The sequence below is a fragment of the Castor canadensis genome, chromosome 18 (genome assembly GCF_047511655.1).
Source record: "Castor canadensis chromosome 18, mCasCan1.hap1v2, whole genome shotgun sequence".
In the NCBI taxonomy this organism is placed as follows: Eukaryota; Metazoa; Chordata; class Mammalia; order Rodentia; family Castoridae; genus Castor; species Castor canadensis.
This window is the reverse complement of record NC_133403.1, coordinates 173,072-312,558: the sequence shown is the minus strand read 5'-3', so window position 1 is coordinate 312,558 and position 139,487 is coordinate 173,072. Positions and strand designations below refer to the sequence as shown.

Here is a 139,487-nt window from a genome sequence, read left to right as displayed (position 1 = left end):
GGTGGATGGGTGGATGGGTGGATAGGTGGATGGGTGGATGGGTGGATGGGTGGATGGGTGGATGGGTGGATGGGTGGATGGGTGGGTGGGTGGGTGGGTGGGTGGATGGGTGGATGGGTGGGTGGGTGGGTGGGTGGGTGGATGGGTGGGTGGATGGGTGGATGGGTGGGTGGATGGGTGGGTGGGTGGGTGGGTGGGTGGGTGGATGGATGGGTGGATGGGTGGATGGGTGGATGGGTGGATGGGTGGATAGGTGGATGGGTGGGTGGGTGGGTGGATGGGTGGATGGATGGGTGGGTGGGTGGATGGGTGGATGGATGGGTGGGTGGGTGGGTGGGTGGGTGGATGGGTGGATGGGTGGGTGGGTGGGTGGATGGGTGGGTGGGTGGGTGGGTGGGTGGGTGGGTGGATGGGTGGATGGGTGGATGGGTGGGTGGGTGGGTGGATGGGTGGGTGGGTGGGTGGGTGGGTGGGTGGGTGGGTGGGTGGGTGGGTGGAGGGATGGGTGGGTGGGTGGGTGGGTGGATGGGTGGGTGGGTGGATGGGTGGGTGGGTGGGTGGGTGGGTGGGTGGATGGGTGGGTGGGTGGGTGGGTGGGTAGAGGGATGGGTGGGTGGGTGGGTGGGTGGATGGGTGGGTGGATGGGTGGGTGGGTGGGTGGATGGGTGGATGGATGGGTTGGTGAATGGATGGGTGGGTGGGTGGATGGATGGGTGGGTCGATGGGTGGATGGATGGGTGGGTGGGTGGATGGGTGGATGGGTGGGTGGGTGGATGGGTGGATGGATGGGTGGATGGGTGGATAGGTGGATGGGTGGATGGGTGGATAGGTGGATGGGTGGGTGGGTGGGTGGATGAAGTATGAGGAAAGCGATTGACACTAACTGAACAGTCAGAGTCAGGTTGGAGACCACTGTCCTAAGTTACCAGCCCTGTCACCCTGTGAGATTAAGTCACATTAAGAAACAGAGGCTCAGAGAGGCTGGGTCACTTGACAGCTGTCACTAGTGGGAGGGCAGGAATGTTCCCCAAGAGCCTAGTCCTGTTCTTGTCCCCTTGCCAGCTCCTTCCACACTTCTGCCTACACAGCCGGCATCCTCCACTCGGCAATTTGGGGCACCCATCCTATTTATAAATGAGGTGCCCTCTGACTCCAGAATTGCAAGTAAAAGCCAATTCAGACCTTTAAATTTGCTGTCATTCATTGAGGGTGAATGAATTCCCGTACACCTAGCAAACCCCTACACTGCTACAAAACCCAAGCCCCTCCCACCACCCATCCTGCTTCCAGGCCTCTGTGTTCTCCCTGAGCTCGCTTATCCAGACCCCCTCTGTAGGGGAAACTGAGACCACCCCGTCAGGAGGTCACAGGCAGGGCTGAGCACTGCTGGGCTTCTAAGCCACAGGAGGAGACAGCGTTTTGGGTCTGGGCAGAGCTTTGCTATGCCTTGAATTTTTTTTTTTTTTTTTAAATTCCTTTGGCCAGGAGCCCCGCCTATCTTGTTCCATGGTGACTGACAGCGCTTGCCTCCAATCAGAGCCCTGGCAGTGTAGGCGCCCTGAGGACGGCGCTCTGCTGACACCTGGTGGCTAAAGTGGGAAATGGCTCCTGGAGGGTGCTGGGGCCACACAGAGGGAGCTGTGAGAAACTGGAGGACAAAGTGACAGAGACAGTGACTTCAGCTGTCACCAAGTCCAGACTGGGAGAGCATGCCCTGCTTGAGGTCACATGGGATCAGACTGCCTGGCCCCATCTCTCCACGGCTGACTGCATTTTATAAAGTTGGTCACCGTAGTGTCCCCTTCCTCCCTGTGGTGACATCTCCCCGTTGACGGGTGGGGACTTTGTCCCCTTCCCCTGAACCTGGCACACGAGTGCCTGTGGCCCCTTCTAGTACAGTAAGGAAGATGTCATTGGTGTGACTGTCACACAGTTTTATGCCACTTCCCTGTTGGTTGGTGGCTGTGCTGTGAGTGTGGTCACCTGGGGGTGTCCAGCCTGCCTGGGTCCCTGCAGTGCCCACATGGAGCCTGCCCTGGACCACTGTGTTTGGACACAGGCGAGCTGTCCCTGGTGGGGACAGATCTGTGAGCAAAGCAATGACAGTGACGACCTTCCCTGTAAGTGGGGAGAGGCCGGTCACTGCAGCAGTGGACGTCTGTGTCCATGTTGGTGCCACACGGGCACCCACCATCGTGTCCTCGGCCCACTGACAGCTCCACACGCAGGAACCGCAGGAGAGGCTGCTTCTTCCTTCCTCGATGTGACTTTCTCTGTTCCCCTGCCAGGACCCACGATCTCCAGCCCCAGACCCAGCTCTTCCCGCTGCACCCTGGTCCCTGGGAAATCCACCTTGACCCCACCGGGTGGTCGCCCTGTGTCCCCTTGGCCTCCTGCAAGGGTTAGCTCACCACAAAGAACAACTCGTGAAGTGACATCTACGTCAGGTATTTATTGGTTCCGATTTAGAGGTCGGAAGTCCAAGGTCAAAGTGTTGGTAAGGTTGCTTCTTTCTGTTTTCTTTTCGCAGTACTGGGGTTTGAACACCGGGCCTGCACACTTTGGGTGTTATTTTTGGGCTAGGGTCTCACCCTTTTGCCTGAGCCGGCCTTGGATCGACACCCTCCTGAGTAGCTGGGATTACAGACGTGAACCACCATGCCCGGCCTGGGGCTGCTTCCTCCTGATGGCTTCAGGGCAGACGCTCCTGCCCCAGCCCCTGGCAGTCGCTGGCGTCCTTTGGCCATCTTTGGCTGACAGAAGCCACACCTGGCCTTCACTTCACCTGGCATGATCCCTGTGTGTGTCCACCTGTCCCCTTTCCACGAGGACACCCCATCTTGAGTTAGGGTCCCACTGTAATCCGGTACGACGCCTTCCCCAACCCAGCACCCAAGAACGATCGTGGCTTAGGGCTGAAGCATGGGAATTTTTAGGGGGCCGTCTCTCAACCCACAGCAGCCCCCACTTCTCTGTCCCCCGACTGCCCCAGGGGAAGGGGCTCTCCAACCTGGGAACAAAATAGGCCTCCATGAGTGGTGCGGGGAGTGAACGAAGACACGGAAGAGAGTAGCATTTTATCCAGCCAGGGGGTGGCCTGTGTCCCCCACAGGGTCCTGGATGGCCAAGTTGAGAGGTCATGGGTCCTTCAACAGGGGGGACCTAAGGCTGGGTGCCTGTAATCCCAGCTACATAGGAAATAGGATCGTGGTCCCAGTCCACCTGGGCGTAAAAGAGAGGCCCTGTTTGAAAAATAACTAAAGCAAAAAGAGCAGAGGGTGTGGCTCAAGCAGCAAGCACGGGGCCATGAGTTCAAACCCCAGTGCTGACGAAATAGAAATAAAAAGTAAGAAGGTGAGTCTAGGCGGTTAGGTCATCTTGTGGAGTGGACTGGTGTCACGTGAGGTCACAGCCAGTCCCTTATGGTGGACGCGGCTACGGGGACCCTGCAAACGGATGGGGACGGCTGATCTTGCCTCTGAAACTGTGAGCCACACAGTTATCGCTTCCTGATAACACTCCCGGCCTCGGGAACTCCGTTTTCCCACGTTACGGGCACAAAAGGACCAGGATACCCAGATATCCTAGAAGAAGACTAAGAACTTAGGGACCCCCGAGGCACCTTGCAAAGCACCAGTGACTGAGACTAGGGGCACGAATATGGAGATGAGCATATGGATGACAGAAAGAGAAAAATCAGCCAGAAGTGGACCCCTCGTGTGTGTGGAGACCGAGCCGGTCAATGGTGGAGGCGACACCGGCCCGCCCTGGGGGACACGGGCTCCCGCAGGCCTCATTTTTAGACAGCAGTTGTCCACAGTGAAAAGGAAAAGATTTAAAAATGGACCAGGTGCAGTGGCTCACGCCTGTAATCCCAGCTCCTCGGGAGGCTGAGATCAGGAGGATGGAGGCTGGAGGCCAGCTGGGCAAATCCTTCATGAGCCCCCATCTCCAAAATCACCAGAGCAAAGTGGACTGGACATGTGGCTCGTGGTAGAGCGCCTGCTTTGGAAGCGCGAAGCCTTGAGTTCAAATCCCAGTGCCACCAAAAAAATAAAAGGACCAGCCTCCTCCTCGGGCCTCAGCGAGGACTCGCTCACGGGGTGCATTTAGGGGCTGGGGTCCCCGAGAGGACCCGCTCAGGGGGTGCGTATGGGGTGTGAGTCAGGGCAAGGCAGAGGCCCAGGTGCGCTCTCTCTCCCCTCCCCTCCCCTCGCTCGGTGCATGGAGGACGCACGCGGTCTGCAGGTCACTTGAACACTTTATTTGGGGCGCGGGGTGCGGGGCGCGGGGCCCTAGCTGGAGGGGTGGAAGGCGCCGCGCTGGTGCCACTGCGCATCTCTGATGCGGCGCACAGACTGCACCTGGGGCTGCGGCGCCCCGAAGTCGCTGCTGTCCTTGTAGTCACCCTTCTCCAGCAGGAACTGCAGCCCGCGGTACCCAGGGAACTGGTACCCGACCCACCTGGGGGTGGTGGGAGAGAGAGAGACAGAGACAGGGAGAGGAAAAGAGAGAGAGACAGAGAGAGAACGAGAGAGAGCGAGCTTAGGCTGCTAGGAAAGGTGTGGCCCCCTCCTGGGTGGCCAGGACACCATTCCCGTGGCCTCCCACGCTGCACCCCGGCTTTCTCCCTTCACTTTTCCGGGCCTCTCTTCCCCCCCGTGACAATTTTGACGCAGAGCTGGGGGCGCTCAGAGCGGCTCCGTAGAGCGGAAGTGGTTTCCTAATGGCCTCTGTCCACCCAGCCCAGCCTGAGCCCAGCGGTGAGGCCGGAGGAGCGGGGATCCAGGACCCCACTGGCCATCACTAACGCGCCTGAGCGCGGTGACAGGGACCATCTTCTCCCCAGGAACATCCCTCACGCTGGCCAGTCTCTGTGGACACCTCCAGCTCGTGTCCACTCTCCTCTGCACCCAGCGCCATGACCTTCGGAGAGCAAGGACGTCCCCGAAAGGGCGCCTCAGCCCGCAGTTCCCAATGGGTCCTGAGACCTCAGCTTCCTGGAGGAAGGAGCTGAGATTTGAGTGACTTCTAGAGCGTCAGCTCGGCCAGGCCTCAGCGTGGGATTTCATGTGGAGTGGGCACGGCCCTTCCTGCACCACTCGGGAGCTTGACGAACCCCAGGAACCGGGCTGCGTGGCTGAGCTGCCTTTCTTGGGGAACCAGAACCCTAAATTTAGCAGCCCCGATTTCTGTGCCGCGGCCCCACCAGCCAGACTGGGAACCGTTTCCAGTCGGTTCCTACAACTGTCCCCTGGTGTCTGGGGGCAACTGGGGTCCAGGGCCCCCAAAGACACTGCGACCAGTCACGATGGCACACAGGACACGTGGTGTGGCTTAGGAACAGGGTCTGTGCTCGATCCCTACAGTGCCATCTCATCCCGTGGACACAGAGTGCCGACTGTATACACAGCTCTGTGGCCTCCATGTCCAGGTCCTGTGCGCAGCCGGTCCCCGGCGCAAGGCCACTGTGGTGGGACGTCCTGCCTCCCACCCCACTGCCTCAACTTACCCCACCGTCCCCCGCATTTGAGGCTCCTGGCAACTTCAACCCTGTTCTCAACAGGAAGACGGAGCTGGGCGGGGGACAGTGACAGGACGGGCGTGACACCCGTCTGGGGACGCACTCACGTGCCGCTCTGCACCCGCACGGACGACACCTTCTCCTGGTAGCCGTGCGCGTGGAAACTGGGCACGTCATCGTCAATGACCTCCATCTTCTTCCCCGTGAAGTTGGGGTTCTCGTAGAGCGTGATCTTGTGCTCCTGGCTGTCCTGTGGAGGGGGACAGCGGAGGCGAGGGTGGGGAGGGGCCCGGGGACTGACCCCGGCCCAGTACGTCTGTGGTGGACAGTCGCAGAGCCTGCTCTTTGGGGAAATGTCACTTCCCTCCGGCCTCAACTTCCCCTTTCCGGAACGGCAGCCATGATCCATCTGCGCCTCTGCATGGGGACACACAGGGCGTGTCGTGCCCCTAGTGGACACCTGGTTCTCCTCCATCCGTCTCCATACCCCGTCCCATCCTGCTGGTGCTAAGACAGTTTTTTTTGTTGTCGTTATCTCATTTCATCCTTTAAGCAACTTTTATGTCATATGGCAGATGAGAAAATGGAGGCTCAGAGAGCTTAAGTGACTTTCCCAAGGTCACACAGCTGGGAGAAGCAGAGCTGACCGAGGAACCCAGGTCCAGCCTTCCACCAAGCTTTGGGAGGCCCTGGTCCCGGCTGGGACCGGTTTTGTAACCGACAACAGTTCACACTCCAGTAAGAATCAGGGTCCGGGATATTCCGGAAGCTCACAGCGGCTGAGGGCTGAACAAGAGCTGAACCACGGTGTCCTCCACCCCATGCCCAGAATCGCTTTCAAGATTCATGGTGACCACAGCTGCACACATCCCTGGGGAGCTGCCAGGTGACATCCCTCAGGCCAACCCACTGGGGTCTCGGGATGGCCATTCCTGAGCCACCCCCCATCTTACAGGTGAGGAAACCGAGGCCCCACGGTGAGGAGGTTCCTCGCCAGTCAGGGGACAGTGAGAGCCACCAAGGCTCCGTCCCGGCAGGTGACAAATGGGAACGTTGGACGGTGGGGGGCTCACCACTTTGATGGGCCTCAGGGAGCTGAGGGTGTCCGTCCTGCGGCTGCTGGTCCACGAGTCCCAGCGGGGATACTCGCCTTTCTCGAACACGAACTGCTCCCCCTTGCAGTTGGCCTGCTCGTAGCCTACCCAGCTGCGGGGGACGGGGACAGGGACAAGTCAGAGTCCACCAAGCACCGTGGGCAGGGCCCTGGTCACACGACAGCAGGCCCCATCTGAACCCAAACACGGAGCCTCCAAGGGAAAGGTGACCCCGTTATCCAGAGCCAGGGCCATGCTGTCCTCAGCCACGCTGGACATGTCAGAAACAAGGACGTCCACGACAGCCTGGTCCCAAATGCCAGGACACACCCCCCGCACACAGGGCCACAGGACACTGTGGGATGGACAGTGACCCTCCAAACACAAAGAAAGCAGAGCGGTGGCCCCGGTGGGCAGCACAGTCAATGCCCACGGTGTGACCATCCAGCCTGGGACGCCCAGTGCCCACGGCCACCTCTGCACACGGGTGACAACCGCTCAGAACAAACCCCGGCCACTAATGACGGTCACCACGTCTGTGGCCCTCTGTCAGGAGGCGTGCGCTCCTGGCACAGCCACTGGGTGTCAAGCCACGTGCGCTTAGAACACGAGTCTGTCAAGAGCTGTCTGTCTGTCTGCCTGTCCCACAGTGCTGCTGTTCACAACAGCCAGTGACAGAGCCGGCCTGGTTCAATGAAGGAGCCACCGCCAGTGGTGACAGCGCCTGGCATCACAAGCACAGTGGACGCAAAGGCACCAGGCAAGATGGCCGATGTGGGTCCCGGTGCAAACCCCAGAGCTGGAGGCCATGGGGCCACTGAGAGCCACCAGCGCCAAGGGCCGCTCAGGGGCCTGTAAGGCCTGCTTTCTCTCCTGTCTGTCTCTCTCTCTCCCCTGTCTGTCTGTCTGTCTCTCTCTCCTGTGTGTCTCTCTCTCTCTCTGTGTCTCTCTCTCTCTCTTGTTTCTCTGTCTGTCTCTGTCTCCTGTCTGTCTCTCTCTGTCTGTCTGCTGTCTCTCCTGTCTGTCTCTCTCTATCTCTGTCTGTCTGTCTGTCTGCTATCTCTCCTGTCTGTCTCTGTCTGTCAGTTTCTCTCTCTCCTGTCTGTCTCTCTCTCTCTCCCCTGTCTGTCTGTCTCTCTCTCTCCTGTCTGACTCTCTCTCTCTCTCTCGTCTCTGTCTCTATCGCCTGTGTGTGTGTCTCTCTGTCTGTCTCTCTCTGTGTGTCTCTCTCTCTCTGTTTCTCTGTCTGTCTCTCTCTCCTGTCTGTCTGTCTGTCTCTCTCTGTCTGCTATCTCTCCTGTCTGTCTCTCCTTTCTGTCTGTCTCTCTCTCTCCTGTCTGTCTCTCTCTCAAGCTCTCTGATGGCCTTTCGCTCTATCGCCCCTTTACACACAGGAAATCTAGGCTCACACCGGAGCCGGCGGGTGAAGCTAGAGTGGATTTTTTTTTCTCTAAATTGTCTTAATTTCAAACAGATATTTTGAACAAAAAGTGATTATTCTCACTTGCAACCCCAGCGCTCAGGAGGCTGAGGCAGGAGGACCGTGAGTTCGAGGCCAGCCTGGGCTTCAAAGCGAGGCCCTGTCTCAAAAGAAAAAAACAACTAAAAAAGATAATTAATTAAAAACCCAAGATTTATATTTTACTAGCAGTGAGGCTGGGGCAGACGCTTGTCTGGCGTGTGCGAGGCCCTGGTTTTGGCCCCCAGCACCCGAAATCTCCCAAAAAACCCAACCAAACAAAAACTTTCTTAAACTCTGTTCAGTAAATTCTTCCATCGAAATAATTTTTTAAAGATAACCGAAAATTAGACCCGAGTCTGAAGTGGTCCAGACTTCAGCTACTGGGACCGGTTCTGGGGAGTGGCAGGGCCATTGCTTTCGCTGTGACCCCACATCTGCAGCCTCTGACATCTGACCTCTGTGCTCAGCAATGTCCCCAACAACCTAGAGGTGTGGTGGGGTCACCAGGACCTCACATTCCACACTACTGACCCGCTGGGGTCACCAGTCTTCCCCCATTCCTGAGGCACCTTACAGAGAGAGTGGCCAGGGAGGCCCCTGCTACCCCGTGGGTCTTATGCCCGAGACTCACGCAGGACTGGGCTACACGAGAAGGGGAGAGTGGACTCCACTGAGACAGAAGGAAAGCCAGGCCCCACTGGTGGCTAATGCCTGTAATCCCAGCTCCTTGGGAGGCTGAGATCAGGAGGATCAAGGTTCGAGGCCAGCCTGGGTATAAATAGTTCCCAAGATGCCATCTTCAAAATACCCAGAGCAAAATGGATGGGAGGTCTCAAGTGGTACAGCACCTGCTTTGCAAGTGCAAAGTCCTGAGTTCAAATCCCAGTGCCTCCAGAGAGAGAGACGGGGCAGGGGGACTTGGGAAGGGAGGAGTGGGAGCAGAGCTGGGACATCCAGACCTCCTGGGGCGTGTGACAATCCCAGGGTCAGCAAAACGTCCCTGTCCATTCTTCAAGGCGCAGCTGCGGCTTTCACCTGAGCCCTCTCCTCCCTCTCCGAGGACGTAGCTGCCCCCCCCTCCAGCAGGGGAAACGGAGGCTCGGTTTGGACACCCCACAGCCCAGAACTGGAGGATCCGGGATTTGAACTCAGTTCTATCCACCTCCAAAGCTTAGACCAGGTCCTCTGCGTGCGCTGCCAGACCCCAAATCTTGTAATCACACAGTCTTGGGGCTCAGAGGGGGCAGACCCCTCACCCCCCGAGTCCACAGCCCCTGCCCAGGCGAGGCCCCGGGTACGTACGGTCCAGCCTGCACCAGGATGGAGCCCGCCTTCTCCACGCCGGTGTCCTTCAGGTTGGGACACGGCCCGCTGAGCTCATGGGAGTGGCCCTGGAAGTTCTCCTGCTCGAAGATGACGATCTGTAACGGGGACAGGGCGTCAGGCCCGGCGTGGGGAAGGGGGGACACCGTGGAGCCCCTCGGAGTGTCCACACTGGGACCCTGAGCCTCGGATCCCATCTGTGGCCAAGAAACGGAACGGACCCCATGGGTGTCAGATGGGCTCAGGGTGCACGTGGGCCTATGTGGGAGACACGGCTGTGCTCTCTCTCTCGGTCTCTCTCTCTCTCTCTCTGCTTCTGTCTCTCTGTCTCTCTCCATGTCTCTGTCTCCATTTCTCGCTCTGTCTCTCTCTCTCTGTCTCTCTCTCTGTCTCTCTCGGTCTCTCTCTCTCTGCTTCTGTCTCTCTCTCTGCTTCTGTCTCTCTGTCTCTCTCCATGTCTCTGTCTCTCTCTCTGTCTCTCTCTCTGTCTCGCTCTCAGGTGCTCAGGATGGAACCCAGGAGCTCCCTGGGCCGAGCCACAGCCCCACCCTTCATAATTATGCTAATTTATGCAAAACCGCAGAGCCCGATTGGCTGTCCCCTGGCCTCCCTTCACCTGTGGAGCGACACGCACCTGTGCCGTTGCTGCAGGCCTCCACCTCAGGCCTTCGTTTCCCTAGCTGTCCCCGTGTCCCTCGCCTCACCTGGTCCTCGTCACCCAGGGAAGGGGTGCCGGGCAGGACCCCCGTCAGAGGAGCTGACGGTCTGCAAAGCAGAGGGGCTCGGCCAAGGTCCAGCTGGAGGCCAGCGTGAGCACTAGCTGAGTAGGCAATTCTCTCTCTCTCTCTCTCTCTCTCTCTCTCTCTCTCTCTGGCTCCCAGGCCTGGGATTAGCCAGATAAAGGGAGGGAATAACCCTGTCAAAGCAGCTCAGAGCCAAATCCCAGGGGCTCAGCTCTGTGTTTGTGGTCACTGACCCTCCAGAGACGGGCCAGGACCCAGGGGCTCCCAGGCCTCCTGTGTGGCTGTGCCACCCTAGGGGACACCAGGGGGAAGCTGGCTGCTCTGAGCCTCGCTCTCTGTCCTGTCCCTAAGCGGGAGGCCAGACCTGTTTTGCAGGGTTACTGAGAAGAACCCCGAATGGACGTTGCGGCTCGGTCATTCCCGCCTTGTCTGGGGGAGTGGCAGGGACGATGGCCGCAGCCCACGCAAACGAACGCGTCCTGACGTGGAAAAGGCACGTCCGAGGCTGAAGACCGCGTGGAGGACAAGAGCGAAGTACCTCCTGGTAACTCTCAGCTGATTACACGTGAAAGTGCTCGGCGTTGGGAGATACTGGGTTTCACAAATTGATAAGTGAAAATTAATTTCACCTGTTTATTCATTTATTTTTACTATTTTTAATGCTGCTACTGGGAAGTTTTACATTACACAGGTAATTTATTTAAGTCAGGTTTAGGCTCACATTCAGATGCTACAAACTAGGTCTTTTTCTGTTTCCAGCCCCAGGGCCTTTGCACCTGCTCTTCCTCCACCTGAATGCCCTCGCCAGCCCCCGGTTTTCACTGGCTGCCCCCTCCCTTGACCCAGACCTCAGGTCAAATGACCTCTCCTCAGAGGCACCCTCCCTGACCACCTGAGTTACACAACCACCCCCTCCGCGGTAAGGGACTCTCAGGGTCCTTTACCCTACTTGACGTTTCCTTGTAGGACTTCTCACTCCTTCAGGTCATGCATTGGTCTGTTTGCTTATTGTCTGTCTGTCCTCTAGAGAACAGGGCTCTCCCCAGGTGACAGAGGACTGAATGGAGGCCCAGAGCAGTCAGTCGACTGGCCTGGGTCACGCAGCAGGGTGGATCCAGACATCAGGCCCTAACTCCCATTCACAGACCCCATGTCCTACTAAGACTGAGGTCTGCTCCAGCCCCCAAAGCAGATGCTGGGGTCTTAGGGGGAGGCAGGGACCTTCAGGTCACCCCCAATGCAGGCGGGGGCAACCGAGTCCCAAACAGGGGAAGGGGATGGGGTGGCACAGGAAGAAGAAGCCGAGCCTACTTTGCAGAGGGGAGGCTGCGCCCCGCCATGCGGCACCCACCTTGGGGCTGAGGGTCTGTGGCTTGCCCGCCTGGGTGTGGTGGTCCGAGGCCATGGTGGATGGTGCCGTGCAGAGTGACCTGGAAGACATGGGTAAGACGTCACCTCAGCCACCCACGCCAGCCCCAACCCTGGTCCCAGGGTGTCCAGCTGCCTGGACTCCATCTTGGCTTGAGTTTGCGTGCAAGCCAGTGCCAGACGGAGGGAAAGGCGAGGTCCCCTGAAAACGTGGTGACAAGCTACAGCAGAAAGTGAGGTCTCGGGGGACCCCAGACCAATGATGCCACCTGTGCCACAGCCTGTCCTGCAGGAGGCTGATGTTTCTTAAGGAAAAGGAAACGGTGTGGGCCAAACCAAACCCACATGTGGATGCCTGGCTTGGGAACTCGGGACGCCCCTGTCCCCCACCTGCTCCTCTCCACCATTGGTCTCGTCCCCATCTGTGAGCTCCTGTGGCATGGAGTCCTGTCAGTCAAGAGGTGGGAGTGATGGCAGGAGCCCAGCCCTGGCGATGGGCAGTCAGGAGACCATTGGTCTGTACCAGGGGCTGCCACCCCAGGCTGCGTCACAGGGACCCCAGTCCTTTGGACATCACGCCTGGAATCCAGAAGCCACTTCGATGGGACAGGCTGGGACTGGACGTCCCCCAGAGAGAATGAAGTCACAGAACAGGGTGGGAACAAAACCTGCCAACTCTCTCCCTGGCACCCAGCCGTGACACCTGTCACTGATGACCTGGGAGGATCCAGTCATCACTGTTCTCAGGTAAATGGTGACGAGCTCACATGTCCACCTCAGGTGCTGCCACTGTGCCCAGCTTCCACCAAGCTTTAATGGCACCCAAATCACCTGGGAGCTCCTGAAAGCCACACTGTGCCCTGTCCACTGACGCTCCCACACTGTCCCCAGCTGTGGGTGCTGAGGGAGGCTGCTCAGCAGCCTAGAAATGACCAGTGGTCAATCGCTGGGGTCCAGACTCTGTTACGCTTTCCTTCCCAGGTGCCGCAGCACAGGGTTGTGACAAACTGTTAATATCAATGAAGAGCAGAGCCCAGGTGTCCACGTGCGCTGGTCACCTGCTTGACCGCTCACCTGTGGTCCCTAATGCCCACCGCACAGGGGTTTATGACCCCTACCCATTCAAGAGCAAGGGAAACCGAGGCCCAGAGCACTGAGTCTCTGCCCAAGGTCACCTTGTCGGAAAGCAGTGGCTCCTGAGCCAACCCAAGTCCCCCAGGGAGGAAGAGAAGACAACAGGCCAGGGAAGCAAGAGAGTCGCTCTTACCGGTACACCAGCCCCGCGAGTGCCCTGGCCTGGGCGGCAGGAGGTGGCCTTTATATCCTCCCCAGGAGTGCTGGTGCCAACACGGTGACCGCTGCGTGCCTGCGGAAAGCAGGGTGACAATGCTGGACTAAGCCCACGCCAAGCCTGGGTCAGCAAATGCCCACAGACATTGTGTCTCCACACAGCAATGTCATTCGCTTTCACATTTAGCCGCGCCAGGGCGGTCAGGCGGCCCGGCAAGGAGATGCCTGCTTTGCCTGTATCAGCCCTGCCGCTGCCAGGACGGGGGCGGGCAAGGTTCACGAGCCTGGTCATCAGACCCCGGAGCACGGCAGAGATGGACATCACGATGGCCCTGGGGAAAAGAAGTAAAGGAGGCTCATTTGCAGAAACTGGTATTCAACCGCCCGTCCACCAAACCATCCACCCTAACCCTACCCTAACCCTAACCCTAACCCCAACTCTAACCTACCCAAACAACCACCCACCCATCCATCCACCCACCCACCCACCCACCCACCCACCCACCCGTCCACCCACCCACCCACCCACCCGTCCGTCCACCCACCCACCCGTCCGTCCACCCACCCACCCGTCCGTCCACCCACCCACCCGTCCGTCCACCCACCCACCCGTCCACCCACCCAGCCACCCGTCCACCCGTCCACCCACCCACCCACCCGTCCACCCACCCACCCACCCGTCCACCCACCCATCCACCCGTCCACCCACCCACCCGTCCACCCACCCACCCACCCACCCGTCCACCCACCCATCCGTCCACCCACCCATCCACCCACCCGTCCACCCACCCATCCGTCCACCCACCCATCCACCCACCCGTCCACCCACCCGTCCGTCCACCCACCCATCCACCCACCCGTCCACCCACCCGTCCACCCACCCACCCATCCATCCACCCGCCCACCCACCCGTCCACCCACCCACCCACTCACCCACCCGTCCATCCACCCATCCACCCATCCACCCACCCATCCACCCATCCACCCACCCACCCACTCACCCACCCGTCCATCCACCCACCCACCCACCCACCCACCCACCCGTCCATCCACCCACCCACCCACCCACCCACCCGTCCATCCACCCACCCACCCACCCACCCACCCGTCCATCCACCCACCCACCCACCCACCCGTCCATCCACCCACCCACCCACCCACCCACCCACCCGTCCATCCACCCGCCCACCCACCCGTCCATCCACCCACCCACCCACCCGCCCACCCACCCGTCCATCCACCCACCCACCCACCCGCCCACCCACCCACCCGTCCACCCACCCACCCGTCCGTCCACCCACCCGCCCACCCACCCACCCACCCGTCCACCCACCCACCCACCCGTCCACCCACCCACCCGTCCGTCCACCCACCCACCCACCCGTCCATCCACCCACCCACCCACCCGTCCACCCACCCATCCACCCTCCCACCCATCCACCCACCCATCCACCCGCCCACCAGTCCATCCACCCATCCATCCATCCACCCATCCATCCATCCACCCGTCTGTCCACCCGCCCATCCACCCGTCCACCCAACCACATCTGGGACGCTGTGGTTGAGACAACTTGAACAGCTTGTCCCAGATCACACATCCAGGAAGCCGTGGAACCAGAACTTGAACTCAGATGAGTCTGACTCAAGGGAAGTTTTCTAATCTTTAAATTACAGTGCTTTCCACAAAACCCCAAGGACTGTGGTGCCGGCCCCTCTGTCCTCCAGGCCTCCCTTCCCGTGTCCCGCACCTCCCGCAGTGCTGGTGGGAAGAAGCCGAGCTCCCGCTGGCCGATAGGGAGAGAAAGCAGAGTGTGGGAGGTTGAATTTTCGCTCAATTTTCACAGGGAAGTAAACCAAGCCTGGGGGGGGGCGGGTACCCCCTCGCCAAAACCTCTGGCCAAGACGTGAGCTCAGAGCGGGGCCGAGGTGGCATTTCTCAACGCTCACTCTCTCGTTCGCCACTTGTTCATCTTCCCGTGTCTGCTCGGGACTTGGAGGGGATCAGGCCACACAGGGGTCCTGCCTGGAGCAACCCAGAGCCCATAGGTCTCTTTGCTTTTCTTTTTCTTTTGGCAATACTGGGGATTCAACTCAGTTCCACCACTTGAGCCCCACCCCCAGTCCTCTTGCTTTTAGTTTGCTTTTCAGATGGGGTCTCTCTCCTCAGACCTCAATCCTCCCGCTCCACTTCTTGAGTAGCTGGGATTACAGGCGTGCACCACCATACCCAGCCGGCCATAGGCTGGGGTTGATCCTTGCTCTGCCACCCCTAGCTGTGTGACCTCAGCAGTTGACCGGCCCTTTCTGAGACTCCCATGGGGCCACATGACAGAGCAGGACACGTGGAGAACTTGCAATTAGTTATTGTGAGCACCTAGAGCTGCCTGGACCTGAGAGTCCATCTGAACCCCACCACTAGAATCGGCCCCGAGAGAGGAGGGCAGGCTGACCCTCAGTGCACTGTCCCCACAAAGCCTCGCTGACCCCTGCTCCCCGGGAGCCTGTCATGAGCCACCGGGCTGAGGACCGGGACCAGGACCAGGCCCAGGCAGAGCCGGGCTCTGGACACAGCCCCGGATGTGCATCCTCGTCCCATGCCCAGAAGATGTGGCCCTTGGACAAGGCACGGTGGCTCTCTGGACAGACAAGAGACTGTCCAGCAAGGCTGTCGCCACCTGTCTGTGGACTGGAGAACGCTGAAAGGCAGGGGGCGTCGCGGATATTTCCTTGTTAACCCCATTTTCTGCTGACTCCCTGTCTCTGGCCACACAGCCCTGGCCAGGGCCACCGCCCAGCAAGCACTGAGTCACAAGCGTAAAACAGCCTCCTGTGACAGGGACGAAGGGGACAGAGTGAGGCTGTCACCCCACACGGGGAAGCCAAGTTGAGTCATGGTCCCCTAGCCCCCCATTCACCCTGAAGCAGGAAGTCAGGTGAGTTGGCACTGTGTGGTTTATTTGGAGAAATGAGTTACTGACCCTCTTCTCAAAGTCCTCCGAGGACCCCTGGCCTCCCGCAGAGCTGCCGCTCCCGGGGTGACAGGGCACAAAGTCGGGTGGGCTGGGCTGGGGGGCCGGGAGGAGCCGGCTCTTGGTGGCTCAATGTCCTCCACTCCCCACCCTGGGCAGATGTTTACGGCTGGCACTGCCGGTGTCACCACCGTCCTGACGGAGCCACAGAGGCTCGGAACGGTGGTCGGTGGTAGCACTGGGAACGGGGTCCATCCCAACCAGGGCTGGGAAGGCCTCGGGGCAGGAAGGAGACGCTGCGGCCTGCAGGACAGGCCAGGGGACCGCGTCACCATGGCTCACCACGGCTAGGTGGCCGCCTCCCATGGCCTCCAGGCCCTGTGACACCACGGCTGGCCTCGCTCAGACACCATGGCGCTCACCTCCCTCAGGCTAGAGTCCGTGGCTTTTGGAAGAGTTTTTATGACACGTCAGGCTTGAATTCACCCCCCATCAGTCTCCTTTGTCCCTTCCCCCGGGCCTGGAAGAGTTTCAGCAGGTCTCATTTTTCCATTTTCTTTCATGAGTGCATAATATTCCACCACATTCACCCTACTTCACCCTCTCCTGACACCCTGTCCCTCCCACCATTTCCACCCCTTTCCCCCAGGCAGGACCCGTTCTGCTCTCCTGTTCTCTGATTGTGTCTGAGGAAAAAGAAGAAAATGCCATGTTTGTTGGTTTGAGACAGCGCGCCGGGGTTTCCTCGTGACTTCCCGTGTGTACATGAGTTACAGCCTGCACTGGTTCATCTCCTGCGTGTTTCTGACCCCTGTCTCTCACTCACTCCATCCCGGACCACCGGCTCCTGCTGTGTCCCAGGCCTGCGGGCACCTCGTCCTCTGCCTCAGACGTCCTCACCGTCATTCACGCTTTGGTTCAAGTGTCACCTCAGAGCTGAGTGCACTGCCCACAACCACATTCCCCGTTCCTCTCAGCCCTCGCCACCTCCCACCCCACACCAGAACTTTCCGCTTATTTCCTGTCTCTCCCATGGAGGTCACGGCCTTGACCTCGTCCTGCGTCACCAGCATGGCGCCTCCTGCACGGGCGAGTCAACAGACCATAGAGAGGTGGGGGTGACAATGACAGATGGATGGGTGTAGGGGGAAGGAGGGACAGAAGGACAGATGGATGGGAGGGAGATACCGTGGACAGACTGATGGATAAAAGGGTTGAAGCAAGAATTGATGGATGAGTAGATGAAAGGGTGGGTGGAAGTAAGGAGGGATAATTGAGAGAATATAAAAAGATGGAAGAAGGATGGATGGACAGACAATGGTGGGTGGGTGGACGGGTGGATGGATGGGTGGGTGGACGGGTGGGTGGGTGGATGGGTGGACTGGTGGGTGGACGGGTGGGTGGACGGGTGGGCGGGCGATTGGGTGGGTGGACGGGTGGGCGGACGGGTGGGTGGGTGGATGGGTGGGTGGATGGGGGATGGGTGGATGGGTGGGTGGATGGGGGATGGGTGGATGGGGGATGGGTGGATGGGGGACGGGTGGACGGGTGGGTGGACGGGTGGGTGGGTGGACTGGTGGGTGGGTGGATGGGTGGGCGGGCGATTGGGTGGGTGGATGGACAGATGGGTGGATGGAGGGATGGACGCTGTCTGTGGAGACACATGGCTGACAAGCAAGGTCATGGCAGGGCTGCCCGTGTTCACCTGGAAGGGCCGGTCCAGGGCGCAGTGCAGCCTCAGCCCTTCCTAGGGTCTTGGGCCACTGTCACCCCCCAGCCGCACCCCAGAAAGTGACGCAGAGCAGCATGGCAGGTGGGGTCCGACCCCAGGCTTTATTGAGTAGATTCTGGGGAAGGGGTTGCAGGATGACCCTCATCCTGGTGGGGCAGCCTCCTCTTCTTGACCCCGCTGCCCCCTCCCCGGGGACGGCGATGACCCCTGGCCCTGGTGCGCTCAGCTGCTGAGGAAGCAGCCGTGTCTGTGCCACTTCTGGTCACGGATGCGACGCACGGACTGCATCTGCGGCTGGCCGGCGTCCCAGTCGTTCCAGTGGCGGAACTCGCCCGGCTCGAACACGTACTGCCGCCCGCGGTAGCTGGGGAACTCGTAACCAACCCACCTGCCGGGGTGACACGGAGGGGTGAGGCAGGTCCCACGCGCTCCCCACTCCACGCCAGACCGAGCCCCGCAAAGCTACCACCTGCCTTCGCTCCTCCGTGGCTCCCCAGGACCCCTGGGATGACCCTAAATCTTTACCCTGCTCACGAGACCCTCGACCCTCGGTTGTCACTATCGCTCCGTCACACGCGGCCCCCCGTCCTGTCGCCCGCTTTCCTTGGCGTGTGCCGTTCCTCCGGCTGGACACTTCCCACCTCACCTGGCTCCCCGTTTGCCTTCCCTAAAACTCAGCTGAGTTCTCTCTTCCTCCAGGTGGCCATTCCTGACCCTCTCCGGGTCCCCCAGAGCCCCCCGCATGTGGCCATCACAGTGCTGCTCTCAGTGGACTGTGAACATGTTTCCTTGCCTTTCTCGCTATGAGATGGTGACATTCCTGAGGGCAAGCAGGTTCTTACTGTCACCAGGTCCCCATACTTGGCACATAGAAATCCAGGGAGAGGCAGAACCTCTCCACCCCAGAGTGCAGGCCCACAAGTGAGACCTAACTGCCACCAAGGGGAAGGTGACCCTAAGGTTGCATTAATAGTGGTATCAAGGCCAGAAGGAGGGAGGTGATAAGCCTGTTCTCCATGTGCTACTCAGCTCAGCCACCAGGCTCCGTGTAAGAAGGACGAGGATGGTGAGGAAAATCATTCTGAGAATCAGCCCAGGGTCTGGGCAAGTTCAGAAAAGGAGTAAGACTTAGGTGGAGATGGGTGCAAGGAGGGGCAAATTTGACTTGATGTTAAAAGAAAATAAAGATGAAACTTCCTTCTTTCTGCCTAGAAATCCATCAGAGAGGCTGCCTCATGGGCTTTTGCCTTTTTGGAGGTGCAAGGGATCGAACCCAGGACATTGGTGCATGAGAGACGAGCCTTCCGCCCTGGCTTTCAGAGACGGGTTCGCTCTGCAGCCCAGGCTGGCTTTGAACTCCTGCCTTGACTTCCCAAGGCTGGGATTACAGGTGTGTGCTCCCACGCTGGCTCGAGTGGGGTTTTTAGCGAGGGTGGGCACCGGCTTTCCGGCCCTGGAGGAGCAGGACCGGGCACTCATGTGAGAAGCCGTGAGCAGAGATTTGCGTTAGACGGCGGCTGGGCAGCCGGAGGCGAGAGCAAGGTCTCTTACGTCCCGTTGATGGCGCGGACACTGGCCACCCGGTCCTGGAAGCCGTGGGCCCACAGGCTGGGCACATCGTCGTCCACTATCTCCATCTTACGGCCGCTGAAGGCTGGGTTCTCAAACAGGTGCAGCTTGTGGTCAGGGCCGTCCTGGGGGCGAGATCGGGGTGAGCGTCTGTCCCCACACCCGGACCGGGGCTCGAGGTGACCCCAACGTGGGGAAGCGTGGACGGCTCTCCCCAAAAGCCACCGGGGAGGGAGGGGCACAGGGAGCCCGAGAGCCACGGTGACAGAGCGAGGGGACCTCGCCAATCTCAGAAAGGGAAACTGAGGCCCAGAGTGCTGGCGTGTCCTCTCCCTGCGCCGGGGGACTCGGTGGAACGGGCAGGGGACACTTTCCTGGCCCTGTGCACTGGGTCCCTTTCAGGGAGTCCACAGGCAGAGCTCGGACGTGGCTTCATGACGTCCACTGCATGTGTCTCTCTGACCCAGTGCTGGCCAGGTGACCTCTAATGCTACCAGGATCTCACAGTGATGAGACCTCGTGTCCCCACCCGTTCAGGACCCGCTTCTCGTCCCACACGTCACCGAGCGCAGGGACCCCCAGGCCGACCGGCCACACTCGGGTGAGCTTGGCCCCCCGACCCCGGGAGCCCCCAGGTGGGCAGCGGCCGGACTCACCACGGACAGTGGCCGGAGGGACAGGAGGCTGTCACTGCGGCGGCTGCTGGACCAGGCGTCCCAGCGAGGGTAGTCCCCCATCTCCAGGACGAACTGCTCCCCGCGGAAGGCCCTGCGCTCAAAAGCCAGCCACCTGTGGGAAAAACGGGGTCACCTCCCTGCACCAGGTCCCCTCCATGCACCAGGTCACCTCCCTGCACAAGGTCCCCTCCCTGCACCAGGTCCCCTCCATGCACAAGGTCCCCTCCATGCACCAGGTCACCTCCCTGCACAAGGTCACCTCCCTGCACCAGGTCCCCTCCATGCACCAGGTCACCTCCCTGCACCAGGTCCCCTCCCTGCACCAGGTCCCCTCCATGCACCAGGTCACCTCCCTGCACCAGGTCCCCTCCATGCACCAGGTCACCTCCCTGCACCAGGTCCCCTCCCTGCACCAGGTCCCCTCCATGCACCAGGTCACCTCCCTGCACAAGATCACCTCCATGCACCAGGTCACCTCCCTGCACAAGGTCCCCTCCCTGCACCAGGTCACCTCCGTGCACCAGGTCACCTCCCTGCACCAGGTCACCTCCATGCACCAGGTCACCTCCCTGCACAAGGTCCCCTCCCTGCACCAGGTCACCTCCGTGCACCAGGTCACCTCCCTGCACCAGGTCCCCTCCCTGCACCAGGTCCCCTCCCTGCACCAGGTCATCTCCCTGCACCAGGTCACCTCCCTGCACCAGGTCACCTCCATGCACCAGGTCCCCTCCCTGCACCAGGTCATCTCCCTGCACCAGGTCACCTCCGTGCACCAGGTCCCCTCCCTGCACCAGGTCACCTCCCTGCACCAGGTCCCCTCCCTGCACCAGGTCACCTCCATGCACAAGGTCACCTCCCTGCACCAGGTCCCCTCCCTGCACCAGGTCACCTCCGTGCACCAGGTCACCTCCCTGCACCAGGTCACCTCCCTGCACCAGGGAGGCCCCCACGCCCCACGGCAGACCTAGAGCTGGACGCAGCCCTCCTGACTGCCCGGGGGCTCTGGAACTCACGGGCCGGACTCCACCTGGACGGAGCCCACCTTGTCCAGCAGGGTGTCAGTCAGGTTGGGACACTCGGCCGAGAGCTCGCAGCGCCTGCCCTGGAAGTTCTCCTGCTCGAACACGGTCACCTGGAGGGGCGGCGGGGTCAGCGCTGGGCCGTGGGGCGCCCACCCGCCCTCCTCTGGCTCCCCGTGTCCCCCGGGTCCCCACAGGCCAGCACTGGGCCTCCCTGGTGGCCATGGCGGGTAGCCGGCACCGACAGGGTCACAGCTGCAACTGAGGTGCCAGGCCCAGCACCCAACAAGCAGAAGCCACCGCTGGCCACAGGTGACCTGTCGCCAAACTGCAGGACAGGCCAGGGTCTGTATTTTCCTCAACGTGGGATCCCCCGAAACACCTGCTGCGACCTCTGGGTTGACCTCTGCATGCAAGGAAGGGGCTGAGGCCACCCCACCTTTGCGGAAGGTCCCGGGGAGCCCCCAGAAGTGAGGCCGCCCAGCGAGGTGGACACTGGGTTCTGCACACTCTGGCCAGGCCAGGGAAAGGCCCAGGTGACAGAGCAGAGAAAGGGACGACAGTGACTCCATCTTCCCTGTGGGCAGCGGCCTCCTGGAGTTTGTCCAGGCCCTTAGCGGTCACTACAGCAGCCCTGCACCGTCTGTCCCCAGGAGGGGCTGAAGGCCCAGTGCCCAAGGTCACCGAGGGTCAGGCTCAGAGCTGCCTCCCTCTCCTGCCGTCTCCACCCCTGTGAAAGCCACAGGGCCTGCTAGAATTGCCCCCCTCACCAGCAGACCCCCCTCAGACCGCCCCACAAATCCAGGGGACACCTTGGCGAGGACAGAGCCAGCACCCCTGGTTCCTGGCTCACACCAACTCGGGCTGAGGATGGTTTCCAGTTCAAACATGGCCTCCCAAGGCCCAGAGAGGGCAAGAAACTGGACCAGAGTCACACAGCCCAGAAGCCACGTGTCCTGAAAGCTCAGCTCTCTGCTCCCTTTAGGGCGTGGGTGACCTGGTCCATCTTCCAGACGAGGACACAGCAGACCCAGCCAAGCACAAAGCACGTTTGTGGCAGAGGGCTGGGGACCCCACTGGCCAGAAGGGCGGCTTCCTGGCTCTAAGGGCGCAACCCTCAGTGTGGAGCCGGTCCGCACCCTGCCTCGTACCTTGTAGCCACCCCCAAGGCCTCCATGGCTCTTGCCAGCCGCGGCCTGCTCCTGCATGCCGTGCTGCTGCTCCGCCATGCTTCCAGGAACGACTCTGCCTTGAAGCCAAAGAGAACGGGACGCCAGGCTCCTGGCAGCCCCAGGTCGTGGTTAGAAGGGAGGAGGAGCAAAGACTTCTGCTGCCTGTTGCTCACTCAGTCATTCAACAAACACACACTGAGCACCCACTGCAGGCATGTGTGCTGGGGCAGCCAGGCGCCCCAATTTACAAAGGGAACCCTAAGGCCCAGCAAAGCTAGGCCACTTCCCGAGGCACAGTGAGGAAGGGAACCAAGCTGGACCTGGCTCACCACACCCCGCTGCTCCCCCAGAACAGAGCACTGGGCGCTCCCTGCAGACACCACCTCCAGGCCGGCCAGGTGCAGGGGTCACCAGGGTCCCTCCAGCTGGGTCCCCCACTTCCCGCTGCAGGCAGGCAGCCTAGTGCCCTGGTCACCAGGGTCACCAGTGACTCTGCAAGCACCACAGCCAGTGGGAAGGACAGACAGACAGACAGACACATGGAGAGAGCAGACGCGAGGGAGACGCTGTCCTGGCACACCTGCCCCAGGCCTTGCAGCCGGGTTCTCTTTCCACAAACGCTTATTGGACACCTACTGTGTACAAACTGTCTCAGGAGACCCACAGCCAGACGGACGGTGTCCCTTCATCACTGTGGGGACGGTGACACGTGACCCCGGCCCCTGCAGATGTCACGTGGAAGGGTTCTCCTGTCTCTCTCTCTCCCTCTCCCTTTCTCTCCCTCTCTCTCTCTCTCCCCCTCTCCCTCTCTCTCTCTCCCCCTCTCTCTCCCTCTCTCTCTCTCTCACAGTGGCACAGAGGCAGCGTCACTTGTCACCCGTGGCCTCGCAGGAGGCTCTGGCCGCGAACGCACCTGTGGCGGGAGCGTGGGCAGGCGGCCGTGCGTCACGGGTCACGGTCACCTCCAGGGCTGCGTTATTTATGGCGGCGTTGTGACAAGCCAGCACATTGCGCCCCGCTGAGCCAGCGGCCTGTCCGCCCGATTCCGCCCGGGCTGTTTCACCCCAATGGCGCCCCGGGGAGGCCCGGCCTCCGACGACCTCTGGGGGAGATGGGCCTCACTGGCTTTGTGGGAAGCCGGCTGCGCTGGGCAGGGGACGTGGGTGCTGCCATTGTCCTCCGGTGCCCATGGGAAAGGCCCTGTTCCTGACCTGAGGGTCCTCAGAGGCCTCTTGTCCTCCCACTCACCTACCGAGGCCACGGCCGGTGTTGAGGTGTGAGCCCGACGCGCCGTCTTCCCGGGGGGACTGTGACCTCCATGTTACCGATGGGGAAACTGAGTTCACAGTCACGGTGTCACACAGCAGAGACGGGGACCCCGGCCCACCATGGCTGGCCTCTTAGCCGTGACAGAGGGAAAAGTGGCCACGAGAGCCAAATTTCTTACAAGCAGAGCAATGTGGTCGGTGTCAGTGCTCACGCCTGTAATCCCAGCGACTCGGGAGGCAGAGATCAGGAGGAGCACGGTTCAAAGCCGGCCTTTGAGAGACCCCATCTTGAAAACACCCATCACCACAAAAAAAAGGGCTGGGGAGTGTCCCAAGGTTTAGGCCCCGAGTTCAAGCCGCGGCACGGCAAAAAGCAAAAGCAAACAAAAGCAATGTAGACCTGGGCGTTTTGTACACACGATGGCGTTGAGTTGTTGAGTGAATAAAAAATGGTGAGGGTGCCAAGCTCTGCACTGTCAAACCTCCAGGTTTCCTACGCCGCTCGTATTTGCTTTGGGGTAAAGTCCCCAGGTCAGCAGCTGTGCTGGCCCAGTGACCGGGTGTGTCACGGAGTTCCCCGTCCCTGTCCCCTCTCCCACAGACAAAAGCGCTGGGGACCGCACTTAAAAGGACGGTCCACTCTGGCCCACGGTTCCAAGGGCTCTGTCCGTGGTCACTTGCACACAGCATGGCGGCAGGAGCGGGTGGCTGTGGGCTTTTCCCCTTCACGGTGGACAGGAAGCAGAGAAAGCTAGAGAGCGAGAGCGAGGAGAGAGAGAGAGAGAGAGAGAGAGAGAAAGAGAAAGAGAGAGGAAGGGGCAGGACACAGACTCGCCCTAGTGACCTTTGTTCTCCAGCTGCCCCTCTCCCCCAGGAAGTTACTGGACTCTCCCCAAAATCGTGCCGCCTCCTGGGGACCAAGTGGTGAGAACACGAACCTGGGGTGGGGGGAGCGTTTCCTGTGCAAACCCAACCATGGAGACCCTCTCTGTCTGGAGCCACAGGGAGGCTGGGGACGGGGAGGCTGGGGACGTGAGGCTGGGGATGGGGAGGCTGGGGACGTGAGGCTGGGGACGTGAGGCTGGGGACAGGGAGGCTGGGGACGTGAGGCTGGAGTATGGAGGCTGGGGACGTGAGGCTGGGGACAGGGAGGCTGGGGACGTGAGGCTGGGGCATGGAGGCTGGGGACGTGAGGCTGGGGTATGGAGGCTGGGGACGTGAGGCTGGGGGTGTGGAGGCTGGGATGTGGAGGCTGGGGACGGGGAGGCTGGGGCATGGAGGCTGGGGCATGGAGGCTGGGGACGAGGCTCAGAGGAGGAGGCTGGTGTGCGTGAGGGACGAGGCCGTGCTCGGCATTGACAGGGACAACCGCACAAGAGCAAAGTCCTTGTCCCGGCGCCTGTCACCTTATCCCCCACTGACCACTGAGGTCACCTCCGGCTGCAGGTGGTGTCACCCCCCACCCCATAAGTTGGGACGCCATTGGCACCTCTGGAGAAGGCGGGGGGGACGTTCGGTGTCTCAGAACCTGCGGTGGACGCCGTACCTGCGCGCGTCACAGCGCCACGGCCGAACCCCACTGCCGTGGGAGCTATGTCGTTCTCCTGGGGCCGAGCTCGGGGACAGGAGGGTGACCTGTGCACAGCTGGCCACCGAGCTCCTGTCACCGAGGGCCGTGGCATGGCCTCCGTCCTGGGACAACCGTGAGCTCCTCCCACCACACCCGTGGCCCCCGAGGACACGACCCACCGCGGGCATCACTGACGCCGCTGTCACCACCTGTCTCAGAGCTGAGGGGACCAACTCGGAGACGGCCACAGCCGGGAGGTGGCAGGACAGGGCCCCTCCCGCGGCCCGTCCCATGCCGTCCCGTCCAGGGGACTCCACCGTCCACGCAGGACGCGCGGCTTTGCGATGCAGCTCGCACCGGGCTTTGTTTGCACCGGCAGAGCCCAGGTGACACCTTTGCCCGGCAGCCGAGCCGACGCTGACGCTGTGTACGAGACGGTTCACAGCGACAAACACAGCTCTGTAGGTCCGGGAAGCCCCGTGTGGACATTTGGGGTTTTTCACATTAAAAACAGTTTTTCTTTGGTGAATTCTGTCTCTGGGGTGGGATAAAGCGTCTGTGTCACCCACACCTTCCGTTCCCGAGTCCAGGGGTCAAAAGGCAACAGCGGGAACAACACAGGCAGGTGCGGCAGGTGCATCAGGTGCGGCAGGTGCGTCAGGTGCGGCAGGTGCGTCAGGTGCGGCAGGTGCGTCAGGTGCGTCGGGTGCGTCAGGTGCGTCAGGTGCGTCGGGTGCGTCAGGTGCGTCAGGTGCGTCAGGTGCGTCGGGTGCGTCAGGTGCGGCGGGTGCGTCGGGTGCGTCGGGTGCGTCGGGTGCGTCGGGTGCGGCGGGTGCGTCGGGTGCGTCAGGTGCGGCAGGTGCGGCAGGTGCGTCAGGTGCGTCAGGTGCGTCGGGTGCATCAGGTGCGTCAGGTGCGTCAGGTGCGTCGGGTGCGTCGGGTGTGTCAGGTGCGTCAGGTGCGTCGGGTGTGTCAGGTGCAGCAGGTGCAGCAGGAGTGGCAGGTGTGTCAGGTGCGGCGGGTGTGTCGGGTGCGTCAGGTGCGGCGGGTGTGTCGGGTGCGTCGGGTGCGTCGGGTGTGTCCGGTGCGTCAGGTGCGTCAGGTGCGTCAGGTGCGTCAGGAGTGGCAGGTGTGACAGGTGCGGCAGGTGTGTCAGGTGCGTCAGGTGTGTCAGGTGTGTCAGGTGCGTCAGGTGTGTCAGGTGCGTCAGGTGTGTCAGGTGTGTCAGGTGTGTCAGGTGTGTCAGGTGCGTCGGGTGTGTCAGGTGCGTCAGGTGCGTCGGGTGTGTCAGGTGCAGCAGGTGCAGCAGGAGTGGCAGGAGTGGGGCTGCAGGCAGGTGTGGCTGGCGTGGTGCCAGCAGGGATTGTGAAAGAAGCAGAGGAGTCACGAGGTCACCGCATGGCCGAGGGCGCTGGCCGGGGAGAGGCTGGGAGGGCAGAGGTCACAGGCTGAGGCGCTCCCTTCAAAGGTTCCCGTGCCGGACACCACAGGTGACCTTGCAGAGCAGACCCCCACCTGCACGAGCCACGGGGACGGCAGGAGGAAAGTTCTAGAGGGTGGGACGGTGGAGGGGACATGGATCGGTGGCTTTAGGCTCCCAGAGCCTTGGCCGGCCTGGAGTCCCAGCGGGGCAACTCCTGGCGGTCACGTTTGCTCAGGGGAGGGAGTGACCGATGTCCTGATGTCCTGCCTGCGTCCTGGCTTCCACACCCCCACGTGGTCCCTCCTACGCCACCAAGCCACCCTGCCACGGGACTCCTGCTTGCGACTCCCTCGCGGCCCTGCCGACGTCCCCATCGCAAAGTGACCGGCAGCTCCAAGACCTGAGGCGGGGACAGGCTGGCCGTCGGGTTTTCAGTCGAGCCCAGTTGGAGGGGACAGCAAGGGACATCAGGTGAAGGCTCTCGGGGAGCAGCTGGTCAGAGCCAGGCGTGGGCAGCTGAGGTTCCTCGCTCCTCGGCCCTGTGTCCCACGTCCAGGATGCAGACAGGGACACACACTGTTCTGGAGGCGGAGTGTCCTTTCCCCGAGTCCTGCGCAGTCCGAGCGGCCTGGCCACGAGGTGCTGGTCCACCAGCACCACGGCCAGCACCGAGTCCCGCCACCCCGCCTGCGGACGGCTCACCACGGGTTTCGCAGGCCGGGCCCCCGTGTCAGCGGGCAGGGGACCGTGAGGAAGGGGGACAGAGTTTATGAAGAGAGGCTGACGGCAGGGCAAGATGGAGCCGCGAAGGGACCTGTGTGTCCCGGGTGAGGCCGTCCTCTGAGGACAGCCACGGTCCAGGAGCCTGGACGGGGTGCGTGTGTGGGGTGATGTGATCGCACGCAGGTGACTAAGGCTGTACGGGACACGGGCCGCCAGGGGGCCAGGGAAACATGGGCCCCCGAGAGCAGGGGGCGACCAGCCCGATGCCCGAGCACCGGCCGGGGGAGAGACATGGAGGCCGGGGAGAGGTCACCGCCCGCGGGGCGTCACCCACTCGGGAAGCCGCTGTATCACAAGTGCAGAAACCGCGGCAGGCCACCCTGCAGGGTCCCCGGCCACATGGCTTCAGAGACGTCCTGACCACCGTGAGCTCAGAGAGCCACGAAAACACCTGGCACTGGGCCAACCCCAACACAGGCACAAAAGGCCGGCAGGGGACGGGTCACCAAAGGCCACCAAATGCCACCGCGCCCCCCAGAGAAAGGAGGCGGACGGGGGGGGGGCTTGTGGGGACGAGGCTGGGGGCACGGCGGTGACCTGCGACCCTATTTCAGACACGGAAAGCTGTCACCTGTCAGGAAGCCCAGGACGAGTGCAGCTGGGCGACCTCCGCGTCCAGGCCTGTCCCGCGTGGACACCGCGGCCCCCTAGCCGGTGGAGGACGGAAAGGGGTGGAAAGTGTCAGGAGCCCCAGGGACCGAGGGGGCCCCGGATGGAGACTGAGTCCTTGTCCCCAGGACACCCCAGTGTCAGTGTGCGAACCCGAGTGAAGCCAGGGGGCCACCGTGGAGACTCGCGCTCTCTCTCTCTCTCTCTCTCTCGTTCTCTCTCTCTCTCTCCCTCCCCCCCCAGCAGGTCTGATACCGACAGCATCACACCTCCAGCCTTAAGGCCAAGGGTCAGAGGCCACCGCACCCCGAGCTTGGAAAGAACCGGAAACACGGACACAGGTGACAGTTCCAAATTTTAAAAAAGGCTTGAGGTGAGCGGGAGCTGCAAGCGTGGGTCGCACGACTCCTCCCAGCCTTCACCGAAAAATCCACATCGACTCTCAAAGAAAGATGTTGAGCTATTGCTCAGTGGCCTAACGCAAGCACACGGCTGGGCCCTGACCAGGCCAGCTGTGCACACGGCCCCGCGGGGCTGCACACGGCCCCGGGGGGCTGCACACGGCCCCGCAGAGCTGCACACGGCCCCGCGGGGCTGCACACGGCCCCAGGGGGGCTGCACACGGCCCCCTGGAGGAAGGCGAAGTGTTTCTGGGAGCACTGGGCCGCTGTGCTTCAGAATGTAAAATGCTGACTCCTGGTGGGGGAGAAGGAATTTTTCAAAGGAAAAAAAAGGCAACGAGACCCCCACCCGGTGGCACTGCCGGCCCGAGAGCCCCGCGGGAAGCGAGGGGAGCGAGGTTCCTGGAACCGTCCTTCCACAGCTGAGTCTGACACGGAAGCTTCCAGAGCCCAGGGGACCGTCCAGCCCTGCCTGGCTGCTGCCAGAGCTGAGGGAGGTGGCCAGTGCCTGGGCAGTTTTGAGACAGGGTCTGACCACGTAGCCCAGGCTGGCCCTGAACTTGTGATCGTCCAGCCTCCGCCTCCTGGGTGCTGGGATTACAGGCGTGCGCTGCCTCGCCCGGCAGAGCCTTTACCGGAAGGCAAATCCACCGTCCCGGTTGCTTGTGGGCAGCCTGGCCTCCTCCCTCCGGCCGGAAGTGCTGTCGGCAGCTGGTGGACAGTGGCCTCCGTGGGTCCGGCTGGGGGTCAGGACGGTGGTCTGTGGCCCGCGGGGAGGACGCAGGGCGGGCAGGAAGGCAGCGGCCTCCGCTGAGGGGTCGGAGGTCACAGTTAAGGCTTCTGCTGATGGAGGCGGCGGTGTCCCCTGCCGGGAGAGGAAAGGACAGTCCCATGTCAGCAGTGGACGCCTCACCGTTTCTCTCCAGCGTTTTCTGGGGGCTGGGGTGTGGCTCGAAGGCCCAGTGTGCTCCACCCACAGCACCCCAAAAACCAAAAAAGAAAAAGGTCACTGTCAACCTTTCCTGACGCTCCTGAGAGCCTCCCACGCCCGGCCCGGAAGGGGATTTGCGGTCTGGGGAAGGGGCGACGTGACCCGTCCCCACCCTGGGGCCTCAGGGGCCGGGCGGCCACTCTGCTGCTTCGTGGGTCTCGGAACAGCGGGGCAGAGAACTTGGACTGAGGTGCTGGACTTGCTCGTTCCCGACGTGACCATTTGGTGACCATGACAGGGTGCGCGGGCGCCCAGACGCTGCAGTGTCACTGCAGCCCAGAAACACGCACAACACGTCGTGTGTCGATCGAAACCAAATCCAACTCTGAAAAATGGATTCGGGGCAGGCGTGGCTGGTGCACGCCTGCAATCCCAGCTGCTCAGCAGGCAAAGGCTGAGGCCACAGCGGGGAAAAGCCCGAAATCCTACAAGAATCAAACTGAAGGAGAGAGGTTGGAGGAGCGCGAGGCTCTGAGTTCAAATCCAACACCACCAAAAAGAAAAAATAGGGGAAAAAAAGAAAAAATGGCACAAAAAGGACTGCGAGCGACTGTGTGACGGAAACGCGGAACCCGCACGGGCCTGAGCCTTGCGCAAATGCATCAGAAACGCGTCCATCAGTGCGTGTGGCCGCCAGGCCCCATGAGCTCTGGGCACCCCAGGATGGCCGCAGGGCCCGGTGGGCTGGTGACACCAGCAGACAGGGTCAGAACAGCACTGTCCCCGGGGTCACACCGGGCACTTATGGAGTGTCTCTGCCTGTGGCCTTAGGGACGGATGGCACCTCGGGGACCTGGCACTGCAGACCCGCTGTGCAGACGAGGTCACTGAGGGTCACAGCCGCAAACTAGCCATCCTGCCCTGTGGGTGTCCCCACTGAGCGCGTGTGGGGTTTTTCCTTGTCGTCACCGGTCACCTGGAGGTCACCTGGAGGTCCTGAGGCAGGTGGGACGCTCCACCCTGAGCCCGTCCCACCCGCCCCTGGCTGCCCAGGGTCTCCTGCTAAGGGATCTGCAGGAGTCGGACACCGTGGCTGTCCTCAGCACGGCACCCCATGTCCCCACCCACGATGACCCAGCGGCCGTCGGTCCCCGGTGTCCTCCCCGAGCCCGTCCCACCTGGTCAAGCTTGGTTCTCATACAGGCTCTGTCTCTTCCTGGACTTCAGCTCCCTCAGCCACTGGGGGGACAGCGGGTCGTCCGACCTGAAACCACACCGGTCAGGCTGAGCCAGGCTCAGGCTCTCCAAGGGAGAGGGGACAGGGATGGCTTGGGGGCAGCTCGGGGCTGGGGTCCCCCACACGGTCATGACGGTACTGCAGCACCTCGGAGGCCGCCTGTGGCTCCTCCACCGTGAACACACTCGAGCCCTCAGCTGACCAAGGCCACGGGCCTGAGACTCAGATACCACAGGGCAGGGCCACCCCTCGGCCGGGGCCTGGCTCTCTCCTGCCTTGTCCTTCTGCCTCCTGAGGCCCACGGGGCACTGGACCCTGACACCCGGCCTGCCGGCCTCTGTGTGCCGCGGCTCCAGCCCGGGGTCCCCTCTGCTGACCCTTGGCCAACCTGACACCCGCTAGTCCATCAGGACTTGAGAAAGGCCATCGTGCCGTGGAGGCCCTTCCTCCTGCCCTCTCGTCACGGCGGTCACAGTGCCTGACGGTGGGCGGGGACTGTGGGGAGTCTGCAGTCCTACGCGAAAGCAGCCATAGGCAGCACTGCGTGAACAGGCGGGGCCGGGTGTCAATAAAGTTTTATTGACAAACGCAAACAGCGGGCCTGACCCTGCCTGTGGGCTGCAGTTTCGGGTTCTGCTCTGCGCACTTCTGAACGCACAGCGCGGACTGTGGCCGATTTGTGACCTCAGTGCCTGCCACGCCACCCTAACCCTCACCCTCTGTGGACACCTTGCACACGACCGCCCTGCGTGGGGCTCTGGAAGCACTGGCCGTCATCCTCAGGACGGCCGGGTGACTTTTCCCGGTCACTGCGGCTTCAGAGCCGGCGCCCGCCATGTCTGTGGGACCCGTGAGGCTCTGCTTGTCTCTACCATGGCTGCCAGGGCCTGGACCCTTCCCAGGCTCCCGACTGTCCCCACACAAGACGGGGGGGGGGGGGGAATGCCTCGGTTTCTCCTTGGTCGCAGAGGCCTGCACCGGTCAGGGCAGGACAGAGGCAGGGCCCACTCCGGCCTCCTTCCCTGCTCGGTGGCTGCTCAGCCCTGAGTACCAAGTGGTCTTGGCACGCAGCAGCTGGACTCTGTCATCTCCGCCACCTCCGCCATGGGCGCTCCACAGCCCTGGACATCGCGGCCCCCAAGCCCCTCACCTCTCGTCCTTCTCCAAGCCGGACGGCAGCGCCCGACTGCCCAGCACCCCCGGCTGGAAGGGGGACTTGGGAGACTTGGACTGGGGGGTCCAGCTGGGGGTCTCTCCAGGGCTGTCCACTTCTGGCCTCTTGTGCAGTTGAGCCTGGGGAGAGAAGACAGCCGAGATGGTGATGTCCTTCTGCCCGGGGAAGGACCCCATGGGACAACCGGCCCCACGGGGGGGTGACAAGGACGCCGAGGGCTGAGCAGACCCAGCCAGGGAACCTGACGTTCGGCACTGAGACGCCCATCTTCCCCGAGCCGGGGTCCCCCGAGGCCCTGGCTCCTGTGTCCCTCCCGTGTCCCCGGCTCTCAGCTGGGGCCTGGTGCCTAAGCCAGGTTATGGGCCCACTTTACAGATGGGTAAACTGAAGCCCAGCTATGCGGCCAAACAGAGCAGGTGTGCTGGGGCCCAGGTCCTGGCTTTGAGACACTGTTCAACCAGAGGAAGGAAGGAACAGATGGACACGGCGGGGGGGACGCGGCCAGACGGTGGGCAGACGAGCGGACGCACACCGCGGGCAGCTGCGGTACCTTCAGCACTGCCGGGTCCATGCCTGGAAACACCGGCACCCTCTGAGGATGGCTGGCCGGCGTCTTCTCGGCCCTGGACGGCTTCTCCTCCTCGTCCGACTCTTCCCTTCTGGACAGCTTCTCTTCTGTGGCAAAGCGAAGGGTGCATGGCTGCTGTGCCACAGACGGACGGACGGACGGAGGCCCCAAGGGCACACACAGCCCTGCCTGCACCGCACCATGCCTGTGCAGAGGACGCTCCTGACCGCCACAGGTGGGGGCAGCCCCAGGGACATCGCCTCTCTTTCTCTGTGTCTCTCTCTCTCTCTCTCTCTCTCTCTCTCTCTCTCTCTCTCTGTCTCTCTTTCCCTCAGGCTGAGCCTCTCGCCAGCAGGTACTGAAGACAGAACGGGTTCTGTCCTGGGGAAGGACACAGCCCCACCCTGGGCTGCGAGCCACAGCTGGACATCTGGGCAGAGGGACAGGGGACAGAGACGTTTAGCTGACGAGGCTCTGAGGACGGTGTGACGAGCTTTGTGCGTGTCACTGAGGCGCTGCTCAAGCCAGTGGCCTGTGGCCTGCCTGTCCTCAGACGCCCAGGAGTGGACGGCCATCGGGGCCGTGGTAAGCAGGGCCGGGTGACATGTCTGAAGAGGGCGACCCCGACCCTCAGCCCCTGGCCGGCGCCTCGCGGCTGGCAGAAGCCTGTGCCACCTGGCCAGGGCCCCCTGGGGGACACTGGAGTCCAGCTATGGTCGCGGTACGGCTTGGCTCAGAAAGCTGGGAGTGGTGGGGACATGTCTCCGTCCCCAAAACACAGAACAAGTCCTTTAGTGACAGAAACGGGTACGGGGGCCTCGGGCCGGCCCGTCCGTCTTCCAGACGCTCAGCTGGAGTGGCTCTGACTGCCGGGACGCCCTGTCCACATCCGTCCCCGAGACCTGTGACACCTTCCGCCTGGCACCCCCTCTCCTGGAGGATCCCGAGCAGCTCAGATTCAATGTGAGACGCAGCCCACGCGGCCCGTGGAGGACAACGTGTGGACGTCGCCCAGACACTAACGACTCCTGTGAGTTGATGGGAGGGAAGCAGCGGGCGCCGTGGCCCACGCCTGTAATCCCAGCCGCGCGGGAGGCAGAGACGGGGCGGGTCGAGGTCCAGGCTGAACCAGGACCAAACCCGGAGGTCGCAAAGGCCGGGGCCCTGAGTTCAAACCCCAGCCGTGAGGCAGAAGTACAGACGCCATGCTGGCCTCCGTCCCTCCTGCTGCTGCCGGGCGGGGCGGACGTGGGCCGGACGCGGGCCGTACCTGTGGAGTCCTTGAACATCCAGGCGCTGTCCACCTCCTCCTCCAGAGGACCCCGGCTGCGCCGGAGGGCGTGGGAAATGGGCGCCCGGCGGTGGCTGCGCTTCCGGAGCTGCACCCGGGTCTTCAGGGCACTGGAGTCGAGGACCGAGGTTTGCTGTGGGGCGTGAGGAGGAAGAGGAAGAAAATCAAAGGGACGGCCAGTCGAGGGCAGGGTGTGAGCAGCTTTGCTGAGCCTCGAGGGGCTGTCCATCGGGACCACACTTCACACTGATTTCACCAAATAACCACGCGGGTGAGCACGGGGGCCGACCGACACAGTGAAAACGCCTCTTCCCTCCCGTGGCGGCAGGCAAGCGGCTCCACGCTCAATTGATGTGTTTGTTGAGTGAATCACCGAGCACGTCATCTAACCAAGTCCTTATGACAACCATATGTGCACAGTCCCTAAGCTGAGGTCACTGTGGTCCCTCCAGGGGTCAGAAGGAGCGGACAGGGCCACTAGGTCAGCACAGGGCATTCACTGTCACATATGCCCTGGAAAGCAGATGGTTCCTGTCCATGGGGCCACCCTGACCGCCTCGGCTCGATGTGGGGACTGAGTTCCCCGCTTCAGCCTCCTAACTGTCCCCAGGGGAGGTCCCCAGACAGAGCAGGACCTGACGTAAACCTCGAGCTTGTTAGCGAGCAGTTGTCCCCAAGCCACGGACGCTGGCGCTAGAGTTGCTCGGTGGCCGTGTCAATTTCCTAGACTGCACAGGGAGCTTTGCCTCTCGGGTTTCCGGCTGTGCACGAGCCAGTGCCGGCCGTCAGTGACCCGTGGCTTTTGCCCATGGTGGACACTGGGAAGGGGCCGCTCAGTGGTCTAGAGGACAGTCCAGCAATGTACACCAGAGCAATGCTTGGTAATAGTGAGATCTCAGTGCAGGGTTGTTGAGTGAATAACTGAGCACACTACTAAACTGAACCCTACAGCACATAGGTGAGCGTAGCTATGTCGTCTTCATATTTTTTCTTTTTCTTTGGTAGCACCAGGGATTGAACCCGGGACCCTGAGCTTGTCCAGCAAGCGCTCTGCCCTCAGGCCACGTGCCCAGTCGGTCAGTGCTTGTCTGATGGCCGCCCTTTACACCGAGGTCCAGTGGGAGACGCTGACTACCTGCAGGGAGGTGGGTCCCTCGGGGCCCGGGTGGAAGGCCCTGCTGCCCTGTGGGTGGAATGTGCCACGGGCAGGACGTGGGGACAACGCCAGGCTCTGTCTGGAAGGCCTGGCTCGGGCAGGTGGCTGCCATGGCCGCATCTGAGGGACGTTCCCGGAGCAGCTGCAGGGCGACAGGGCCCTGTCCCACTCGTCCCACTGAGGTCAGCGCCGTCCTACTGGACAGACCCCGGCCCTTTGCCCTGCAGGCCTGGCTCGGGTGTGGCACCGGGGTGTGTGTGGGCAGCAGAACAGGAAGCCGAGGCCCAGAAACCCGGACATTTCCCCTGGACACAGCTGGTGTGTGACCGCCACGCCGCGTCAGGTGGCCTCGTCTCAGAGTGGTGACCGACGGGGATGCTGGGCCTCCCTTAAGATGCAGTGCCTGCCACACGGCCACGCGGTCACATAGGTCAGACGGGTCAGACGGGTCAGATGGGTCACATGGTCACACAGGTCACAGGTCACACAGATCAAACAGGTCAGACGGTCACACAGGTCACACGGGTCACAGGTCACCCAGTCACACGGTCACACAGGTCACACGGGTCACACGGGTCACACAGGTCACACGGTCACACAGGTCACACAATCCTTAGGTCACATGGTCACACACGTCACATGGGTCACACAGGTCACATGGGTCACACAGGTCAGTCACACTGCTCACACAAGTCACACGGGTCACACAGGTCAGTCACACGGGTCACATGGGTCACACAGGTCAGTCACATGGGTCACACAGGTCACATGGTCATACAGGTCACAGGTCACATGGGTCACATGGGTCACACAGGTCACACAATCCTTAGGTCACATGGGTCACACAGGTCACACGGGTCACACAGGTCACATGGGTCACACAGGTCACATGGATCACACAAGCCACATGGGTCACATGGGTCACACAGGTCACACGGGTCACACAGGTCAGTCACACGGGTCACACAGGTCAAACAGGTCACACAATCCTTAGGTCACATGGTCACACGGGTCACACAGGTCACAGTCACACGGGTCAGCAGGTCACACAGGTTACACGGGTCACACGGGTCACACAGGTCAGTCACACGGGTCACACGGGTCACACAGTCACACAGGTCACACGGGTCACACAGGTCACACGGGTCACACAGGTCAGTCACGGGTCACAAGGGACACACAGGTCACACAATCCTTAGGTCACACGGTCACACGGGTCACACAGTCACACGGGTCACAGTCACACAGTCACACGGGTCACACAATCCTTAGGTCACAAGGTCACACAGTCACACGGGTCACACAGTCACACAGGTCACGCGGGTCACACAGGTCACACAATCCTTAGGTCACAAGGTCACACGGGTCACACGGGTCACACAGGTCACACAATCCTTAGGTCACAAGGTCACACAGTCACACGGGTCACACGGGTCACACAGGTCACACAATCCTTAGGTCACAAGGTCACACACTGGCTGCGACTTACATCGATGAAGGCAAAGTCGTCCCCTCTCCTGGGGTGGGCATCGGGCGGGGACGTCCCCTCGGTGCCATCGGTGGACTCCGGCTCGGAGCTGGAGTGGTCGTGGCCGGTGCTCCGCGGGTCCAGGGCTCCGCCGTGCGTGTCCCCCGAGGTGACCTCCGTGGCAGAGGACGGAGAGGACGGGCGGCGGCTTGGGGGCTGTTTCCATGGCAACGCAGCGCTGTCGGGGGACGGGGACTCAGGGGCCAGGCTGCAGGGGGAGGAGGAGAGAGAGAAGTGATGGCCAGGTGCGGCGAGGGCGGGGACGCGGGCGCGGCTCAGATGTGTGACGGTCACAGTGGCTGCGTCCGCTTCTTTGTCCCTCAGCAGGGACCCACAGATGGGACGGCGTGTCCCACGCCAGCCGCTTGATCTGTCCCCTCACCACAGTCCTGGGCGACGCGGCAGGGCGATGGTGGGGTTTGAACTCGGGCCTCGCGCTTGCTAGTGCACCATCGTGGGAGCCGCACCCCCGCCCCTTTTGCTGCAGGTCACAGGTCCTTACCTAGCCCAGGACTGGCCTCTGACTGTGACCCTCCTGCCTGCGCTTCCCAGGGGCTGGGGTGACAGCTGTGTGCCACCATGCCCAGCTGGTTACTTGAGATGGGGTCTCTCTAAAGTCTGCCTAAACTGTCCCAGTCTCGGCCTCCTGAGTGGCTGGGATTACAGGCACGGCCACCAGGCTCATCTGCCCCCACATCTGGGCACGGGGACCTGAGCGGGGAGGGCAGTGGCCTCACCTGACGGGGGGGGCCTGACCCGGGCCAGCTTTTCCACCTGGCATCCGGGCAGGGCGGGCCTAATGGAGACCGAGGCCAAAAGGCACCAGCAGGGGGCAGTGCTGCCCGTCCAAGCTGGGCCCCTGTCCCATGGGAGCCGGAGGCTGCGATGCCTCTACAGGGCAGCAGGGGGCGCCCAGGCCCCGTGCCTGGCAGGTGCAGAGCTCAGGGCTGGGGACGGGGCCTGGAGCAGTGGACAGGCACAGCTGGGACCCAGGTGTCCACAGTCACTGGACTGTGACACTCACAGCACCGTCCCTTCTTCTTCTTGCCCTCTCTCTGTCCCCAGGGCCTCTGCACAGCTGGATGTGGCCACAGAGAGCATGGCAGTCCCACAGCGGCAGGGAGGTGGACCTGGGTTCCTGAGCCCGTTTCCCAGGCTGCCATGGACGCCGCAGTGAGGAAAACGAGTCGAGGTGAGCGCAGGCCTCTGGACCCCCAGGCCCCTGAAGGAGTCACTGAAAATGGCCGCAAGGCCACTGCCATGATCCACCCCCACCCTGGAGGGACGAGACCAGGCACAGCGCGTGCTCCCGCGTGCCACGCAGCTGCCCACCCGACTGCCATGGGCTGGGGGCCTCAGCTTCACCTCCTGCAAGGGACAATGGCACCAAACCGTCACACCTCGTCCAACCCGGGCGGGGGCTTGCTGTGGGCGTCCATGAGCCCCGGCTGGTCGGCATGGCCGCCCTTGCGTGGAGAAGGGCCACCATCTCGATAAAACGCAAGTGGCAGTGACGCCGAGCATATGCCCCGTGGCCGTCACAAAGTCGCTGGGAAGACATTTTTGTCCCCAGAAAGGAAGCTTTTGCCTTCTGTCTGGGGTTGGCCTCCTTGGGGCCTTCAGATGTCATTTCTCTCCCTCCCTCCCGCCTCCCTCTCCCTCTCCCTCTCTCTCTTACTCTCTCTCTCTCTCTCTCTCTCTCTCTCTCGCTCTGATTCTTTTGTACCTTCTAAATTTCCTTTCCACAAGAGGCCCTGTGACAGTGACACGGACATGGCTGGGAGGATGGTGACCTGACCTGTGCCCCTTGCAGCCCATGGTGTCCTACCTGTCCCCGCTGGGGCACTGCTCTGCCCAGGTGCCATAGTGGCCATCGGTGTCCTGCACGAGGGAGTCAGTGTCCTTGGATTCGGGCGCACGCCGGGAGAAGCACTGCTTCAGCTGGTCCTGCAGGGACAGTGGGACAGGACTGTCACTAGGAGATGCCACACGAGTCACCATGTGTCACCTAGCTCCCTCCCCCCCCAGAGGTGTCCCACTGCCCGGATGGACGCCAGGGGAGCCCTTGCCCCTCAGGACAGCCGGCCACTTCCTTCCGCCTTCCGCACTCCCCATGTCAGCCGTCGTCGGGCCCCAGCTTGGGCCACGCTGGAGACATGAGGTCACCTCAGTGGACCGTCCTGCAGCAGCCCAGCCCCCGTGCACAGGTGGGAAACTGAGTCTTGGACAGTCAAGTCAGTGCCAGGCCTAAGTCAAAACCCAAGGGACGCTAACGTGGAGCTCAATGGCCTTGAACCCCAGTCCAAATATGGCCCAAGCAGCCTGGATCCCTTGGTCCAGCAGGTGGGCCTTGGGGCACAAGGGCGTGGTCACCATGGTGCTGGCCCACGGCAGGCAGCCCTGACAGCTCCATCAGACCACAGCTCCGCTGGCCTCATGGTCGGTCATTCGTGTGCCCAGTGACAGCCCCACCAGTGTCACCCAGGGCACTGAGGCCTGGCTTCCCTGAATGGGAGGAAGTTGGGCCCAAGTCCAGTGCCCGGGACAGGCCTCTGTCACAGCGGCGATGACGCTGTCACAATGCCGATGGCCTGGCATTGATGCTCCAGTGAGCGGCCGGCCCCTGACCCCACAGAGGTCTTCGCTGCCCGTCTGGACCCAGCCTTGGCTGAGCCAGCATCACCCGCAGTCCCCGGCCTCCCAACCTGAGCTGCAAGGCTCACAAAGAGCCGGGGACAGGCTCGGGGCGGAACGCTCGCCTGGCGTGTGCAAAGGTCCTGGGTCCACCCCAGCTGCCCACGCCACATACACACAGACACACAGACAGATACAAAGACACACAGACACACAGACAGACACAAAGACACACAGACACACACACACAGATACACAAACACACAGACAGACACACAGACAGACATGGTCACAGGACTCAGTGCCCATCTCCTGCACTGTCTCCTGCCTTTTGGGGACACTGAGCACCCATGACTTAAGGGGACTTAAGGGGACCGTGGGAAAGGCACAAACTGGGCACGCGGGACACCCTGACACCGCAGGTGCTGCCTGTCGCCGGGAGGGGCAGGCGATCCTCCACGAAACTCTTACGACTCCCTGGGCCCAGAAGGCCCAGGCTGTGAGTTCAAAGCCCACTCAGCCCCCAAAGGAGGTGACGCACCAGGAGAACAGCGTCGGCACAGCCTGGGGGCCTGGAGTTTTCCATGGTCACCGCATCCACACCCTCGGCTTCTGTGGCCGGGACACCAGGAGGTGGACTTGCCATCAGCCCCAGAAAAGGGGACCACCAACCTCCTTGAGGGTAAATCGAGGCACGGTCGGGCCGTTGTGACAGGAGGCTCCCAGGCATGGATGGCGGGTCCAAGGCTCCAGCCCCTGGTGACCCCCGGGTGGCCCCTGGGGACAGCTCTGAGCACACTGCAGGTGGGGACAGAGTCTCCAGTTGGGTCACCGTGGACGCTTCTGCCTGGAGAAGTCGGGACCGGCGCTGAGGCCCTGGGACGCTGTGTGCACAGGGCTGTGTTACTCGTCAGCACCGCGGTCTCGTCCAGCCTGGCCGGAAGTGGAGGCCAGGCCTGGGTCAGCAATGTGGCTTTGGTGTCCCTGGGCTGTGTCTACCTGCCCCACCTTTGCAGCCATGTTCCCCGAGGCTCTGATGAGGACCCTTGGGTAAAAACACGTGGGCGGCTCAAACCCACCCGCCAGGACCGGGCCGGGGCCGCGAGTGGCCGTCCTCTCGCAGGTCGGGTGACGGCCCCAGCCCCGAAGGGCCCGCCGGGGGACCGGCTAATGCCCACGAGGACAGGGGTGAAAGCAGTCGTGACCTCCGTGCCGGATTCACATGGGTGAGTTTAGCTGACCTGGAAATTTCGCTTCAGAAATTTACCTGGGGCAGTCGTGAGCGCAGCCCCTCGGGCAGGACGGCGACAATCACTAGAAAACCCTCAAGGTCTAAGAAAGTCGGCCTCCACGGCAGAACAAACACCCAGGAAAAAGACGGACGGACAGCATCACCGCCACCGACAGACGCAGGCCACGCGCCAGCAAAGACAACTCCACATAGGGTGACAACCAGGTTGCACGCACAAACGCAGACGGGGTGGAAGCCAAGCGTCCTCGGCAAACGTTCCCAGCAGTGCAGACCTCACTCGGTCTCACGCCTGAGATTTTATGCCCCGATACAACGTGGACACAAAGCTCGTTGGATCAACCTTCCTGCTGCCATCTTACGTTCGTCACAAGAACCAACCAGCCAGGCACGGTGGCTCCCCCTGTAATCCCAGCTACTTGGGAGGCGGAGAGGGGGAGGATCGCAGTTCCAGTCCAGGCAGGGGAGAAAGTGACCCAGACCCCATCGCAACCAACAGCTGGGTGTGATGGAGCACACCTGTAGTCCCAGCTATGCAGGAGGCGCAGGCTGGAGGATTGTGATCCGAGGATGACCCTAGGCAAAAATGTGCAAGCTATCTGAAAAATGACCAAAGCGAGAGGACCGCCCAGCAAGCCTGAGGCCCTGAGTTCGAATCCCAGTGCCGCCCAAAACCCACACCCCAAACACACTGTGCCCGGGACACAGTGGAACTGTCGGAAGAGCTGGGACAGGCGTGGGCCCTGGTGTGGAACGGGGCGTGAGGTGATAGCTTGGGGGGACAGAAATGAGCCTGTGGTGTCCGCTGCCAGTGTTTCCACGGAGCCGGCGCCCTCGCAGGGACTCTTAAAACAACTGGAGCCAAACTTAACTTCTTTTTGACAGGTCACACGTCAACATGTCGCTCCTAGTTTATTTCAGGCGAGGGATCCACTGGTCAGGCGAGGGAGTGGTGTCCCGTGTGTGGACAGGGGAGCCGGGCGTCTGTCCACTCACTCAGGATCCCACCGTCCCCAGTGAGGCCCAGTACCACAGGGTTCAGCCCAGACACGGCCGCCAGCCTCCACTGTGGGATGTCACCGCAATGTCACCACCCTCCTGCCGATCGCGCAGCCAAGACGCACGCGAACACAGATGCCCACGCACAGGCACCGACATGAGAGCGCACACACAGACACACAGACACACGTACGGACACACACTTGTGCAACAGGTGCAAAAGTACAGACAACAAAATTCACGCCCACAGACACTCAGGTGCAGACACACGGAAAGACACACACAGATGCACGCACGCGGAGGACACACGGAGGACACACGCAGTCACACACACCATCTGTGGAGACAGAAAACACCCGCTGTCCTTCCGCATGCCTCCTTCACAAACTGCGGCTCGGGCTGCAGGGACTGAAGCCACCACGAGGCCACTAAGAGCCCGGAGGAGACGCCGGGGTGGGGGGTTGACGTGGGAAGGGGGTCAAAGGCTTGGAGGTGTTTTGAAGGTGTCCCCGTGGCCTTGCTGGGCCCCACTGGCCACCAGGTGTCCTGTCCACTGCAGGCACGGTCCTCAGAACATCACAAAGAGGGGACAGGGGAAGATGGTCCAGAGCGGGAGGTGACAGCAGGACTGGCAGAGGGAACATGACATGACCTCGGCCTTACAAAGGTGACAGATTTGGATGGGTGGGGACAGCCTGTCATGGGGACGAGCACCCCGTCCTCAAGGACAGACACTGGCGTGGCACTGCTAACGGCGGGCAGCCATCCCTCCGGGGCAGACCGAGGAGCGGGACTCGGGGCCAGGCGTGGCGGGCCCCTCTTCCCCGGGGGCCAGCAGCATGGAGGCTCCTTTGTTGACCAACACCAGCCCCAGGGAGGAGGACCCGTCCAGCTGAGTCACGGGCTCGGCTCCCTCCTGGTGCCCAGCCAGCCTGGGCTGCATTCATGGCCTGTCCAGTGTCCAGGCGCCGCCTGTCCCTACTCACAGCGAGGTCCCCCTGCGTCCCATCCACCTCTGGAATGCCAGGGGCCCCGGGAAACAGAGAGACGGATCTGTGCCGAGACGGACAGAGCTGCCTCTCACGGTGGCTCCTACTGTCCCCGGGTCAAGGCACTGTCTGGCCAGCACATGGGTCACCACTGGGCAGGACTTAGAGTCGCCCCTAGTGATTCTGAAGGCCCCCAAAGGCCAAACGTCCCCTAGGGGCTAAGTCACCGGGCGGGACCATTTGTAACAGGAGTGACATTTTCCCAGGGAACGAGGACAGGTTCCGAAGCGGCCCCTTCACGTAAGCGCACACGGCGCCCAGCCTGTCTGCACGCCGCGTCCTCGTGGGAAGACACCCAGCGCGCGGCGGGTTGGAACGGCCCCTCGGGGGACCGTAACGGAAAAGGCTGACGGACACGGGGCGGGCGGCGTGAAAGCCCCACAAGCACACGTGCTGGCACCCTGCGGTGGCGAGCTGTCACACCATGGGTGATGAACACGGTCACTAACTTCACCCGGGGACAGCAGCTCTGCTCACGTTAAGAGCTGCACGGGTTGTAGGACGACTGAGGGACGGCGAGCCGGCGTTCTGGTGACACGGGGAAACTGAGGCTCAGAGAAATGAGGCAGCCTGCCTACGTGTGTGCACGCGGGTCCCTGAGTGCACGTGTGCCTGTGGGGACACGAGTGTGTGCACGTGTAAACTACCGTGACCCCGGAGTCAGCCCTCAGCAACACACGCTCCTCGCTGGGTCCCGGGAGCCCCACATCTGACACTGAGTGAGACAGAGAACTGCAAATGACCTAAGTATCCAAAATACAGGGCTGACCGAACGACCCGGGCATAACCTGGAAAGGGGGGACGGTGCAGACCCCACGTCTGAGAAGACCTCCACAGCAGGGAAGCCACACAGATACCGGCTGCAGAATTATTTGGGTTTTTTGGGTTTGAACTCAGGGCCTCGCTCTTGCAGGGCCCTACCACTCAAGCCACACCCCAGCCCCTTTTGGCTTTACTTATTTTTCAGATGGGATCTTGCTTTATTTTTTTTTTGCCCAGGATGGCCTCAGCCCGCGATCCTCCTTCCTCTGCCTCCTGCCTAGCGGGGATGACAGGCGTGAGCCATGACACCCGGCCAGTAGAGCTGTCTGTCCACACCGCCAACGCTCCACCTGCCGTAGGGAGGATGGACGGGGGTGAGGGGGACAGAGGAGCCAGGCAGGGTGGAGGCCATTGCTGTCCAGGTGAGAGGTCGGGGACCTGACCCAGGGCAGAGCCAAGGAGGAGAGCAGCACGGTGCTCAGGGAAAATGCAGAAGCTAAAAGTGGCAGGACCTGGGTGGGGGGGACGCTCAGGGTGAACCCCGACTTCCAGCTCAGCCTCATGGCAGAACGGCCACCCCCAGCTCTGCTGGAGGAAGTGGGGACCTCAGGGTCCAGGCAGAAGGGAGAGCTGTAGGGAGGAGCAGGCGACAGGGGTCACGGTCCCTGGCCCCCAGCACCCCGGACGGTCAGTGCTCACTGGCAGCCTCTGGGCAGTTCTGAGAGTGAGGAGGTGAAGCCATCTGGCCTCCCAGTGGTCAGCACTTGGTGCGGATCGTGAAGGTCCCGGGCGTCCCGGGAGGAGAGACGCGAGGTCAGCACCCAGGGTCAGGCGACCCAGGCCCCATCCCGGCTCCGACACTAGCTGTGTGACCTTGGGCAAGTCCCCTCCCCTCTCTGAGCTTCAGTGACAGCGACTACCGGTCACTGTCGTGGTGGCAAGCCTGGCCCCTGGGAAGTGATGGTTGGAGCCCGCAGGCACCGCCGAGCCAGTCGGGGGCAGCGACACGGTAAGCTTTCGGGGTTCCGTGGTTTGGGGCACGCTCCCGGGGGAGTCGGCAGGATTTAGAGGAACTGAGAAACCTCGGTGGAAACTGCGGTCAGTCTCTGGGGACAGACGGGCATCGCGGGAGGAAGGGAGCTGCAAAGGACACAGAACCCCTGGGCAGTTCCTCACCCTGACCCTGCAAAGCACCAAGGCCCAGACTCCTGGCAAGCTGCAGGCTCTGGCCAACACCCTCTGTGCAGGAGATCGAGTCCAGGCTCCGGCTCCCAGGACACCCTCGGCTCTCACTGCTCCTCACCTGGCCAGGTGGGAGTGGACGCCAACTAGCCCCACTGCTGTCTGACCTTCCGCCTGGACCTGCCGCAGGCTCCTATGCTACCTTCCAGAACCCGCTCTCCACACAAGGGCAGGAGAGCACTTGCCTTGTGGTCCCTGAGCCACAAGCACTTAGGACCTGGGCAGCAGGGAGGGAGGGGACACCTGGCTTCACCTGACCACACCCAGGGCCGGCACAGTGCTGGGGCTCAGCGAGGACGGAGGGAGAACCCAGTCCCGGGCTGTCCCTCATCTAAAGACCATAGGACACCAAGTGCAATGTCTGTAAAAGCAGGAAAACGGACGCGGCAGAGCAGAGCTGGGCACCTGGGGAAGACCGCCTGTGACCGCCATCCACTTGGGCACCTGCTGTGTGTGACGGAGCGGGGTGGCCCACAAATGCCCTGAAGGGGACCCTTGCTGTGCAGAGAGGACAGGGTGGGGCTGTGATGCCCATGAGGGTCAGGAAGGGAACATGGAGCAGAGCTAAGGGAATTCCAGGAGGGCAGCATGGAGGCGGTGGAGGCCAAGGCCAGGGCCAAGGGCTGGGGTGGGAGTTGCTGTTACTGGATGCTGTGCAGCTCCACGTCTGGCACAGCTGCCTCCACCAGGTCCCCATTCACAGCCCCTCCATGCTGTGAACCTCATCGCCCTGGACAAACACAGGGACCAAGGACAAAGCACACAGCGATCTCGGGTGCTGGCTTTGTCCCTGTTGGGCAGAAGCTGATCCAGGGACACAAGGAGGATCCCAGGCCCTGCTACACCAGGTTCTAAACACCAATCGGCACCCACTGTATACACAGACCCTTTGCTGGGCATGTCCATAAATGTGACCCCAGGTGTGAAAAAGAACGTGGGGTCAGATATTCTGTCAACTGCCATGGTCCCATTTCCCAGAAGGGGAAGCTGAGGTTCAAAGGGAAGTGACCTGGTCAGAGCCTCAGGGCCACAGGGCCACAGGGCGGGAGTCAGAGCCGGGCAGGCCGGACTGAAGGACCGGCGGCCTCCACCCTCTCTGCACGGCAGCCATGGGACGGAGAGGCAAACTTGGCCCTGAGCTGCTGCTGTTCAGGTGTCTTTTTCTGGATAAATAACAGGTTGTGTCAGCTGCCGAGGCCTGAGGGCAAGGCTAGCATGGCCTTGTTCACGAACAAAATAAAACAAAGCCGGGTGAGGCAGGGCACGCCCATAATCTCAGCACAGCTGAGGCCGAGGCAGGCGACTGAGTTCGAGGCCAGCCTGGGCTACACAGTGAGGTCCTGTCTCAAAACAAAAGTGAAACGAAACCGGGCTGGGCTCATGAAGCTGGGGTTTCCTCCCCGGCACCGTGAAAACAAAACAAAACCCTAAGTGCAGGAAACGGTTTGTTTGAGCAACTCGTAGCCTGGTAGAGACCTGGGCGGGAGGCCTGGCTCTGCCGCCGGCCAGCTGTGCGACCGACAGACTAGAACGGCTGTCTGTCTGTTATCTCCAGCTCCTGCCACTCAGGACCCTCGAACGACCCCGTTCTACCCAGCAGGGGCTGACTGCTCGGGGACCTGCTGTGTGTCACCTTGCAGAACAATGGAGAAAGCAGCTCCGCTCTGAGCTGAAGACTGGGAGGCTGGCACCTTGTTTTAGGGCTGGGGAAGTGGCCTGGGCAGGTGACACATCTTGTGTTGGCTGTGTTCGTTCTGCCACCGCCCCCTGGGGGATGCACGGGCTGGAATCACCTCACCGGGATTCATCTTTTCCCAGCTCAAGGGGTCCTGTGTCCCTGGGACACAGCAGCCAGACAGGGACTGCCGTGTGGTCCCGGGAAGTCACAGTCACCATCACAGCCCCTGGGCAGGTGTGGGACAGGTCCTGAAAAGTGTCTGAGGGCCCCTCTGTTGTCCCCACCCGCGGATGTGGCCTCGCAGGGTTTATTTTCTGCGCCCTCCTCAGCTCCCTGTGCAGAGGATCAGTAATAACTGGGAGCCCATGGGCCAGGCCTTGGGGTCCCATGTTGCCAGGTGGCCCAAAGTCCACACTTGGGTTCGCTGAATTCCAGACTGCTTCATAGTCTGTCCGGTGGTCTTGGGAGGAAATGGTCACTTGTTGATCGGGTCCAGAGTCAGGGCAGTGAGGACCCCAGAGAGTGTCAGCCTGGACGCGTCCCAAGCTGGGTAAGAAGAACAGCCTCCTGCTCATCTTGCCTGGAACCCAAAAGGACCACTCCAGGCCAGACCCACCACTGGCCAGTGTGGCGGCTGGTTCTGGTCCGGAGGTGGCACTGACTGAGACTTCCTGGGGTCACGTGCGCCCCACGGTTAAAGACAAGGCTTTGGGGTGGACAGGGGCCTCAGAATCTTATTCTGCTGGGGAAGACTGAGAAGGAAGGGGATTCTGCCTGTGGTGGCCCCTGAAAATGACATCCTGAAAATGACACCCTCTGCCAGGATGTCCCGTTGCCAGGCAACCAGGAAACCAGGACGGGCTGACGTGCGCCCGCCCATCCCCCAGGAATGCCTGACAGGGATGTGTGCACATCGCAGCCCCGACTCTCAGTCCTGAACAAGCACCTGTCCTGCTGTCTCCTCCAACTGGAGGTGCGTCCCAGGGCCACCCCACCCGCTTGCCCCCTCCCTGGGCCTCGGGTCCCCCTTCTGATGGTGTCATTGCCTCTGAGGGAACCCAGGCCATGGCGAGCACTCCTGTTCTAGAAATCTTCCAATAGCACCTGCCAGAATTCCCACCACTGTGGAGTCCATCGCTCCTCTGTGCTCACAGCTGGGTGAGCGGCAGCTCGGTGCTTTTCTCCCCTTGGCCCAGTGGTTGGTGTCCCCTCACTGGGGATGACGAGGAAGAGGGTGGCAGTCCCACGCCCCAAAGCCTGGAGCCTCGCCCCCTCTCCACCCCGGAGCAATTGGAATCACAGGTGCCCGTCAGAGAAAAACAGGTGGTGGCAGGCACTGGGTAGACATGGCTCACCTGTGACACAGGGTCACCTGGACATAGGGCCACCTAGGACACAGGACCACCAGGAACACAGGGCCACCTGGGACACAGGGTCACCACAGGGCCCATCTGTGACACAGGGTCACCTGGACATAGGGCCACCTGGGACCCAGGCCCACCAGGAACACAGGGTCACCTGGACATAGGGCCACCTGGGACCCAGGCCCGTCCGGGACACACGGTCACCTGGGACATGGGGCCGTGGCCACTGCAGGGGCGGAGGCGGGGCGGGAGCGGCTGATGGCTTCGCACACAGAACCCTGGGTTTCTCGGAGAGGCTCTGGGATGTGAAGATTTCTCATCCTCGCAGATGGGGAAGGAAAGGAAAAGAACAGAGACGCGGAACTCAGCGCCTGTGCTGCGCACGATGACCGCTCCGTCTGACACCGTGCTCGGTACACCCGGAACGAGGCAGTTAATCCAAAGGCAGCTCGTGCTGCAGGGGGAGGGAACGGACCTGTTCAGACGGATTTCTGCAGGCTCCCCCACAAGCTCGGCCAGCCCCACCCTGCAAGAGTTATATAAACCCCGTGTGGTCACGTGACATGCAGTAGCCAATGAAAGCTGAGTGGAAGTGATGTCAGTTGTTTCTGGGCAGAAACTTCCACGGTGCATGCATGGCTGACCCATCTGTTTTGGCCAGCCTGTGCCTTCATTTCCCCAGAATGCTCCGTCACCCTGGACCCGGGCATAAAGATGACATGGGACAGAGCCATGGCCAGTGTCAGTGGACACGCAGAGAACTCAGAAGGAAACCTGCTCTTGGTTCTGAGCCACTGAAGTTTTGGGGGCCTTGCCTGACATACAGAGGCCCGCAGTCTGTGAGCGAGCACAAGAGAAGGAGCCTCCCTGTGTTGACCTCTGAGGCCGGCAGGCTCCGTCCGGCTCCTGGCTGTGGACTTTGAGCTGGATGCCGTGAGCAGGGGTCTCTGAAGCCCTCTGGGCCTCAGTTTCCCTGCTGGGAACTTGCCCAACCACAGGCAGATCCTGGCAGGAAGCACTGGGCAGCTCTGAACTGACACACTTGTGAAGAATGTGAGGATCGAGACAGCACTTGAGCAGAAACAGGAAAATAGGTTTTTAGGTCCAGCCTGGCTCCTTGGCGCCTCTCTAATAAGTTTGGAAACGAGGCCTGCGACTGTTAACGTCAAACACTGGCTGTTGTCAAAACGGGCAGAGGACGGGCATCGTGGGGAACGGGCTGTTCCCTGTGGCTCTCCAGTGACTTCCCAAGCTCTGGTCTTCACAGAGGTCCTACCTGCCTGGTGACGAGGACACGGTGGCTACTGCCATCTGTGCTCTCTCTCTCCCTCTCAGTTTAGAAGTCACATCGTGTGGAAAACACAAAGAGCTCTTGAGAAGCTAGCAAAGCTGGAGCTAGAGTCGACAGCATGGCCGCCCTGCCCACGCAGACGTGGGTAACAGATTGCAGAATGGAGCAGCCGAGCCCGGGAATGGACAACGGGGCCACGGGCAGCCTCTGCTCCCAGATAGTTGGAGTTGGGAGGGGACGACCAGGTGTGATGAGAGAGAGAAAGAGAGAGAGAGACAGAGAGAGAGAGACAGAGAGAGACTGCGTGTGTGCATGCATACGAGAGAGGCACCAGAGGAGAGAATGCAATGAAATGCAAGGCGTGCAAAGGGCCCACACCACAGAGGGGACACCTGAGGGGCGCCCGCTGCCCGCCTTCCTCCTCTAAATCAGAGCAGGGACATTTCTGGCTCCAAGCGCAAGGCAGCTGCCAAGCCTGTGCTTCTGCTCAAGTTCAAAGCCCCAGTCAAGTGCCCATTCTACGGCTTTCGTGCTGTGACCGCAGATGGGTCACTTCGCCTCCCTGGACACAGGTTTCCACACCTGTCAAGTGGGATGGTGACACCTGCCTCACCTGTGACCGCCATGACCAAAAGCATGGACACACTTGGCACGTGTACAGTGCTGGGCACACAGTGGGTGCTCGAAACACAGGCCACCATCACTTCTGTGGTGCCCTCGGGTGGCTGTGTCTAACGGAGGTGGACATGGGACGAGGGCTCTCGCTGTCCTTTTCCAGAGCTGACAGCCCACCCCGCAGACAGCAGACTCTCCTTCCTGTGGCTGCCATTTTTACATCTGAAAAGTCACCTTTCCCCAGTTAACAGGTGCTAACTACTCACGCACGCGTGTCGGGGGAGGACATCTGAGAGCCACGAACACGGACAGAGGAGCTGCCATTGCCGCTGGACACCAGGCGAGGCGCGCCCACCGTGCGGGTCTCTGTGGACACAGCCAGGAGCCCAGGGGTTCCTGACTTTGGTCAAGAAGGACAGCAGATATGACTACAGTCCCCTGAGGCTGTCAGCTAGCGCCATCGCGGCCATCTCAGCTTCACACAAGGACAAAGTCGCTCCACCTGCACTTCTCAGAATGTCCCCATCACGGTCACATGGCTGTGTGGAGGCCATGGGGAGGGACAGGGATGAGCCCAGGAGAATAGATGAGTCGCCCCAGGACTGGTTGCACGCCTGCAAAATGGACCGTGTCACGGAGGGCAGGAACGGAGCCGGAGGCCGAACGACAGGGCTACAGCACTTGCTGTGCGACAGGGCGGCCTGGCTTCCCGTCCACGTGGGCAGCAAGGCCTTGGACCGTGAGTCCCATGGCACCCAGGAAGAAACCGAGTCACAGAAGCGAGGGGCTCGGCCCAGTTACAGAGCTGGGATTCACATCTGTCTGTCCACGCCCAAGCCTTATGAGGCTGCAGTGCGGGGATCCCCGAGCCCCACCTCGGCTCTGTCCCTCAGCTCCTGGCCATAGGCGCCCGGTAACAGAACAGATGACAAAACTCGGCCAGGGCAGATCACTGTCCCCAGGTCTCTGGGATGATTTTGTTTCCAACATGTTGATAAAAATGCAGAAAACACAGGCCAGCGACCTCGGACTTCAGGTACCCTCGCTCACTCACACTCTCTCTTTTCCTCCCCAATCTCTCTCTCAATCTCCGTCCCCCCCCCCCCGCCATCCCCCTCCCAATCTCTCAATCTGTTTCTCTCTCTCTCTCTCTCTCAGTCTCTCTCTCACACAATTCCAGGATGGACCGCGCCCTCCTCGAGCTCCTGGCAGCCACCCCCGGTAAGCACAGCGGCCTCCAAGCCCTGGCGTCAGGCGTTCACTCGCTAATTAAGCGCCATGCGTTTGCTCTGTTCCCGGAACCCTTGCTCGCCTCAGTCAGCGCTGGAGGCCGGCCAGGCTCAGGCTGAAACAGCATGCAGGGGTCCCGTGGAGGACAGTGGCCATTCCCGGACGGGGGTCCCGGGCCTGCTCCACTCTGTGGGCACCTGCAGCCTGGGCCGGGTCAGCACCGTCTCTGACTGTGGCCCCTCTAGATGGGGAGAGTCCGTCTTCCAGACCCTTGGGGTCCTCTCAGCCCCGTCCCTCTGCCTCTGCATGGGGAGTGACACACACCCATCAGAGACCGTCCCCTGTGCCAGATGAACGGGGGCGGAAGGAACGGAAGCTCCCTTTAGACGGACAGATGGCCGAAAGGTCTTTCGGTGGAAGCCCATGCTTCCACTCTGAGAGACACGGCTCGGTGCATTTCCTGGTGGGTCACTCAAGACACCACATAGCAAGATGCTTCGTGAATTCTGTTTGTTTTTGGTGGGGCTGGATTTGAACTCAGGACTTCCCACTTGCAAAGCAGGCGGTCAACCACTTGAGCCACTCCTCCAGTCCATTTTGCTCTGGTTATTTTGGAGCTGGGGTCAAGAATTATTGGCCAGGGCTGGCCTTGAATCTCGATCCTCCCCATCTCAGCCTCCCAAGTAGCTGGGATTACAGGCACAGCCACCAGCTTCTGGTGCATTCTTTACTTTTGTTTGAGTTTGGTTTTGAGACAGGATCTTACCCTGCAGCCCAGGCTGGCCTCAAACTCGCAGTCCTCCTGCCTCAGCCTCCTGAGTGCCGGGATTAGATTCCAGGTGGGCGCCACCACACCTGGTGGACTCAGAGGTTCTAAGAGTGGCCATCTCACAACTGGTGTGTGCATTCAGTGTGGCGAGACGTCCCCGCTCAGCAGTGAACCAGTCTTCAGCGCCTCCCTCAGCTAAGGACCCAGGGGCCATCTCTGGAGGTTCCTAAAGCACGTGTGCCTGAGTAACGGCTCTGAGAAGTCCTGCATTAAAGCACTGTCAACCGAGCGGCTCTTACATGGACTGTCTCTGCTGGTCTTCATGCCTGGGAAGTGCACCAACAAAGATTTCTGGAAACTTCCAGCCTGGAAACATAAACCCAGGGCTGGCTGGAAAGGGGCTTAAGATATCACCTCACCCTGACGGCCAGGAGCAAACCTAGGAATTGTCAACCCGTCCCATTCACGTCCAGCTGCCTGCCTTAAGGACGTGCGGTGACATGTCCTTGGGGAGTGGCTGGGGTTCTTCCTGGGTCTGGTGCACCCCATCTCTTTCTGTTATATTGCCTGGTCCTCTAGGGCTCAGCCACGCTGCCCACATCTCAAAACCACCGGCTCTACACCCTGCACCCCATTCCAGACGGTCACCCCACACTGGGCAGTTGGGGCCTGCGCCCCTGCATTTTCTGACCATGGTTGGCAAACAGAGAGCAGAGGTTTGGAGCTCCCGGCTCTGCTTGCAGACGGCCTGTGTCCTCGGAGCCGAGCTGACCAGGAGCCAGGGTTTGTTTCCTCTGCAAAGCTCGACCTCCATCAGTTCTGGGGACAACGCAAGCAACATTCATAACCGTCACACCTACGCAGTCATAGCAACAGCCACCACCACCCCTGTAATTTTAGTGACAGTGGCTGACGGGTGCCTTGGGTCAGACACTGACTGGTTTCACAAGTGTTGTCCTGTGTTGGCTTCTTATGGTCCTATGGGAGGAAGAAACTGAGGCACAGGAGTACCGTCACCTGCCCATGTCCTCCGAGCCAGGAGGAGGCAGAGCTGGGGTTTGAACCGGGACCGTGTGTGCTGTGTGCTCACACCCCGAGATGGCCGGGTGAGAACAGAGTGTCACACTGGCCTTGACAGCAGGGAAAAGACATGGCCCCAACAGGGCTCCTCCCTGAGCCTGGCCCATATGACAAAACGGCCAGGGGACAGGCCGGAGGTGGCCGGGGTGGAAGGCGGCCCCTGGCGCTGACACCTCCCTCTGTGACATCATGTGAACAGCCACGGGGTCAGCAAGCTGGGTGGGAGCAGGACAGTAACTTCGTCCCTTGCTGTCCCTCAGGAATGGGGACCCTGTGCCAGCTGCCAGGCCCCGGAGGGGAAACTTGAACAAAAACCCTGTCCCCTTGGAAGCACAGGGTGCCACGCAGGTGCCAGGCAGATGCTGGGTGCTCTGTGCACCAAACTCCTGAACCCGAGTCAGTCTCCCATTGTAGGGAGGTGACCCGTGCGCAGGGGGACGGGGTCTGGCCAGGCTGCAGGCCCGTCCTGTCTGGAAGACACCCACTGGGGACCCTCCTCATACCTGGATGGAAAGAGTCATGGGGAAGACTGGAACCCTGAGTCAAAACCTGGACTTGTCCCCATGAGCCCCGACCCTGCCTGGACGTGTCACTGTCATTTGAGCCTCCTTGCCTCAGGGGGCAGGTGGCATCTGGCAGCACGGCAAGGGTTTTCATATTCTGTTTCCTTCCTTAGCTGTGGGACCCTCTGTAAGGGAAATCACGGTGTCCTGTCTGCTGGAACGGTGGAGGAGCAAGGACTGGGGGCCTGGAGCCCCACTGTGTCTGCCCAGCCCGGACCCCAGCCCCCTCTCCCCCTAGGTCCACGCCATCACCCCGAGCCTCTGTTTCCCCACATGTCTCTTGGAGGGTGGGTCATGGGGAGGCAGGTGGCGCCCGCGACTCTGCGCGGAGCCAGACATCTGGGGAGCCCGGAGCCCAGGCCAGGCTCGGACTTTTCGCCCTGATGGCTGAGGCCTCCTCCACCCGACCAGACGGAAGCTTTCTCAGCAAGGCGCCTTGTGGAATCTCTCAGTATTGATTAGGGGCACGCCCCATGCGTCCCCACAACAGCTGGCCGAGTTACGACAGTGAGGGATCTCAGTGCACATTCGCTCGTTCACTCGCTCGCTCCCTCAGCTACTCATTCACCAGACGTGCATTCACTCACTCGCTCATTAATTCACTCACCCACCCACCCACCCAAGAAAGATGAGGGTGCTCACGGCCTTTCTGAGCCGACGAGACCGTTCCAGGTCCTTGCTGAGGTGCGCGTCACACGCGTGTGCACGCGTGAAAATTCAGCTGCAATCGGAGGTACATTCGCTCGAGGTAACCAAACCTCCATTTTCCGTATGTTATGGTCTTACAGCGCGGCAATGAACACGTTACCCGTGCGTTTAACAAGTCGTCCACCCTGGTGACAAGTCGTCCACCCTGGTGACAAGCCACCCACACTGGTAACAAGCCCTTTTGGGAGCCAGCTGTGTGTGGGAACCTCCCAGGTGAACCCCACACCTGCTGGGCACCGGCCTCAACAACCTATGGAACACCGTTACTTGCCACATTTTAGGGATGGGGAAACTGAGGCCAAGGCTGTGAAGTCGTCTGCCTGGACCACGCTGCCTGTAGACAGCAAAGCTGGATCTGCTTCCAAGCCCAAGAACCTGCTTTTCGGGATCTCGCCAGGCTGCTTGAGTGTCCCCAGGACGAGGCAGGTGGCCTCCCCAGACCAGGAGCTCCGAGACAGGGAGGGAAAGGCCGGGGGGACCCTGTGAACCCATCTCAGGGGTGACACCGTTAGCCCGGCGTAGATGGGGACCTCACCATGGTGTGGTGCTGGAAGGTGGCACATGCTGGCCATGTCACAGGCTGCTGCCCACGGTGGCCTGCTACACTAAACAGTGACAATGGCCACCGACCACTTCCCAAGGTCCTGCTATGAGGCATGTGTCCCCACGTCGCCTCCCTGTGATCTCCACGTACCACTGAGGGAAGCAACGGCCCCACTCTACAGAGGAGGAAACTGAGGTGCACAGACACCAAGTCGCCCAGCCAGCCAGAGACAGCGCAGGGCTCACGCTCAACCCGCTCTGTCCCCAACCCTGCCTGCCGGCCCCAGAGTTCGGGGAGTTCTCAGAACCGGGTGAGAACCAGCCATTGCTAACAATCAAATCGCAAACTCACAACGAAATAAGTTACAGCAGGAACACAGGTGAGAATGCTCACGCGGCCACTGCTGACCCTTTTTGCTTTTGCGAGCCACGGTCTCACTACGCCACCCAATGCTGGGATTCTAGGTGTGAACCACCATGCCCGGCCCTGGTTTTTACCTTTACCTACATTTTACCGTGCCCGGTAGCTGGTAACGTGCATTTGGCTGGGTTGGGGGTATTTACACCACGACACGGATCAGTCCGCCACCGGGACTCGCTGTTTGTCCTGTAGGACTCCTTACAATCGTTCCCCACTAAAGACCCCACTACTCTGTGTGAAATCCCCTAACACACCTTCCCCATGACGGGCCCCAACCCAGACTTCCTTCCTGAAAGTCTCACTTCCTGGTGAGGAAGCAGGGACGTTTGTCCAAACAAAACGTCTCAGGTTGGAAACGCTGAACGAGGGAGAAAACCTGAGAGGGACAATGGGGCCCTGGCACCACAGAGGAGAGCGAGCCTCCCCAGCCCCACAGGCCTCAGGGAACCAAACAAAGGGGCCAACACGCAGCCCCCACCCAGCAGGCTGTCCCATGGCCTGGACGGAAATGACCCAAATGGCCAGCCAGACGGGTTGATAAGGATGGAGCAGAGCCCACGACCACGGTCAGCGGTGGCCCGGCCGTTACACGTGTTTTCTAGCGATAGAGCACGCCGTGAGTTTCTTGGTGGACCGAAGGAGCCAGGAGGCGGGCAGCTTTGGGTGGGAGACACAGGAAAAGGACGGGGAGGGGTGAGGGACCCCGAGGATCGGCCTGGCTTTCTTGTATTTCCAAACAGAAGGTGGATGCACCCCCTTTCTTGGCTGGGGTGGGTGGAATGGCATTATTAACACCTGTCCAGCCGGGGCCGGCCTTTGTCCTGGCTGTCCCGTCACCCAGGTCTCCTCCAGAGGAACCTGCTCTGGGGCCCAGACTTTGGCCCGTCCAGGTCCACAAAGGGACCATTGTTCTTCAGAAAGTGACATCACTCTGTGGCCAGGAGGTTGAAACAGAGACCAGAAATGGGGTGAGGTCAGCCCCAAAGAAAGCCGCCTGCCCGGCCTGCCCATTATGGACGACTGAGTGACGTCATGCAGGGCCCTGGGGCTGGGATCAAGTACAGGACCCCAGCTCCAAGGTGTGGCCAGAGGCCAGGACACCTGGCGGGGCGTGGGGAGGCAGTGGCCCCAGAACTGTGATGGATGAACCTGTTTTTGGTTTGGTTTGGTTTGGTTTGGTTTCTTGAGACAGTATCTTACGATGTCACTCAGGCTGGCCTGGAACTCGAGATCCTCCTGCCTCAGTCTCTCCAGTGCTGTGATTACAGGCGTGCACCACTGTGCCCAGCTGTTGGAAGCCACAAATCTGTGGCTTTCTGTGCCAGCAGCTCTGGGACACTGAGGCAGAGCAGGTCCTGCCCGAGATGGAGTAGAAGGGGGTCTGCAGACGTGGGTTGGAGCTGTCACTTGCCTGTGACTTGAAAACAGTGTGCGGATGTGCGGAGAGGGAGACAGGGCCTGCTGAGTGGCTTGAGTGGAATGGAGATTCCAGTCCATGGCCGACACAGAACCAAATCCTCACACCTCAGGGGCCAAACAGAGTCCCCATGGGACCTGTCAATCCCAGCCTGTGCTTCAGATTCCTCGTCTGCAAAACGGGACGACACCACTTGCCTGTGGGAGCCCTGTCCTTCCTCGGGGAGCACCGCTTGGGATTGGCACCCATGGCTCCACGGCCTCAGATCAAAATCATGTGGAGCGAAGGTGCACCTGCTGAGACTGTCAGGACTCTGCTTGTCTTTGTCCCTACACAAGATTGGGCGGAACCATCCCTGGGGACTCGGGTACCCCAGGTGCCCTGGACCCTCCCAACACACACAGAAACCGAGACCCAAGTCCCACGGCACGGCTTCCTGAGCTGGGACGTGGGCCGGCGACTCAGCCCCGTGGAGCCCATGTCACAGATGGGGGCACTGAAGCCGGAAGAAGGGACTTGGCTGAGTCACCCGGTCGGCACACAGTGGAGCTGGGCCGAGGCCCCAGTCTGACTCTTTGGCAGCACCCCGAGGGCCCTATGGTCCCCTCTTCACTCCAGCCAGGTCTCGGTGGCTTCCCATTGTCCCTGGCCCTGCGGTTTCCTGCTGGCCTCTCAGAGCTGCACGGGTCGGGTCGGTCTGTGCGCGCACGGCTCCGTCTCAGGCCGCCCGGGGCCTCTTCCTGCCTTTGAGGCTCAGCGCAGCCTTCACTGCCCTCTCCCCCAGCTCAGGGGAAACCTGAGGCTCTGGGGCAGCTGGGGGGCCATGGAGGGTCACCGCACCTGCTGAGTGCACAGGAGCCCCGGGCCTGCGCGAGGTGGCCTGGCCAAGATGGTCACCAACATAATAACAGCCCTTCCCTGCCCCCTTGCATGACCCTCGTCCCTGTCCTCCTCCCCCAAGACAAATATTTAAGTGGAGTCGCTGAGCGAAAGGGGCGTGTGTGCTTTCCAGTTCATTGGGAAACTTGGACAGAGAGCTTGGTTGTCAGAGGAGCTAACCTTTTTGCTGTTTTGGGGTTTTTTCAGACATGGTCTGGTTACGTAGCCAGGCTGGCTTGGCCTCCCGAGTGCAAACCCCGTGCTCACACGGGGAACAGCTGACGTGTAAGACACAGGAACCACATACTAAATAAACATCCACACCTGCCCCTAAAATGCACCACTGCCCCATGTCACAGCCCGGGAAACCGAGGCACAGAGGAGCAGGCACCAGTCTAGGTAACACAGCTGGAGGGGCAGAGCCGGGACCCAACCCACACGGGAGTCCCCTCCGGCTCTGCCCTCGTCCTGCTCAGACAGAACACCTTGGCGCCCAACAGAAAGGTGTCCGGCACCACGCTGAGGTCCACTCCAACCTTCAGCAAGCCCAAAGCTTCCTCTCTGGACGTGGGGTCGGGGGAGCTGAGGCTTAAGAACCAGTCAAGAGGGCAGAGTACAGCATTTCTCACCTGTAATCCCAGCTACTCAGGAGGTGGAGATCGGGAGGGTTACAGATTGAGGCCAGCCTGGGCAAAAAGTTAGCGAGACCCCATCTCAACTAACAAGCTGGGTGTGCTTGTGTGCGCCTGTCATCCCAGCTACATGGAAGCACAAATCAGAGGATTATTGTCCAGGGCAGCCTGGGCATAAAACAAGACCCTATTTGGAAAAACAACCACAGCAAAATGGGCTGGAGACGTGGCTCAACTGGGAGAGCCCTTGTGTGGGAAGCGCAAAGCCCTGAGTTCAAAACTGCAGTACTGCAAAAAAAAAAAAAAAAGTCAAGGCCCCTCAGCCAGGTCATGGCAACCTGCCCAAAGGTCAGTGTCAATGCCAGCCTGTACCTGTCACTTTCCTGTGCCAGCACTGCATGGAGGTCACCGAGGCCCACGTTTCTCTGGAACAGTGGAGGACACACCAGGCTCTCAACAGCCGGGGAGGCCGGGCCTGTGTTACATGGGGCACCGAGGCCCAGGGATTGAGGTGACCAGGGTCACTGAGCACCCATGGTGGGGCAGGAGGAGGTGAACAGAACCCACATTTCACCAGTGTTACGAGGGAGAAACCCACATGGAGACAGACAGACAGACGGAATGAGAGCTCTTCTTTTCCTGGGCCGAGTCGCGCCTTCTGAAGAACGGGTTGGGGGGGGTTCTGTCTCATAAATTCAAGCCCCCCCTCATTTGTCTGGGGCCACAAAGGAGCACGGGTCCACGAGGGGACACGTGTGTCCTGCGTGCTGGGTGACTCAAGGCGAGTCACCTCACCTCTCTGGGCCAGCAGAGGGGACGCTGAGCCCTTGTCCCTGTCAGGGCAGCCTGAGCTCTCAGCGGCCTCCGTGGACAGAGGGCCAGCTCAGGCCTCCCTCTCCCAATGCTGGTCTCCTGGTGACCACTGTGGCACGGGTGAACCCAGAGAAGGATATGCTAAGCCTTTCCCCACCCTCTAGAGCTCAGGCTCTCGTGTGATCCGACAGACAGAGCTGGGAGAAGTCTTCCACGGGAAGGTGCCAGGCTCTCTCTAAGGTCTGTCCTGGTAAGTGACATGTGCGTCCCTGAGGCCATCAGAGCCATCTGGGGGAAGCCTTTCTAAAAGCTGGGTTTGGGGCCAGGGCCGAAGGCTCTCCCTCTCCCTGGGCACCCCAGGCAGGTGCCTTTCCCTCTCTGGCCTGGCCACCCTCCAAATCACCCTTAGGGTACGTGAGATTGAATCTGTGCCGTGTCCCTACAGGACAGGGCCTGGCTTTGTCACCGGCTGTCACTCCCTGCTGGCCTCCAAGCCCTACACAGCCCCCTAAATGAGACACTGTGCGTCCCCACGACCGGCCTGGCCACTCACACGGAGCCCGAGTTCACAGGCTGCCTGCCACCACGGAAATCGGAGCAGACCTTGCTTTTGCTCCGTGACACACGGCATGTGACATGCCACTTGGGAGTCAGTCCTGCCAGGGCCAAAGGAGACGGAGCAGGTGTCCGCTAATCCTCCCTAAATATAGGGGCAAGGAGTGTGTGGTGGGGGCCGAAGTGACCGCGTCCCAGCCTCCACAGCCAGGGGCCGCCGTGGGGAACGAGGAGCAGGACACGCGGCCCTGATGGACAGTTACTGGGGAGGAGGTGACTGCCCAGCTTCGGTGTGCAGGATCCCCTCCTGGGGTGGGGTTGGGAGGTCTTTCCACCGACGCTTTGACACTAAAAGCAACAAAACATAATCAGCTTACGATGTCTGGTGCCTCCGTGTCCGTCTGTCTCTTCCTCAGCGAGGAGAACCTCTGCTGGCTGCGAGCAGAGAAGCGACGGAAGGAATCCCGGCCCCGGGAGGCCAGGTGTCGGAAGGACGAGGCGCGCTTGAAGGGGGTCCGGCTGGCGGCCCCTGCGCTCGTCCGCTCATGGCCCACCGTGCTGGTCACCAAGTTGAGGGCCTCCTGGAAGGACCTCCTGACCGTGCCCACCCACTGCGTCATGTGCGCCTGGGCCACTGTGAGTTTGTCTCCCAGGTAATCCATGGGGCCAGCCGGGAGGAGGCGGCGGAGGGCAGTTCAAGTGTCCCCTCTGGCTTTCTGCTCTGAGAACTTCTGGGCTCAGGCAATGGACTTCAGCCAAAGTGAGCGTTTGCAAACATGGCCAGCTGCTCAGTGGTCAGCGGCTCCTCGGGTGGCGCTCAGAAGAGGGGCAGAGGAGAGAGAGGTGGCCGGGCCGGGCCGGGAACAAAGTCCCCAGCGTCCAGGGCCAGCTCTGAGCGCTTGCCTGGACTGTGGTTGGAGGAGCTGCAGTCGCCGGCCCCAGGGTGTGACGGTCCCTGAGAGCTGGGGGCAGGGGCAGGGCACCCCGCCCACTTTCCCACAGGCAGCAGGCCCCTCCGAGGCGCTGGTCTTGGTCGGTCCCAGTCCCCTGTGCAGGCTGCTGCTGGCCGCTGACCCTGCTGGGCTCCGCTCACCTGACCCTGCAGGGCTTCTGTCCTGGGGCTGGAGACTCAGAACCTGGCGTCCGGCAGGCGGCCAGCTCCTCTGACTTCCGGAGGTGGCTGTCAGGGCCCCGGGGATGACATCAGCCCCCGTCCCGGTCCCGTCCTGCGAGAGGCTCTGCAGCCGGGAATGCAGGAGGGGCCTCGAGGGTGTGGCCGCCGCCCAGGGAGCTGACGTCCGCCCCCGTCTTTTTTCCCTTCTTCTTTCACCTGTGTCCCAACTTGCGAGCTGTCCCCAGGGGCCGCCCTCACGCGCGCCAGCCTCCCCGCCCTGCGCCCTCGCGCGGAAGCGCAGCGCCGCCCCTGCGCGCGCGGGGGCCGTGGAGACCCGCGTCCCCCCGGAGCCTTAGCTCTGCGGGGCGCCCGCTCCGGCCTCCAGGGCTCCGGGCGGCCGGCTGGCGGGGCCATGGGTCTGCGTCCCTCCCTGGCGTCTCCTCCCCCGGCCTCCCCTCCTCCATGGAAGGCGGCCGCCGCCCCAGCCAGGTGAAGCAGCCGCTGAGGTCCCAGGAAGGATCTGGGTGGCTGTGTTTTGGTGCTGGCGGGGTTGCCATGGCAACCCGGGGCCCCGCATCTGCCCCATCCTGGGCAGGGGGACTGCACATGCTGGCGCCATGGGGGTGGCTCTGCGCGTGGTGCGCGCGGGTCACGTGCGCTCCCGGGTTTTAACCCCTGTGGAGCTGGAGACCCGAGGGGTGGAGGCCGAGAGGGGAGGGGGAGGGGGGAGGGGGAGGGGGCGGGGGAGGGAGAAGGGGGACGAGGGCGGGGAGGGGGAAGGGGGAGGGGGAAGGAGGACGAGGGCTGGGAGGGGGAAGGGGGAAGGGGAGGGGGCGGGGGAGGGGGAAGGGGAGGGGGCGGGGGAGGGGGAAGGAGAGGGGGCGGGGCAGGAGAGGACCGGAGGGGGGAGGGGGAGGGGGAGGGGCGGGGGAGGGGTCGAGGGCGGGGAAAGCGAGGACCGGAGGGGGGGGTCCCCTGCTGAAAGAGCTTTCTGCCCAGCAGCACCTGCGCCCCCTGCGCCTGTGCTGTCCTCAGAAGAGGGGACAGGACTTAGAGGGGCAGGTCCACTTGCCCCAGGTCACACAGGGAGGGTCCCACCAGGACTGCCTGCCGCGAGGGCTCAGTCAACATTTATTGTTCAGGTGACAGGTCCAAGGCCAACGTCCAGGCAGGTCCTGCACCACCTCGCTTCCTCCTGAGCAAACATTAGCTCCCTGGACAGCAGGCACAGGGGCCTCCGGCCCGGGCGCTGATCCAAAGGCCTGGGTCAGCGCGCAGGACTGGGTCCTCCGCCCCAGGATCCGGTCCGGGGCTCCTTCATTCCTCCTCTTGTTCATTTAATGAAAGGTGTCCATGGCCAGGCACTGGGCAGAGGTTGGGATGGCCATGCCGTCTGGGACTCACGGCCAGTGCAGACTGTGACGTGGTTGATGTTTAGTGACATGCAGCTGGGTGCCCGGCGCCATGCTGAGTGTGTGACTGCTGCACACACCATTGCCAGAGGAAGACTGAAGCCAGGGAGGGGACACCACCTACCCAGGTCAGGCCACCTGAAGTCTGGCAGCCTGCAAGCCCCTCCTCTATGGATGCCTGGTGTGGTCCTTCCCAGGGCGAGCTGGGGTAGCCCATGTGCCCAACAGAGTGGCGGCAGCGTCTCGGGGCCCATTCTGTCCTCCCAGACCTCGCTGGGGTGGGGGCAGCTGCCATGTGGGGACACAGGACAGCAAGAGGGGAGACCCCAGCCAACAGCCTGTGTGCTGGCCAGCCACGTGACAGCCTCTTTGCAAGCAGGTCCTTGTCCCCAGGGAAACCCTGAGAGGACAGTAGCCCTGGTCACAGCCTGCTGGAAACCTGAAAGCTAAACCACCGCTGGCATCCAAACCGCTCCCAACTCCTGGCCCCACAACCCGCAGGAAATAGGAAGGCCGGGTGGAATGGGATGTGCGGGGGAGGGAAGAAGCCAGCAGCTTGCAGGGGGCCAGCACCGCCACCATGCCCTGTGTCCCCTGAACACTAGAGCAGTGACACCGTGAAGACAGGAAACCCGAGTGGCTCGGGTCACAGGCCACCTGCACCTGGCTTCATCTCCTGGTCCCAGGGCCTCTGGCCTCCGACGCTGCCCGTTTTCCTCATAGTCACCGCGATGCCTGCCTCAGGTCACTCACAGCCCTGCTCCTCCCCGGGGTGCAGGTGGGGACAGGGTGACACAGACTGCATTCTTCCTGCCTGGCCCAGGGGCACCACCCCAACCCCCTTATGCTGATGGACGACACAGCCTGTGGACACAGAGGAGGGGACGGTCCTGGACTGTCCCAACCTTCAGGAGGGATGAGGAGGAGGAGGAGGAGGCAGAGCGGCTCTGACGTGACCATGGCGTGGGAGCAGATGGACAGACGGACGCACGCACGCACAGCCCACAGTGGGGAAGTCAGCATGGGTTTTTAACACCGGGATCAAAACTCTCACCGATGTCGGCCTGTCGGGGACGGGCTGCAATGCACTGACGCCTGTAACTTACTTAGAAAGGATTTTTTAAAAGCGTACCATGGACAGACAGACAGACGGCTGAATTTTTATAACGCAGACACACATTAGTGGTCATGGGCCAGCCGGGTGCAAGCGTGTTCCCCGCACAACCTTTGAACATTTCAGCACAAGCCTGGGGGGACGTGAGACGGCAGACCTGCCCTCGGGACACAGATGGACGGATGGACAGACGGATGCTCTGTGACTGAGACGCTTGTCACCACGATGACGAGAGCCAAGCTGCTCAGAAGGGACACGCTGGGCCTCGCCATCCCGGTGGACAATCGGAGACGTGGACCGTGCTTCACACAGTGACCCCTTGCACACCGAGAGTTCCTGCATAAATTTTCATTTTCTAGGAATACACTGAATTAAAACATGATTTACCTCAATTACTGTCTTTTTTCCAGAGCTTTTTAATCTCGTGCCCTGGGTGAGCACCTCACCGGTCCCACCCTGGTCCTGCCACCATCCTCGCGGTCCCCGCTGTGTGTCACCACTGTGTGACATCCTCGCCTGACGTCACCCCAGCATCACTGCTCCTGCCACTGCTGCCAGGCCTGCCCTGTGGTCAGTGCTTCATCCCTGTTTTTTTTTTTTATTGTGTGGCAGCACTGGGACTTGAACTCAGGGCCTCATGCTTGCTAGGCAGGCGTGCTTCCTGACTGAGCCACTCCACCAGCCCTGTTTTGTGTTGGGATTTTTCGAGATAGGGCCACGAGAACTATTTACCCAAACTGCAATCCTCCCGATCTCTGCCTCCTGAGTAGCTGGGATTACAGGCGGGAGCCACAGCACCCGCTCACCTCCCTTTTACAGATGGGAGAACCGGGCAGACGGGTCAGGTGAGCTGCCCATGGTGGCACAGTGGGGGGCCGTTTGTCCCCAGCCTCACAGCTGTGGCAGGATGGAGGAGGGCCATTACTGGCCATATAGTGTGGACCAGAGGCAAGTGTGTGGTGTCCACGTGGGGAAGGACAACAGAGGGGCAGGCGAGGCAGGCGCTGACCGCTCCCTTGGGCTCTGGTAGCTGGGCACAGGAACATGCGGCTATAAAAATCTCCCCACAAACTGGGGCACCCCTCACCCCAACGTCTTCTGCAAACGCCTCTGTTCTCTCCAGGAAACTCTTGGGAAGCCTCTTTCTTACATAATGAATCCGGGTGACGCCTGCGGAGGGCCGAGGTCCAGGAAACAGACAGCGATTTTACCCACAACGGGGGACAGTGGACAGCAGCCTTTCTGGGTGAGCATGTGCAGTCCCCAAAGCAGAACACGTGAATCATTTACTCATTCAACAAACCCTCTCTGAACAGTCACTCTGCGAAGCTCTGTGCAGCCCCTGAAGGGCTGGGGACATGTCTGCATCCCAGCCATTACAGAAGGTGTCCCAAAAGTCCACCTCAAACCTGGCTCTATCACTTCCTCCCCGAGATCGATACACACACAAACTTCCAGGAATTCATGAAGGACGGCCGTCCCAGTGCCCAGGGCTGCGAGTGGACGCCAGACGCGGGGTGAGCCCCAGCTAAGAAAGCGAAGTGGACCAAAGAGAGGAAAGGGAAGGTGATCGTTTCTTTCCCTTCAGAAGGACGTGGTGACTCTGTGTCACTCAGAGTGGACACTCGGCGTCCCAAGGGACAGGGTCATTCTATGGCACGAGGTGTCATCTTGCTGGTGACTCCAACCCTGGGTTCCCAGCGGTGGCCGTCCTCCGGGCCTGGGGCGCCTCTCACAGGAGCCATTCCTGGCCTGCGCTGTGACAAACCTGGCGTCCCCGTCTCTCCTGCTCCCAGCAGTTTTCCATGGGAAGCTGGGCTCCCGTCCGGGACCGGCCCCCACCTCTCGTCAGGTCACTGTCCACCCCTTCTCCCGTTCCTCTTCCAGCAGCCTCCCCGGCTCCCCCACCCACATCACCCTCCCCACGTCGCTCCTCCTGCCGGGCCGTGACTCAGTTTACCCACCAGTCTCTGGTGGACGCTGAGCCTGTGGGCAGCAGCAAGACGTCCTGCTCACCCCAGGCAGCCAGCGTCCTCGTGGGCACGCGACAGCCCGCGTGTGACACGGGAATTACTTCTGACATCCCTGTCACACGCTGGTTTCCAAGGCAACGGGGAAAAGAGAGGACTGGATCCTACAAGGCACTCCCAGATTGTTCACCCCTCTCTGTGCTGGTGACACTCTTCAGTGTCACCTGGATGACCTCACCGCCTTTACTTAACCTCGGGGAGAGGGAGAAATCGCCAGCACAGAATCTCTTCGGAAGCAGCCAGAAACCAGGCCGCCCTCGGCTCGGGGGTTAGCAGCATTTTCCACACAGGGACGTCGTGTGGCCCCGGTGGTGTGGGCCCAGCCTGTCACCTCTGGTCACCAGGGCCTAACACAGGTGGGCCTGGCCTCCTCTCATGGGGTCCATCCTGCCTGATGCCTACAGGTTCTGGGGGGCACCTGCCACCATCCTTGGGCCCAGTGGGGAGGGCTGGGAGCCCCGGGGGTCTTCATGTGGTCAGTGGGATCCCATGGGGTCTTCACGTGGCTGTCCTGCCTGTCTTGCACCAGTCACTGAAATTCCGCATTTCGGGTCACTTGCTGCAAGGAGGCGAGACGTTTTCGGGACCCACAGTGACAGCGGAGTGACGGCGCAGAGTCCCCACCAGCTTCTTTTGCTGCAGCTGGGACTCTGAGGGTCCCCGTGAGGACAAGGAAGGGTTGGAAGGATTGGAAGGACATCCCTTCCTTGTTCCTCCTCACTCCTCCTGCATCCACAAGCATTTGGCCGGGCACCTGCTGTGCCCCAGGCACCATGTGGTGCTGGTGGACTCACTGGGCACTGGTGTCCTCCCCATCTCCCAGGCCGCAGAGCTGCAGCACCCAGGTTTGCAGGAGGCAAACAAGGTGTGCTCACAGCTGTGTCTGCCTCAGTCAAGTGTTCGAGACCCCATCTCAACAAGCAAGCTGGGCGTGGTGGCGTACACCTGTCATCCCAGCTACACAGGAAGTGTAAATTGGAGGATCGAGGTCCAAGACCTGCACCAGGCAAAAACGAGAGACCCTGTCTGAAAAATAATTCAGGCGCAAAGGGCTCGGGGAGTGGCTCGGTGATAGAGTGCCTGACTTGCAGGCACAAGGTCCTGAGTTCAAACCCAGTACTGCCAAAAAATAATAAGGATAAAATGGGATAGAGATGATTGCCTTGCGTCGGGGGAGAACAAGTGTCCGTGTTGTACAGAAGAGAGGAGGCCGAGAGCGGAGGCTGGAGGTTGTACCAGCGGCTGCCTTGGAGGCCTGTGCTCTGAGCAGCCATGGTCCACCAGGCACGGGGCCAGTGCCACCTCTGGCCTCCCATGCTGGGTCCCCATCACGTCTGCCCTTGGGCTCCTGCTCTGCTCTCCTCGCACACAAGGTGCCATGGGGAGCAGGCGGGCCTCCACACGGCTGCGCTTCGCCCTGACCCGGCGGGAGCTGGGCCGGGCCTCCTGGCTCCAGAGTGGCTGCCCATCCTCTGGGCGCCGTCCACAGGAGCTGCATGGCTGGAGGCCTGGGCCTCTGTCACCCCCATCCACAGGCAGAGACTGCAGGGATCATCCACAGTGGCGCCTCGGGTGGCTTTGTGGGGCTGCCTGGGTTTGGCAGGTTCCGTCCTGGTCACCACTGAGGCAGCGCGTCCTCTGGGCCTCACAGGACGGCATCTTTCCCAAGCAGGCCCGAGCGGGAGGTCTGCGCCATAACCCTGAGCGGGGCTGGTTGGAGGGCGCTGCACTCGTCACTGTGGGCACAAAATCCATGGGGTCCTGGGGGCCGTGCACCCCCTTACCACCGCTGCTTAGAGCACAGAGAAAACTTCGGGTGAAGTCGGGGGTCAGCGGGTGCCTGGAAGCCGGGCCTGTGTCAGAGGCGGGAAGGAGAAAAAAGCTCTCTTTTCCCAGTGGCTTGGTGACGGTCCCCAGCCCCTGAAGACAGGCCCCGAGCAGCTGAAGTCAGGAGCCACCGGCAGCAGGTGGCACTGCAGAAGCTCACCGAAGAGAAACAGGCCAGGGGACCGGCCGCGGCCACTGCTGGTCACCCACAGGTGCCGCACTGCAGGGTCCTCTCCCTCTGAGGGGACTCGGAGCCCGGAACTGGTTCTGGGGCCGCAAAGCCCATCTGGGTTCCTGGGCTGAAAATTGCACCACCGCCAATGAGCTGTGTGACTCCGAGTGTCCTGAGCCTCAGGTGACAGGGATGGCAACAGCCATGGCCCCAGGGCCCCGTGCGGTGACACAGCGGCCGTAGGTACGCGATGAACTGAGCGTCTCCACTGGCCGGGGTCGTATGTGGATCTGAACCCAGGAGCCTCTGCTCCCCTCGACCCCATGCTCCTGCCCTGTGTCTGACCCCATTCGCTGCCTCCACCACGGCAGGACAGAGGCCACACTCGCCAGGTTCCCTCTCTCACCAGACTGACCGCGTTTTACACCCTCACGGCTGCCCTCGGGGACCTCGGGGGACTTGGGGGACGTGCCCAGGGCGCCCCGCAGACACCAGACCCCACACAGCCCAGGCCCCTGATAGAAATGGCCTCCAGTGGCCTCCGTCCCTCCTTCCTGGAGCCCTGAGTCGTCTGCGTGACTCTTCAGGCCCAGCATGAGGCAGGCGCCATGACGCGCTGTGACCTGCATTGTTCAGAGCATAAAGACAGGAAGGTGTCACGTGTGGGACGGAGGACGCCCTTTCCCAAGTATTTTCAATCCCTGTGACACAGAGCACAGGGGTACAGAGGACTGGGGGATGAGGGGGTGAGAGAGAGAGAGAGAGAGAGAGAGAGAAGAGAATGAGAGAGAGGAAGAAAAGAGGAGGGAGATAATAGGTACATAGGTGATAGATGGATAGACAGATGGACGGATGGACGGGTGGACGGGTGGACAGGTGGGCAGATGGACGGGTGGACGGACGGGTGGAAGGACGGACGGGTGGATGGACGGACGGGTGGATGGACGGACGGGTGGAAGGACGGACGTGTGGATGGACGGGTGGGTGGATGGACGGGTGGATGGATGGAAGGGTGGACGGATGGGTGGACGGATGGGTGGACGGGCGGATGGACGGGCGGATGGATGGGTGGATGGGTGGATGGATGGGTGGGTGAATGGACGGGTGGACGGGTGGATGGACGGGTGGGTGGATGGATGGATGGATGGGTGGATGGACGGACGGATGGATGGATGGATGGATGGGTGGGTGGATGGACGGGTGGATGGACGGGTGGATGGGTGGGTGGATGGATGGATGGGTGAATGGGTGGACGGGTGGACGGGTGGATGGACGGATGGATGGAAGGATGGACGGGTGGACGGGTGGACGGGTGGATGGGTGGATGGATGGGTGGGTGGATGGATGGATGGATGGAAGGATGGATGGAAGGACAGATGGATGGATGGATGGACAGACAACAGCGAGACAGAACAGTGATATACAGACAACAGGTGATGGGTAGATGACAGACAGACAGTGTACCACACGGGGTGGATAGACGGACGTGGACATGTGGTACAGACGTGCAGACGCAGACATGGATGCGGAGGTCCAGCTGCAGCTACAGACAGGTGTGGACAGGTGGGGTTCAGAGAGGGGCACAGACACAGCCGTGACGTCCCCAGCACGTGAGCCCTGTGTGACCTCTGCACAGGGACAGAGTCGGGCAGTGGCCGGGACACCACTGTCTCTCCCCCACACAGTTCTGCAGCATGTTTGGGAAGGCCCGCCTCGTGTACGCACGACCCTTTAAATTAACGCTCAGCCTTCCGTGTTTGGCGTTCTGTCCCCAGAGAGTGACTTCCTGCCCTGCAGCGAGGGGACCCACAGGTGCTGCAGGGTCACACCGTGTCTGCTCACCTCTGTCACATCTTTGGGGACAGAGGATGTGACAGCCCACCCCTGGTCCTGGCACCCCATGAGGCACAATGTCATCAACACTGAGACATCTGTGTCCATCTTTCCTTCCCTCTCCTTCCTCCTTTCCTTTCCTTTGACAAGGTCTCACTGTGCACCCGAAGCTGCCCGGAACTCACATCCTCCTGCCTCGACCTCCCAAGTGCTGGCATTACAGGCATACGGCACTGCATCCGGCTCCATTTCACCACCTTGCTCTCCGCCGGCCGTCAAAGCGGCACCACCGGCCAGTCTACACCCAGCACCTCTTTTATTCGAGTCAGTACCTCACACCCAGCTGAAGGTCAGAGCTGCCCAGAGAACACTTTAATGGCCGGACACTGTCCCTGGGGCTGGGGACCTGGCAGTGCAGCTGACATCCCCTCTTCCCCAGTCCTCGGGTGACAGAGGAAGTGCCACCCTGCTGGCTCTGAGTGGGACTTGTCCTGTGAGGCTGCCCAGCCCCCGGGGGCCAGGTGACACGAACGAGTGAACGAGCGAACTTGGGACAAACCCCTCGTCATGGATCGCACAGGGTTTTAAGTCCATTTGCTGGGAGTCCAGTGAAACCAAGGTGGACTGTACAACTGGCACGAGGACTTTGCAGAAAGCCAGATGTGGGGACCCCACGAGGGGACAGGGATCCAACTTGTGCCCATTTTACAGGCGGGGCACCTGGAGGCCTGGCAAAGTGACATCTCAGTCATATGTCCCCAACCTCAGCTGCCACCAGCCCACACACGGGGATTTAGTGACCCAGCAGCGTGTCCCCCGGGCAGCAGTGGCCTGTCCCTGCCACCCGGCCAGCTGTAAATCAGAGCCACACGCAGTCGGAGAGGCCCGGCCACTGCTCCACCTCGGGTGATGCGGGGGCTCCCATGGCGCCTGACCCCCCTCACAGACGTGAAGGGAAACGCAGGTGACAGGCGAGGCTGACTGACGCTCATGGGTGGAACCCCCGGTGACGGCGGCACTCCCTATGTGACAAGGACGAGCTCACGCAGTCGTCACCCTCCGCTTCCTTGTCTTGTGCATTCAGCATTTATAGAGCGCCAACTGTGTGAGCCCGGGAAGGGAACGCTGCTCTCGAACCACCACCATCCTTCCTCCTTCCCCGCTGCAGCTCAGTGCACCAAACATCTATTGGGCGCCTACTGTATATCTGACCCGGGACCTGCAGGAAAACGGGCGTCTGTCTGTCTCCCTGGTCAGGACCTCCAGGCCTGATGATCCTCCAGAGCTGGGAGGGGCACAGGTGGCCGGGAAGGAGCCGCAGGCAGAGAAGGGGCTGTGGGGTGGCGGAGCTCGAGGTAAACAAAAGTGGCCAACGTCTAGGGACTCCAGATGCTCTGTCCAGGGCAGGGAGGGGACACCAGCCCACGTCTGCCTTCCGAGTGTGGCGCGGCCAGCGACAGCACGGCTGGTGTCCTTGGTCCCTTCCCCATCCTCCCAAGCAGACGCTGGAGGAAGACTGCAGACTTCGCACCCAAGGCCCCAGCTATGGAGGGGGCAGGAGGTGCTGACCTCAGAGCTGGGCACAGAGGCTCACGGATGACTCCAGGGACACAGTGTCGGCTTAGAGGTGTGGGGGCTTTGATCCAAGCTGCAAATCCCTTCCCACGGCCCACAGTGAGCCCCATGTCCCTGTCCCTCCCGTGTGACCACTGCCAGCCATACGGAAAAGCAGGAGAGGCACCATGGGACTTGTGAAGCTGCGATGTTGCCATTGCACCTGCCCTTGCAGCAACAGGCCACCAGGAGCGGCCTCAGGCAGGAGCTCTGGCCACCCCAGGCGCCAGGCCTGGTGAGGAAGCCAGCAGGTGTAGAAGCCACAGCTGTCCCCACAGGGTCCCGCCTGACCTCCCATCCCACGGACCCCAGGGTGTGACAGAGAGAGTGGCTGGCTACGTGGCTGTGCCTTGACACCCCGGGACAGGGGAGAACAGTCCTCAGTGTGACTCCTGCAGGTCCCGGCCATGTGCCCCGCAGAGCAACTGAAGTCATGAAGCAGCCACACACGCGGTGACTTTCTGCCCACGGGGACCCTGACGTCATGGCCAGGACACCACAGGGGCCACGAGGTCAAACAGCCCTCCCGCACCCCGTCCCAGCCTGGGAGGCGCCGGCCCAGCCGAGCTCACGTGGCAAGTCCCTGCACTGTCCCCTTAGGTCATCCACACAGGAGCAGGAACTGAGGACAAAGGCGGCTTTCACCATGCCGGGCGGTGTGCAAACACAGGACGGCAGGGCCGGGTGTGGCCCCCGGCACGCCCCTGGGAAGGTGGCCAGGGCCAGCCGGCCCAGGCAAGCCAGGCACCGTGCTCTGCTTTGCTCTGCCCGCCCCTGACCCCTGACCCCTGACCCCGGCCCCCCACCTCCGCCCCCAGCCCTTGGCCCCGACCCCCGCCTGGCTCCTCTGCCGCCTTGGCCCCCTCGGGCCCCCGGCAGGGCGAGGGAGGAGGAAATGGAAATGTCACACAGTCCGCTGAACATGGAAGGAGGGAGGTGCCCATGGGTCACGGCGAGCCATCCGCGTGAACTGACCCGGGCGGCAGGGCTGGACGCCGGGGGTCCGCACATTGCCCTGTGGAGCTGCCGTGTGACCCGCGAGCCACTTCACCTGTGCGAGCCTCATTCCTGACCTGTAAGGTGCGGGTGACGCCAGTGTCTGACCCGCGGCTGCCAGGGAAGGGCAGAACCCGGTCCCCCCAAATTCTTATGCTGAAACCCCCAACTCCAAACGCCCCCAGCCCTGGACGACACGGGAGACAAGCCTTTAGCGAAGTGACGACGTTAGTTATCGTGACGCCACGGGGTGGCCCTGATCCAGGCCAACGCGGGGCAGGCACACTGTGGGGACAGGTGAGGCCACCGAACGAACGCTGGGCCCGTGGAGGGCGTGACCGGGATGAGGCCACACAGCAGGCCCAGAGCCCGGGGTCCTGACCCCTGGCCCGGTGACCAGGCCAGGGTCCAGGGAATTGGCTCAGACATGGAAACCGTGTGACCAGATCTCAGCCCCTTTGCAGTTCTGCAAAGTCCCTGTGCCCGCCGGTGACACAGAGGGTTTTAGGACAGGCGAGGCCAGCAGGACACGTTCGCCCCTCTGCTATGAGCATCTCGGGTGGACGGCAGCCGCAGACACGGGCTGCTTCTCTCCTGGCACACTGAGGCGTGAGCAAACCTCCCTCCATCTTTACTCCCACTCTGCGCTGTGTCCCTTTGTGCCCCTGGTGTGTCCCAGCACCCTTGAGGACACCGAGACCCAAGGAGGGTCAGGTCCCTTGCAGAAAACGGGGCAGTGTACACCGCACCCTACACTCCCTCTGTGGACGTGAAATTCCCTCTAGATAGACGGCTTTTTAAAATTTTTTGGTGGGAGTGGGGCTTGAACTCATGGCTTCACACTGGCAAGCAGGCGCTGGACCACGTGCGCCAGTCCTCCAGGCCATTTTGCCCTGGCTACTTTGGAAGTGAGGTTCTCGAGAACTGTTTGCCTGCGCTGGCCTTGAACTCCCATCTCAGCCTCCCCCGTAGCTGGGATTACAGGCGTGAGCACCAGCGCCCGGCCAGCTGACTTTAAATACCCACTGTGAACGTGGTGCAGATGGCGGTTTCACTGCACTGCTCAGAAAGGAAAGACAAGAAACACTTAGCACGCACCCACAACAGTTCCAAATATTTGGGACCGGTGGCTGGTGGCCCAAGGACACCGAGGACGACTCTACCAACCGTGGACGTCAGAGGCTCTAACGGGGAGAAGAGACCCAGGTCTCACGCCACCCCACCCCCACGCGACCACCGCACAGTCCCGTCCTCCTGTCCTGCGTCCTGTCCTCTGCACAGAGGCGGCAGGTGTGGGAGGCTCAAGAGTGCTGGCGCACGGAGCCCTCTGCTGGCCACACCTGGAGCTTCCCTGCCCCTGCGCCCGCACCAGGCAGCAATGGCACCCTGTGGGCGGCACGGTTCACCAACCGACTACTGTGTGCCTGCAGCTCCCCTCCTGCCTCCACACCAGATATGGGGCCTCCATCTCCAGACAAGAAAGGCCCCAGGTGGAGAAGCTGCAAGGACGGGATTTGAACCTGCTCCCTCGGCCTGGGAGAAAGCGCAGGAGGAACTTTGCGGAGAATCCAGCCCGGTCTCCATCACACCAACAGGAGACTGAGGCCCAGAGAGGGCCAGCGACTGCCCCAGGTCACACAGCAACCACACCCAGACTCCCGCCACCCGGAACCTCTCCCGCCCAGCTTCCACCCTGCGTCTCTCATTCCTTTCCACAGTCACAAGATTGTCACATCCTTGTCACCGCCCTAAGCCTGGAATGTCTGAAACTGGGCAGCGAGGACCAGTCCTCCCCCTGAGAGCCGGGTCCCTTCACCTCGGCACAAAGCCCCCTCTCCCCAGCATGGCGGGCGCTGAGGTCCACCGAGGGCCAGAGTGGGCTTCAGGCTTGGGGCCACTGGTGCCCCAGGGTTCTTTTTCATTTCTTTGCAAGGTAAGAAACGTGTTCAGGGAAGTCGAGGCCACTGTGGTCTGATGGGCAGCGCAGTGGTCCTGGGAGCGGCCATGCAGGGAGATACAGACTGAAACTGCGGCTGGGGCCCCGGGAAGCTGGCCAGGCCCAGCTGAGCTCCCCAGGCGCCTCTTTCCTGGGGCTCAGACCCAGTGAGAAGCACCGGGGACAGCTGGCCTCAGATCAGAGATGTCCGGCAGGGATTTCCCTCCGGTGTGCAGCCGGCGGGAGGCTGGGGGAGAGGGCTAGGGAAAGACTTCAAATGCAAGCAGCGAGTCCACAGCTGAGTCCTGATCCGCCCAGACCCTGAGTGCCCAGCGGAAGTGGATGCTGGGCACCACTTGCACCAGCCCTGCTCTTGAGAAGGGGTCGCTCCTGATGCCTCTCTCCCCTGCTTGTGTCTGGCTCACCAGCAAATCCTATGGCTGGCTGGCCTCACGAACAGACCCAGAGTCCCCTGACCTCTCTCCACCACCTCTCCTGCCCCAGCTGTCTGTCCCCCGCCCGGCCACCATGTTGGTCCTCAGCCTCCTGCTCTGCCTTGGTCCTGCCTTGGTCTGTTCTGTGCACAGCGGCAGAGGGATCTGTTCAAAGCCCATGTGACATTCTTCTGTGGCTCCAATGCCCTTAGGGCACACGCAGTTGTCAGAGTGACCACGAGACCCCCTGCCCAGGACCCTCAGGTCACTGCTGGTCCCCTCCCCACCCTGGATCCTTGCTTTTTGCACCTGCTCGCTCAGACCCCAGGGCTTTTGCACCGGCTGCTTCCTTTTCCCCAAGCCATCCCTGGCCTGTTTCCTCTCCTTGTCCACTGTCTCTGTCACCTTCTCAGATTGGGACACGTGGTCCAGCCTGGCCTGGCCCTCCTAAGCCCTCCTGCCTGCTGCCTTCCCGTCCACAGTGAGCTCTGGCTCCTCCCGGTTACCCCATGTCCCTGTGCTGTGTTTCCTGCCTGAACACCCTGCTGGGATGAGAGTCCCTGGCGACCTGACTGTCCACTGGTGGACCCGGAACAGGCTGGCCACATGACCAGTGGCACCGAGGCCCTCCGTGTGCAGCATTGCGTGGGCTGTGCACATCTGGTCAGCACCAAGTGGGCCGGCTTTGCTTGCTCTGCCTCGCTGCAGGAAGCTGTGGTCGGCAGCTCCACGCCACACAGGTTTTCCTGAGGCCCCTGCTCTATTAGGAAGTGACCTAGGGAGGACAGGAAGGCAGAGATCCCAGTCCCAAGGTCTCAACTACAAGGCCCTGACCCTTGACCCCAACCCTAGGTGCCAACCCCAGGCTCTGACCCTAAGACTCCAACTCCAAGGCTCTGACCCAGGGCCCCAGCCCCAAGGTCCTGTCCTCCACTTGCATCTGGGCCTCACAAAGGAAGCCACAGACTTGGTGACGCACACCATCCTGTGACCCAAACTCAGCCCCAAGACAAACAGACGAACAGCCCCAAAATAGCTGGTTCTCGTGTTTCAGCCACAGCAGAGCCGAGGCAGAAGTGGGAGCATCAGGAGCTTGCCAAACTAGCTTTGGGCAATTTTCAGACCCCGAGTTCAAATCCCAGCTCCGCTGTCTGGTGTCAGGGAGCTGTGTGACCCCCTCAGGGCCCCAGTCGGTCACCTGCAAGTGACAAATAACAATGTCGCCTCCCAGGGTGTGTGGAGAGTCGCGTGCGGAAGGAAGTAGCCAGAGGACAGGGCTGTCACACAACTGCTGTCCCCACTGTCACCAGAGGGGAAGACAGGCCAGGAGGGGACACAGCTAAGCAAGCGAGTCACAGTGCAGTCTGGTGGCAGCCGTGCTAAACACCCTACACATTTTCCATCAAAAGCCTTGTGGTGGAGTTGAGTGTGCACAGACGGAGCTTTGCGATTCCAGCAGAAAACAAGGCATTTGTCCCCGTCACTGTGTGGACACAGAGCCATCCAACCCCAGACCTGCAAGAGGGCTGAGGGCAGGGGAAGGACGGGAACCAGCAGGGGCCGCTCCTTCCTCCCATTTCTGTGCCCCATGGCTGCTTCCTGAAGGACCCGGGCTCCCACACGTGGCCACCGGGGTTTCAAGGCCACCAGGTTCACCTGTGACCCCCGCCCCACAGTCCCCAGCACAGCTGAGCAGGGCCCTTGCTGCAGGTGACCAGAGTGAGAAGCGGTGAGCCTTGGCCTCAGAGGACTCGGGCAGTGGGGAAGTGAGGAGCAGCCCCCGACCCTGTGCAAGTGCCAGCCCCACCTGCAGATGGGGAAACTGAGGCTCAGAACAGCAAAATGACTTGCCAAAAGCCACACAGCCCGAGAGGCAGTGTCCAGGCTGCAGGCCGGGCGTAACTTCCCATAGCGGTCTCCCGTGGTGAAGGGCACAGTGCACAGGGAAGGTTTTCCGGCAGTGCCCGTCCCCTGGGCCTGGGGTCTCAGGTCCCCACTGAGAGTCCCCGAGGGGGACACGGGCTCTGACCGTCCTAGCTGGGGGCCGTGGAATGGCTATGTAGCCTTCCTGGGCCTCAGTCTCCCTGGCTGCACAATGTGGGGGGAATGAGAGCTACCCTGAGGCTCTTGCAAGGAGACATTTTGGGACTTCGCCTGTGCTCTTGGGGGGCAGCGGTGCGATGGCAGAGCCTCCCCCGTCAACAAGTGACTCAAAACAGCCCGACAGGCAGCCATCAAGCTAGGGTTACTAATGACCTGCCGCGGAAACTCGAACTCGATCCCCCCCCCGCCGGGTTTCTCCCCCCAGAGCAGACCTGCAGCTCTGTCGTTGACGGTGACCCAGGTCACCAACAGGAAGCCACCAACAGGGACGACATAGCCTCAGCCCAGGCTCGACCGACTGCTGGGGGTGACAGGAAAAACCTGGTAAAGACTCGGGCTGAACCATGGCTACTGAACACTGGGGTAACCTCAGTGTCCAGCCATGGGGGATTGTTAGCAGCAGCCGGGCTGGTGATAAGCGGGTGTTGGAGAAGGGCAGACCGTGTGCCCACCTCGTGCTGCTAAGTGACGTGGCAATGCCTGTGTGGCCACACTACAGGGACACCCAGGACTCAGCCCCTCACAGCCAGCATTAGGACGCCCTGTCACCAGCAAATGACCAAATCCAATGTGAGACCCGGGATCAAATCCCACACAGAAGAGAGACAAGAGGGGAAACGGGAAGGCCAATGTGGCCGCTCGTCCCCGGCTGGTGTGGGGTGGGACGGGGGACGTCGATGAGAAGATGTTGGAGTTGGGGGGGCTGCAGTGTGGGGACGGATGGACGGGGGACGCTGTGGGGTGGGGAGAGCCCCTCCTTCGCTCTGTGCTGGGTCCTGTGGTCAGCAGGTCGTCCGTGAACCTGACCGGCTTCCTGACCGGGAAAGAGGAAGCCCAGCTTCGAGGGTTCAGAAACTGAGTGCAGATTTCGCAGGAGGGCCCACGAGGAAAGGGGACGGGACCGTGACCCCACTCTGCAGACGAGGAAGCTGGGGTCCCTGGGGCCACACGGCTCTGTGGCACGCAGGCCCTCAGACTGTAAGGCTGATGGTGCCTCGAGACACCTGTCCCCAGCTGTGCCCCGCGACTCGGGGGACAGGGACATTGTGGTTGGCTTGCGCAGCCAGTGACAAGCCCATGTGACTTCCTTAACACCCTGGCACTGTCACCCACAGGAAGTGGGTGGCTGCGTGGAAATCCCTAGCTGTGACACATTAGGAAAGACCACCTGGTCTGCCTCATCCCACCAGATGGGGAAACCGAGGCCCGAGAGGAAAAGACTTGCCTGAGGTCACATAGAGGATGGGGACGAGGCCAGGCGGGTTGCTGTGTGTCTTTCCATCCACAGTGCCAGGCTGAGCCCGTGCCATTCCTGTGACCGGCCACGGGCACGGCGTGTCCCCACTCTCAGCCCCTGCCCAGCGCTCTGCCACTGTGCCCCCCGCCCGGCGTCACCCTTCCCCCGCACTAGTGTCACCCGCCAGCTCCCAACGCCCAGTGCTCAGCTTCCCGGGGTCTTCCTGGACCCCACGCCCTGTGGGACCACGTCCCCAGCCCGGCGCACTCGCTCTGTGTTCCCATTCCTGCCCGGTCCCCGCAGACGTGAGTCCCCAAGGTCGGGGACCGCGCTCAGCCCCCGCGGGGGTGGACGGTCTGCGGAAGCCCAGCTCCCATGCTGTGCCTCGGTCACCTTGACGCCCCAAGCCCTGCGCAGGCCACCAAGGTCCTCCGGACACTGTGAACCCAGGACTCAAGCCTAAAACCCTGCGGTGGTTTCCTTCTTCTCTGGGCTCTTGGGGACTTCCAGGCTGCAGCCGCCTTTGTGTACGGTTTTTGAAGACACAAAACAAGCCAGCGCTCATTGCAGGGACCCGGGGACCTGGCAGCCGTGGCGGCAGGGCTTGAGGAGGACACCTGGTGGGGGACGGCTGAAGGACAGTGTTTCCTGAAGTCGTATTTTTAGGAGCTCTGGAAAATTCCCTGGGTGGGAAGGCATCTGAAGTATTTGCAAACACTCAGAGGGAAGTCGTCTTTCCAAAAAACGTTCCTTCTGAGCCTTTTCAGGCCAGCTGTGAATGCTCTGGAAAACTCCCCACACCCTCCTGTCCACAGGGCCCACCGTCAGCTGTGCCCAGCCCGTGGCCTCGCCAGTGAGGCAGCAAACCCAGACAGGGCGAGCAACTTGCCCGGGGACACACGGCAGGTCTGCGTCCGAACGCCCAAGGAAAGCTCTGTGCCCCACAAAGCACTTCGGGATGGGCCTCCCGACTTTCACGCCGTGCCAGGTGCCAGAGGAAGTTCTGAGGGTTCTTCCTCTGTTACGGGCGGGGGGCGGGGGTCACTTTTGACTTCTGCTCAGTAAGTTTGGAGAAAGAACCCAAAATCTACTACTTTCATCTCATAAAAGACAGGACATGTTCTTGTACCCACAAAAGCAATTGGACGCGATTCCAGCACACAGAACAGTTTTGAAATCCGAGAGACCCACTAATGCTGCCCGGTCACCGCAGGGGACACCCTAGGTCCCCGCGCTCTGGGACAGGGATCCATGTCCCAGCTCTGGGTCCCGAGCTCCCTGCAAGCCTGCTGCACCCCCACCCCAGCCCTCTGTCCCCGAGGACCCGCAGGGCGGGAGGATGGCAGCGGGGTGCAGGCCGGTCACACTCACCCACAGGTGGCACAGGAGCTTCAGCAGGCCAGGGCAGTAATAGTGCTCCATCCCCGGCCCTGCTACACAGACAGACAGACAGACCACACGGGGCTCCTCTGGACGGGCGGCTCCTCCCCCTCGCTAGCTCGCTCGCTTTGCCCCTTGCTCAGTTGTCACACAGCCCGCCCGCCCGCGAGTCAACTTCAAGGCTGCATGAATCATTCAGGAGAGGGCTGTCGGCCAGGCCAGCAGCCAGACGCCGGGGGAACAGCCATGGCGGAGGGCCACGGCCGCTCTGGGGCCCCCGTGCTGCCCTGTCCTGCCCCGTACTGGCCTGTGCTGCCTCTGTGCTGCCCTGTCCTGCCCCGTGCTGCCTGGTGCCGGGAGCCAAACTGCTGATCATCCAAGGGTCCCAGGGGCCTGGCATGAGGGGACAGGGGTCCGGCTGTGCAGCAGGACAGGGAAGAGGAAGCCAGGGATCCCATGTGTGTGTGTGTGTGTGTGAGAGAGAGAGAGACAGAGAGAGAGAGAGAGAGACAGAGAGAGAGAGAGAGAAGGAGACAGAGAGAGAGAGAGAGAGAAGGAGACAGAGAGACAGAGAGAGAGAGAGAGAGAGACAGAGAGAGAGAGAGAGAGAGAGAGAAGGAGACAGAGAGAGAGACAGAGACAGAGAGAGAGAGAGAGGGACAGGGTGCGGGAGCGTGTGTCCAAGCGTGTTCAGCAGTGATGTGGCGTGTGCGTGTACACAGGCCTGTGTGCTTTCTCTCCTGATGTCTCACCTCCAGGGACCGCTGTGTCCACACAGGGAAGGAGATAACACAGGGGGCCCCATCGGCTCACAGGGTCCCCATCCCGACAGCTGCCCCTCTCCTGTCACCTTGCTGAAACTCCCCACAGCCATGGAAGAAGAGCTTGCCGCCTTCATGCTACAGATGGGGACACTGAGGCTCAGACAAGGCCGGGGCTTGAACCAGGTCACGAGGCAAGTGGGTAGCTAAGTGCAGGTCGAGCCCGAGCCTCCCAGACACAAGTCCACCCTGCGAGCGGCCTGGCCAACACGGGGGGCAGCGTCCACACCATCGTCTGCAGCTGCCGCAGGCATGGTGGGGACACGGAGTCCAGACCACAGCATCCACTCAGTTCTCAGTGACGCCATAAGGGCCGCGGTCAGCTGCACGGTCCACACGAGGAGGCTGCGGTCCAAGTGGACACACCTGGCCCCAGCTACGCGGGAGGAGAGGGAGGGAGGCTGTGTTCGAGGCCATCCGGGTAAAAGCACGGACCTTATCTCAAGACTCAAACCCAGGCCTGACCGGCCCCAGGGTCCTCGCTGGACACCATCTCCAAGGCAGGCCGGGACGTCCAGCTGCTGAGCGGAGCAGGACGGGAGCCACCTGGCAGAGGCTCGGGCTGGGCCCAGCTCACAGCCTCAGGACACCCGGCCCCTGTGTGCTGCGGACGTCAGACCCACAGCCCCCGGCCAAGGCGAGGGAACAGGAGTCCACTTGAGCAGGCGGGAGGGGGCTGGGCTCAGCGGCCAAGGCCTGGCCTGCCGGGGACTCAGCGCTCCAGGTCAGTCAGTCATCCATTCTGTCCTGCTTCCTGCAGGCCCCAGGTCTCAGCAGCTCACTGCCTGATGACAAATGGTCCAGGGTGGCCCCCGCTGGTGGCACAACCAGGGAACATCAGAACAGACAGAGGCCAGTACCTGCTTCCCAACTGCTGACTGACCGACTGACTGACAATAGTCCCAGCTGATGGCACAGCCAGAGCCCCGCTAAGAGAAAGTACAGCTGAGGGCTGGGGTCGGGTCAGCCCTACCAGGCTGGCTGGTGGCAGGGGGGCAGCTGACCACTGCTGACTGGGGCTGGGGTCTTGTTCGATGACAGTTGGCCTTGCTAACCGAGGGCCACAAGGGGCCAGCCCTGCCATCCTGCCGCCCTGCAGAGGCTGAAGTCGCCTCCTAGTGGCTGACAGAGCCAGGGGCTGGGGGCTGCCGAGGCCCACTGCCCACTGTCACAATGGCCCAGGAGGGGGAAGGGCTGGGAGGGCACAGAAGACGCTGGAGATGGGGCAGGAAGGAAGATGGAGGGAGGCGAGAGAGGAGGGCAGCAGGAGAGGAAGGGAGAGTGGGAGAGGCTGGAGGTGAGGGGCCAGGGACACTGGGGAGATAGAGAGAGAGAGAGAGAGAGGCTATTGAGGGGAGTGAGGAGCCAGGGTGGAGAGCGACATGGACCTTAAAGGAAGCCTGGAGAAACCAGGCGAGACAGATGGCTGGCGAGGAGGCCAGGGACAAGGAGAACAGCACAGCTGGGCAGCACACCAGAGCAGGTGGCCTGGGGGCGGGGACTCCAGGGGACAGACAGAGAGGGGCAGGGGGCCAAGAACAAAAGTGTTCTCCAAAGTCAGGCCTGGAAGGTCCACAGTGGGTGTAGGACCAGCCCAAGATGGCAGACGCACCCAAGCTCCCAGCCAGAGATGGCAACAGTCACAGGGCTGCCCCCAGAGGCCGTGGCCCCCACCTCACCCACTACCCATTAGACCAGGGTGGCCGCGACTCTGTCCCCCGGGGATGGAGGCCAGGTTGGGGGTGAGGTCAGACTGAGTACCCCTCGCCCTCCTCCACCCGCAAACAGGTGTGACCAAGCACCCCACGCACACACCTCGTGAGCCCCCATCTTTCCTGGGAGAAACGCCAGCTGCCCCTCCACCCCAGTCCTGCCCATCTTGCACCGTCTGACCCCACCTGGAGACAGTGACCTCCCTGTGATGACCTGAAAGGTGACCCTGAAAGACACGCCTTTGCACACAGCCACCCTGGATCACGGAAGGCTGGACTTTGAAGGTCCTTGTCCCCCTCCAAAATGCAGGTGCTGGAACCTGACCCCAAGGGGAAGAGGGCGTTATGAAGGGGGGGGCCTTGGGAGGTGACCACAAGGGTCCCTCGTGGACGGGACAAAGCCTTATAAAAGGGTGTGTCTCCCCCTTAGCTGACCCCCTCTGGAAACGCCTCTGGGAGGCGGATGCCTTACTAATCTAGGTGACAGTCAGCGTTCTCCGTCACACAGCCCAAAGGGACTGAGACACCAGGCAGGCTGGACCTCACACTCAACGTCAAGCGTCCTTAAAAGAGAAAAAAAGATGCCACCGTGGAGGGGCAGGCTGGATTAGAACAGGCAGAGACTGGAGTGACACAGAGACCAGCGCGATGCAGCCACAAGCCAAGGGATGTCCAGGGCCACCAGAGCTGGCGGACAGGGATGACCCCCCCGGGGCCCTTGGGGGGCTGCGCCCAGCAACACCTGGCTCTCTGGCCTCCAGAGCGGCGGAGGGAGAGTTCATTCTTACTGTTTGACCAGGTGCACGGGTCCTCAGGGAAGGCCGCCCGGTCCTCACCTGGGGTCTAGGTTAGATTTAAATGTCCTGTCACTGCAGCCTGTGGCCAGAGGGCCCCCGGGCTCCTCCCCACGGTGACCGTCCCCAAATTCTCCTCCTGCCACACCTGCCACAGGAGACCTGGGCCGTTCTCACGGAGGTCACTCATTCATTCATTCCCAAAGACCTCGTGTGGGTGCAAAGGACCCAGTGAGCTGCTGGGGGCTCAGCTTTCTGCAGGCGTCCTTAAAGCTGAGGGCGGCTTCACAAGGAGGACGGCGGCCGAGAGCCATGGCTCCTCCTGGCGCCCTGTTTTGGCTCGCTTGAATTCATTTGCCCGTTTCACTCGGGGACCTTGCGTGCTGTGAGGCAGACTTGGCTGCTCTGAGATGGCCGGCCTGGTCCACGGGCCTGCAATTCTGCTCGGACACCGGCTGGGCCACGCACCTCCTGTCCCTGCGGCCCAGCTCCAGGATGCGTGACCCTCCAGGGCCCCCGGCCACTGGGCTGCTCGTCACTGGCCCGGGCAGAGGAGGTGCCCGCAGGCACCTCATCACCATTGCGCGGCCATCAGAGCCTTCACCACCCGGCCTCCACTACGGCCATCGTGTGAGCCCTTCCTCCGCCAGGTGGCCCGGCCTCCCACTTTGCTCAGGCGGTGCCGCTGCTCGAGGCCTCTGCGCCCAGCAAACTCACCCAGCTCTCAATCCCGGCCCTGACCAGAGCAGACTGAGCCCCCGTTCCTTCAGGAACACGGGGTGAGGGACTGTGTCCCCTCACGGGCTGTGAGCTCCCCACAGGCAGGCTGGGTCCCTGTCATCCCTGAGGTCCCTGAGCGGGGACACAACCTGGCGCTCAGCAGGTGCTCTGTCATGGTCCCCAGGTCCCCTAGCACTAGGCCTGCTGAGAACAGTCATTCTTGTGTCTGCCGGTCAGTCGGGCATCGAGGACAGAAGCTGTCCATGGGGACACATATCCAGGGAGGGAAGCATGTCTCACACTGGGGCAGCCGAGGAAGTTGGAGGCACGTGCTGGCTGTGTGACGCCACACTGCTGATCCAACCTCTCTGAGCCCCTGGCCCTTTCTGTAAAATAAGAACAGGACCGTGCTGCCCCAGGGTCACTGGGAGGAGTGACGAGAGAACAGGGTGCTCAGAGCCCGGGACAGGGAGGGCTCAAAGTGTCTTCACTGTGGCTGCCCGAGGTCAGCCGGAAGGAACAGGCGTGGGTTCAAATCCCAGCTGTGGCCCCACAGAGCGTCACCTGCACGAGGCTGACAGCATCCACAGCGAGGGTGCAGACGCCTCCCCCCTCACAGATGAGACCATCAACCATGCACCTGGCTGACCGCTAGGCTCTGTCCATGGAAGCCAAGTGTGGAGAGTGAGGGACACACAGGAGGCTGAGGGAGGCCAGGCCTGGCCCTCAGATGCCTCACAGACTACAGAGAGAAGCACTTGGATTGTGGCACTGCAGGGTAATGGGCCCACGGGAAAGGGCGCAACCCTGGAGGGCTTCTGAGAGGAGGAGGCTTCAAGGATGTTGAAATGCTCCTCTTCTGAAGAGACCCTCAGTTCGAGTAGGCGGTTCAGCATCTCTGGACAGATGGCCACATAGCCAGAAAGGCCACTTCTACATCCATGGCCTCTCACTGTGGGCTATCCCTCACCCACACACACATCGAAACCGTGAGCCCTGCTGGGGACGCCCAACCCCAGGGCAGCTCTGACTTCAGTCCACGGAACAGAAACGGCCTGGGCGGCACGGGGCAGGACAGTGGGACGGATGGACATGGGGACATCGGTTTCTAGGGTTCAGAGCTGAGGCCAAGGTACAAGGAAGGAAGTGGGGAGCAGGTCGCCCCCACGCTGCCCCCTGGTGGCCACGTCTGGTCACTGCACAGGAAGTAGGTTCTCAGCGGCCTCCTTCCTGGCCATGGGGCCACAGGGTCCCCACGCGGGCCAGGGGCCACCCTCGTCTGAGCTCAGCCCAGGTCCCTTGTGCCCCCGACAGGCCTCGGCGCCTAAGTGAGCGGCTGGCACAGCCTGACCTGTCCTGTCACCCCCAGAACACAGATTTAAAAGAAAAATTGTTTTTGCTCCAACATATAAAAATGGCACGCGGTCACGTCAAAGCCAGGCCATCGTTTTTGCTTGGACAGCGCTCAGGGGCGGGGCAGATGGACCGCGGCCGGCTCCTCTGTCTGCTCCTGGTCGTCACCACGCTCCGTCCCTTCCCGCCTGGCTCAGGGCTGGGAGGAGCCTGCAGAGGAGCTGGGAACCCGGCTGATGGGTGCCGAGGGGGACTGGCCCCCAGGACGCCCCAGAGAGGGGGTCTGGGGTTCATGGGGTGGTGGAGTCAGTCCGGCTGTGTCCTCAGAACCCTGTCCTCCCGCTAATCCTCTGTCTTCCCGGTCTTCCCCCTGCCAGGTGGCCAGGGCCATCTTGCCGCTCCACCTGTCACCATCCCCTGCCTGTCACACCCAGCAGACATGGCGTCCCTGCAACCCGCCCTGGAGGACGAGCGGCTCCCTCCCTCTGTTGGGCGAGTGACCTGTCCCCTACTTAGCTGGTGACTCACATGCGTCCCCCTTCGTTCATCAAATATTTCTGGTGCTGTCATCCTGCCACTCTGGTTTTCGGGGAGGCGGAGCCGACAGGTGGCAAACAAGTAAGCGGTGAAGAGTGGGGAAGTCGGGTTGTGGGGAAGAGGCAGGTGGGGCGGCCCGAAAGGGACCAGCGTGGACACAGCCCCAGTGCCACCCACAACCACGCGCAAGCAGAGTGTGCAGGGCAGAATAGTATTCAGCCCTGAAAAGGACTAACTTCCTGCCTCATGGCACGACAGCAGGCGCCACGCAGAAGCCAGGCGGCGTGACTCCATTACGGGGAGCGCAGGGGAGGAAGGTCAGCCCAGGGGCAGCAGGGACGAGGCCCCAGGGGCGGGAAGGTGGAGTCACCTTGGGGCTGACGGTTTTACAACTTGGTGGACACGATAAGCCATTTGAATGACAAACGACATGGTGTTCGTTAGGTCTCAACAAACAGATCGATCTAAAAAGTGAGCCACGATCAAGAAAGCGCTGACTCAACCACAGTCCTCCCTGCGGAGGCCACGCAAGCCGGCCACGGCCACGGGCGGTGACACAGGCTCACTCTGGGGTGACAGGCGCCTCACAAGTCCCTCTGGACTGCAGGTCAGACCCTGGGTGTTCTCTCCCCACGACCTTGGCCTCGCCATTACCTCCAAAGGACACAGCCGCCCGTTCCTTCTTGAAGACTTAAACCAAGCTCCCTGCTGCTGGAACCTCCCCAAATGGAGACGCGATCCCCTTCCGGGGACTTGGGACCTTCAGACGGGAGACGGGACACAGAGCCAGGCACGTGGTCGGTGCTCAGCAATGGCCAGAGGTCCGAGCCCTCGGCAACCACTCATCTCTGTTCTCCTTCACCCACCTATTCGCCGCTGTGCCTGCCACCCCACGGTGTGGAGCACCTGTAATCCCAGCTAGTCTGGAGGTAGAGGCAGGAGTTCAAGGCTGAGCCACGCAGAGTTAGCAAGACTGTCTCAAGACAAAACCCCGGTCCCACAAAAGGACTGACCCCCCAAGCTCTCACCTCGGCTGTCCTGTGCCCCATGTTGCTCTCTTCCACGCCCTTGCATGTGGGGTTCCAGTCCCAAACGCCCCCCTTTCCTCCTCCCCCACCTGACTCAACCCTGGCAGCTTCAGACCCCTGGACTGAGGGTCGCAGGAGGCCGAGGGGAGTCTCAGGACCCCCCATGTCGGCCGGCACACGGTCAGCCCACAGAAGGACAAACTCATGCTGATGGCGGCTCCTGGGTCCCCAGGCCGGCCGCCAGCCCCGTGGAGGGACCCACGGCTGCCGGGGTACACAACGGAGCCACCCGCGCTGTGACTTGTACAATGGCCGCCTGAGGGGGCTGGGACCCTCATGCTGAGAGGACCCGAAAAGGAACAGGGTGGGGAGCTGAGACCAGCCGAGGCCTGGGCCGAACCCCAGCCCAGCTCTGCCCGTCACCCAGGGCCCTGGCCCAGATGCTTCCCGTCCAGACCTCAGTTTACTCACCGCAAGGAGCCTTCTAAGACGGGGCATGCCATCCTTCCCGTCAGCCAGGACAGTGGAAAAGCCAGCCGGTGCCCCCCGCCCTCCACACCGCAGGGCAGGGCAGCCAAGGGTCCCCGCTGGGGAAGAGACCCCGAGCTAAAAGAGGACTCAATGGCTCTGGCCTCAGTTTCCCCATCTGTAATGTGGGGCTGATGGCAGCGTTCAGGCTGAGCAAGCACCGCACAGGCTGTCATCACCTCCCTCAACCTCATTTAGCAGAGCGCGAAACCCACTCGCTCTCGGCCTCCAGTGGGCGGCAAGGTCCACCTGACCCTGTGCACGCCCTGACCAGCTGCGATCACCGGGGGTGGGCAGAGCCCCAGAATCTCGGGGTGTCGGCCCTGGAGGTCCCAGGCGGCTTTTGCATTGCTGCGCAGCAGAACGGCTGTGGCCAACCCCAGGGTGAATCCTAATCTCAGGCCCGAGGACCACGTCCAGGCCCAAGGGTCCAGGGAGGGCGAGCAGGGCTGGCGGGGGCCAAGGCGTTGGCCCAGCGAGGGGAAGGGCCCAGGTGCCAGGCTGGCTGACGCCAACTGTGTGGCCTTGGGTAGGTGTGGCTGATCCCCTGAGTCTCACTCACTGTCCCCCTGTGCAAACTGGGGCCGCAGTGGGGCTGACAGGCCTGACACAGGGCCCAAGAAATGCAGGCGGCCAGGTGCCATGGCTCACGCCTGTAATCCCAGCCACTCAGGGGGCAGAGATCAGGAGGATCCCGGTTCAAAGCCAGCCAGGGTGGAGGTCACCCTGGCCAAGTCAGGCCCTCTTTCTGGGCCTCAGTTTCCCTCACGTAGAGAGCTGGACGGAAGAGTGGAAAGGGGGCAGTAGAGGGGAGAAGGAAGAAAAAACTGCCGCTATGGTTGAGGCGTTAATTCACGAGCCAGGTGACCTCATTTACTGCCCACAAAGACACTCAACATCATCTTCTTCTTACACGAGGTCACTAAGCCCAAGCCTAAGATCGCACAGTGGCAGAGGTGGGATTTGAACCCATGTTTTGGGCTGTTGGAGGCACCAGGAGCTGAGCACTGCCCCCTGGTGACCGCCCTCAGGACTGCAGGCAGGAGCCCAGCATGGAGGAATGTGGTCTAGGCCACAGCCGTCCACCCCCAGAGGAGGGGAAACCAGGCAGGCACAGGGGCCAGAAGGAGGGGCCAAGGTCAGCTGCCACTGGGGGATGCCAAGGTCGAAGGCTCCCCAGTGACCCAGACTGAAAGAGGGGCAGCCGGGGGCCAGGGAGGACACCAACAGGCGGCTATAAAAAGCCAGGGTTAAAATGCTTGCTCCCCACGGCCTCTGCCTGCGGGCACACGAGGCTCACGTGCGGTCAGGTCAGGTGAGCCGCTGCCCTGGACAGGGGCACAGAGAGGGCTGCGTTTGCACAGCCCAGGTGGGCTGAGGGCTGAGGGCTGAGTCCCCACGCCAGTCACCCGGCCCCACGGGGAGGCGCTTTTGCCTTCTGATGGTCACTTGCTGACCGGTTCAAACCCTGCAGTGTCCTCTCACCAGTTCACAGCGGGGGACACCGAGGACACCCAGGGAGGGGAATTTGGCCACGGAACTGGAAGGGATGGACCAAGGATCAAGTACAGGGTCCTGAGCTTCAGATCTCAGGGGAACACAGGAACCGTGTGAACCTCGCCTCGCCCTACACCTCGGCCAGCTACCCTGGATGCCCTGTGTGGGACCCTGTGACACTTGGCAGCCTCCAAATGCCACAGAGCCGAGAAGATCAACAGAGAGTGGCTGGAGGAGGCCGGGCCAGAGCCCTGTCCAGCACATGGATACATGCCGCCCTCTGGCTCCATGGCCAGCTTCTGCTGACCTCCCCCATCACTACAGCTATCCATTGCCGGTGCGTCACTTGGTGCTGCCCCACATGCTCTCCTCTCCATCCTGCCCCAGGCTAAAGGAAAGGGATCTACACCCCGTTTTCTGGCCCAAGTGCAGAGAGAGCATAAAACGCTCAAACTCTCCACTGAGAACAGATGGTGCTGGATTCGAACCCAGAACTCTCAGCCCTCAGTGCCAGTGCTTTCTGAACCATTTGTGCGAGCAGCTGGAGTGGCCTCTCCATGCTGGGCAAGAAACCCGAGAGCTGGGACCGTGTCCTCAACGGAGCCACCAAACACCCTCCATGTAGTGACCAGAGCAACAGCCAGACAGCCGGGTTCCCACGCGGCGTCCACCCTGCCCACTCAGGCCCAGCTGGCCTCGACCCTCTGGGGGACATGAGCCCCACGGTGTCCACGACCTGCTGGCCTGCGAGCTCCTCACGCTGTTCCCCGGTCACTCACCACAATCAGCCCTTCCTTCTTGTCCTTGCAGAAGCTCTGGCTTCTCTGGGGGCCGGCGGTCACAGGGGATGCTGGTCGGAGAGGCTGCTCATTGTCCTGGGAGCCATTGTCCTGCTTCAGGTCCCCCAGGGACACCTGAGAACACAGAGAGACCCACGTCACACCAAGGTCCATTCTGGCAAAGAAGATGAAGCCACCTGTGCCACAATGAGCAGAGGCCACTTGAGGGTCTGGGCTCAGCCACTGGCGCCTGTGTGACCTCAGCTGAGCTCCTTGACCTCTCTGAGCCTCAGTGATGTAAGACTCCCTGACGTCACAGCTGGAGTCCAGGGTGGATTCAGATCCTAGGACCCTCATACAGCCACCAGGGGGTGGTGGTTGACCATCTGCACCCAGGGCCTCCATGGATGTCAGGGGTGACTTCCAGTGGTGTTTCAAAGGCCACTGTCACCATCCAAACACACGCGCTCAGATTCACGGGAACGGCACGGCTCGGCACGGGCAGCCTCCCCGGCACACTGGATCCCGATCCCGCTGCTCCTTCCATGGGGCTGCAAGACTCTTGAGCACGTCTGAACCTTCCTAACTGTGCACGTCCAGCGGGCAGATGGTCATGGCACCAAGGGCCCCCTAAGGTGTGCCCCACTTCTCCACTCCCCACGGCCACCACCCGGCGCCTCGGTGTGGACTGGGCAGCCTCGATCCTTGAGCTGGCCTCCCTGCCTCCACCTTCATCCCCTCGGCCCACGCTTAGCACAGCCAATGGGGGGTGGGTGGTGTCTAAGACAGTGGTGACAGCCAAGCTCAGGACACTTTGGTGGCTCCCGGGTGACCCTGCCAGGCCTCATGGTCTAGTCTCTCCATCCTGGCTGCTCCCACCGTCCCCTCCCCTGCCTGCTGAGGCCCCTGAGGGTCCACAGGACAAGCTCTGTCCATGTTGGGCCATTGGCACATGTGGCTCCTCCCAGGTCTCAGCGTGCTGGGTCCCTGTCACTTCAGATGGCTCCGTTCGGGTCACTTCTGGGACCTTCCGTGGCCCTCGTCCCCTCTCCCCAGGACTTGCTCTCTAGTGGCTGTGTTCATTCACGGCTTAGTGTTGCCTGCCCCTCCAGCCCAGGGCTGCCCACTGCTCTTTCTGTCAATGTGGCCACGAGGGCCACAGGTGGCTTGTGAGCTGTAAATGTGGGCAGGTGACAGAGGAACTGGAGTTCCAGTCACATTGCATTTTAGCTCATTTAAATAACCACACCGAGACGGTGGCAGAGCCACATCTTGTCCCTGCCAGCCACCCTGGTAACTAGGACTGGGCCTGGTATGTGGCTGAATGCACTGAAGAATGGAGGGCAGACGGGCAGGTGCTGGTGCCTCGCTCTGGTTCCCTCAACATCCTTTGCCTGGGGACCTGCATCCGAGGCTCCACCACAGCACACGTCACCTCTGACGTCTGTGAGGCAGGCGGGAGCCCCACCCTGCAGACCAGGAAACCGAGGCTCCCCAACACCCAGAGTCACACAGGGCAAAGTTTAACCCCAGCTCTGCCCAGGACACAACTCAGGACCACAAAGATGCAAAGGGTTCATCCCCGATAAAGCCCTCTAAGAAATCAAGGAAAGCTGGGCTTGGTGGCACACGCCTGTAATCCCAGCTACTTGGGAGGCTGAGATCAAGAGAACTGAGATATGAGGTCAGGAGATGGAGGAGGAGGAGATGGAGGAGGAGGAGATGGAAGAGATGGAGGAGGAGGAGATGGAGGAGGAGGAGATGGAGGAGGAGATGGAGGAGGGGGTGGAGGAGGAGATGGAGGAGGAGGAGATGGAGGAGGACGAGATGGAGGAGGAGGAGATGGAGGAGGAGGAGGAGGAGATGGAGATGGGAGAGGAGATGGAGGAGGAGGAGGAGATGGAGGAGGAGGAGATGGAGGAGATGGAGGAGGAGGAGGAGATGGAGAGGAGATGGAGGAGGAGGAGGAGATGGAGGAGGAGGTGGAGGAGGAGGAGATGGAGGAGGAGGAGATGGAGGAGGAGGAGGAGATGGAGGAGGAGGAGGAGATGGAGGAGGAGGAGGAGATGGAGGAGGAGGAGGAGGAGATGGAGGAGGAGGAGGAGGAGATGGAGATGGGGGAGGAGATGGAGGAGGAGGAGGAGATGGAGGAGGAGGAGGAGGAGGAGATGGAGGAGATGGAGGAGGAGGAGGAGATGGAGGAGATGGAGGAGGAGGAAGAGGGGGAGGAGGAGATGGAGGAGGAGGAGATGGAGGAGGAGGAGATGGAGGAGGAGGAGATGGAGGGGGAGGAGGAGGAGATGGAGGAGGAGGAGATGGAGGAGGAAGAGGAGATGGAGGAGGAGGAGATGGAGGGGGACGAGGAGATGGAGGGGGAGGAGGAGGAGATGGAGGAGGAGGAGGAGATGGAGGAGGAGATGGAGGAGGAGGAGGAGATGGAGGAGGAGGAGGAGATGGGGGAGGAGGAGGAGATGGAGGAGGAGGAGATGGAGGGGGGGAGGAGGAGGAGATGGAGGGGGAGGAGGAGATGGAGGAGGAGGAGATGGAGGAGGAGGAGGAGATGGAGGAGGAGGAGGAGATGGAGGAGGAGGAGATGGAGGAGGAGATGGAGGAGGAGATGGAGGAGGAGGAGGAGATGGAGGAGGAGGAGGAGATGGAGGAGGAGGAGATGGAGGGGGAGGAGGAGGAGATGGAGGAGGAGGAGGAGGAGATGGAGGAGGAGGAGATGGAGGAGGAGGAGGAGATGGAGGAGGAGGAGATGGAGGAGGAGGAGGAGATGGAGGAGGAGGAGGAGGAGATGGAGGAGGAGGAGGAGATGGAGGAGGAGGAGGAGATGGAGGAGGAGGAGGAGGAGATGGAGGAGGAGGAGGAGATGGAGGAGGAGATGGAGGAGGAGATGGAGGAGGAGATGGAGGAGGAGGAGGAGATGGAGGAGGAGGAGATGGAGGAGGAGGAGATGGAGGGGGAGGAGATGGAGGGGGAGGAGGAGGAGATGGAGGAGGAGGAGATGGAGGAGGAGGAGATGGAGGAGGAGGAGGAGATGGAGGAGGAGGAGGAGATGGAGGAGATGGAGGAGGAGGAGGAGGAGATGGAGGAGGAGGAGGAGATGGAGGAGGAGGAGATGGAGGAGGAGGAGGAGGAGGAGGTGGTGGAGGAGGAGGAGATGGAGGAGGAGATGGAGGAGGAGATGGAGGAGGAGGAGATGGAGGAGGAGGAGATGGAGGAGGAGGAGATGGAGGAGGAGATGGAGGAGGAGGAGATGGAGGAGGAGGAGATGGAGGAGGAGGAGATGGAGGAGGAGGAGGAGGAGGAGGAGGTGGTGGAGGAGGAGGAGATGGAGGAGGAGATGGAGGAGGAGATGGAGGAGGAGGAGATGGAGGAGGAGATGGAGGAGGAGGAGGAGATGGAGGAGGAGGAGATGGAGGAGGAGGAGATGGAGGAGGAGGAGATGGAGGAGGAGATGGAGGAGGGGGTGGAGGAGGAGATGGAGGAGGAGGAGATGGAGGAGGAGGAGATGGAGGAGGAGGAGATGGAGGAGATGGAGGAGGAGGAGGAGATGGAGAGGAGATGGAGGAGGAGGAGGAGATGGAGAGGAGATGGAGGAGGAGGAGGAGATGGAGAGGAGATGGAGGAGGAGATGGAGGAGGAGATGGAGGAGGAGGAGGAGATGGAGGAGGAGGAGGAGATGGAGGAGGAGGAGGAGATGGAGGAGGAGGAGGAGATGGAGATGGGGGAGGAGATGGAGGAGGAGGAGGAGGAGATGGAGGAGGAGGAGGAGGAGGAGATGGAGGAGATGGAGGAGGAGGAGGAGATGGAGGAGATGGAGGAGGAGGAAGAGGGGGAGGAGGAGATGGAGGAGGAGGAGATGGAGGAGGAGGAGATGGAGGAGGAGGAGATGGAGGGGGAGGAGGAGGAGATGGAGGAGGAGGAGATGGAGGAGGAAGAGGAGATGGAGGAGGAGGAGATGGAGGGGGACGAGGAGATGGAGGGGGAGGAGGAGGAGATGGAGGAGGAGGAGGAGATGGAGGAGGAGATGGAGGAGGAGGAGGAGATGGAGGAGGAGGAGGAGATGGGGGAGGAGGAGGAGATGGAGGAGGAGGAGATGGAGGGGGGGGAGGAGGAGGAGATGGAGGGGGAGGAGGAGGAGGAGATGGAGGAGGAGGAGATGGAGGAGGAGGAGGAGATGGAGGAGGAGGAGATGGAGGAGGAGATGGAGGAGGAGATGGAGGAGGAGGAGGAGATGGAGGAGGAGGAGATGGAGGGGGAGGAGGAGGAGATGGAGGAGGAGGAGGAGGAGATGGAGGAGGAGGAGGAGATGGAGGAGGAGGAGATGGAGGAGGAGGAGGAGATGGAGGAGGAGGAGGAGGAGATGGAGGAGGAGGAGGAGGAGATGGAGGAGGAGGAGGAGATGGAGGAGGAGGAGGAGATGGAGGAGGAGGAGGAGATGGAGGAGGAGGAGGAGATGGAGGAGGAGGAGATGGAGGAGGAGATGGAGGAGGAGATGGAGGAGGAGGAGGAGATGGAGGAGGAGGAGATGGAGGGGGAGGAGATGGAGGGGGAGGAGGAGGAGATGGAGGAGGAGGAGATGGAGGAGGAGGAGATGGAGGAGGAGGAGGAGATGGAGGAGGAGGAGATGGAGGAGATGGAGGAGGAGGAGGAGGAGGAGATGGAGGAGGAGGAGGAGGAGATGGAGGAGGAGGAGGAGGAGATGGAGGAGGAGGAGGAGATGGAGGAGGAGATGGAGGAGGAGATGGAGGAGGAGGAGGAGGAGATGGAGGAGGAGGAGGAGGAGGAGATGGAGGAGGAGATGGAGGAGGAGGAGGAGATGGAGGAGGAGGAGATGGAGGAGGAGATGGAGGAGGAGATGGAGGAGGAGGAGGAGATGGAGGAGGAGGAGATGGAGGAGGAGATGGAGGAGATGGAGGAGGAGGAGGAGATGGAGGAGGAGGAGATGGAGGAGGAGATGGAGGAGGAGATGGAGGAGGAGGAGGAGATGGAGGAGGAGGAGATGGAGGGGGAGGAGGAGGAGGACGTGCACTGAACAAAGAGCCTGAACCGACCCCAAGACTCTGGTCTGGTCAGAGCGTTTTCAGAAAGAAACCCTCACAGTGTTTGGACCAAAAGAAGGACGAGAGTGATGCCTGGGCGGGGAGGGTTAAGGAGGAAGAGAGGCATGCAGAGAATTTTTTCTACCCTTTTTAAGTATTTTAAAATAAATAAATGAAGTAAATCAAAGACCATTATCAGGCCTGGGGAAAGTTTCAGGAACTATTTGTTAAATGAATAAGGAGGAGAGGAAGGGAGGAGGAAAGTACAATCAACTTAGTTACAACACACCCTTTTGGGGGTAAATAAAGAGACCCTCTCCCAAGAGAGCAAAGATGGGCTGGGGACGGTGGTGCACGCCTATAAGCCCAGCTACATGGAGGCATAGGTAGGAGGAGGACTGCAGTCTGAGGCCAGAGTGGGCAAAAGGGAGAGGCCCTATCTGAAAAATACCTGAAGCAAAAAGGGGTGCGGCTTAAGCACGAGGCCCTGAATTCAAATGCCAGTTGAGAGAGAGGGAGAGAGGAAGAGGGAGAGAGAGAGGGAGAGAGAGAGAGGGAGAGGGTGGGAGAGAGAGAGAGAGAGAGGGAGAGGGAGAGAGGGAGAGAGGGAGAGAGAGAGAGAGAGAGAGGGAGAAAGGGAGGGAGAGAGGGAGGGAGGGAGAGAGGGAGAGAGGGGGGGGACAGAGAGGGGGGGAGAGAGAGAGAGGGAGAGAGGGAGGGAGGGAGAGAGGGGGGGAGAGTGAGAGAGGGAGAAAGGGAGAGGGAGGGAGGGAGAGGGAGAGAGAGAGGGAGGAGGGAGAGAGAGAGAGAGCGGGAGAGAGAGAGAGAGGGGGACAGAGAGGGGGGGAGAGAGAGAGAGGGAGGGAGGGAGAGAGAGGGGGGGAGAGTGAGAGAGGGAGAAAGGGAGAGGGAGGGAGGGAGAGGGAGAGAGAGAGGGAGGAGGGAGAGAGAGAGGGAGGAGGGAGAGAGAGAGAGGGAGAGGGAGAGGGAGAGAGGGAGGGAGGGAGGGAGAGAGGGAGGGAGGGAGAGAGGGAGGGAGAAAGGGGGAAGAGAGAGGGAGAGAGAGGGAGAGAGAGATAGGGGGAGAAAGAGATAGGGGGAGAGATTGGGGTGAGGTTGATCAAGAAAATACTTTGCAGCAATTAATTTAAAAATACGGGGTGATTTTGCAGACACAATGGGGGCTCGGGCAGGATCCGCAAGTCAGGGGTCAGACACCATTGTGGCCTCTACCCAGAGATGCCCAGGTGACAGAGGGGATGTCCCCAGGGGCTGGGCTACAGCTCGGGTGGCTGATGTGGGCCTTGGCTTTGACCCCCAGCAAAAATCAGTGAGTTCCCACACGTGGCTGCTGTGTCCCAGGACAGGGGCCCTCGGAGGGGTCTGGCACCTGCACACCTGAGCAGTGGCGGACACATGACGGGTGTCCAGGAAAGTGTCTGATGGTGACCGCGGGATCCAGGGAGGCTCAGAGCACGCGGAGCCCGTGATGGGCGCGGGGTTGGCTGCAGGGTACAACAGAGGACACAGGGGCTCCTCAAAGCTCTCCTGGTGACTCTCATTGCCGCCATTCCAGACATAGGGTGGCGGAACCTGGTGGCCCCGGGCTAGCAGGCTTGTCTGGCTTGGACAGGATATGTTTTTGAGGGAGTTTCCCTTGCTTCCTGGAGGAGGGATCACACCTAATAAAGGGCCACCACTGTCACCTGCCAAGAACCCGCCAGAACCAAGTGGCAGGCACCCACCCAACAGGGCCTGACCTCCCCATTTGCCTCACTCCCCACCGCTCCCCATAGCCCCACACCCAGGCGACTCCAGCCACTCCTCTACCACTTCAGATCTGAGTCTGCGACCCTGGACCCTGGACCCTGGACCCTGAACCCTGGACAGAGATGCTCAGTCGGTGTTTGAGAAAACCCTGGGAGCTTCACACTCACCCCGTGGCGGTCTGGAGTCCTCGGCTCCCACCGACAGGGCCCCACGCTGGCCTCCGACGTGTCCTTGGGAAGACTGGACCTCCCTTCCTGCTGTGCCAGCTTCCTCTGCTTGACGCCCTGCAGGACGGCCAGGCCCTCGTGGACTCTGGCGGGGGCACCCTTGTCTGAACAGGGCCGCCTGATGTCCAGCGCCGACCTCCCACAGTCACGGTGGGGGTCGCCCCGCAGGGCTGCTCCGTCCTCTGTCTGTGCGATGGGTTTCCTCGGGGTCCCTGTCGTCTGGTCGGCGGGGGACACTCTGGCCCCATTGCTGGGATCCTCCCGGCCTGAGGGCTTCGCCTTGGCCAGGAAATCCTGACCCTTGCAGACAAAGGCCTTGTGTTCCTCCTCGGCCGCTCCAGAGACTTTCTTCCTAGGGCCGGCGGGGACAGAACTGTCCCTGAGGTCGCTTTCAGCAGGGGCCAAGTGTGACGGCTTCCATGGAGGAGGGCTAAACTTGGGGGTGGCGGACACCCCCGCGGACTCTGCTGGCCACGGGCCTGAGCCGGGGGTGCCGCTGCAGGCCGGCCCAGCCACGCTGGCTCGTTTCCAGAGACCCTCTGCTTTGGGGGCCCCCCTGGGGCTCCTGCGTCCCCATTCCGCCCCGACGAGCCGGCCTGACCTCTCCCACGGGGAGCCGCTGGGCTCCGTGGTGGGACTGTCCTGCTCCTGGGCCTCACCGGGGGCGCTGGCCGACTGGTCCTTGTACTGGGCCATCAGGGCGTCAATGTCGAGGACGCTGCACCTGTAGCCGTCTCTCATTTTGCCCGGGAACGTCTCACTGATCACCTCCGTTCTCCTCCTGACCGGCAGGCTGGGCCGGCTTCTCAGGACCAGGCTACTTTGGGTGGCGCTGACCGAGGACATCCTGACCCCACTGTCCTTCTGGTCACTCTGAAAACCGGCGCCATCACTGGTCCCCCAAGGGGTATATAAAGTGCCCACACGGGCAGCTCTGTGCCCTGAAGATGACGGGCACCCCACGGCCATCGGGCTCTGTGAAGCTCGGTCTGCCCTCCGGCCCTCGTCCCCCTGAGCCCAGTGTCCACTGCCTGTGGGAGCCTGTGGAAAAGCAGGCGGGGACGGGGGTGGAACGGCGTTTCCAGAACGTTCAGGCAGGCGCTCGGGCCCTGACTTCACTGTGCTTTTTGTCTTTTGCCTATCCGGGATCTGATAGGTCAGGGCAAAAAACGTGGCCTTGGGTTCTGCAGGTGACCTTGGCTTCCCCCTGGGGCAGGCTCGGTCTTGCAAGGCACCTGAGGTCACCTCCTGGGTCCCTGCTCCGCAGGGGGACACAGGAGGCTTCTCTAAGGCCGCAGCCGTGTGGGTAAAGGTGTCTGTCTGTCTCTGCTCCGCCTTGCCACTGTTCTCTGGGGCAAGGAGGCTGAACTTGGTGTCATGAGGTAAAGTCCGCCGCCTCCACCTGTCCACCCTGACGTCTGCCGAGCCAGCCTTCCTCATCCTGGCCTCTGGCTCTGGCACCTGGCTCGGGCTGGGGTCCCCCTCGCTGGCAGCCACCAGAGTCCCTTTGTGCACAGACAACGTGTCTGGCCACACCCGCGCTCGGGAGTCATGGGGCTCGACCTCGGGCCTGGAAGAGGGGCCACTCCGAGCTGGACCCCCGTCAGTGTGGCCTCCTGGCCTGTCTCCAATCCTGATGGGGCCCTGGTGCTTGGCCTCACTGATGGCCCTCGAGGACGTGGTTTTAGGACAGGGGTCTTCGCAGACCCCTGCAGTGGGCTTATGCCAGTTGACCACTGCCCCGCCCATCCCTCTGGTTGACAGGCGATTGTCACCAAGAGTGTCCTTTGGCTCTCGATAGCTGGGCTTAGGCCCGCTGGCCTCCTGCCCTCGAGCTCCCCAAATCAAGCTGGCCCTTTGGACGGACCCCACGTGGGCTTTAGGGCTATGTTTCACTGGGAAAGCCTCCTGGGATGGCTGCCGGTCCTGCAGCGACAGCTGGGACCTGCCACTGTGCAGGGTCACTGCTGTGTCCTCCAGGGCGGTGGTGATGGCCTCGCTGTGCGCTCGCTCCCCGCTGGTGTGCAGGACATCATACCTGGGCTCGACCCTGCGGGAGGAGGGGGCGCCGTCCGTGTGCGTGACGGGGAGGTCGAGGCTGGGTATCTGGGCCGAGGCCTGTCGCTCCATGACGGGTGCTGGCCGCTGCCTCAGGGATGCCTGTCCCATTTTCCCCAGCTCGGGGCTTTCGGGCCACCTGGCGCTCTCCCTCTTGGGGCTCGTCACTTCTGGCTGGTCCAGCTCGCTCCAGGCGCCCTTCTCTGGCCTGACTCTGGGCTCTGAGACGTTGGTCACTTCACGAGGCGCTGGGGCCAGTCCGGACTGGCTGGCCACCGTGTGTCTTTCCACGTGATGCTCAAACACTGTGGCCCACACAGTCTGGAAGCTCCCGTCGTCTTCGGGACTAACTTGAGAAGGGACTGAGCTTTCTCCCCGACGGCCACTGGGGTCCTGGCCAGAGCCACCTTTGTTCTCCGTCTGCCCAGATGTCCTCTGGGGCACCCCGGGCTTCCAGGGGCTTCTTGGGGCAGGAGAAAAAGAACCATGCTGAAAAAGAACAAGTGTTGTTAAAAGCCTGGGAATGGAGGGAGGGAGGGGACAGAGGTGACCGCCGTCTGTCGTGACGCAGGGAACTAACCCTGAAACCTGAGGGCCTGACACACACCTGGGCAGGAGAGGACTTAGGTCAGGGCAACAGACCTGTGGTGATCTTTTTGTTTTTTTACAGTTCTTTCTGGCAGCACTGGGGTTTGAACTCAGGGCCTCATTCTTGCGAGGGAGGTGCTCTACCATATGAGCCTCTCCGCCAGCCCCTCATTTTGCTTTTTGAGACTGGGTGTTGCTGCACAGCCTAGGCTGGCCTTGATCTCATGATCCCCCTGCCTCAGCCTCCTGAGTAGCTGGGATTGTAGATGTGACCCCCCCCACGCCATCCCAAAATGATTAAGCTCCATGCATGAGGTGTCTAGAAATGGACACTAAGCCTGGGGGACAGACGGGTGGCCACTGAGGCACAAGGTGGAGGGGGAAGAGGTTTGAACGGACACAGATGTCATCGTCCTGACCCTGGAAGGGCTTCCCGGGACTCACACACACACGTGGACACTCGTCCACCTGTAGGCTTTCTTCGGGTGTGAGCTGCACATCGACTCAAAGACACTGAACCCGCGGACAGCGTCCACCACAGCCAGGGAGGCCCAGGGCTACCTGACGGGCGCTTTCTTATTAAACAGACCACGCAATTGCCACCAGGTTCCTTCCTGTGTCTACTGCTGGTGGCAAATCAAGGTGAGGAGGAGTGAGAGTTGTTGACGCTGAAATTGTGTGACTCCCACAGCGGGGACCCTCCACCTCTTCCCACGAAGAATGAGCACCTGCCCGTGAGGGTGATCATGACGTGGGGAGACGGCGCCCGACACGAGGAGTAGGGCATCAACCCATTATGCCAGATGCGACTTAAAAGTCCCCACGTTGGCCGGGCACGGTGGCTCACACCTGTCCCTCCAGCCGCTCGGGAGGCCGAGATCGGGAGGACCCAGGCCTGGACCCCATCTCAACAGCACAAAGCTGGGCGTGGTGGTGTGCACCTGTCGTCCCAGCCGCAGAGGGAACTGTAAAGTAGGAGGATCAGGGTCCAGGCCGGCCTGGCGAACAGCGAGACCTCATCTCCAAATTAACCAGAGCAAAAGGCTGAGGTGGCATAGCACCTGCCTAGCAACTTCAAGGCCCTGAGTTCAAACCCCACCACCACCCTCCCCCCAAAAAAAACCAACCACAAAGTCCCAATGTTAGAGAAAAAGTCCTCTTGTTGGTGTCACTTGTGGTGCTCTTGCCCTGCTTCCAGTGTGACCTTCCCTCAGAGAAACAAAACGACAACACGGCGACAGCTTACCTTTTCTCTCTGCTCGCTGGGAAGCTCGCTACTTTGCGTGGCGCACTTCTCATGTCTGACCTCACTGCTTGGAGCTGAACTTGAAAACCTGGAACAGAGATCCGAGTTATCCACACGGAGCAAGCAGCCATGCCATCCCTCAGCCCACACACCACCACCAGGCCAGGGTCTCGGGGGAGAACGGGCCTGGCCATCACCTTTGGGAAAGGACGTCCTTTCCAGCCACCAGGAGAAGGGCCTACCTTAAGCACAGCATGGTGGGGTGGAAGGACCGAGCTGGGGACAAGACACCGGGAATGGGATGGAGCTGCAGCCCCTCCAGGGACTGAGGCTGGGGCTGTGACCTCACCCAGCCTCTTTCCTGACCTATAAAGCGAGATAATTAACACCTCCCGCCGCCTGCACAGGGCAGATAAGAGGCCACCGTGGCCCTAATAGCTACTGAGGGTGTTCTGGAAGAGGAAGATGCCCCGGGAGGGGTAATTAATGGCTCTGCTTAGCAACCAGGGCACAACACCCACCCCACAGCAGGCTGGCCACAAGACTCGGGCCTCAGGGACTGAGGGGACCCAGGCTTGTCACGGCCTCCCTGGGCTTTGCCTTCCCCACAGATAAGTGGGGACCAGAATCTGTCCATCCTCAGTGTGTTCTTTGGGGTATAGGCTGGAGCGGCATGGACTGGGGGCTCTGGAGACCAGGGTGGGGAGAAAAATCAGACCACTTGACCTTGACCCTACATGGTGATCCAGCGTTTGCTTCCAGGGGGGGACGTGAGGCTGTGATACCTCAGTTTCCCCATCTGTCAGATAAGCAGGGGCCGCTGCCAGGCCCCAGAGGGCACAGTGACAGGTGTGTGGGGTCCCTGGCCTAGGTCCCCTCTCCTCTGCTATGTCAGCTCAGGGGTGGTTCTAAGAACTCACAAAGCTTGAGCCCTCCCAGGACACCCGAATCAGAAACCCTGGGGCTGGGTCCCACCTGTGTGTTTTTCTGAGTGATTTGAGAGCCATGGGTCTGACACTGGCCCAGCTGGCTGCCCTGGTTCCCAGGGCCGGGAGGACAGGTCCCCTATGTGGGTGGCCAGAATGACATTCACCTGAGGGTCACACCCACCCGGTGGCATCGGCCCGTGCGACCACGTGTGGGAAAACTACGCAGGCAGAGACGCTGGGCCGAGCTTAGACGACCACAGCTGGCCGGCAGGGCTCTGCCTGAGTTTTTACCTCCATCCTTCACAGAGGGACGACATGGAGGCACAGGAGGGCAGCGACTTGTCTGAGACTCTGACCACCTAATCTGAAGGATGCTGACCTTGAGGGGGCGATGCCTGTCCTGAACTCCCATGGCGAGTGACAACTGGGGGGCGGGTGAGCCCTGAGCCCCACTGCTGGGGTCTGTACTCCTGCTCCGCAGCCCAGCTTCCCATGTAGAGCTGGAAACTCAACCAACCCTCTCGGGAAACTGAGGGCAGGGGCAGAAGGTGCCAGGCACAGAGCCCCGGGTCCTTGTAGCCCCCTTCCCTGGGAGGCTGTGGTGTGTGGGATGTGCCCACTTACAGTTTGGTCAAATCCGCCGACAGAGGCCGCGCCTGGAGCGTCCCCCTCCTGATCTCCGGCTTCCCCTCTGTGCTGTTGGCGGCCCAGCCTTTGATCCGCGCCTGGACACTCACACCCGCCTTTTCCAGCTCTGGCACTGCCACTGGGGCTTCGGAGGCAGCTGCGGAGGGTTCAGATCCCAAGGCCGAGGCCAGGAAGCTCTCCTCCTCAAACAGGCTGAGACGCTTCTTGACGCTGCCCCTGGATGTCCACTGGGCCCCCTCTGAGGGCCCCTGGTCGGCCCCTCCGCTCTTGACCTCCACAGGCCCCAGGCCTCTTCCTGGCCTGGACAAAGGGGCCTCAGGCACCTTCTCTGGCTTGGGGTCTGGCCTGACTCTCTCTTCCTGAGGACCCCGATCCTCCCTGGGAACAAGCCGGGCTGTCTCTGCCCCCTGGTCCTTCTGCTCGTGGATTTTCCTGGCCACCTGCAGGAAGTCTGAGTCCGGGTCCTGTGGGAGGGCTTCTGCTTGGACGGCGTTTGCCCCGTCCACCCTGGGCTCCAGGTCGGTCTCCTGTGGCCCCTGGAGTTGTGCCCTGGTCCCCTCCTCGGCCCCCTTCCTCATCAGGGCCTCCCTGGTCTCAAACTTGGCTGTGAGGTCCATGGAGAGGGGCCTGGGCTTCCGCACCCACGTCTTCTCAGGAGCCACCTTTTCCCCCACGGCCTCTCTATCTGCGCCTGGCCTCAGAGGCTGAAGGGCCTCGGTGAAGATGGCCGACACTGGCCTCCTCTTGGTACGAGGCCTGGGCTCCAGCGGGGCGTGTCCTGCTGTGTCCTCCATGCTGCAGGCCTTTGGCAGAGGCCGGCCCTGGCCTGCTTCATCTGGGAGTGCGGTGGATCTCGTGTCCTGACACAGGGAGGCCGGTCGGGGAAGGGTCCCAGGGGGCTTCCGGGAAGGCAAGGTGGGCTTGGGGGCCACCTCGGGCCGGCAGCTGGAGGGAGGCTCCTGGGACACACCCGCGTTGGTCTCCCACATCCTCTGGCTGGCCCCTGTCCCCAGGGTGGGGCTGGCCTTGTTGGTTTCAAAGAGAGTCACAGGGCTGGGGCTGGGCCACAGGTCCATCACCTTGCCGGCCCCACGTGGGCCGTTCCTCGCAGCCTCGTCGCCACCTGCCTCCTGCCCCACCAAGCTGGGCATCCTGTCTTCCAGGTTCTCCGTGGCCACCAGGTGAAAGATGCCAGCAGAGGCACCCCTGTCCGGCCTGGGCTGCACAGACAGGTTGAGGCCTCTGCCGTCGGGGGCAGGCCCCTTGGAGAAGGGTTTCGGGGCCAGTCTGGGCAAAGGGAACGAGGTGGCTGAGCTCCTGAGCACACTTTTCCCTTCCCGGACCCGGGCCAAGGGGGTCCCAGAGGTGTCGCTGGTCTGGCAGAAGTACGTCCGCTTCAGGGTTTCCTCCTTGCTGATGTCACCGAGGCCTGGCACCACTGTCAGGGACGCGATGGAGCCAACCTCAACTCGTGTCACCATGGTTACGGTTGTAGATCCGTGAGGACTGAGAACATTGGAAAGGGAATAGCAACTGCTTAAAAAAAAAAAAGAAAGAAAGAAATGGAAAAGGTGAATTAGTGAATTTAGCAGAGGTGTCTGGCTTGAGGCGGAGGGAAGGTTTGGGGGCCGGGGCCGCCACTCTTTTGTGGTCTGGTGAGCGCACATCCTCCCGTGGAGTGGGGAGGGATGCATGGTCAGCTCTGAAGTTCGCTCCCGACAGAGGGGTCAGGAATGCATCCAAGCGCTCCTTTCCTTCCTCCCCAGTGCAAGGGGTGAGGGGCAGGTCTCATGGGACAGAGAGCTCGGCTGGGATCAGGAAGGCGGCTCAGAGAGGCAAAGCACAGGCCTGGGGCGCCTGGGAGCAAGAGCCCAAGAGGAGATCCACACAGTCCCAGGTGAGAGGTGAGCAGCCCCTGCTCCCCAACCCCGACTGTCACCCCGACTGCTGCCCATTGCACAGCTGCCACATCACATCCCACTGGTCCTTGCCACCACCCTGTGCTGAACAGAGACGGTCAGTAACCAGGCTTGGCTCACACAGCCACCAAGGCAGGCGTCCCTGCAATCACAGAGCTAGTGATTGGCAGGGGACCCAGGCCTCGGCCACCCCCCCCCAGCTGCCCTCAGTCTCTTGTCTTTCCCCTTACAGGCACCATTAACTACCAATGCCTCCACTTTTCCCTCTGTCTGTGGCTTTGCTAAACACCTGTCTTAGCTGCGGTGCTGGGGATCGAACCCAGGTCCTCTGCATGCTAGGCAAGCGCTCACCACTGGGCCGCACCCCAGCGCCCTTCATGTTCTGAACAGGGAGAAGAGTTGCTGAGTGGAAGTCAGGCCATGAGTGACATGCCGCCCCGGGGACAGTGGTCAGGTCTCACTTTGTGGCCCCAGGGCCTCTTGTTGGTCTGGGTACGAGGCTCATCTCTCATGAATTCCTCCACCTCCAAGAGGCAGGAATCACCCTCTGCCCTCTGCCTGAAGGAGACTCAGGGAAAGAGCCCAGAGAGGTCCCCCGATGTGCTAGTCATCACACAGCCTCAGCCTGGCCTCCCGTCCTGATCCATCAACCCCTTTCAAACAGTATTTAAAAAGTGCCGGACAAAACACAAGCCCCCTTCGTGCCAGTGTTGTCTTTCCCTGAAAACCTGCCGCCCAGCCAGCCCCCGTCTACGTGGCCTAAAAAAGAAGGTATTTCAGTGAAACGCAGCCTTCCGGCTCTGACTCACGCAGCAGCCTGTGGGGAAGAAAGGCCGACAGAGCTGGCATTTTCCTCCCTTCCTCGCGCGGCGGTGCTGACAGTGCCATCTCTCCAAACCGGAGAGCACCGTCAGACGCAATCACAGGACAGATCTGGAAGATCCACGGACTGGAGGATTTCCATCCACAGAGACCCCAGGGTCCCTCCCCTTAGAGCCAGTCCGCCGCTGGGGACGCACACCTGGCCTGGCCCTGCACAGGGCACTGCCAGGACTCAGAGGGGAGAGTCCCCTGCTCCCTCCGCTCCAGCCCACACTCGGGTCCACACACACCGCACCTACCCGAGCTGGCCGGCCTGGAGAGCCAGAGGTCAGGGCTGGGGCGCACCGCACACCCTGGTGCAGAGGCCGGGGGAGGAGACTGAGGCTGGGGACAGAACAGGGGACAGCTTGGCTCCGCAGCTCCTTCCAGCAGCCCCGACACAGACGGTGAGAGCTTTCGGGTTCCAATTGCGTAGCTGGCACCGAGTCCAGCATCTAAGATTCACTCCTTCTCTTTTGCTTTGCGCTGACGTGCACACGTGTGCACCAACAATGTCGGGTCCGTGAAGGGGGGAGTGTTCAGTGAGAGCCCCCAGTTCTGCAGCACCTACTGTGTGCAAAGATGGACCGGGCATGTCCCCGCCATCGTGGGGCTCACAGTGCTGTGTATGACCTCCACCCCAAACACACACACACACAGCAATGCCAGCCCTGCGTGACAAGTGTCCCTGCTTATAACAGACATGTGAGCGCACGCACAGGAGGGCTCACTGCTGAGGTCCTATACAGTGCTATCATCCTGGAGACAGTGATGCTGAGTGCTCCAAGTGTCGGCTGATTTGGGAACCCTTCCTTTGTTCAGAGGGATTTGCACATGGCAACCCTTGGAGGTCCCCAAATGCTGCCCCCAGGGCCTTTGCACCTGCCATGGCTGCTTTTTGGAAACTGCCCTTGCTCATACACAGACACAAACCCACCCAGCTCAGACATCTCTGCCCACCAACCTGGTGCAACCCACCCCCCCTCCAGCCATGCTCTTGAGCATCACAGACACTCAGACGCTCACAGATATGCAGTCACAGCCACAGGACGTGATATTCCGCCCTGTCCTCTGGTTACCCTGAGCCCCGCAGGGGTCATCAGATAAGAGCACTAAATGCACAATTACTGAACAGATGAAGACACCCACTCTTCTCAGATGCAAGACAAGTTCAAGTTGTCACCTGTGACACTAAGCAGTGTGGGACGGACACTGAGAGGCTGTGGTGTGGCTACTGCTGTGTGTGGCCACTGGAGGGCAGAACCACAGCTCAGCTAGAAGATGAACTGATATTCCCGCCAGGAGCCCTGGCCCTTATCTTGGCCCACTTGGGGGCTCTCCACTTGCCGTGACCCCAGGAACCTTGTGTCCTGCTGGCTCACCTTGGCACATGAGTGACAAGTGACACATCTCTGTGTGATTCCCTGGGAATCAAGTACCAGAACCACCACTGCTGAGCTGGGGTCAATGGTGCACAAATGTCACCCAACGTAGGTGCCTAAGCCCACCTTGGCAGCTGTGCTGAGGGATGGACTGGGGACAGACATGAGGAGGTACATCTCGTGGTCCGCGCCCTGTTCAATGTGACAGTACCTGCCATCTGTTACCTGCTTCACATGGGCCAACGCCCGGCTCCCATTCCAGCGCCTGCTCTGTGTGTGCACAAAGGAATGTCGGAATTAAGTCACAAATCCATAAAGAAAGGGACATACACGGCGTTTGTCCCACTGCTGAAACGACACTCCAAGTCCTTTTCCACCTTAGCAAGCCGGGGTCCTTGGGGTTGCAGTTAACCTGCTGTGAACGCAGGAGCCTGATCAGAATGTGGGCACCCTTTCCGTGAGCTCGTCCATACGTCACACCTGATTTAAGAGACACTCGCCTCTTAAATCCTTAAATCCTTAAAACCTCGGGAAGCCCACTCACATGGGAGCCAGCTGGACCTCGTTCCCAGGCTGGCCTAGCTCTCTCGCTCGCTCTATAAACACCTCAGTGACGCACTGTGAAGCAAGCGGGTGATTGAGGGCCCCAAGGAGGAAGGAGGGAGACTGACAGGGAGCTGGGTTTGGCACACGTGCTGCAGACAGGTACCCAGTGCCCACTGCGGGGCTGGGAGGCCGTGGAGACCAGGATGGAGAGAACGTGGGTCTGACCTCAGCCATGGCCACTTTCCAGCTGTAGCTGAACCTGGGTCAGGTTCATTTGGCACAGCCTTGTTCTCCAGGGATTGATTTGCCTCTCACACAGGGAAACCGCTTGTCTGGGAAGGGTCACCCAACATAGGTGCGGATGAGCTGGGAGATGGTGGACAGCATGGTCCTTGTGGCCTCTACCCTCCCTGCACGCTTGCCGAGCTTGGCCCAGTGCACCAGCGGCCGCCAGGGAACTCCCACCAGAGAAGCTGAGAGACCAGAGAGGAGGCGAGAGCAGCTTCCATTCAATAGCAGACAGTTGGGAGCTCTGCTCCCAGCCTCGGGTGGCTGATTCATTCTCACACTGCTGCAATCCTTCACAATTACACCCGAGCCCTTCCCGGGAATACCACCATCTGTGCGGGGCGTGGGCCGGGCCTGGCACCTCGTAGTGTCTTCCGGAACACAACCTTAGCCCCACATTCACAAACCCATCCTGTGTGCTGCACTATGCAGAGCTGAAAACAGACCGGCAAAGGGCGGGGGGTGTCCTCCCACAGGGGAGGGGCAGGGCTGCAGCATACGTAAGAGAGGCCCACGCACAGGCCCAGATGGACGAGGTACAACCAAAATGCCAGACATCACAGGAATGTATGTGTTCTCTTGTCTTTCCTTATGGCTGTGCCCATCCAACCACCCATCCATCCACTCACCCATCCATCCACCCATCCATCCACCCACCCATCCACCCATCCACCCATCCACCCACCCATCCACCCACCCACCCATCCACCCATCCATCCACCCATCCATCCACCCATCCATCCATCCACCCATCCACCCACCCACCCACCCATCCACCCATCCATCCACCCACCCACCCATCCATCCACCCATCCATCCACCCATCCATCCACCCATCCATCCATCCACCCATCCATCCACCCATCCATCCACCCATCCACCCACCCATCCACCCATCCACCCACCCATCCACCCACCCATCCACCCATCCATCCATCCACCCACCCATCCATCCACCCACCCACCCATCCACCCATCCATCCACCCACCCACCCATTTCAATCCCAAATTGTCAAGCACCACTGTCGCAGACTCTGGCATGTGACCCTGAGCCTAAAATGCAGAAAGCCCTGCGCCATGGGCTTGCATTCAAGAAGACAGAGAGAAAACAATAAAGATAAATAAGGAAAACTGGTGGAGGATTTGGGCTGGCCAGGTAAGACACTGCCAAACAGCTCACAGGCTTTGTGTTCCCCACTTTTCCACAGCAGCCCCTGGGCTCCGAGCTGTGTGTTCCACACCCCCAAAGGTGCCCAGTGTCCAGGAAGGGATTGTCCAGAGGCCAAATCGAGTCCTCACTCCCGGCTGACGGGCCAAGCTTGCTAGCGTAGGTCCTGGCTGTAGAACCGCAGACCTGGACGCCTGTTTATGTGAATAAAGTTTTATTGGAACCAGGCCCACCATGTGTTACACTGCCTGTGGCATCTTTCAGGAGCCATCACCATCTATGGCTTAGTGACAGTTATAATTGTCATACAAGCCACACAAGCCTGGGAAAGCTGAGATGTTGACACTGCTCCCAAACCTTTCCTGACAAAGTTGGCTGAGGCCTGCCAGGATTGTGGGTGACGCTGTACCCCAAGAACACAGACTCCCCAAGGCCATGGCAGCCTCTTCTCCAGACCTCAAGGGTCCTGCAATACCCTGGCTGCATCAACACGTCCAAACTTGGCCTCGTGCACCACTTGAACCAGGCCTCAGCCTGGTCTCTTAACCTCAATTCTTTCTCTCATACAGCTGGGATTACATATCACACCACCACACCTGGCTTATTGATTGAGATGGGGGGGTCATGCTAACTTTTATCTTTTTTCTTTTGTGTGTGTGTGTGTGTGTGCTGGGTGGGGGTACATTGTAGCTTTTACAAAGGTTCTTACAATGTATCAAATATGTCAAACTTGAATTCCCCCCCTCCACTGCTCTCTAGCGTTCATCCCCCTCCCCTAACTCCTGGAACAGCTTCAGCAGGCATCAGTTTTGCATTTGCACACATGTGTACACAGTATTTGCGCCATGCTCATCCTCCTTGCTACCTTTTTTTGCTATGAGTGGCCCTGAACTATGACCCTCCCAATCTCCACTTCCCGCACAACTGGGATTACAGGCTTGAATCACTGTACCAGCTTCAAGTACAAAGTACAAATACATTTTTGAAGCATTAGCTTATGTTGGTCCAAAAACTGCTGTATGCACAAAGCTCGAATCCTAGCCAGGTCTGGTCACGTGTGCCACCCTTGCCAGGCCTCTCTGGGTGTTCCACACGAACTCCAGGAGACGTCGGACCTCCAGATGACCCAAGCGTTTTCATTAATCCCAAATCCCAGCTACGGTTCGCCTCTGCCCCCAGCCAGCGCAATCCACGCCATTTCCAACGTAGACAGGAAACTGGGCTGAAATTAAAATAAAGCCAGACGATGCGTCCCCATCAGGGGACCTGGCTTTGATGGCTGTTCAGTCTCACAGCGTGGCATGGTCACCTGTGTGTCACACGGTCTGCATGTCGGATGGCCTGGCCCTGCTTCGACCCTAAGGCCAAACTTCCAGGCACTGAGCGTTCCAGCCTGTTCCATAAGAAAACCCACCCGCTGTCGTCCTCGCCGTGAATCCTAGAAGTGGGTGGCGGGCTCGGGGTGACACCCTGTTAGAGCTCTGGGCGTGGGAATCTCACCCAGGGAAACTCCCTGCTGGAGCATGGGGTTCTCCGCCTCCCCACCAGGGCACCCCCACTGGCCTGCCCCACAAATAACTGCCCCCCACCAGCCTCCCCTCATAGCCTGACCTCCCCACGGCCTGTCCCCCCACCCTGCTGGCCTCCCCCACCTCTGCTTCATGACAGGACCAGGAGGAACTTGTCCAGAATTCTCCCAGGACAACGAGGCTGGGCGCGGAGAGAAGTGGGCCGGGGACCAGCCAGGCCGTCCAGCTGTGGTGCTGGAGGACCAGGGCAGGAGGGGAGACCGGCCCAGACGTGGTGCTGGTGCCGAGAGCAGAGCAGCCTCGGGCCCAGGGCTAAACCCAGGCCGATGTGGACTCAGAGCAATGTGAGTGCAATGCTCTCTCAGGGACCCCAGGACTGCACTCTGAGTTTCGGGAAAAAATAATTCCTCCCAAATCCAAGTCTGTTTCTGAAGGAATTGGCTCGAGTTGGTCCGGGAGCTGCCGCTCAGCAAGGTTCTCTCCTCACTTCCCACTTCTAACACCTCACTGTCTACTGCCTTGGGCAAGGCATTCCAGGTCACCCCAAAAAGACTAGAGCATACTGGAGGCCCTGACCACACCCCACACCCCAAACGGGTCCTCTACCTTCAATGTCCTTGTCGTCCTGGTCTTCCATGAGCCATGGCCCCAGCACAATTCCTATTTGCCTGAACCCCACTCATCCTGAGAGGCACTTGATCAAAGGACACCTCTTCCACGAAGCCCATGCTGACTTCCCGGGCTCGGTGACGTCCGTCCACCCTTATTTCACCTGACTGCTACGCCCTGTTTTAGGACTGAGCCCAAGGCTCTCTCCCGAGCAAGACTCAATACTCCAGAATGGGAGGGACAGGCAGTCCACTGGCCACCCAGATGACCTTAGTTGACACTGTGTGAAATGCCGTTTCCTTTCTCACTCTAGAGGACTTCAGGAGTCCCCGAGACGGGCTCTGCTCAGGGCCACCATGGCTTCACCACCTCCTTCTCTGTTACCGGCTCACTTCTAGCTCAACACAGAGAAAACAGCTGAGTTCATGCACTCCTTTACTGGAGCAGGTGTGGTGGCTCATGCCTGTAATCCCAGCTACTTGGGAGGCAGAGACCAGGAGGCCAGCCTGGGCAAAAATGTTAGAAAGACTCATCTCAACCTATGAGCTGGGCGTGGTGGTTGGCACCTGCCATCCCAGCTACAAGAGAGAACGTAGGTCTGGGGTCCAGCCCTTGGAAAAACCCTACCTAAGAATCACTAAAAGGGATGGCAGGGGGCCTCAAGTGGCAGAGCACTGCTTAGGAGGCTGAGGGCCTGAGTTCAATCCCCAGTGCCACTGAAAAGGAACAATTTGGAAGACAGTAATTTCAGGGGCAGGGGTCAACTTTTCCCAACTCTCAGACTGTACCCCAGCTTCCCAGGGGGAGGGTCAGGGAAAGGAGGGGACCTGGGCGAGAAGATGTTCACAAGGTGTCCGTGATGCCACCATCCCACCCTCCGCACAGGCCTGAATTGAAAAGGGGCATGTACGCCAAAAATGGAAACACCACGCAGAACCCCTAAACCAATGTGTGCAGAGAGCAGACGAGGCTCTGAGCCCACCCCCACTTTCCCTCTCCCCAGCCCACCCCCACCCTCACCTCCTGGTTCTGCAGGGTCCACTCCGATGACCCAGGGCTGGCTCGTTCTCCCCTGCTCCTCCCAGACCCTTCCGGAAACCAAGTGGAGCGGGCTGCTCCCTTCCTCCTGCACAGATATCCCAGGGCCCTAAACCGGCCAGGCTCCTGGCACAGAACCTGGGCTCCTTCCCCAAGGGGTGAAGGCCCTGAGGCCCACCCACATTTATTTGATTGCTTTGTCCTTCGGCCAATCAGGTCCGGGGAAACTCTCACTGTGGTAATTGCCACCCTGAGATCACCAGTGGTAACTGAGCCCCAGTCCTGCCAGCAAGCACATTTACTGAGCCCCTCTTCTGACCCTTGCTCTGAGGCTGGGACGTTTGAGGGATGTGACCAGGGGGGCTCAGCTGCTGGCCCCAGTGTCAGGGGCAGGATCTGACTTCAGGTGACCCTCTCTGGATCCCCTGCTGGTCCTGGGGTGTCACCACTGCTGTGTTCAGAAGCTACCCAAGAGGGCTGCTGGAGTGGCTCAAGTGGTAGAGCACCTGCCTAGCAAGCAAGAGGCCCTGAGTTCAAAACAGTGCTACCAAAAATGATCATGCTCTTTGCCAGGTGCCGTGACTCACATCTGTAATCCCAGCTACTCAAGAGGCAGAAATCAGGAGGACTGCAGTTCAAAGCCAGCCCAGGCAAAACAGTTCTCAAGACCCTATCTAAAAAAAAAAAAATCACAAAAAAGAGCTGGTGGAGTGGCTCAAGGAGGAGGCCGGGAGTTCAACCCCCAGCACCGCAAAAAAAATTAAAAAAAAAAAAACACCAGGGAGGAAGGGAGGAAGGAAGGAAGGAAGGATGAAAGAAGGAATGAAGGAAGGAAAAAGGGAAGGAAGGAAGGAAGGAAAGAGGGAAGGAATGAAGGAAGGAAGGAAGGAAGGAAGGAAAAGAAAAAGTGAGGGAGGGAGGGGGGTCAGAGTCAGGGAGGGAAAATGTGGCAGTGGAAACAGATCAGAGACATGGAGCCACAAGCCAAGGGGTGCCGCAGCCCCTCAAAGCCTCCAGCAGCTGGAGAGTGTGAAGCTATGGCCTGTCCCTGGGACCTCAGCAGGACACACCCAGGCTGACCACAGCCGACCTCTGACCTCCACAACTGTACTGTGAACAGCACTGTCTACCACATTGTGCTAACTTGTGACAGCCTCATGAGGCACAGCTCTGCCCAGCAGGCGGCACTGGAAGACCCAAAGCCCAGGTGTGTCCCACGTTCAGGTTCTTGGTCCATCCCAGGCCCCCAGGGCCTTCACAGCATCACACCCTGTAGGTCAGACCTGACCTGAACTTCCCTGGCAGCTGCTAAAACTCCAACTTCAGGCAGCTACAGTTGAACCGGATTTAAGTTCAGAGCCTCGCCTGCTTGCGCTAGGGGTCAGCAGGGACAGTGCTGGACAGCCCAGAAAGCCCCTTCCTCTGCAAACCCTACCCACACACGAGGAAACTGAGGCTCAGCGAGGGCGCCTGGGGGCCGGGAAGAGGGGCGGGAAATGGCTCTCCAGAGTCCTTCCCATTGCCCACCCTCACGTCACGTAACCGCTGGCCGCCCACCACCCTGGGAGCCACCGTGACCCCCGCATCTCTCAGAATGGCTATTTGACCTCTTTGTGCCTCTGCCTTCAGGGCAGGGGACAGGGACAGGGCAGTGGATAGCTCAGGTCATAGCAGGACATGACCGTCAGAGACACAGAACGAGGGTGGTTTCAATGGAGGAGCAGCAGCCACTCCCACGATGGACACTGTCCCCTCAGTCACAACCACAATGGACACTGTCCCCTCAATCACCATCACGGACACTGTCCCCTTAGCCACAGCCACGTGATGGACACGGTCTCCTGATCTATCTCTGGGATGGACACTGTCCCCTCGATCACCGTCACAGACACTGTTCCCTCAGCCACCATCATGGACACTGTCCTCTCAGCCACAACCACGCGATGGATGCTGTCCCCTGAGCTATCTCTGTGACGGACACTGTCCCCTCAGCTACCCCTTGTTAACTGATGTATGGGCACTAGAAATAAATAGCCCCTTCTAAACTTCTTCTGTCTTTCTTCTTTATTTTGGGGGCCTGTGGGGCTGGGGTTCGTCAGGCAGGCACCGCACCGTCCCCGAGCCTCGGCCCCAACCCTGTGCTAGAAATCTCTCCATCCTTGAGGTCACAATCGATGCCATGAATGCATCGGGTGACCCCACACGGTGGCTCAGGACAGAAACATCGCTGACGGGTTATAATGAGCAAGGTCAGACAGGGCCACTGCGAGCATGACCCCTGAACGTCACCCCGTCTCACTGCGGAAACACAGAGCGGTGGACACCTACGTTCAGCTGAGCACCGCCTCGCCTCGGCATCCAAAACCCTCATTTTGCTGGCGTAATCACCCCTGGTGAGGGCTCAGAGGACGCAGGGTGAGCCAGCACCAGCTCCGGCCGTCAGGAACCCGAGTCCCTCTGGCCTCGCCTGTGTCCCTCTGTGGAACGTCCACAGCCCGGGCTCCTGGACTCGGCCGTCTCATCGTCCACCAGCTGTGCGACCTTGGGCAGGTCATGCCACCTCCCCAGGCCCCGGCCTTCTCTCCCATAACACAGAGCCCCGGGAGGGATGCACTGGGGTGTGTAGCTGCAGGTCACAGGGGTCACACAAGCAGCACCACCTCCGTGATGCCAGGGTCATGACAGCATCACTGTCACCTGCAACACTGTCACCTTCCTCATTTAGAGGCTGGAGGAGGTCGCAGTCTGCAGGTTAGGCCTTCGCTTCTGCCCATGTGCAGGAAAGTGGCTGGGGAGACGGGGAGGCTGGGCCCTGTCCCAAGGACGCCAGGAGGCCTGGACTCAGTGTGCAGGACTCCCAGGTGCGCCCTAGAAAGTGGCCTCAGCAACTACATCTCCTGCCCAGACGTCATCCTGCAAACCCCACAACACCCCGGGCAGGAGCAGGGCCAGGAGCCACCCCCTGTCACCACGTCCGGGCTCTGTTCACCTCCACCCTTGGGGCGCAGCCAGGCCCGCCAGGCCCACACCTGCCCTGAGCTAGCAGCCTGGGGGAATGTGTTCTTGGGGCTCAATGCACAGTGATCTCTCTGCTGCAGGAAGCAGCACCCCAACTTCCAGCACTGGGGCACCATTCAGAGGCCTGACTCATATGTTTCCTGGAACCACTGACTCACCAGGGACTCAGAATACTGGTCTCCCAGCGTGCTGTGACACACTGGTGACACGCCCACTGTCACATGGGCCACACACCACTGACTGACCCTGTTGTCCATCATGGACTCAAAGATCAGGTCCCTGTTGGGGTGGAGTTGGGGGAGGAGTGGAAAAGACAGGTAATGATGGGCCACACGCCAAGATGGCCACCTAGGTGGTCACGTGTGACGGAAGGCAAAGGGGACAGGGAATTAAGGTGATCAGGGCCCCACAGTTCAGGTGATCAAAGAAGGCTTCCTGGAGGAGGTGACATTTCAGCTCTGAGACGGGGAGGAGTGAAGGGAGCCGGCCAAGGGAAGACCGTGAGGACAGGAGTCTGAAGAGCAGGTGTGGCGTGGGGGACTGGGAATGTCCGCTCTCCAGGCTTGGGCTAGGTCGGAGGGGCCATGGGCCCGCCTCGTGGCTGAGTGCATTTGGGGCCCAGTCACCTCGGGACTCCGTTTGACCTTGCTGAGCAGGTGGGTGGAGTTATGTCCACCTGCCTGTTCTGCCCTGGGCAGCGGCTCACAGGCTTAGATCCACGCCCACCTCCGAGCTCAGAGCCCCCGAATTTCCTCACTTGCCAAATGGGTTAAGAAGCCAGAGCTTCAAACAGAACACTGGTGAAAAGGCCTTGGCGCTGCCTACAGACAGGGCCAGTTTGTCCTGGTCTCCTGCTATGCACCTGGCGCCAGGGACACACGCACAGCAGGTGTGTTCCCTTAACCCATGGCCTTGCCCCTCAGTCCAGATGCAGGTGATCACGCCTGTAATCCCAGCTACACAGGAGGCAGAGATTGAAGGATTGTGGTTTGGGGACAGCCTGGCCAAAAATTTATGAGACCCCATTTCAATCAATAAAAAGGTGTGGCGGCACACACCTGTCATCCCAGCCATGAGGGAAGTATAAATAGGAGGATCTCCGTCCAGGCACAAAAATAATGGAAGCAAAAAGGGCTGGGGAGTGGCTCAAGTGGTAGAGCACCTGCCTAGAAATGCAAGGCCATCAGTTCAAGCCCCAGTACCAGCACAAGAAGAAAAAAAAAAGCACGGAGCCCCCCCAGGCACAACACCAACCCTGTGAGTTACGCCTTGGGTCTCCCAGGCAGAACACAGCTCTCGGGCCCACGGGGCTCCTGCAGGTCCCTGTGTCCACCCCGCTGCACAGAAGCGGCGTCCTAAGCCCCGGGGACAATGTCTCAGCATGTCAGCATCTCATCTGTGGGAAGGGCTGGGGCTCCGCGGCAGCCAGGACTGAGCCGACTGGGGAAACTGAGGCTCAGTCACACATCCGAGGTCAAGAGCCGGGAGCAAAGGCTCCCCTCGACCACACGCAAGGCGGCCCTGTCACCACCACCCCTTCTATGTTGGAGGGTGTCTCCTCTTCATGTCTGCTGGTCCCCCAGGGCGTCACATCCTGCCCGTCTGGGATGTGACAATGCGTGACCTTGGACAGGTGGTGCTGCCTTCAGCCTCAGTTTCCCCCTCTCTCCAGTGGGGAAGTGAGATCCCTGCAGTCATGTCACCTGTGTGGATGGAGGTGGTAATCGGCTCAGAGGTCACCCTAGAGCCAGAGCAAGGGCTGCTGTAGGGAGGAGGTGGGGATGGGTGTCCCTGTCCCTGCTGTCCCCTCCTGGGCACACGGTGTCAGCATTTTCAGGCTTGGGTCAGGTGGACTCTCCTCCCTGCACAGTGCAGGACATGATTCATCCCTGGCAGAGCCACACCCCATGCTGATGTGCAGCTGGAGCCCGAGGCTAACGCTTAGCTGCCCACCGAGAGGCTGGGTCACTGCAGGGCCACCATGGTTCCACCCTGCAGGGAAGGGCGAGGCCAGGATGGGGCAGGAAACTCTGCCACGCATGTGTTGACGTTCCAGAGCCCGGGTGGGTCAGGGCCGTGGGTGATTCTGCCCATGCATGATCCCAACACATGCACGGGGCCGGGGGGGGGGGGCACGGCATGTGTGAGGACCACAGAGGCCACGGTGTGTGGGGATCACAGGTGCCATGGGCTGTGTGAGGACCAGGGACCATGTGCCAGGGCGGGCTGGGTGGCACATGGGTGGGTATCTGGGCTGCCAAGTCATGTGTGGGAGAGGCCTGGGTTCAGCACCGGGACAGTGATGGTGACTGCGTGGTCACTTTCTGGTCAGCTCTGCCTGCAAGGCTGAGAGTAGCACACAGGGTCTGGGAACCCTGTGTCTGTCCTAACGGCTGTGAAGGGTGACAGGAGTGTGAGCAGGTGTTTGTGGACGTGGACATGGGGAGGAGGAGCCCAGACTGCAGATAAGACACAACCTCTGGCACTGCCCGCCTGACTCTTCCCGTGCAGCCACCATCACTCCAGCCTGGGTTTTCCTGCCTGGGACATGGGGGATAATGCTTTGTGGTTAAAATAAATGTTTATTCCCCACCCCCATCCTAAAATGATGCGCCCCCCACTCCACCTTACAAGGCAAAGGAAGCCAAGGCCCTGTTTTCACAAACCACAGGGACACTGATCAGCAAGGGAAGGAAGTGAAACTGTTGGCCCCTGCACAGGTCTCACACTGGACACCGGGGCTGACTCAGTGAGGATCGGCCAGGCTGACCCAATAGAACGCGAGACAGTTTCTGTGCAAACTGTCACAAGGACCAAGGGGCGTGGTTTAGAAGGCTCCATACCAGGAACAGCCTGTGCAAAGGTCCTGGGGCAGGAGACCTGCAGGAGGAGCCGACTATGCACAGGGCTGGGGGCAGGAGATGCTAGGGACACAGTCAGAGACTGAGTGTGGTGACATATTGCTCCCAGGGGTTGGGGGCTGGTTGAACAGACGTGACCTTCTTCTCTGATGAAGTTTACACACCAGCTTACAGCACCACACCAAGTGGAAAAGGAACCCAAAGCCACACCTCTGGGGTTTTGCAAAAAGAAAAAAGTAACAACAAGGACCATGCATAATCCACCTACTACATGAAAACATGCCCCACAACCCCCCGCAAAAAACCCCACTGCTGAACCTCCCGGTATTGCCCAAGGACAGCTGGTTCTGCCTCATTTCTTCTTCCCTGAGTGACGAGCACCATGTTCTGTCAAGTGTGTTCTTATTTAAACAAAGAGCCAGAGAAGCTCCCGCCATCTCATGGTCAGATCCCAGAACCCTGGGAGCTTCCTGGGCGGGGACTGGAAGAGGACAGACTTAAGGACGGCCTTTCCGTCCGGATCTCTGTGATGAACAGCCGCTCTGGCAGAGGCCCCGCACCGCCCGGCCTGGAGCGCAGAGGACAGCCAACGCCGCGTGTTTTCTTGGGGAGCAGCTGGGCGGGGGACTCGCCCAAATAGTTTCCTCCCCACCCGGGGCCTCCCTTTCCTGTGCTCAGGTCAGCATTTCTCCCACACTCGCCTTGGGCTGGGGCTCCCCTAGAGCCCTGGCCAGCCCTGAATTCCTGGGGTCTGGAGTCCACAGCCCGCCATGTTGAAGACCGTTGGGCTGGGCTCTCTGGTCACAGTGGAGCAGACAGTGCTCAGGTCACAGACACTGAGCTCCCAGAGTGGGGGGCAGCACTGGAACCTGGCCACCCTCACAGGGTCAGTCACTCTGCTAACCGTGCATTCATGAAGCATCTATTGTGTGCAGCTGCCCTCGACACAGGGACACAGGGACACAGGGACAGAGCAAAGTGAGGACACTTCAACAGCTCCAAGTCAACAGAAGAACCAACCTGTCTCAGAGCCAGCTGGGTCCTGAAGGCAACCATGGCCAGCGTGGGCTGACAGCCAGGGACTGGGGTCAGCAAGGGTATATTAGGGTAAAGGTGACATTTCAATTGAAACCTATGTGAAGAGGAAAAAACCCCCAAAAAGCCACAGGAACCTTTCAGAAACAGAGCCAGGAGGCAGGGCCCGACAGGAAAGTGATGGAGGGAAGGAAGGAGGCTGAATGGTTTGGAGCTGGAGGTCTGAGTGGACTCCAGGGGGGGCAGGCAGCTGTGGAAGGTGTCAGCAGGGCTGTGACCATCTGTACACTGGGCAGTAGTGGGGAGCAAACTGGGGAGGGCCTATGTTCCCCAAAGACCCCAGTATGGCCACCTGGTCCTCCCCCGGAGAGGCCAGCTGGCCCTGCCCCAGGGCTCTTGCTCAAATAGCAATGAGGGGATGATTGATAGGAAGCCCTGGGCCCAGGTGGGCCTTGCCTCAGCCAGGCTGGCAGTGGGCAGGTGTACATGGGAGGAACACAGACACTCCAGGCTCCCGTAGATGCCACAGTGTCACCGTGGGCAGCCCAGAGTCCCTCCACAGAGAGTCCAACCCAAGCCTGACTGCAAGGCGGGCCTCTCCTCAACAGCACCGACCTTGACGTCGTGAGAGCTCAGAACTCTAAAGAGAGGACGGACGTGAGTCACTGACACAGGCCTTTCCCTGGAGAGGAAGGAAGCCAGCACTCAGATCCAGGACCAAATTTAACTCTGGCCTCCTGCCACCCCCACCAGTGACACGCATGCACTCGGGCACCGCTCCCCAGGCCTGCTCCTCCACCCACACCCACCCGGCTCTGGTCACCCGTAGCCAGGGTTGTGGCAGCGGAAGCCAGTGCTAGACTTCTCCAGAAGGACCCCCCCCAACGCCCCAAAACAGATAGAGAAAACACAGAGGAAGGGGTGCTCCTGTGGGAGAGCTGGTGCTGGAGAGCAGCTCTCTCTCTCTCTCTCTCTCTCTTTCTCTCTCGGCCTTTCCCTACCTGGCCAGCAGCTGGCTCAGGAAGGTGCTGGTGTCCCCGATGCCCGCGTGCCCTTCACCGTGGGGACTCGTGTGCTCCCATGCGCACCGTTTCACCTGAGTGGAGTCATTTTTCTTCCCCGCTTGACAATGTGCTCTTCCTGGTGATGACATGCTGCCAACATCAGGGGACACCAGCTCCCAGGTGCGGACAGTCCGTCACCCGCCTCTGCCCACGGGCCTGGGGACAAGGCTGTAAGGCAGCCCTCTGAAGGGTGCGCAGCTGGCCCTCTCCTCTGCTCTGGAGCTCGTTCTGAACGAGGAGACGACAGGTGGTGGGCCTGGGCCACACGCACCAAGGGCCACAGCCTGGCCTTCGCTGGGTGTGACATCGGTCCTGGGCCGGTTCCCAGGAACCCCGCTGTCTCTGAGGGTGGACCTGCACCTCCAGGCGCGTTGAACGTCCACACGACAGAGGACACTGACCCTGGCCTTGCACTCTCCTCAGCTGGCGTGCGGGAAAAGCACTCAGCTCTCTGGCCTCCATTCCTTGAGGGCCACAAAATGTCCAGCCTGCCCGCTATGGGACCCTAGTGCAGGTCCCCGGCCAGCCGCTGGCCTCCAGCTGCAGAAGAGAATCCAGTTGCACCATGGGCCACTGAAGCCCGCGTCCCCAAACAGCCTTTAAAATTCAACCAAACCCTTCCCAGTGGTCCTGTCCCAGGTGTCCCCACAGGCGGTCCCCCCCCCTGTGAAGGCCACACCCCGCCCCAGCACACCTTAGGCTCAGCTGTAATGGCCCTGGCTCTGTGGAGTGGCTGTCCTCCACCTCACATGCCCGGGATCTCAGAATGTGACCTTGTGAGGAAATGGGTCACTGCAGGCATGATGGGCGTTAATGAGGTCACACTGGACCTGGGGACCCTCGCCCCATGACGGCCATCCTTACAAGGAAAGGAGATAGACACAGCTGTGGACCGGGAAAGGCCAAGGCTGCCCAGCACAAGGGAGGGTTTTGCTCTGATGGCCGTGGGGAGGCCATTTGTTCCTGTACTCAGAAAGCCTAAGCCCAGCGTCAGGGTGCTCCTGCAGACTTCCACCCCTGCTCTCCGCTCTCCTCCCTCGTGTCCTGTCTGCCTCCCGGTCAGCCCAAAACACCAAGACAGAGAGACCTTGGCTGCCGGGTCCCCACAGCATCCAGCACAGAGCCCAGCCCACAGCAGGTTCCAGAACTCAGAGAGGTCAAGAGGCTCACCTGAGGTCTCACAGCAGGTGGAAGCAGACAAGGAGGGACCAGTACCGAGACCACTGCCCCCACAACAGTGACCCCCGTAGCCACGATGCTGAGACCCACCCAGCAAGGACTGGGGCCAGCAGGACACATGTCCTCTGTCCCTGGTCTCCCGGTTGCTGGGCCTGTGCCCTCTGGACCCTGTGCCCAGCCAAGGGCCGCACCTTAGTTCCAGCCGGGACAAAGTCTCCACTCCGTGCTGGCCTGCTTTTCACTGTTCTTGTATTTTGAGACGGGGTCTCACTATGTAGTCCAGGCTGCCTCTCAAACCCGCCACCCTCCTGCCTCTGCCTCCCGAGCGCTGGGATCACAAGCATGGCTGCCGCGCCTGCTTCACCTCCACTTACCACCACGACCCTCGACCCTCACTGATGGCTCTTTGGAACAGAGAGCGCGAGGCCTCCTGCCATAAAACTTGCAGCCTGGGCAGTGTTTACGTGGTGGGAACTTGACGGCCCCCTTGGTTTCCTGTGTTTGTATTTTTAAAGGAACCTTCTGTTATGGCCAGCATAATAGAAGGTTAACAGCGTTTCTTCCGAGTCACAGGAATAACACAAAGGATGGCTTGAGCACACCAGGAAGGGTGACTAAAATCTTACGAGATGGGCCAGGCGTGGGGGTGCCTGCCTGTAAGCCCAGCTACCTGGGAGACGGGGGTAGGAAGCTAATGGTTCGACACCAGCACAGGCAAAAACCAAAACACGAAAGCAAAAAAAGGCTGAAGGTGTGGCTCAAGTGTACAGCGCCTGCCCAGTAAGCTGAGGCCTGGAGTTCAAACCCCAATAAACACTGCCAATAAATAAATAGCACACACACACCCTGTGTACACTATTGTCACCGTCCTCACTAGTGCATTAGTATTGACCATTATCACCCCCACTGGTGACACTCCTGGGGCTGGGCTCCTTGGTAAACCCTCACCACGGCCCACTGCCTGGCTGCACTTCCTAGGGTACAGACAGGGAAACTGAGGCTGGCCACTGAACTCGCCCAGTCACACAGGCTGCAAGTGGGGAAGGCAAGGACCACGGTGTACTGGACACAGGAGCTGCCTGCTCCATTGTCATCATCACATGTTCCTGGCCACCACACCAGGTCCTCCAGCAGCCCTCGCCTGTGCACCATTATCACAACCGTTTCGGGATCAGAAAACAGAAATGGGAGGAGGTGATCTGAGCAGAGGCTGACCCAGGTCTATCTGTCTGTGTCATGTTGGGGCTGGGACAGCAAAGGACAAGAGTGGCATCCATTGCCCAGGTGTGGGGCCCGGCAGCATTTTCCCTGGAGAGCTGGGGCAGGTGCCTTCTGGGCTGAGCAGTGACAGGGGCTCAGCATGTCACCACATCACCGGCAGGAGCGCCCAGGTCTGGCTGGTGGCAGTGGGATTGAATAGTCAGGCCTGAGGACCCCAAGTTGCTTACTCCTGCCAGATGGGGCAGCAGGGCCAGGTCCTCCAGGCGCAGGGTGCCTGGGCAGCCTGGGGGCGGTGGGCACAGGTGGCAGCAGGCAAGAAGACAGACGAAGGACAAAGGATGCAGGAACTGTGACATCTCCACTGGTTGTGTGACCTTGCGCTGGCTATGTGACCTTGGGCAGAGCACACACTCTCCCCTAGCATTTGCTCCCTCTCCACAAGGAGGAAAGAATGAAAACCCTACAGCACTTAGGACGGCCATCCAGGCCCCCTGGGGATTTTGCCTTCTGGCTGCAGGTGCAGGGATGGCCAGATGTGGGGCAGGGCCCCTAGGGATGGGCCATGCAGTGTCCCCTACTTCAGCAGGGATGAGGACCTGCAGTTGTGGGCTGGGGGTTGCCCAGGCCCCACTGCTCAGTTCCCATGCGGGACCGACACCGAGCGCAGGAGTGTGCATGGTGCAGGGAATGTCACCTGGCTGCTGGACAAAGCAGCCATAGCTCTGCCCCTGCTGGCATGTCTGCGATGGCACTGCCAGTGCCTAGGGAGGCCAGGGAAAGACAGTGACAGGCAGAAAAGGGAGCCCAGTGGGTCCCACCCTGGCTGCTCCGGGATGGCAGTGACTTCCCTCCCTGGGTTCAGCTTTCCTCACTGGACCGGGGGACTGATATGGGGGCATCTTGTACTTCAACCTATGAACTTACAGTGTTCCCTGGGGTGACTGTAAAAGTGGCATTTCACAGGTTTGAACCTAACCCTCGGGTGACACAGCACACATGAGAGCCTTAAGAGCCAGTCACAGCCGAGTCCAAGGGCCAGTTCACTGCTTTGAGGAGGTGACAAGGTGGGGAGGGGACACAAATGTCTCTTCTCTTCTAGTATTATGATGTGCTTTTCCCCGTCATGGGACAAAGTCATAAACCACCTTGTCCTGTCACACACGTTACCAAGCGTGTCAACCACACGATTACTCTCCGTGACAGTTTCCGTGAACATCAGGTGAAATATAAGCAGCCTATTGGATGTCTCTTAAAATACTTTTATTATGTAAGTTTTAAAAAGCAAACCGAGGGGCTGGGGTGTGGCTCAGTGGTAGAACCCTTGCCTGGCATATGTGAGACCCTGGGTTCAATTCCCAGCACTGCAATAAATCAGTAAAAATAAAAAATGAATCAAAATGTGATGTATCTAAACAAAGGAATAGTAGTCAGGCATAAAAATGGAGCGGAACGTGGACTCATTACAGGTGGAGGGACCCTGGAAACGCCGTCATTAGGTGATGTGTCAGGAACACACAGGTCTACAGAGGCAGAGGATATCAGTGTCAGCCTACGGGAAAGTGAGAAGGGACTCACGGGGACGGAATTCCTTCTGCAGTCACAAAAATGTTCAAAAATCCATGGCAGTGATAGTTCACCTGCATGTGACCGTCACCAAGACCGCTCTGCACTTCATAAAGCTGTTTAACAGACAAGTTCACAAACACAGAACGGGGTAGGTGACGACCAGCAGGAAGGAAGTGAAGGGGTTCAAACCCCAGCTCTGGACCTCGGCCTGCTCATGGGTCACCACAGGACTGAGTCAGGCCAGTGCCCTGCATGCTAGAGGAGAGACCCATGTGACACTGCTGCCTGTCACCACCGCTCTGCAGACTGAAGGCTCAAGGAGGGGGTGGCCCCACCTGAGGTCACACTGCTGGGACAGCTACAGCTGAGGACCTGAACTTTGGTCCGAGGTGCAGAAGTCAGTGGGGCCTCGCCCGACCTACCCCACCCAAACTGCCACACCCGGCCCCACCGGTCAACCTCCTCCTGAAAGCCAGCCAGGGGCCTGCGGAGAGACTGCCAGGGGACAGGGCCATGGGAGTTGGGCCAGCAAAGGGGACAAGGGTGGGCAGAGCTGATGGGGGTGTGCCACACAGCCTGGCACTGTTGACACTATTACCCAATCTCCTTTATTATTTTCACTCCAATTTTATTTTGGGGGAACTTACTGGTCATTCATTTGACAATAGCTATTAAGAGCATCTACTTTGTGCCAGGCACTGCTCTGGGGACATGGCTGTGAGCAGTTTGCAGTCCAAAGGGAGACAATGAAGAAATAAATGCAAAGTGATCACAGGACTGCACCCGGGGTCTGTGCAGACTGGACCAGGCGCAGGGGACAGGGCGTCACCTCCTCTCCCTCCTCTCCCTCCTGCCCCTGACCTCACGTCCTCTCCCTGCTCAGCAGCTTAAACGAGATCCAGGGCCACTGCACATCACCTGCACTGACCTGCGGCCCCAACGCTCCTGCGTACCTGTCCCACTTGGGTCACTCCAATGCCCCAGCTGGCTCCTGCCCCAGGGCATTTGTACCTTCAGAACACTCTCCCTGGGCTCTGCAGAGGGAGCCTTTATGTCCTCAGGACTCAGCACAAAGGTCATGTCCCAAAGAGCTCCTCCCTAAAGCCATCTTTCACAGGCCTCTTTCATTTGCACATCACTCTTTTTCTTTCTTTTTTTGTGGTGCTGGGGTTTGAACTCAGGGCCTACACCATGAGCCACTCCACCAGCCCTGGGCTGGCTTCGAACCACAATCCTTCTTATCTCTGCCTCCTGACTAGCTGGGATTACAGGTGTGAGCCACTGGCACCTGGCTCCACGTCACTCTTAATGACCATCAAAGCCCTATGTTCTGTTAATGGGCTGTGTGTGCTCCTGACCCCACTAGAATCTCAAGTGGCGCTGAACCCCACTGTGGCCTCAGTGCCCAGAACAGTGCCTGGCACATGCAGGGGATTCACAGGTACTGCAGGATGGGTGATGGACAGATGGTGGGTAATGGATGGATGAGGAGGTAGATGAAGGAAAGGGTGAACAGATAGGGGTGCATGCATAGAGGCATATATAGCATGGATGGGTGGATGGGTGGATGGATGGGTGGGTGGGTGGGTGGATGAGTGGATGGGTGCGTGGGTGGGTGGGTAGGTCCAATTTAGCATCCTACCACAGCCCAGTGATCACTCCAAATCTGAGAAACACAGTTTTGTGTTGTGATAAACATTCAGTCTGTAGGGCTCCAGGAGTATCCCAGATTCGGCGGCCCTCCTTATAGTGGCTAAACAGGGCATTGGGTTTACTGAGGGCGGGAAGCTGGCCCTGGCTGTAACCACAAGAAAAGGAAGCCATACCAGCCCCAGAAAAACAGGGTGTCAGCTCCACTCACAGTTGCTGGGCTGGCGGGAGCTGCTCACACCACCAGCTCCTGGCCAAACAAGCAGAAGCCACGGTGACCAGAACTGCCGGTCACGGCTGTCATCCTGCAGGCTGAATGTCTACAATACATTCAAAGACGCAGAGACACAGAAAGCCAGCCCGAGGTGCTGTGCGGGGCAGCGGGGCACAGAGGGATCACTAAAATGAAGCAGTGGGGACTTAGCTCAGGGTCAGCTCAGTCTGGGTCAGCACCGCCACTGCTCTAATTGTGCTGGAGGAGGAAGGGGAGGAGGGCCCACAACACGCCCGGCAGTGGCTGGCACCCCATTAGCTGAGACCTGCACTGCCCTGTTTCACACAGAGGGATGTGCGGGTCCCTTGTCCGAGGTCACAAAGCCAGTCTAGGGTGGCATCTCTTCCCTGCGATGTCCCCAAGCTCACATTTGCCTCTAAGCACATGGTTCCATCACTTGCCCTGCCCTGAGGCTCCCCAAACCCTTTCCTCTCTCTGGCCTTCACTCCCCTTCGGTGCCCAAGAGACTTCCCAGAAGTCAGACCTTCTTGGAGGTGGCTGGTGGCCCTGTCCCTCTCCTGTGTCACCGAGTCCATCCTCCGGAAGTGCTGCCGCCCCAGGGTTGAGACAGAAGGTTCTCGTGAGCTCATTTTACGAGCTCCTACAGCCCGCTGGGACCGGCCAAGGGCTCCCACTTGGAAGGCAGCCAGGCCTCGGCAGGGACAGGAAGCAGCCCAGTGATAGTGATCACGGGCTTGGGAGGCCGGCGGTGCGCTGGGCCCAGCCCGGTCTGAGCAGCCCCAGGAGCAAAGGCAGAAACATGAGCTGGAAACAAGAAAAAGCACGCCCGCAAGTGAAATGACAGCTAGCAGGAACGGAGCTCTTGCTGTATGCCCTCTCAATGCTGCACACACACTAACTCACTCAGTCATCAGGTCACCGCTATTTACAAAGGAGAAACTGAGGCTCAGAGGAACAGTGACCTGCCCAAGGTCACACAGCCAAGAGGTTCCAGAGCCAGGACTGGAGCCCTGGCCACCTGAGAATCGAGTCCCAAATGCAGAGCTGATGGCTCTCCACCAACATGCACTGTATCACAGACCCCTGTGAATATAGCCCATTCCGGGAGTGATGGCACACGCCTATAATCCTGGCTTACTCACAAGTTGGAAGCAGGAGGAGCTCAAGTTTGAGGCCAGCTTGGGCAAAGTTAGCTTGTAACCCCGTCTCACAAAGAAAACACAGGACTGGAGGTGTGGCTCCAGCAGTAGAGCACCCGCCTTGCAAGCCCCAGTCTCCTCAAAAACAAGCAAGCAAACAAACAAACAAAAATCCCAAAATACAAGCAGAACAGCACAGCTCGGGGTGAGGCTCATGGGGGATAGTGCTTGCCTAGCATGTGTGAGGTCCTGGGTTCTACCCCAGTACTGCAAAAAAATATATATAGAGAGAGAGAGAGAGAATAAAATGAAATTAAACCCACAATACTAGCCCTGGTGAGCCAGCTTACAACATGGGGTTGTCAGGTTTTCTAAATGTCCCACAATGGAAAGATTTTCTTTTACAATGCAAGGAAGAGAACGCAAAATGATGGGCTGGTGACAGGAAACAGCTGCCTGGACAGGTTCTCCTGCCACCAGCTGCCAGGTACAAGTGACAGCCTTGAGTCAGACAGGGGACTACTGTCCCCTGGGGGATCAGGATGGGACCCCCTCGAGAGCCCCGTGCACACAGTGGGGGCTTTACTGAACGTCACCACTCACACTAACGCACAGCACAGACGCTGCGCCACCTTCCCTACCTGACCTGAGCCCAGGTCAGCTGCAGGCAGACACGGCCCCCATTGTATTGTCCAGGCACAGGGGAGGCTGTTCCCCAGCTGGGGAGACACAGCCAGGACCTGGCCCCGAATGCGGGTGGTTTCGTCCACAGCAGGCCACAAAATGGCCACCTACCCAGGAGTGACTGAGACAGGCCTGGGACAGCAACTGGGCGAGCCCCCACAAAAGCCAGCCAGGGAAGATGGCTCACACCCGCTCTGCTGGCTTGGCCAGCATTCTGAGCATTCCAACAATCCCTCCCGGCTTTTTCAGAAAGTTCAATGACTGAAGAAAGGACAGCAGGCGAAAGGAACAAGACTTGCAGGCATGGTGGAGTTCAGGGGACAGCACACTCACCTCCCCGGGAAGAAGAGGTCACCTGCCGCCAATGTGGTTGGTCCTTACCTCCAGAAAGCCAGGGCTCCGGCCTGGCCAAGCTGCCCTCTGCCTCTGTCTTCCATGAGGGCAGGTGCCAGTCCAAGCCTGGCTACACAGTAGGTGCTTAATAAATAGCAAAGACAGGCAGGACCAAGTAGCCCAAGAGGCAAGGACCCAGGGCACTGGAGACGCTATTTCCAGTAAGGTCTATGGGATCAGGACTTAGCAAATGGGACTTCGTGCCAGGCTGTGCCCCCCCAGGAACCCTTCCCCTCTGAGCAGAGGGTTCGCGGCGAGAAGGGTTCAGAACACCACCGCCGAGCGGATCTGAGGATTTGATGAGGAAACGCAAACATGGCACCTCCCCAGCAAGGGACCATGGCATCCGGTGCTCCCTTGGCAAAGCGGGGCTCGTCTGATTCATGCAGTGGCCCAATGGGCTGCTGAGCTCCTTCCCCTTCCAGCAAAAAGCAGAAAAACAAAAAGGCTCAGAGAGGAGAAGGTGCCAACCCAGGGACACCCAGAACTGAAGCGTGTCCAAGGTCCTGGCTTCTGACCCAGAGCTCTTAAGGCACTGCGTGTCCTGTGCTGTGACCTGTGTGCCCTTCCCTGACACACAGACTATCCATTCCAGACACAAAGACAAGCATCTCCCTGGACTCGGCCTGAAGACAGAGGGAGAGGCAAACTTGCGTGACCTCCCAGGCCACCTGCAGGGCCCTGGGCATCCCCAGCCCAACCCAGAGCCTGGGCAGGTGGACTGGGCAGCACCTGCCAAGCCCACGCTTCGCATCAGGACAGGCCAGGTGGCGTGAGTTCACAGGGTGACTCTGGAGGCCTGCTGCCTCCCCTCAGCTGGGAGGCCCCTCGGAATTTCCTTCCCTTCCCAGGCAGGATTTGATTGCCATAAGTAAACAGGACTGGCCGGAAAGGCCTTTGTCACCCAGGGAGCAAATCAAAAGGGAAAAAAAGCAACAGTGGGCAGCGGGAAGCCGCAGGCCTGACTGAGGCGCTGCAGGCACTAACAGGCACTGCCCTGCTCCGAGGTAACTCAGGCGGGGAGGCCCGTCTTCAAGCCTCGCTCAGCTCTTCTGAAAAATGGGGCAATGGTACCCTTTTCTTTTGTGGGGAGGGGGACGGGGAAATGCTAGGCAAGTGTGCTCACACTCCAGGCACACCTCAGTCCTCTGAGTCACTCTTTGCTCTTGAATTGGGACAAAGGTTCATGCTATCTTTGCCCAGGCTAGCTTTGAACTTGAGATCCTCCAGAGTAGCTGAGATTACAGGCATGCACCACCATGCCTGACCATCCCCCAAACTTCTGAAGGTGGAGAGGCCACAGCAGGAACTGGCAGGCACAGGCAGGCCAAAGGCTCTCCTCTGTTACCTCCAAGGACTAACAGCCATCAGACGCCTCACAGATGAGGACCTGCTCACGGGGTGAAGTGAATGATAAGCCCAGGGTCACAAAGGAAGCCCATGTGTGAGGTGCCCCGACTCTACGCCCCACCCAGCTTCCACCAGAAACTCACTCGGGACCCCAGCGGACTATCCTGCACTACTGAGTAACAGCATTTGCAGGTGCTGTGCTAACCCGTTAGTGCTCAGGGCTGTGGGGCAGACATTGTCATAACCCCCATTTTACAGATGGGGAAACTGAGGCCCAGGGATACTCACTGCCCTGCCCAAAGCCACACAGCCAGAAAGCGGGGCAGCTGGGCTTTGAGTCCAGGCGGGTCTGGCTCTAACTTTCCCACCACATCCCTGCCCTGTGCCAGCCGGCGAGGATCCCTCAGCCCCTCTGTCCTCATGGCTGCCATCTGTAACCACCCACTTCCTGCAGGCATGGCACGGCCTTTCCTGCTCATGGCATAGAACCCCGGGTCCATTTTACAGACATGCAAACCGAGGATGAGGCTCTCCACAAGGCCAAGGTGGGACCTGAACCCAGGGCACCGTGACAGGCACGTGGCTTGAGGAACTGTGCAGCGCCTCAAGCAGCTTCTCTGGAAACCTCGGTCCCATTTCCAAGCGAGGAAACTGAGGCTCAGATGGGTGAACCTCCTGTTCTGGATGACAGCTCAGCCAGGTCTCCTCTGTCACAGCTGAGTGCACTCGTCTCACAAATCCTGAGTCTCAACTCTGACCCCCTTGCCACAGACCCTCCACCACGGCTGGGACCTGTCCACCCCACAGGAGCAAGACCCTCGGCCCCCAAGGCAGGAAAGCACTTTGGCTCATGGCCATGGGACACACTGTGCCTCACCGAGCAGGGGCAGGAACGACGGGGTTTCTGTGCCTGCTGAGGCCCTGATGACCCCACTGTGCCTGCGTCCCACTGGCTGCTGCCCGTCAGCCTGGTGTCCGCACCAAGTCAAGGCCAAGGCCAGCCAACATCGGCCAAGCCCCTGCTGCCCAAGCAGCAGGAAACCCGCGGTGACATTGTCACGGGAAAGCATGGCTAACACAAGGACCATGGATTTCCAGAGGGCAAATGTCTCCAGCACAGTCCCTGGCAGGTTGGATATAAACCCAAAGGCCACAAACTATGTTCAACCTGCTGCTGTCCCTGCCGCTGGGTGTGAGACCACTCTCCGTGCACCTGCTCGTCCCAGCGCCTCCACCTTCCGGCCGACTCCGACAAAAGTACCAAGATGCAGAAAGGGGGCATTTTCCATAGCACGATGCATCACAGCAAAACCAGAAAACAGAAACAACTCCACATAAACGACGCCAGCACCTCATGGCTTTGAAACAGAAGAGGGTAAATGCACACAATGGGAAAGTGCGGCCTTCTTTGCTTTCTGTTGTTGTTACAATTTGTTATTGTTAAAAGAATAGTCAGGTGTTTCCCCACACACATTTTGTGCAATTTAAGACCAGCTTGATCCACTGGGTTCTTTCTTCAGTTTTTTTTTCTGGGGGGGGAACACAGAGGTTTGAACTCAGGGCTTCAAACGTGCAAAGCAGGTGCTCTACCTCTTTAACCACTCCCCAGTCCCTTTTGCTCTGGTGATTTTAGAGATGAGTTCTCAGGAACTATTTGCTGTGGCTGGCCTTGAACCCTGATCCTCCCTATCTCAGTCTCCCAAGTAGCTGGGATTACAGTCATGAGCCACCGCACCCGGCACTGGACCGGGTTCTTGGAACTTCCCTTTCCCCATGACCATCACTAGTGATCACGAGGATGATAACAACAATCAGCCCATTCTGATCACACCCCATCGGCCTCGCCCCTCTCACTCTCTTCTTACAGCACCCCTGAGAGGCAGGTCCCATTACTACCTCCACTGAGGAAGAGATGGGCTTAGAGAGGTTGAGTCACCTGCTCAAAGTCACACAGTGGCTAAGCCTCAGAGCCATCCCTTTTGCCCTACAGGGGACATAAAAATGAGTTGATAGGTAGCAAAAGGTGACAGGGGCTTGGAAGGAAGTGAGCAGAGCCTTCTGATGGAATCTGGAAGGGTTGAGACTGAGCGGAACGGGGCTGGGGTAGGAGACACTGTCCACTTAGGGATCCTTTTGCTGCAGACAACATCCAGCTGACCTGGTGGCAGACACAGGAGCGATCGTGTGTCCTCAATGCAGACAAGGCTATAAAATGTTTCAAAGGTTGTTTAACTGAACAATTAACAAACTGGCCAAGATAACTCCTGCCCCAAAGTCAAGTCCGTAATTACTGCCATACCTGCCTTGAGTAGCTGACTCACACTGCCTCCCACATGGCTGACGGGAGGCATCTGGGAACAGAGAGTTTCCTGGGCTTCCCCAAGCCTGGCGCCTATCTGCACCTTCACCCCACCGAAGATTACGTCACACAGATGTCACGCCCACCCTCAGTGCAACTAGCAGGCTCAGCTCCTGTGGGTGACAAGAGCCCGGCTGCCAGGAGTTGGCAGGGGCCCTCCTCAGGTGGAGACCACAGAGTCAGGAGGTGCTGGGTTTGAACCCCAGTTCCTCCACTTACTTCCTGCAAGTCACCTTTTATGGCTTTGGTTTCATAAACTGCAAACTGGGAGGAGGGTCCCCAGAGCAGGCACTACCTGGGTTCGTTGTGAAGAATTAAAAAAGGGGTGAAAGAACTTCACCCAGATGCTGGTGCAAGGCAGCTGTTCTGACGGCTGTGAGCTCTGCTTCCTTCCCTACCTTGTCTGCAGTCTTCCATCTTACAGAGGAAGAAACAAGAGGAGAGCGGTTTGTCTGGACCAAGCTCCTGTAATCAGGACAGGTGAGGGGGGCAGCAGTGTGGGCCCCCAGGCAGCGATTTCCTGTTCTCTTCCATCCCAAACTTTCCAAAGTCTCCCTATTGCCAATGGTGTATTTTCATTCAATACACCTTGTGCTCTGAGTGTGCCAATTAGGGTACAATTGTCCTATGATGACATCTGCCTCTGCACACAGTTACTTCCCGCCCCACCTCCTACTCGAGTACCCTTAAGACTCAGCTCAAGTGTCACCTTTGCTCCCTACACACACACACACACACCATGATGGGTAAGGCACCGCCCACCTGGAACTCGTCCCAAGGACAGGCTACAATGACAACTAAATGACAACATTCACACTCCCTACTTCCTGATCCACAGGGTGCAGACCCAGTGCCTGAACTCCCCATACCCTGCTCTGAGAGCCCAGGTAATCACCCTCGGAGGAAGAAGAGAACCCCCATTCCAAGCCCATTTTCAGAGGAGGAAGCCAAGCCTCCCTGCCTCCTCCAGGAAGCCTCCCTTTGTTTACCGCTGCTGCCTCAGAACCCAACCTGCTTCTGTGCGCCTCTCCACTCCACCTGGACGGCTCTGAACAGCTACACGGTGAAGCTGGGAGCAAGTTCATGTCCCTGCTCTGTCACCTTGCTACAATGCTGAGCCTTGTGTCTATGAGAGGGACAAATGGACTCCACACCCCACAGGAGTCCCCGGGACTGGGGTGTCTGGTGAGCACCCTGCACCCCACACAAGCAGGGACTGGATTAAGCAGTGCTAATTGTTACACGGAGGCCACCTCTCCCAGGGTCCTTCTCCCAGGACACCGTTCTGACCTTGGCTCTCTAAATTAACACAGATCAATGTCAAAACTGCCAGCGGGCCTGTCACCACCACAGCCCCCCTGAACCGACCCCATCAGGATATTCCCAGCACCTGCCAGTCCCCTCTACCCCTCCCCACACCAGCCAGGGCCACTGGGGGCAGGGAACCATCCACAGCACCCCAGTGCCCAGGAACACAGTCCACAGCACTAGACATGGCCTGTCCTGGCCAGCACCCCACGCTCACTCTCCTACATCCCTGTCTGCACGAGCTGTTCTGTCTTTGGGGTTGAGGACACCCACCTCTTCCCATTGCTAGGCTGTCCAGGAAACCAAGCTCCCTGACCTCCGTCCCCCTCCTGTCCCAAGGTAGCAGCCCCAACTCCACTGGTCCTTCTAAACATGTCCCTGCTTTCATAAACATTTGCCCCAAGGATGCAACCACTATACAGAGTTCTGGCATGTTTGTTGAATGAACGAATGATGAATGAGTGAATGCACACTTAAAACATCCTCCTCGGAGATGCTAACAGATGTCAGTGCTCAGGGGCAGACAACTGGCCCCTCTGACCAAGGTCAGCCTTGAGTGAGAGCCAGCTCTCGGGACCTCCATGGGGAGAAGGGGTCAGATCAGAATGTGGGGTGAGGACTATACACTCCCAGCATCATGAACCAGCTGGGGAGGGCAGGGCAGGCCCGACTGCTCTGTGGCTGGAATGTCAGTCTTTCCAGGACAGATCTGAACCACCCTGGGCTCACAGTGTACCCCATATCCCACGTACGGTGCTCAATGTGCACCTGGAGGCAGCCACCCCTGTGCCCAGCTGGAACATGAGCCCAGACACTGGGCACAGGAACTCTGCACTTCTCTTGGATACATGCAACTTGTCCAGCAGGCAAATTACTTAAAAAGGGTACCCCTCAAAACCATGGGGGGACTAGGGCTGTGCACACCACTCCCTGGGGATTCCCTTCCCAAGTGAAGGAAGGAGGCAATGACATCTGGCATTGGGGGATTAGCAGAATGAAAGTTGTCCAAATGTCCTGGTTACTGATTAGCCAGCCACAGCTCTTGTGTGAGGGGGCTGGCCCCACAATTAACTCATTGGGAAGAAGGGCCAAGTTAAACACCTCTCATCCTGCACCTTAAAAAGGCAGCAAGTGGGATTCTGTACCCTCTCAGGGGGACACGGGGGCCATAAAATGCCAGAGACACTAATATCAGTGTTTCACCCTTGCCAGCCCCCAGAAGAGGGAGGACTGTGACCTCCCCACTCCCACCCCATTTGTCCAGGGGAAAACCAGAACTCAAACAGATTCACTGTTTGTCCAAGGTCACAAAGGCTCTAAAGAAAAGGTTTTTCTTTGAGCAACAGGTGCGGCTACAATTTCCTTCCAAAGGTACTGTCTGCTCAGCTAGAGAAAGTTGGACCAGGCCGGCGGGAACCCCGCACACCCCCGGAGGCGCGGGAGGTCACTCACCAGCTGGACCCAGGGCAGGGTTTCGGGGCGCGGCGCCTGGCTGGGAGGCGACTGTGCTGGGTGTGGAGAGGTCATCTGGGGCGGGGGTCAATAGCCGCTTCCCTTCCCGGGGGCCCCACTCGTGGGCCTGGACGGCGGCGCCACCGCGGTGAGGACTGTGCGGGCCTGCGGGGGGGGGGCAGGGGACGGCGCCTGGACCCCAGGGCGCCTGCGCCCCAGGAAGACGCTCAAAGCAAAGCCCAGGTCCGGGACAGGGGGAGTCCGGAGGAGCCTGGGGTGCAGGGCCAGGGGTGCAGAGGACCCGGGGACAGGGGTGCAGGGAGCCAGGGATGCAGAGGCCCGGAGTCCCCGCGCACCCTGAGCCCTCGCTCTCACGATGCAGCTCCGGGTCCTGAAGCCCCACCATGTCCAGCTCCCAGCGGCCCCAGGCTGGGTAACCTGAGTCTCCAGAGACCCCCACTCAGATCTCCTCTGGATCCTCTCTCGGTGGCGATCACCATGAGCCATCTCCGTGTCTGGGGACCAGTGGAACCCAGGTGGCCCGCGACAGATTCCCGCCTGGGATCGACTCCCAAGTCACCCGCGGGAGCCTCCTGTGCCCTGTGGATCCCAGCCCGAGATCCCCCACGGGATCCACTCCAGACCCACTTTGGGATCCACTCTCGATCCGTCTGCGGGATCCACACCAGATCCCAGAATCCACTCCCGGTCCTCCCGCGGGATCCACTCCGGACCCACTTTGGGATCCAGCCCCCAGGATCCGCTGAGGATGATCGCCCGCCCCCGCGGACGCAGAGCCCGGGGATCCGCCGGGTCCCCGCCTCTTCCTCCGTCAACTTTCCCAACTTTCTCCCCTCGGCCTGGCCGCCCGCGGGAACTTGGCTGCCCCACTGCCCGGCCGGACACTCAGGGACTCGGGGACTCGGGGACTTGGGGACAGCCGGGCCCCCGTCCCGGCGCCGCGCCACCTACCCGGGAGCCGCGCGGGCCCGCGCCGCCGCCACCTGCCGCCGCCGCCGCACCTGCCGCCGCCGCCGCCGCCGCCGCCGCCGAGCAGCCGGGCCTGAGGGGCGGGGCCTCGGCGGGAAGCGCCCCGTCGCCATGGCAACCGCGGCGGCGGCGCCTGCGCAGAGCGGCCCGGGGCGGGGCGCGGCCCGCGGGCGCCCGGCCTGGACAACGAGGAGGACGGAGGTCCCTCGCTCTCCTGGGACCGCGGCTGCCCGGCCCCCGAACGGAAGGGCCGCTGCTCGGCACCGAGCAGAACCGCGCTACTGGAGCCTCACGCGGCCGGGATCCCGATCTCGGGAAGCGCCGGCCGAGGTCGTCCCGCGGGCGCCTGGGCCGAAGCCGCGAGGGCTGCGGGAGACGCGCGCGCCCCCTGCTGGCGAGCCCGGGAACTGCGCGCGGCCCGCTGTGCCCGGCGCCTCCACTGCGCCGCTCTCCTGTAGGGCGGGGTTGGGGAGGGGGGTGAGCGGGGACGAGGTCAGCGAATCCTGTCTGCAAGAGATGACCTTGTGCCCTTTTTAATTTCATTAACCGTATTTGTTTTTCAAGGCTGGCCTGGGCAAGCCATTCTCATGCTTCAGTTTTCCCAGTAAGGGGACTACAGGCGTGCACCACCGTGCCCAGCTGGAGCATCTTTACTAAGCACCTTCTTGTGTGCACAGCAGAGGTGTGGCCGGCAGGGTCCGGGCTCTTGTGAAGTTGCAGATATTGGGGGGCAGTGAGGGGTGGGAATTGCAGGAGGAACTTAAATTGCATTTGTGCCATGTGGCCCCAAGGAAATTTGCAGACATACTGAGGCCCTGACCTGCTTTGTGCTGTTACCCTGTCAGTAAGACATGTAATTGTCTTGTGTGGCTTCTGGCTCAGGTTGCTGGTGTGTGTAAGGACACGATCCTATGCACTGCGACCCCATCATACTTGTCTCAGCCTCAGACCCTGAAGCAGTGGGGTCACAGCCCATGAGACAAGGGTTTGTGTGTTAGGACTCCACTGTTGGTCGTCACCGGGACATGTCTCGGCAGCCTTCACCTCCACGCACAGAGCAGTGTGAGGCAAGGGACGTGGTTGGTGTGAAAGCTGAAACTTCAAGGACCCCCTTGAAGCAGGACTTGTGCATGTGATGTGTCACACAAGCAAACAAAGCCATTCTTCCTATTGCTTCCCGGAGGGGACTCCTGATTCCCAGTGCCTGCCTGGGAACAGGGCTGGGGACAGAGAGGGCCCTGGACGAGCAGACACTTAGTGAGTGCACAGCCAGTCCTGACAGCCACCCTGTATGTGAGGAAAATCTCCACGGACCAGAATCCTGGGCCCAAGGTTCTGTCCTCTCAGCCCTCCCTCGAGCACCTCCTCTCGGTCCCTGAACACAAGCAAGGAGGGGAACAAGACTCTGGGCACCCACAGAGACCCCCAGTCCAGATCCCCATTCTGCTGGGAGTCTGCCCTTTTCTGCATGTGACGTTGAAGTGCAAAAGTACAACTCCCAGAGTCCTCCTGGCTGCTCAGGGGCGGGACTTCCTGGGACAAGGGGGCCCAGCCCCGCCTTACAGCTCCCCTGCATTCCTGTGTCCTGATCGCCAGGTGAGAGGCAGCCAGCCAGCGCACACCCAGGGATTATGCCCCGAGCTGGAGGTATCAGGTTCTACATTGTTCCAGAGCCACCACCTGCCAGCCCTGGCTTTTCTGATCAGGATACAGGACAGCGTTCTCCCTCCCTCCCCGGGGACTTTCCCAGAGTTCTTTCTCTGCTGGTGTCTGCCGCCTCCAGGAAGCCTGCACTGATTAGGAGGCTTGCTGGACTGAGTTATGAGCTGCATAATTTCCATTCATTTAAATGTAAATTCCCCACGTGGCTATAGCTACCTATGAACTAGTGCAGTGGTAGGACCATCACCACTTGAAAAACACCATGTTCCTTGAAAACTTAAAAAGCACCGTATTCCTGTGGTTCACGTTTACGTGTTGTTTTTGTTGTAACTTACCTGCTTCTTGAAGGCTGAGAAGCAATATATTGGCAGTGCCTTCCATCAACACCACACCTCTCCGATGCCAGAAGACTTGGCCCTCTGCCTGTCCATCACCAGTTAGTAAGATCACAGATCTTAGTTTAACCTCACTTTGCCCCGGAAGCCATCCCTGGTTGCCAAGAGCAGACGGATTAACCCAGAAGTCCCTGAACTTTGTGGACGGTGCTGGTCAGACTGTAATGCAATGGGTAAATTTCTTCCTGTTGTCACCTTCTAGATGGTGAGGTCCCTGTGGGCCCCTGAAACAGCTGACAGACACTCAGCAAGTATTCATGGGGCTCAGCGTGGAATAAATGTCTGCCCGTGCTGTGGTCCAGTATCCAGCTGCCTGTTCTGGCACGAATTAGAAACTCATTTGTTAAGCCAAGTGCCTGGCCTGCATGGTCTTTTTAAATGCCTCAAGAATCCTGGCAGAGCAGGGCACTGGTGACTCATGCTTATAATCCCGGCTATTCAGGAGGCAGAGATCAGGAGGATTGAGGTTTGAAGGGAGCCTGGACAACTAGTTCTGGAGCCCCTACCTCGATTACCTAACACAAAAAGGGCTGGTGGAATGGTTCGATGTGTAGGCCCTGAGTTCAAACCCTGGTACCGCAAAAAAAAGAAAAAAAAAACCCAGCAGAGATGCTCTGTTGTTTCCTCCTTTGCAGAGGAGGGATCCGAAGAGCTTAGAAAAATCACACAGCCAGCATCTCTGTCTGCCTTCCCTGGAAAATAGCCAGGCACAGCAAAGGGAAGCCACCCATGGTGGCACATGCACCCCCGAGGCAGAGGAAGGAGGATTGTGAATTCAAGTCCAGCATGAGTTACACAGGGAGACCCCCTTCTCCCCCCACCCCAAAAAGAAAGAAAACCAGACATGGCTTACGAGGTTGGTCAGAGGGTGACCAGGTTCCTCTGGGGAAGCCATGTAAGACAGAGGATGCAGGGACGCCCTGATGGCCTCCCACCTCCGTCTGCAGCACTTGCAGCTGGATGCAGCTGCTCCTGGCTTCTGGATTGGGTTGCAGCCTCCTGGCAGCCATGGGAAGTCCTTCTGCTCTGAGCCTCATCTGAGGAGGAAGGACCAGAGCTGCCTCCCTGAAAGGCTACCCCAGGTCAGTTGGGGGTGTTGGGAGCCTGGGTCACCGCCAGACCACGTCATTCAGGGTCAGTGGGCCAAGTGACTGTGGCGCTGGCCCCGGGCCACCTGCTGGGGGAGGAGAGCAAGGCTGGACTGTGCCCCAGCACTGCAGGTGGACAAGGCCAACAGAGCGCACCTGAAAAGGTGCATCCGTCAATCTGGATCCAGCTACTTTGGGATGGGTATGCATCCAAAGTCCTTCTACAAATGTTGACCGAAAGAAAGAAAAGCGAATGTGTGAATGACTGCAGAAGTGGGGGAAACCCTGACAGCCACCTGCGTCAGCTGCACTCCTTGTACAGTGGAGAAACTGAGGCCCAGGGAGGAAGAGGGGCCACAATTGAGGCCACACCAGCTGGGGGAGGTAGAGCCCAGGCTTCCCACAGCCATGATGCCATGCATCCATTTCTTAAGTGCATTTTCCAAACACTGGGTGACACCTCTTGTCTCACCTGCCAGGTTTTCCTCTCAAGAGCTAGTCCCTGTGGTTTGAGGACAGTGGACCTCACAGCATCCCTACCCTGTCCCCAACCTCAATCCCAGCCCCAACCCTAGGATGTGTGGAGCTAGATCTAGCCAATCAGGGCATCCTATTTCCAGGCTGAAACGATTGGTTCGCGGTGGGGGTGTGGCCCAAGTTTGTCCAATGAGAATTAATCACAATGCTTGGTGTAACTGTCTCAAAGAGATTTCTTTACTGAGGGGCTTCTGGGTCTGAGGACATCAGCCTACAGTGTTATAGAGAACGTTCATGAAAACAAAGGCAGCTGAGCAGAAAACAGCTGAGAGATGGGGGGTGAAGGGGTGAGAGAGAGAGAGAGAGAGAAAGAGAGAGAGACTGAGACTGAGATGTTGCTTGCTCACCTGGATCCAGCTATGCCTGAAGCTGCCCATGAAATGTTCAGTTACCTGAGCCAACTCACTTCCCGTTTCTGCATGAGGTGCGGTGAGATCCACAGCCATCACTTACAGCAGAAGAAGATACTACTTCCTGTCAAGTCTTAAGGATAAAGATGTTTCAAACAGTGCCTGACTCTGGGAAGTTTGAGCTCACGGGAACTACATGTCAGCCCGTTCCCGTAAGATCTGAGGCCAAAAGTTAGAGACAGCAGTGGTGAGATTTCCTATGCCTGGAACTTCATCACAGGCCGGTGAAGCCCTGTTTGTGCCTCCCCTACCCAGTCACCTATCCCCTAACCCTGTCCCCTACCCCGTCCTCATCTGGGGCTGGCTTTCTCTCTCTGTCCAGCCGGTGAGAGAGCATTGAGTGAAAGGCTACTGATTTCAGAAAATGGGGAGGAACATGGACGCACACCCCTCAGCCCTCAAATCACGTGCCCTGGCTTTGTCTGATGGTTTCCTTCAAAGGGAAAGAGACCTTTTACAAGCTCACTCGTGTGTCCAGGAGAAGCTTGTAAGAGTTGCGACCCAAACTGTGCTGTTCCCGGACAAGGAGCAATCAAGGTGAGGAGGGGTGGGGCGGGTCCCATGCATTGCCCAGGGGTCATTGGCATGGGGGTGCAGAAGCAATCACATCACAATGGCGTGTGCATGTCTGTGTGGTGTGTGCGCACCGTGCGTTGTAGCCCGCATCTGAAATTTTAAATCATACTTTCAAAGTATCCAAGGTTAAGTCCCAGTGGTCGAAGGCTTGGAAACCGAGGCTCAGAGCCGCTCCGTGATCTGTCCCAGGTGACACAGCCAACTTGCTTGGAATAGAAGCAGGAACTGGACACAGCTTAGACAAGGGAGGCAGGTAGAGCTCTCCCGGCCTGAATGCAGCCTGGAGTCTCATCTGGGCAGCACCCAAGTAGCCCGGTGCCCGTCCTCCCCACCGGCTCCCTGCATCGCCCACTGTGGAGCTCTGCCTGGATGGATCATAATGCTATATGGTGTTTGTCTGTCTTGCCACAGAACTCCAAGCTTCTTGAGGGAAGTAATCCCACTCTACTCTGGGGCAGGGGTAGTTGGATGCATCAGTGATCGAAGCTGTCCACTTACAGCGCAGATACTAAAGTCAAGGGAACAACCAGATTTGGCTTCGACACAAATCCCTGGCAGCCTTTCTCCTGAGACTCTTCCTGGATCACCTGGGCTCCTCTGGGAACATCTGTGTTCCCTGGTTGGCACAGGTAACAGAGCTGATCACACCCTGACCCTGGGAAGTGCCAGGAAGCCCCTGGGGCATTTGGCTTTTGAGCCAAACCCTTAATGTCACTTTGGGTCCCTAAGTGTGAGTCCTGTGTCCACTGCTGTCTTCTGGAGCCATGTTTCCCTTCTGGGAAACCTGAACAGCAGCTGGGGCATCAGGTGGCCTTGAGGCTGAGAGAAAGAGGCAGGGAAAGGGTTTGGTGAGCAGTGGGGGAGAGGTGGCTGTGGGTGCCCTGGAAAGTGCAGTTCTGGGACCTGGTGTGTGTGTAAACCTTGAGGTCCCTCACAATAACTAAGCCTGGTTAAATGTCCTGGGTCATTACGCCCCCGTTAGGCTTCTGGAGACTTGGTCGGTTGGGGTAATTTACCCTGGAGACACTGAACGGTGTCTGGACAGCAGAGCTCTGTTCAAGGTCAGAAACACCCTGAGGCCCAGGAGTGCAGCTAGAGAGGCAGAGTCACAGCCTGCGTGGGCTTGGCCCCCAGTTTCCTGGCTACTATTCACTCCGGGACTTGCCAGCCTTTGGGAAAGGCTGATTTTGGTAAAGGGGATGAAAAAAGTCTTCCTTCCCCCAAGGAGCCAGTAGCCTGAGGTTTTCTAATCCCAGAATAAAAAGCTCCTGCAGCTTGACCCTGACCTCTGCCCTGGTTTATCTCTGCCCCTCTCTGCCCCATTTTCCCGACACCCTAGGCTGGAATCTCTGGCAAGGGGAGGGTCAGGACTCTCTGCCTCTTTCTACCGTGTTGCCCTGTGTGGAGATCAAACCCAACACTTCTGGGCTCCTGAGATTCATGGTCTTAGGATGGAGAAACTGAGGCCCAGAGCTGCTGGGTCCCATAGCTGGGAAATGGTGACAGGTTGTTCAGCCTCCAGGCTGAGGAGTCCCTCCCGGTGAAACCCAAGGTCCCAGGGCCCTGGCCTGGCATCCTTGTCAGCACCCTTGGTGTGGCCAGCAGCTGGTGTGAGACTGGACGCCCTTGGACAGCTCACGTGCTTGGCTATGAGCTCACTGTCACTGACTGTAGCCGGTCATCCCCACCTCTGGCATGGTTTGGGTTAGATTGAGTGTAAGTCAGTTTGCTTTTTTTGTAAATTAAGCTTTGATTTTCACACCTTCTGTGGTTTGAACATGTACCCCAGAAATTCATGTGTGGGAAGCTTAATCCACAGATCAAATGTTCCTGGTATTTGAAGTCGGGACCGGTGGAAGGTGATTAAGGGCAGGGTCTGTGAATGGTGTTGGTGGCTTTATAAGTAGTGGAAGACAGCCAGGTCCGGTGGCGCACGCCTGCAATTCCAGCTACGCAGGAGACAGAGATCAGGAGGATCACTGTTCAAAGCCAGCCAGGGCAAATAGTTCACGAAACCGAGAATAAAAACTCATCACAAAAAAGGGCTGGTGGAGTGTCTCAAGGTGTAGGCCCTGAGTTCAAGTCCCAGTACTGCAATAAAAAAAGAGCGCGCGCG

At 60.4% G+C, this 139,487-nt stretch overlaps 3 protein-coding genes across 11 annotated transcripts; all 3 read right to left on the bottom strand.

The window, feature by feature from the left end:
• Window positions 1–4,295: 4,295 nt before the first annotated feature.
• On the bottom strand, window positions 4,296–11,551 carry Crybb2 (crystallin beta B2). The gene is made up of 5 exons (XM_020186886.2): window positions 11,498–11,551; window positions 9,383–9,501; window positions 6,598–6,730; window positions 5,632–5,774; window positions 4,296–4,464 (listed from the first exon to the last, which is right to left on the bottom strand). Exons 1-5 carry the CDS (start codon window positions 11,549–11,551, stop codon window positions 4,296–4,298), a joined length of 618 nt encoding a protein of 205 aa, XP_020042475.1.
• Window positions 11,552–17,564: 6,013 nt separating this feature from the next.
• Crybb3 (crystallin beta B3) lies at window positions 17,565–22,326 on the bottom strand. Its single transcript, XM_020186887.2, has 5 exons — window positions 21,922–22,326; window positions 20,765–20,883; window positions 19,731–19,863; window positions 19,057–19,199; window positions 17,565–17,893 (listed from the first exon to the last, which is right to left on the bottom strand). Exons 1-5 carry the CDS (start codon window positions 21,997–21,999, stop codon window positions 17,728–17,730), a joined length of 639 nt encoding a protein of 212 aa, XP_020042476.2. The 5' UTR covers window positions 22,000–22,326; the 3' UTR covers window positions 17,565–17,727.
• A 5,611-nt stretch (window positions 22,327–27,937) lies between these two features.
• On the bottom strand, window positions 27,938–132,740 carry Kiaa1671 (KIAA1671 ortholog). Of its 9 annotated transcripts, none has more exons than XM_074061042.1 (12): window positions 132,686–132,740; window positions 99,836–101,392; window positions 98,283–98,370; window positions 94,331–96,937; window positions 87,346–87,480; window positions 37,710–37,828; window positions 35,843–36,089; window positions 33,177–33,330; window positions 31,889–32,013; window positions 31,315–31,457; window positions 30,106–30,191; window positions 27,938–28,861 (listed from the first exon to the last, which is right to left on the bottom strand). In XM_074061042.1, the coding sequence occupies exons 2-11, from the start codon at window positions 101,338–101,340 to the stop codon at window positions 30,110–30,112; spliced, it is 5,205 nt and encodes a 1,734-aa protein (XP_073917143.1). In that variant the 5' UTR covers window positions 101,341–101,392; window positions 132,686–132,740; the 3' UTR covers window positions 27,938–28,861; window positions 30,106–30,109. The 9 variants fall into 9 exon arrangements, with proteins under 9 accessions (XP_073917143.1, XP_020042480.2, XP_020042477.2 ...); XM_020186891.2 differs by lacking the exon at window positions 132,686–132,740 and adding an exon at window positions 125,185–125,731; XM_020186888.2 differs by lacking the exon at window positions 132,686–132,740 and adding an exon at window positions 118,731–118,921 and having other exon boundaries at window positions 99,836–101,395.
• Between the last annotated feature and the right edge of the window lie 6,747 nt (window positions 132,741–139,487).

Excerpts from the sequence above, each read along its gene's own strand:
- Crybb2 (XM_020186886.2), bottom strand. The coding sequence starts at position 11,551 with ATGGCCTCGGACCACCACACCCAGGCGGGCAAGCCACAGACCCTCAGC. Across the intron at positions 6,731-9,382 it reads ATCCTGGTGCAGGCTGGACC|CTGGGTAGGCTACGAGCAGG; the intron begins GTACGTACCCGG and ends CGTCCCCCGCAG. Across the intron at positions 4,465-5,631 it reads GTGCGGGTGCAGAGCGGCAC|GTGGGTCGGGTACCAGTTCC; the intron begins GTGAGTGCGTCC and ends CACCACCCCCAG.
- Crybb3 (XM_020186887.2), bottom strand. The coding sequence starts at position 21,999 with ATGGCGGAGCAGCAGCACGGCATGCAGGAGCAGGCCGCGGCTGGCAAG. Across the intron at positions 19,200-19,730 it reads CCCTCCGGCCACTGTCCGTG|GACGGCCCTGACCACAAGCT; the intron begins GTGAGTCCGGCC and ends TCTCGCCCCCAG. Across the intron at positions 17,894-19,056 it reads GTCCGCGCCATCAACGGGAC|GTGGGTTGGTTACGAGTTCC; the intron begins GTAAGAGACCTT and ends TCACCCCGGCAG.
- Kiaa1671 (XM_074061042.1), bottom strand. The coding sequence starts at position 101,340 with ATGGTGACACGAGTTGAGGTTGGCTCCATCGCGTCCCTGACAGTGGTG. Across the intron at positions 96,938-98,282 it reads CCAGCGAGCAGAGAGAAAAG|CATGGTTCTTTTTCTCCTGC; the intron begins GTAAGCTGTCGC and ends GTTCTTTTTCAG. Across the intron at positions 30,192-31,314 it reads GGCTTGGAGAAGGACGAGAG|GTCGGACGACCCGCTGTCCC; the intron begins GTGAGGGGCTTG and ends GTGTGGTTTCAG.